Consider the following 124,553-nt stretch of genomic DNA (forward strand, 5'->3'; position numbering starts at 1 on the left):
AAAACACCGACTTTCCTTCAAACTGGCCGCCTCGGAGTTTGGCTGAAGTATTCGGGAGTTTGTTTTCAATCAATAACTGAAGCGTCGAGTCAAAAAACCCTGGAGGAGGATCACCTGGGGGGGCAGCGGCTCCCAACAGCCCTCGGAGCTCTTGGTTAGCTCCTGGTCGGGTTGGACCCTGACACCCATAGCGCTCCGTCCCCTGGACATCTTGCTGTGTGTCCTGCCACCCCGGTGCCACTTCTCAGTGGCGTTTGTGCCAGTGCAGCACCCCGGGGGGGGACACCCACCGCAGGCAGCCCGGCTCGGCTGGCACAAAGCCGCTTTGTGATGCCCTCAGTCTGGGGAATGTCCCCGACTGTGCCCACGTGCTGGACCGCTCAGTCCTCCCCAAACCCGGGGAGATGCCACCACGGTGCACAACGGGGTGTAGCAGCATCCGAGGAGCACAGTTACCGGCAGAGCCGTGTTTTGGAGGGGCAGCGATGGGGTGGGGGCACATCAGCAGGTGGAAATGGGTCCCCAGCTTCACCCTAAGGGTTAATATTAGCCCTGGCCTCTTGGCACCAAGGGGGTGGTGGCAGTTTGGTGGGTCACTGCTTCGCGTGCAGCCAGGACGCTGAGCGGGGAAGGATTTGCCCGTGATCCCGCAGCTGGAGCTGGGTGGCTCCGTGCCCTGGGTGACCATCTGTCGTCAGGGTGGTAAATCCCCTCCAGGGAAACCAAATATCCCCATTTCTCCCTGCATTTTGGCAGGATACATCCCGCCGCAGCCAGTACACTGCAGCTGCAGCACGGCTGCCCGGGGAGCCCGTCTCCGGCTGTCTCAGCAAAAGCCACCAAATTGCTGAAACCATCTCAAAGCAGTGTTTTCACCCCAAAACGGAGTGGAGTCTCTTGGGAGCCTGCTTGGTCATAGCTAGCAGTGCCACTGGGAAGCCCCCCATGATGGGGTAGGACCGCAGACCTAGGGATGCTGGAGGACGCCCGGAGCCGGACTGTGACCCTGGACCCCCCTGCCCCACAGCCCTCACGCACGTGGGGCCCAGGGAAGCCCGGGGGGCCCACGGCACGGTCGGATCAAGGCCGATGCACCTGTGGGGACCAAGCCAAGAGGTGGCGGCCAGCTGGAGCTGTGGCCCAGGACGCCCTGACTCATGGCAGAGCCAAGTGGCTCCGCATCCGTGCGTCCATGCGTCCGTGTGCCTTTGCCCTCTGGCTCCGGCCACATTCCTGCCGAGCCGCCTCCGCTGCGGCCGGGAATGCGGCCGGACAAAGAGCGCTGTGTGCCCGGCTCCCCGCCTGCCACATGTTTTCCCCTCCTCGCCCAACACCGTACAAAATGCCCCCTTTCAGCTCGGGGTGGCCAGCACCCTCTGGCCCCCACCGCCCCGGCTGCCCGGCGCCCATTGGCCCGAGGCCGGGGCACCGCCGGCACCGTTGGGCTCTGCTCGCTCTTAAACCTCGGCACCCATCCTCCCGGCACCCTTCGGCACGACCGCCGGGCCCCGCGCACCGCCAGCCCTCCCATGCGGCTCGGAGCCCGCCGGTAACAGGCAGCCACCATGTCGCAGGGCTCCGGGGACAGCGGGAGCCTCGTCTTCCTCGCGGCGCTGCTCGCGGCGCTGGGTAAGCGGCCGCTCCGGCGAGCGGCACCGTGGCGGGGACGGGGAGGGCGGGCGTGGGCACGGACGAGCTGCTGCGGGCACCGTGCCGGGGCCGAAATCCCGGCTCCGGACGCGGGAGCCTGGGTGCGGAGACGGGCGCTGGGGCGGGATGTTGGAGGGTGACGGAGGAAGCGGTCCAGGGAATCGGGACCTCCGGACGCCCAGGTCTGGGGTAGCCATGGGGCCACCCACACGTCCACCTTGGGGACAGGTGGCAGCCAAATTTTGGGGCCGTGGGGGTGTTCAGGATGGCATGGTGCCCCCCGCTCTCCGGCTGTGCACGGGCTGTATCCAGCCAAACCTCGCCAGGCGCCGATGTCCCCCGGTCCCCATCGCGGGGCTATGCGAGGTCCCCAGCGATAGCCACCTCCCCGGGGGGGGGACAGACCCCACTAGCGCCCCCGGCCGTCCGCCCAAATCGAGCCGCAGCCCTCAGGGTGACGTCCCGGCGCATAATGTCCCCTTTGAGCGCCCCAGGGCGTCCCCTCGGCTGAGCGGAGGCCCCCGCCGAAGCCACCGCGGTGGCACAAAGGGACCGCTGTCCCCCCCCCCGGCCCTTGTGCATTCTCCAGGGCCAACAAAGGCCCTTTGGTGCCGGCCCCGGGCTTGGCGCAGCGCCGGCGCATGGATGCGGAGCCCCGGGAGCGGCGTGCCGGCGATCCGGACCGGCTGCGGCCCCGTGCATCCCCCTGCGACGCTGATGCCTTCTTGCCCCCTCCGCAGGGCTCTCTCCGGTGCTGGCCATCCACGTCTACACGCAGCGGGAGGTCTACGGCACCGTGGGCTCCCACGTCACCCTCTCCTGCAGCTTCTGGTCCAGCGAGTGGATCTCCGAGGACATCTCCATCACTTGGCACTTCCAGGCTGAGGGCTCCCGGGACAGCATCTCCGTAAGCACCGTCCGTCCGTCCGTCCGTCCTGGTGTCAGGCTGGCCCCGCCGTGCCCAGAGCCATCCTGACCCCGCTGCTTCTCTTCTCCCCGCCCCAGATATTTCACTACGCCAAGGGGCAGCCCTACATCGATGACGTGGGCACTTTCAAGGAGCGCATGGAGTGGGTGGGCAACCCGCACCGCAAGGACGGCTCCATCGTCATCCACAACCTGGACTACACCGACAACGGCACCTTCACCTGCGACGTCAAGAACCCCCCTGACATCGTGGGCAAGTCCTCCCAGGTCACGCTCTACGTCCTCGAGAAAGGTACCTTCCCAGTCCCCGTCCCTGCCTCAGTTTCCCCCCCGGCTTCGTGCCCGCCGCGTCCCCGGCTCTCCGGGAGCTCAGGGCACCTCGTGTCCCCGCAGTGCCCACCCGCTACGGCGTCGTCCTCGGCTCCATCATCGGAGGAGCCTTGCTGCTGGTGATCGTGGTGGTGGCCCTGGTGTATCTCATCCGGTACTGCTGGCTCCGGAGGCAGGCGGCCCTGCAGAGACGGCTCAGGTGAGCGCAGAAGGGGGGACGCACCCGAAACGGGGGCTGGCGGGGAAACCGGAGCAGCCCGAGAGACAGGACCTGGCTTTTGCGGTGGGACCGGGTGGTTGGGAGCGGGTCGGGGGGACCGTGCGTGCCCTGGTCCCGCTGATCTTCCTGAGCTCTTTGCCTTTCCGTGCCGGGTTTAGCGCCATGGAGAAGGGGAAGCTGCAGAGATCAGCCAAGGACGCGTCCAAACGCGGCCGCCAGGTAAGCGCCGGCTCATGGGCTCCGTTCGGGGGGGACGTGCGTAGGCAAAGCATCCCCATCTCCTGCAGATCCCAGCCCTGTAGCCTGTCAGGGGGGAAAATCCCACGGGAGCAGCCAGAAGATGATGGAAAAAGGGAAAAAGTGGCCCAGGAAAACTTCCCCTTTTGCATTTAGGGGCAAAACGCAGCTGGCGGGAGCTGCATCTCCCCAGCACGGCCAAGACTGAGGGGAGAGGGGCCAAGCGCCCGGGGCACTGGCTGGAAAATTGAGGTTGGGGGGGGGCTGGGTGGCTGTCTCTGGCCCCGACGGTGCCCGTCGCACCCGCAGGCGCCCGTCCTCTACGCCATGCTGGACCACAGCCGGAGCACCAAGGCGGCGAGCGAGAAAAAGGCCAAGGGAGTCCTGGGCGATTCCCGCAAGGAGAAGAAATAGCGGTTAGCGGGCAGGGAAGGTAGCGCGGCGGCGGGCGCTGAATCCCCCCGCACCCCGAAGGTCGTCATGACCATCGAGATGGAGCTGAGGGGGGAGGCCGCCGAGGCCGCCGGCCTCCCGCCCGCCGCCAAGTCCCCGAGCAAGACCAGCCTCAAAAACGCCTTGATGAACATGATCAAGATGGACTCGGAGAAGTGACGCCCGGCCCCGGCGGCCCCTCCTGGCCCCCCCTTCCTCGAGGGAGAGGCCAGGACGCGGCCCGCGGGGCGTCCTCGGGGCTCCCCGGCCGCCGGGGAGGAGCGAGGACGCGGCCGGCTCTGAGCCGCGGGACCCGGCGGGGAGCGGGGTGTGGTCCTCGCCCAGGGTCCCTCGGCCTCGGGGACGCCCCGGGGTCCCCAGCCCGGACGAGGACGCCGGGAGGACGCCCCGAAGCCCCTCGACCGGCGCTTTCCCCCGCACGACCGCTGCCCCTGCCCGGCCCCAGGCACAGCTGTAATTTTTTCTATTCGAAGATGCAACCACTGAGTTTTGGGCCCCGTCCCTGGCCGGTTCGATCCCCTCCCTCCCCGGGGACCTGCAGGGTCCCCACGGGCTCGCACCGCCCCGATCGCCCCCCAAAATCTCCCGGAGGGTTTCTTTGCCCCAGCGTTGCCCCTTTTCTGGCCGTTTTCTCGTCTCTTCCCCACGACCGAGCCGCAATGACGTCGTGGGGTGGCCCCCGCCACGTCCCCTCCATCCCAAAGACCCCCTCCTCGTCCCCCTCCCCGATTAACCCCCTGTGACGACACGTCCGATAACCCCCCCGCCCAGCCCCAGCCCCTCTACGTCGGCCAAAGCCTTTTGGAGGAGGAGAGGCTTCGGCCGGGCCTGGAGGAGCCCCCGCCGCGGCGCCCATCACTCTGGAGTGTTTTTCTACGCCCTGTACGTCCCCCGAACCCGACCTTAATAAAGACTGACATCTTGAGGAGCCAAGGACCGGCCTCGGCTCGTACCTGTCCCCCCCGTTCAGAGCGCGTCACCAAGCTGGGGGGGTGGGAGGAAGGGGGCTGAGCACTTGCAAACTCATTGCATGAAGCTGCCCCCCCGGTGGCTCCTAAAGGAAATGGGTCCCACCCCCACCTTGCCTCAGTTTCCCCGGGTGCAGGGTGACATCTGGCCCAAGGGGATTTTCACCCTCCCGCTGGCTCACGGGGGACCGGGGATTGTCCCCAAGGCCACTCGTCACAGCTGCTGCCACCCCCAGTGCGGACGTCCTTCCCCCTCGGCCAGCCCCACAGGGGCCCCATCTCCGGCCATTGCATTTGCATGTAATCAAAGCTCGTCCCTAATTAAAGCTCACCCCAGAGAGGCCAGGTCGTTAGGGAGGGCGCACACAAACATCTGGGCCGTCCCGTCCCAAATCCTCGCGCTGATTATTTTTCTTTCCAGGGAGAGCTATTTCTGCTCAGGAGCTCTGCAGCGGTGTCCCGGGGGGCTGGCGAGGGCAGGGGCCGGGGAGGCTTCGCCCCGGGGGGGTCCGGGCCACCGGCGCCTAACGAATTCACCCGGATCGCTCTGGTTTCCCAGCTCTGGCACGCTGCCCGCCGTAGTAACACCTTAATTAAGTCTGCGGGCTCCGGGGTTTGTCGGAGGCTCCGGTGCAGGATGCACCAGGATGGAGCCATTGAGCGAATGACGGAAACCCCGACGGGTCCCTGCGGGAGGGAAAGACAGACCCGATTTTAACAACAGCACCTGCACGCCGAGGTCACTCCTGGCCAGAACCCAGGTGCCTTCAGCTGCTATTTTTGCCGGGATGCTATTTTTGCCAAACTCGTGCTGCGGCCGGCCGAGATAACCCAGGGCCGCCCAGGCTGCGGCGCTAACGATGTTGCGATGCAAGGCGATGCTAACGCAGCGCCTTCAAAGCGAGCCTCGACCGGCAAAAGAAAAACTTTGATGTGGGAAAAAGAGATGGATTTGGGCTCAGCGACAGCCCCGGGGAAAATAAAAGCTGTGAAAGGGAGGCTGCAAAAGGGGGAGGGCAGCCCAGGCTCGGCGCCAAGGTCCTCCCCGGTCCCATTTCCCCGCTAACCTGCCCCTGCCCGGCTCACACAGGGCGATTTCACGCCGCAACCAGCCCTCCCAGCCCATCGCGGGGGCCCAGCGGCGTTTTCCAGCTCGCAACGGCAGCAAAACATGATGCAGCCCCCCGGGATCCAGCCGGCACAGGCAGGTGATTATGAAGGTGATTAACGATCCCAGGAAACAAGGCAAACAAGAGCCGAAACACCCGGCGAAATCTTCATCCCCAGAGGAAGAAAAGCAGCTGCCGAGGAACGGGCTGATTTATGGCAATTCTTTTATCATCGCTGTAAAAATAGTGCGGTGGGAAACGAGGCCAGCTCCAGCTTTCGCAGGAACGAGGGGCTGGATGGGAGGTGCTTGCTGCGGGGCTGGAAACCAGCACAGATGCAAACGGGGACCGGGACGGAGATATTAAGCAAATTCCTAAGGAAGAGCCCTTCGTTTTGGCTGAGGAGGGAGCACGTAGTTATGGAGAGCTTGGGGGGATTTTGGAGGCTGGGGTCTCCTTCCCTAACGGGGACCCATCCCAAAGGGTGAAATTCAGACTGTCGCTGATCAGGACAGCGTGGGACAACCGAGCTGCAAAGCAAGTTCTGCGCACACCCCCGGGGCACAGGCAAAGAAATCAGCTTTTCCTACCTTCCTGGGGCAAATCCTGCCTCTCCCACCTGTACAACCCCGTCCCAGCAGCCACCACCCCCTCGTCTGGGCAACAGCCACCTGACAACGGTCCCCAACACCAGGACAAACCCCTGGCAGGGACGGGGACGCCACGCACCTCCCTCAGCCCCAGCTTCCAGCATTTTATTCCCCAGCCTCGTGCTATAAAGCAGCTCCTAACCACAACCGCGGGCTCCCGGGGCCGAGGCGGGCGTCCCAGGAACGCGGCTCCGGGGGCCGAAATAGCCCCGTGGGGGCCGGGCAGCGCCAGCCGGGGTCGGGCCAGCCCTGGGAAGCGAGCCACGCGCGGGAGCAGCACCGCCCCGGCACGCTATTTTTAAGCAAGGTCTCCACCCCGCTCGCCCCGGAGCCAAGGGTGCCACGGGGAGGGGGGGGGGGACAAGGGTGGCAGGGACAGTGACACTCTTCCCGTGCACGGTGCCCCGGGCGGCTCTTGGTCTCTCCGGTACCCTCTGCCCTCCCCCAGAGCACACGCCAGGCCTGCGGCTCTCCCCAGACGGTTTATTCTTTACACATGCTAAAAGAGCGCGTCCCCCCCACCCCACAGCTGGCACGGGGTGGAGGGGGACGGTGACAAAGAGCACAGGGGACAGAGCAGTGCAAGGAGGGGGCTGCACCACAGGATGGGGACCCTGAGCACCTGGGGACCCCCTGGTTTCCCACGCTGGGGGCTACAAGGACACCCGCAGCAAGACCTGTGCCCCCAACCTCATCCTGCTGTCCCTGCCACCACCCCACCCCTCTGGGACACCCCAGGGGACAGGACAGGGGGTTTTTTCCCCTCCCCCCTTGTTGAGGGGACACCCAGGCCCCTCCAAGCAGTGGCTGGGTCATCCCCCACCTGTGTCCTGCCCCCAGCACCAAGCCACCAGGACCCCCGAGGACATGGAGATGGGGCTGCCCCCCCCCCCCCCCAGGGAAGGGCTTTTCCCTGCCATTCCCTCCACATCTACCCCCAGGGACACAGGGGACCCCAGGGAACTCGGGGGGGGGGGGGGTCTGCCCTAGGGTCCATCTGGCTCTACAGGCTCCCCTCAGCCCCCCACCCACCTACCCCCCACCCCAGCAGGCAGGGCCCCAGCTCAGGGCTGGGCACGGGGGCAGGAAAGGCTGAGCTGCCCCGGGCCGGCGGGACCCCCCCAGCCCCCCATCTCCGCAGGGACAGCCCCACGCCATCGGCACGGCTCCGAGGACCGAGGCGACGCTGGGGGGGGGGGGCGAGGCCAGGACGGGGCCGTGCCCCCAGCCGGAGACGTGCGGAGAACAGGAGCCCCATCCAGGCGTGGGGGCCTGGGGCCACCGGCAGCGCGGGACCGGAGAGGCAGGTGCTGCTCAGGGCCCCGAGTCCTTTTTCCGTTTCTGGAAGCGGCGAAACTTGCCCTGGATGGCGAGCGCAGCCTTCTCCGTCTCGGGAGCGCTCAGGTCTATGTCGATCTCCTCTTCCTCCTCCACCTTCTTGGAGCTCCCGGCTTTGGCTACGGGGAAACCCGGCCACCTCGGTTACAGCCTGGCTGCGCGGGGGCACTGCCAGCCCCCCAAAATCTGCCCCAGCAGCCCGCAAAGCCCCCTCTCCGCCAGCACCAGCCTGGAAGTCTTATTCCCAAATCCGGCTGGGTGATGGTCCCCACAGCGGGGTCACAAATCCCCGCGGGGTTTGGGGAGGGGAGCACGGGGTCCCCCATCAGCAAGGGCACTAGGAAAGCAGCTCCGCAGAGCGTGGCCGGGGTGTCCTCGCCCCGCCGGTGCCACACGGCCACCGAGGCGTCCCGCTGCCGTGGGGCGCTCCCGGAGAGGCCCCGAGCCCTCACCTTTCTCCTGCCCGCCGGGGGCCTCCGCAGAGGTCGATGACTCATTGGAGCTGAGCTGCGGAGAGAAGGAGAGGGGCGTTTGGGACCTGCGCCCCCCAAATTGGGGGTCCCCAATGCTGCTAGGGCTCCAAAGCCCACGTGTGACCGCCGGCCACGAGGATGCTCCGGGGCAGCGGGGAGGGCTCCAGCCCGGCCGTGGGATGCTGCAGCACTGCCGGGTTTATCGCACCGCGGTGGGCACGGGGAGGGGGGAACGACGCTGTTTAACCCCCCCAGGGCACCGCAGAGGGGGGCAGGATCCTGCAAACAGCGGGATGTCCCACTGGCTTCGCCCTGCCTGGGGGGGCAGCCGGGCAGGGAGCCGGCTTGGCCGGACACCCGAGTCCCTTGCTGGGGGCTCCGTCGGGGCTCGGCGCAGCCCTGAGCCGCTCTGCTGCCCGGCTGGAGCGGTTGAGCCTGGCTGGTCCCTGGGCGTGTGGCCGTCCCAGGGGGGCAGTGGGGCCCCGAAACCCCGCGCAGAGGGGCAGGAGCCCCCCACCGCCAGTGCCCCCCGGGAGGGCGGCTCGTTTCCAGGCCCCATCCTCCCCCCATCCCAGCTTGGGGTGGAAAACGGCGGGATTTCTTTTTTTCCCCCCTTCTTTTTTGGCGTTTTTTTTTGTTTCCATCCCTCTGCGACTGCCCCCAGGGCACGAGCTGCTGCACCGGAGCAGCCGCTCCGGTGGGCGGGGGGGGCTGGCACCGGTGCCCCGGCGCCCCCCAAAACCGGGCCCGTCCCTCAAGCCCCCCCCCCCGCCACCAAGGGGTCCTGGAGAGGCCCCCAGCCCCCCCTCAGGCTGCCAGCCCCGAACCGGGCACCCTGGGTGCCCCCTCGGGACCCCCAGGGCCCTCCCGGGGCACGGGGGAGAGCCGGGCGCCCCCTCCCCCGGCGCCCCCCCCCCGGGCCCCTCACCTCGCTCATCGCCGCCCCGCGCCGCCGCCCGGTGTGTGGAGCCCAGCCCGCCGCGCCCGCTTTTGTAGGGGGGCGCCGCTGAGTGACGGCCGCGGGCAGCCAATGGGGGCGCGGGGCGCTCCCCAGGCCCCGCCTCCTCCCGCGCGCGCCTGCCGCGCACGTGCGCCGCAGCCCCTCCCCCTCCCCCCGCCCCCCCCCCCCCCCCCCCCCGGTGCCTCGACGTCGCGCGGCGCCGCGGGGCCCAGGCGTCCCCGGGGGGGGGGGGGGGGCGGTGCCCGGCGGGTTCCCTGCGCCGCCGGGGCCGGGGGGACCGGGAGGGCACCGGCAGCGGCCCAAGCGCGAGGGTCGCGGCCGCTTCGGGCCGACAGGGCCCGGCCGGGCAGCCGGGAGGCCCCTGGGCCCCGCCCGGCGCCGCCAGCGCCGCCCCCGCTGCCGCAGCCAAGTTCAAGGTTCAAACTCCACCCGGGCTCCCGGCGCAGTGGCAGCGGCGCGGAGGAGGCCGGGGGGCCCCGCAGCCCCCCGCGAGCCGCCGGCGGGTGAGCCCGGGCCCCGGCGGCACCGGCTGCCCGTCGCGGGCAGCACCGGGGCGTCTCGGGGGCGACCGGGCCGCGGCGAGGGGCGTCCGCGGGTCGCGCGGGGGAGAGGGCCGCGCGGGAGCGGGGCGGCCGCGGGGCGCAAACGGCACCGAGCGCTGCCGGACGCGGCGACGCCGCCCGGGACCCCGGCGTTGCGCGGGCGGGAGCTGCGGCGCGGCTCGTACGCGCGCACGCAAACACGGCGCAGCGGCTGCCGTAGCGATGGCACATGCCCCCGCGAGCTGCGTGTCGCGGCCGTGGCAGCTTTCGCGTACGTGGTGCGGCCCGCGGGGCACGACGCAGCGGCGGCAGCACGTTGCAAACACGCGCGCAGCTGCGTTAACAGCACATCTGCAGCGGCACATGCACACGCGTGCACGCACAGCTGGAAATGCACGGCACAGCTGGAAATGCACGTGGACATACGAGCGTGTCGGCAATAACACACACACGAGCGTGTGGCACAGCACATCTGCAAGCCCCCACGTGCAAACGGTGACCGCAGTCCCCGCAGTGGGGACCTGCCAGCGCTGGAAGGCAGAGCGCACACGCGTGTGTGCATGAACACGCGTGTGTGCACATGTATAAGCGTGCTCTTCTCCTGCAGGCTCTCTCCTCGCTGCCGGCCCCCCCGGGGGCACCGGCCGGCGCGTGGCCGTCCCCGCAGCCCCGGCCATGTCCGTGTCCAGCCCCTCGGACCCGGAGAGCAGCCTGGGCGGCAGTCCGTGCGCGCGGGGCCGCCGGGCCGCCGAGAGGGAGGACGCGGAGCCCGACGAGGAGAAGATCTGCGCCGTGTGCGGGGACCGCGCCACCGGCTACCACTTCCACGTCATGACCTGCGAGGGCTGCAAAGGCTTCTTCAGGTGGGCGCCGCAGCCGGGCCGCGGCACGGCACGGGGCGGGATGGAGTGCCAGGGGACGGGACAGGGAGGAACAAGATGGGACAGGACAAAATGGCGCGAGACGGGACAAGATGGGATGGGACAAGATGGGATGAGGCAACATGGAGCAGGACAAGATGGAATGGGACAGGATGAGAGGGTCGGGGTGGGATGGGATGGGACAGGAAAGGAGGGTCAGGTGGGATGAGGTGGGACAGGAGGGGACAGGACAGGAAGGTCAGGAGCGAGATGGCTCTGCCCCGCGCCCACCCTGCTCTGTGTCCCCGTGTCCCTCCAGGCGGTCCATCAACAAGGGCGTCCACTTCACCTGCCCCTTCGCCCGGAGCTGTCCCGTCACCAAGGCCAAGCGGAGGCAGTGCCAGGCCTGCCGCCTCCAGAAGTGCCTCGACGTGGGCATGAGGAAGGACAGTGAGTGCGACCAGCCCCGGTGGCCCTAGGGGACACGGGACAGCAGGGGGGGCCTGGGTGGGATGGCAGGGAGGGCATGGGGGAAGAGGGGATGGGGGGACAAAGGACAGGGTCACCTAGCTGGGACAGATGGGGTGACCCGAGTGGGACAGATGGGAGGACATGGGCAGAGGGGACAACAGGGGAACCTTGGTGGGAAAGGGGGGAGCAGGGAGGACCAATGTGGGGTGTTGGGGACATGGAGAAGAGGGGATGATGGGGTGACCGGGGTGGGACAAGGGGGGGCATGGGAGCGGAGAAGACAGTCCGGGTAGGATGGCAAGGGGAGACATGGTGGCAGAAGGGATGGAGGGACCTAGGGGAGAGGGGACAGCAAGGTGACAGGGGGATACAGATGACAACAGGGAGATGCAGGGAAGGAGGGGTGGGATCAGTCCCCTCTCCCCACTGGGTTCTTCCCCCTGCCACGTCCCCAAGCTGAGGCAAGGACCCAGGCATCCTGCTTCCCCCCCCCGCGGCGCCGCGGGTCTGACCCGGCCCCCGGCATCGCAGTGATCATGTCGGAGGAGGCTCTGCGGACGCGGCGAGCGCTGCGGCGGCAGCGGCGGCTGGCGCGGGAGGCGGTGGAGCAGCCCGGGGGGCTCACGGCGGAGCAGCAGGAGCTCATCAGCATCCTCATCACGGCCCACAAGAGAAACTTCGACTCCAGCTTCTCCCAGTTCGTGCACTACCGGGTGAGTGGGGCCGCAGGAGCCCGGCGGCGCCCACCCGGAGGGTCCCGGCCCGCCGCTAACGCCCTGCCGCCCTCGCCAGCCCGCCGTGCGGCTCTACATCCACAGCCCGCGGCCCCGCAGCCCGCCGGAACCCGCCGGCCTCTCCTTGTCGGCAGTGGCGTCCCCCGAGCCGGACTGCCTGCCCGAGGATGTGCTGCCCGACGTCTTCTCCATGCTGCCCCACTTCGCCGACCTCAGCACCTTCATGATCCAGCAGGTCATCAAATTCGCCAAGGAGATCCCAGCCTTCAGGTCAGCACGGGCCCGGCGCGGGCGTCCCCGGCGCCTCGCCCCGGCTCCGACGTTCCAGTCTCTCCCGGTAGGAGCTTGCCAATCGACGACCAGATCTCGCTGCTCAAAGGCGCCACTTTGGAGATCTGCCAGATCCAGTTCAACACGGTCTTCAACGAGGAGACCAACGCCTGGGAGTGCGGGCAGCACTGCTACACCATCCAGGACGGGGCCCTGGGTGAGCTGGCGTGGGCTTAGGGTGGCACCGGGGCTGGGATGAGGGGCGGCAGCTGCCTGGGGCTGCCCCATAAGGGCAGGGCAACCAAGGAGGGTGTTGACACCGGGTCCAGGGCCTCCCCCGGGAAGGGAAAAGCAAGAGACATCCCTGCCCGGCTCCCGTTCCTCCGCTGGCCGGCCAGCCCGGCTCCCCCATCACCGCCCCGCTCTCCCCAGCTGGGTTTCAGCAGATCTACCTGGAGCCGCTGCTCAAGTTCCACATCAGCCTGAAGAAGCTGCGGCTGCACGAGGCTGAGTACGTCCTGCTCCAGGCCATCCTCCTCTTCTCACCAGGTAGGGGCCACCGGGGCGGGCACCGCGGGGACGTCCCACCCCCCGTGGTCCCTGGCTCACGGCCACCTGCCCGGCGCTTGCAGACCACGCGGGCATCTCTCAGCGGGAGTTCATCGACCAGCTCCAGGAGAAGGTGGCCCTCACGCTCAAGAGCTACATCGACCACCAGCACCCCATGCCCGAGGGCAGGTACGCGCTGGGGATGGGGCAGGGTGGGCACCCACGCCTGGAGCCCCGGCGGCACCCGCGCACCCCTCGCTTTGCCCCTGGGGACCAGCATTACGGATCTGCCCATGAGGCCTCCAGACCCTGCCTAGGTGGGACAGGAACATGGCCCAGACTGGATTTGGGGGTGCCCCCGGGCACAGGCAGAGCCTGGCAGGGCTGGCACAGCCCACTGTGCCCAGTGCCGAGACCCCCGCGGCTCAGCGCAGCCTCTCTGCCGGGGGCAGCGGTGCCCTGTGCCCCCACCGCGGGCGCAGACGGGCTGAGCCGGGCGCCTTCGCCCTGTCAGGTTCCTCTACGCCAAGCTGCTGCTGCTGCTGACGGAGCTGCAGACGCTGAAGGTGGAGAACACGCGGCAGATCCTGCACATCCAGGACTTGTCCACCATGACGCCGCTGCTCTCCGAAATCATCAGCTAGAGCCCCCGCCGCCAGCCTCCGCGCCAAAGCCCTGCTGCACGTCGAGCCCCGGCCCCCGCAGTGGACCGGTGGCACCAGCCTTCTCCCCCCCTTCCAGCCGGGCACCGGCACCGCTTCCCGCTCAGCGCCAGCCAAACCTGGCCGTGCCCACGGGGCCGGTGCCCCCCCGGTACCAGCGCACTTTACAGGGTGGAGTAAAGCTCCTTTATTTTTCCAGGCTCTGGGGGTGCGTTTGTGTGTGAACACAGCCCTGGCTCCGGGCGCTGCCAGGCGCGTCCGGCTCCTGCCACGTCCTCTGCTGCCCGGAGCAGCTCGTCACGCGGCTGGAGGGAAACTGAGGCCGGGGAGAGGCGGGAATAGAAGGAAACCGGGATGCTCCAGGGACCACGCAGGGCGGCAGGGGCTCGGCCCTGCCTGCGGAAGACGGAGGCCCCCAGGGCTCGGGCAGTGAGTCCGCCTGTCCATCCCCCCCCCCCCCCCCCAAAAAGCAGCCGCTCATCAGCCCCAAGGCTTTAATAGCTCACAAGCTGTCACACGCTGTCACACAGTGTCCCCCAGTGGCGAGGGACCGGCACCCCCCGCCCCGGCAGCACAGTCAGTCCTGGGGCTGGGGTCAGTCGCCCCCGCGGGCGGCGGGACCACGGGGCGAGAGCGGGGCCCCGGCCCGGCCCCCCCCGCGGCGCCGAGGCTCCCTGAGCAGGAGGGTGGCAGGAGCTGCCAGCCCGCGCGCGGGCGCTCGCTCTGCGCAGGCGTCCCCAGCCGCCTCAGCCCACGATGACACTGAAGCCACAGTGGAAACGGTTCTTCCAGTGGTTGAGGAAGGCGCCCAGAGCCAGGGTGACGGGCAGGGGGGGCAATTTCTTCTCCAGCACCCCCCCTACGCACCAGTTACTGTCCAGGAGCCCTGTACGGGGGAGAGGCGGGGGTGACCGCCGGCACTCACGGGCGCTGGGTGCCCGGCCCAGCTCCTCGCTTACCCCTGAAGACCATGTTGGCCTGCGGCAGGTTGAGCTGGTAGCCGAAGGCGAAGGTGGTGTCCTGCAGCCGCGTGTTGGCCTCCAGCTCCACCCCGACCTGGACCTGGCGGGGGGCAGGGGGGGGGAAGCAGTGTGAGGCCCCGCGGCGGCAACGCGGGCCGGGGGCCGCGCGGACCCCGCTCACCTGCTCGTTGGCTTTGTGGTAGTAGCTGGCGTGGGCACCGCCGTAGCCGATGTTCAGCGTCGCCACCCACTTGAGGGCTGGGAGAAGAAGAAATCCAAAGGGCTGAGAGGAGCCGGGACGTCCCTGGGGACGGCAGGGCAGTCACCGCGCTCCGGGGATGGGACAGGGCTCAGGGTGGGGATGGTGGCCCCGTGCTGGACCTGTGGGTCACCCCAGCTCCCCCCACGCTCCCCCGCGTACCCGTGTATTTCCCCGCCAGCGTGACGATGGCTCCCTCCTCGCCGGGCCGCCGGTGATAAACCATCTCTCCGCCCAGCACCAGGCGGGAGGTCACGCTCTGCAGGAAGTGGGCCACCATGATCACTGCGGGGACAGCGAAGCCCTCAGCGCCCGGGCCCCACTCCGCGCCGCAGGGCTCGGCCCCGGCCGCCGCCCCGGCCCACGGCGCCCCACTGACCGGACTCGCTGAGGAGGTCGGGGTTGCCCAGCGTGAGGGTGGCCGTGCAGTCGTCCCCCCGGTACTCGCCGTCGAACTGCCACGTCACGAACTTGGACTGATGGGTCTGGAAGGCGACGGGGTCCTGCTGCAGCTCAGCCCGGAGCCGGGCAGCGCCACTGTCCCACACGGAGGGGACAGATCCGGATGCCAGCGCCGGAGCAGGCCGGGAGGTCCCTCTCGGCACCGGGCTCCCCGCAAGCAGCCGGTGCCACCTCCGGGCTCCGGCAGGCCGGACCGGTGAGACCCCCTGCCACCTGGCGAGGTCCCCCCGCCCCGGGGAGCCTCCCGCCCGGCCCCACCTGGAAGACAGCTTTGGTTCGGATCCGCTCCGCCACGAGGTGCAGCACCTGGGCGTTGAGGCTGCCGCAGTTATCCATGTCCCCGACCAGCGTGGGGAAGGCCTGCGGGACGGCGGGCGCTGAGCCGCGGCGGCGGAGGGGCTGCAGAGCCCCCCTGCCCCCCCGCCCCGTGGGCACCGGGGCCAGGCCGGGCCCCGCAGGAGCCGCGGTGGCCCCCGCCCGCGCCGCCCCCTCACCTCGGTGGGGCTGAGCTGCCGGTCGCCCACGTAGGTGGCATTGAAGTGGTAGTTGGAAGGGCCGAGGGTGCTCATGTGGACGGTGTGGGTGACCTGCGGGGGCGGCGGGTCAGCGGGGGCGAGCTGGGGGGCACGGCCCCCTCCCACGCCCCCCCACCGGTGGCCCTGTCCCTGCAGGGGACGCAGCCAGCAGCTGCCACCGACCTGGAAGTGGCTGCTCAGCGCTTTGTTGACGATCAGCTTCACCCCCTCCATCTGCTGGGGGAAAACCTCTGCGGGGAGAGCGGGGTCAGCGCCGGGGACGCCCCGGGGCGGGGTCACCGCCCCCCCAGCTGCCAGGACCCCCCCCCCCCAGGCCACCCGGTGCTGCACCAGGACCCCGCAGCCCAGCCCCGCCCCCCCCAGCTGTCACCCTCCCGCTGTCACCCCCGTGCTAGGACCCCCCCCCCCAAATGCCCCCGCCCCCAGGGCCACCAACCCCTGCCACTGCTCTCAGGACACCAGGACACCACGTCCCCTCCCGGTGTCACCCGCACGCCCGGGTCCCTGCCCCCCCCGGTGGCACCCGGGCCCCCCCGGCCGGGGCCAGGCCTGTCCCCCCCCCCATTGGCGACACGGGACCCCCCAGCAGCCACGAGCCCCAAGCCCGGTCCCGGTGCCCCTCCCCGAGTCCCGGTGCCCCCCCCGGTCCTGGCGCCCACCTTTGCACTGCCGGTGCAGCTCGTCGAAGCTGCCGGGGTTCCCGAGCGGCTCCCCCCGGCGCGGCGCCCGGCGAGCGGCGGGGCCCAGCGCGTTGCCCATGGCCCCGGCCCCGGCCCCGGCCCCGGCCCCGGCGCGGCGGCTCAGCGGGCGGCGCCCGGCGGCGGCACCCGGCCGGCCATGGCGGCCCCGGCGGCGCGGTCCTACCCCCGCTCGCTCCCCCTGATCTTGATGGGCGCCGCCATCTTGGGCGCGGGCGCCGCCACCGCACCCGGAAGCGACTTCACAGAACCCCTCGCGCTCCGAGGGCGCGGCCGCCATCTTTGGAGCGGGCAGTGCTCGCCGTCCATTGGCTGGAGCGCCGAGTGCTCAAAGCCCATTGGCTGAGACGGGGGCCTGGGGGCTCCGCGGGTCCAGGCCCCGCTCGGGGCCGTTCCGCCCGTGCCATGTTCCCCCCCGCCGGGGCCACCGACATGGGGCCCCCGACCGGCACCCACGTCCCCAGCAGCCGCCTCCCCGGGGCTGGGCCCGGCAGCCAGCCCTGCTCCCTCCCTCCCTGCCCCCTGGGTGGCCTGCGTGGGCCAAGCCCCTGCGTGACCTCGTGTCCCTCCCCATGTGTCCCCTGGCTGTGTCCCCATGTCCCCTCCCCATGTCTCCAGCCCCATGTTCCCTCCTGGTGTCCCCACGTCCCCGACCCCGTGCCCCTTCCATGTGTCCCTGGCCATCCCCTGCCTCCTCTCCCCTTGGGTGCCCCCCCCCCCCCATCTCCTGGCCGTGCTGCCGTCACCAGGCTTTCCTGGAAAGGGGTGACGCCGGCGGGGGGGTCGGCAAGGGACGCCGTGGGGCGCGGGAGGCCAGGGTGGCGCTGGCTGCCCCAGGGGGACACCAGGTCTTTGCCCCTGGTGCTGCAGGGGACGGCCGGCCGGCCGCCCGCTCCCCCTCGCTGAGTCACGCTGTCACGTTGGCGGCCGAGGGTCAGCGATAAGGCGGGCGCCGGCCTTGGCCTAGCTGGGGGGGCGGCTGGGGGCCCCAGCCCCTGCCGGGGACCCCGCTGTGGGGCAGGTGGTGGGGGCCACCAGGCGCCACATGCCCTGGGGCCACCACGGGCCGCGCGGCTGCTGTGGGCCAGGGGGAGACGATGGGCTGTGGGGCTACAACGTGCCCTGGGGCTACAATGTGCTGTGGGGCTACAACACGTGCTGTGGGGCTGCCGTGTGCTGTAGGGCTGAGGCAAACCATGGGGTTACAGCGTGCCGTGGGGCTACGATGTGCCCCTGGGCCACAACATGCCATGGGGCTACAACGTGCCGTGGGGCTACAACATGCCGTGGGGCCCCTGGGTGCCCGGGCCGCCCCATGGCGGGGCCCCGGCAGCGACCCTTAGCCCCACGGTGTTTACCCGGGACGGGGGGCCGGCGCGGGGGGCGGGAGCTGCCGGGGGATAAAAGCGCCCGTGGCCGCCAGGGCAGCACCCAAGGGGCCTCCGCAGCCCGCAGAGCCCTGCCCAGGTGAGGGGGCAGCCGTGGGGCAGCGGCGGGGGGGGCGGAGGGGGACATGTGAGCTGTGGGGCAGTGAGGGGACAGGGAAGGGGAAGGGTGGGGCTGGTGGTGCCATGCGGCAGCATGGGCAGGATGGGGATGGGGATGCCATGGGGTGGGATAGGAATACCAGTACCATAGGGCAGGATGAGGATGGTGGTGCTGTGGGGCAGGACGGGGATGGCCATGCCATGGGGCAAGGGGGGGCAGACCCTGGGCATGCTGTGGGGCAGGAGGGGGCAGGACAGGGATGGTGGTGCTGTGGGGCGGGGGCAGGATGTGGATGTCCATGCCGTGGGGCAGGATGGCCACAGGCCCTGGGGGTGCCATGGGGCAGGAGGGAGAGCCCCTGGGGGTGCTGCGGGGAGGGAGGGGACAACCCTGGGGGTGCTGTGGGGCAGGAAGGGGCAGGATGGGGATGGCAGCACCATGGGGTGTGTGTGGGGGGGGGGCAGATCCTGTGGGTGCCCCATCCCTGCCCCCAGCACAGCCCTGTGCAGGGCCTGAGCCCCCAGGCGAGGGGGGGAGACCCCATCGCCCCCCAGCACCACACTCGGGCTGCCCGGCGGGGCCAGGAGCACCCTCGGGTGCCCCCCCCAGCACCCCCCCACCCCACAGCTCCAGAGCCACGATGAAGGTGCTGGCGGCGGCGCTGCTGCTGCTGCTGGGCACCGGCTGCCTGGAAGGTGCCGTGGTGAGGCGGGAGGCCGAGCCCCCCGGGCCCCCCGGCCCCCCCGGCGCCGAGGCCGACCTGGAGAGGCGGGTGGAGGCGGCCTTCGAGGCGCTGGAGGGGCATCTGCAGACCTTCTCCGACTACATCACCAAGGAGCTGCCCAGCAAGCTGGAAGCCGAGAAGATGAAGCAGCAGGCCAAGTGCGTGGGGCAGGCGGCGGGCGGGTGGGTGGGGGGTCCGGGGGGGCCCCCGGCCGCGCTGCCCTGACACCCGCCGCTCTCCCCGCAGGGAGTACCTGGAGCGTGCCGGGCAGCACTTTGCGCCCCTGGCCACCGAGCTACGCACCAACGTCCTCGAGCTCTTCGCCCAGCTGCTGCACGTTGGGAAGCAGGCGGTGACACAGCCCTGAGCGGTGCCCGCCCGGCCCCGGTGCCCCAATAAAGCCCTCGAGCCGCCCGCCGTGTCGCTGCTGCTGCCGGGGAGGGGGGGGCCGGGGGGTCCCCGCTGCGTCGGGGCGGATATGGAGGCCGTGCGGGAGGTGCCGCCGTGGGTCCTGTTGTGCGGTGACCCTGGTCCCCACATGAAGGCGGCCCCACCACCCCTGGGGCCTGTGGTGGCCCCCGCAGCCACCCCGTGCCACCACTGTGCTGTCCCCAGAGCGTCCTTTGGCCACGTGGAGGACACGGGGCACAGGCCACTGCTAGAGCCATGTGGGGCAAACGGGGCTCACAAGCTGGGCAGCGGGAGGAAACCTGCCCCGGGCTGTGCTGGCCCCAGGGTGGGCGACAGGACGTTATGGGCACAGCTGAGACCCGATGGACTCAGCGCGGCCAGCGCTAAAGATGGCGGTACTGGGACCCCACCCCACCCCCCGGGTCGCGGTCTGGCAGAGGCCCTTGTGCCCGTGGTAAAGATGGCGGCGCCGAGCACGCCGCTCCCCAGCGTCACGGTCGGCCCGCGGCCCTCCCACGCCTGTAGTAAAGATGGTGGCGCTGGGACCAGCCACACCCCGCAACGTCACTGCTGGTCACGGTCCTCTGCCCCTAAGAAAGATGGCGGCCTCGGACCTAGGCTTTCCCAGAGCGTCACCTCCGGTCAGCGGCCTTTTGCCCTTAGCAAAGATGGCGGCGTGCCAATGCAAGCCGTGCCCCGCAAAGCCCTTTCCGGTCCGCCCCGCCCGCGGCAAAGATGGCGGACGAAGCGACGCGGAAGGTGGTGGCGGCGCTGCCGCTGCTGCGGACGGCGGCGGGCCCGCGGGACCGGGAGCTGTGGGTGCAGCGGCTGAAGGAGGAGTACCAGGCGCTCATCAAGGTAGGCCCCGCCGCTGCCGCTCCGCCGGGGAGGCGGCTTGGTGCCGCCCGGGCTGCCGGCGCCCCGCCGCGACGGTGGCCGAGGAGGGTCGTGCCGGGGCTTGCCCCGCCGCGACGGTGGCCGAGGAGGGTCGTACCGAAGCGCGTCCCCGCCGCTCCCTGGTGGTTGCCCCGCGCTCCCCCGTTCCCCTGGGGCTCCCCGTCATTCCCCCCAGCAGAGAGGCCCTGGGACCCCCAGCTGCCCCACGTCTCCCCCCTCCCCTAGGTCCCCACTCCCACCAGCTTCAGCTCCCCCCAGTTGATCTGGGTCCCCCCACTTGCCCTAGGCCCTCCCCAGCTTCCCCAGTTCCCCCCCCCAGTTGCCGTAGGCCCTCCCTAGCTCCCCCAGTTCCCCCCCAGTTGCTCTGGGTCCCCCCAGTTCCTCCCCCAATTGCCCTAGGCCCTCCCCAGCTCCCCCAATTGCCCTGGTGTCCCTCCAGTTGCCCCCCCCAGTTGCCCTAGGCCCTCCCTAGCTCCCCCAGTTCCCCCCCAGTTGCTCTGGGTCCCCCCAATTGCTCTAGGTCCTCCCCAGCTCCCCCAGTTCCCCCCCCCAGTTGCTCTAGGTCCCCCCCAGTTTCCCCCCACCAGTTGCCCCAGGCCCTTCCCAGTTGCCCCAGCGCCGGGCTGCCTTGCAGGCGGGGGGGCTCGGGCTGCACTGAGCTGTTGGGCTGAGCTAGGCCGGGCTCATGCCGTTCCCGCTCACCCCCCCGTCGCTTCCCCAGTACGTGGAGAACAACAAGAACGCCGACAACGACTGGTTCCGCCTGGAGTCCAACAAGGAAGGCACGCGGTGGGTGAGCGGTGGTGGCAGCGCACGCCCCCGGGGTCGCCGGGGCCCCGGGCCGGAGCCAGTGGCACGGCTGGGAGGCTCCCTGAGCCCAGCGGCCCCGCGGCGCTCGGGGCCGCTCTGCGCGTCCCTGGCAGAGGCAGGACGGGAACTGTGGCCGGGGGCGGCCCCCCCCGACCCCCCCACTCTCTTGCAGGTGGTTCGGGAAGTGCTGGTACATCCACGACCTGCTCAAGTACGAGTTCGCCATTGAGTTTGACGTGAGTGTCCCGGAGCGGGAGGGGGGACAAACCCGCTGGGGGGAGGGGGGGGGGACAGGGGAGGGGACAGTCAAAGCCGCACTGCGAGCCACCTTTGGGCACGGCTGTGGGGACGGGGACGCCTTCGGGGTGTCCCGTGGGTGCTGGACCCTGCAGCGACGCTCGCTGTCCCCGCCGGCAGATTCCTGTGACGTACCCGGGCACCGCTCCCGAAATCGCCATTCCGGAGCTGGACGGGAAGACAGCCAAGATGTACAGGTCGGCCATCGGGGCTGCGTGGGGCACTGCCCGGCTGTGGCTGTGCCGTGGGGCTGTGCCGGCCCCGGGCAGTGCTTTCCCGGCTGTGGGGTGCTTCTGCCCCCCCAGAATGGGTCCGGGCCCAGTGCCTGGCTCTTGCTGGTGCCCGGGGAGGGCTCCGGCTCCCTACAACGGGGAGCTCACGGCTCCGTCTTCCCTGCAGAGGGGGGAAGATCTGCCTCACCGACCATTTCCGGCCCCTGTGGGCCAGGAACGTGCCCAAATTCGGCTTGGCGCATCTCATGGCGCTGGGGGTGAGTGGGGGCGAGAGCTGGGGTGGCGCGGGCGGGGGGGATATCGCCGCAGGGCCGCTCACCGCGTCTGCTCCCGCCCCGCAGCTGGGCCCCTGGCTGGCCGTGGAGATCCCCGACCTCATCGCCAAGGGGCTGGTGCAGCACAAGGAGAAGTGACCGGAGCGGAGCCCGGCCGGCCGCCCACAGGAGCTGGGCCATCCCCGAGGGCGCTCCCGGCTCCGTCCCAGGGTGACTCCCTGCCCCATCCCAGGGCGGCTCCTGCGTCCCTTGGTCCTCGCTGCCTGCTCTGGTCCCTCCTCTTCTCTAATAAACGCTGCCGCCATGCACCCCGCTCTTGTCTGCTGTCTCTGGGGCCGGGGGATCCCTGGGGCCGCCCAGCCGCAGCCGCCCCGCGCGACCCTACACTAACACTGCCCTGAGGGGACGCTGCCTCTTTAAGAGCGCCGGGCGGGGGGGGGAGTCGTGCTGCCCCTTTAAGGGCGGTGTGGGGGCGGGGGGACGCCGCTCGGTCTCCATGGCGACGGGGTGGCGTCAGAAGTGGGGCGGGGCCGGGAGCGCATGCGCGATGCGGCGCGTGAGGCCGCCGGGGGCCGGGCAGCGGGAGGGAGGAACAAAGATGGCGGCGGGTGCTGCAGGAGTTGTTGCCATGGCGTCCTGCAGGAGGTAGGGCCGGGTGGGGGGGGCGGGGGGCAGCGACCCCCGCGGGGGGGGCGCGCCGGGGGGTGGCGATGTGGGAGGAGGGGCGTCGCGGGGGTCGGCGGGGGGGAGGGGGCGATGGGGGGAGGGGCGGCTGCGGAGCCCTGGGGGGCAGATCCCCCTCGGGCGGGGCTGCTGGGGCAGGGGGCAGCGCCCGGGGGGGACGCGGGGGGGGACAGGGACAGGCCGGGCTCGGGAGGGGTCCTGGGTGGGACATGGAGGGGACAGGGCCAGGCAGGACAGGGGACATGTCCCAGGTGGGTCGTGGGTTGAGGGCCAGGCCAGGCCTGGCAGGGGACGTGTCCCACAGGGGACACAGGGTGGGGGACATGGCTGGGCCAGGCAAGGGATGGTGCCCAGGTAGGACCTCAGAGACGGTAGGGGACATGTCCCAGGTGGGACACGGGGTGGGGGCCAGGGCCAGTCAGGGCAGGGGACATGTCCCAGGTGGGACATAGGATGGGGGATGGGGCCAGACAGGGCAGGGGACATGTCCCAGGTGGGACACGGCATGGGGGACAGGGCCAGGTATGGCCAGGGATGGGTCCTTGCTTGGGACACGGAGTGGGGGACATGTCTCAGGTGGGACATGGGGTGGGGGCCAGGGCCAGGCATGGCCAGGGATGGGTCCTTGCTTGGGACATGGAGTGGGGGACAGGGCCAGGCGGGGCAGGGGACATGTCCCAGGTGAGACATGGGGTGGGGGACAGGGCCAGGCATGGCCGAGGATGGTTCCTTGCTGGGACACAGGGTGGGGGACAGGGCCAGGCCAGGCAGTGGGTGGGTGCTGGAGGCCTTTGACCTGTCCCCATGGCACCTTGGCTGCTGGCTGGCCCCACTGCGGCCCGGCGGGGACCTGGGCCTGCTGTGGTGGGTGACAGGATCTCTCGGCGCCACCGCGGCTGGGATATGACCGGCATTCCTCTCTCGTGGCGGCGGGAACGCCATCCCTCCCCTCCGGAGCCGTGCGCTGAGCTGGAAGGAGCTCTCGGATGCGGGGCCATGGCCTGCAGTGACAGTGTCCTCTGCTCTCGGGGGGCCACCGCCTGCCCGCCATGGGGTGACAGGGTGACAGCTATGGCGTGGGGTGACTCCTGCCCCTCGCAGAGCAGCACTGGGGAGGTCACCAGGCCGCTTCGCCCGCTGCCTCCGAGCTCCGTTTCGGCAGAGGGGACGGGGGCTCGTCCCCAAGGCCATGCTGTCCCCCTGCCGTGTCCCGGCTGCCAGCGGTCCCAGAAGAACCCGCACCTCAACCGCTTCTCGTTGTGCTGCAGGGCCCTCGCCGACGGGACTCTCCGGCCCGTCAGTCGCCTTGGAGGGATGTGAGCCCAGAGCTGGCGGGGAGGAGACGCTCGCGGCGTGAGAGAGGTAGGTGTCCGCTGGTGTCTCCGGCGTTGGCTCTTCCCATCCGGAAGCTGCCAGCTGTAGCTCCAGTGCGTTTCTCGCCAGGGTTCCCCTCTCCGTTGCCTCCACGATGCCCCAAGCCTCCGAACACCGCGTCAGCCGGGCCAGAGAGCAAGCGGTGGTCACGTCGCAGCCCAAGGCCGCCTCCAAGCTGCCCAACGGACACCGGGCCTTGAGCCAGGAGCGCCATGCCTCCGCCCTGGCCTCCTCCGCCGTCGCCAACGGCCTCTCTCCGGCCCCCAAGCTTCGCCTGCTGCCGCCGCGGCCCGGCGCGCTCGACGACCGGGGCAAGAAGCTGGAGCTCGAGCGGGGCCGGGCCTCGAAACGCGGCGAGGCGCTCCGCGGCTCGGTGTCGCGCCGAGGGCCCGTGAAGGCGGACCACGCGGTGCGGGTGCCCAGCTCGCCGCAGGCGGGCGCCATGTCGGGCAGCGCCTCCTTCTCCTTGCCCGCCGGGGCGTCGCTGGCGGGGCGCGAGGCGGAGCGCCGCCGGAGCAACCTGGCCCGCTCCAAATCCATCAGCATCGGCGACCTGAGCCAGAGCGGCGGCCGGGCCGAGGACGTGACGGCGGTGCTGAGCCGCCTGGTGCTGAGGGACTGCGGCCACCAGCTCAGCGTGGGCTCGCTGGCTCTCAAGAGAAGCTCCTCGCTCCGAAGGGTCAACGTGGCTCCGGGGCTGGACGGGAAGCCCGTGGCCCCGCTGCTCTCCGTCCGGCCCGAGGGTTGCCCGAGGACTCATGGCCCCGATCCCCCGTACCCCCACGGCCAGGACGTCTCGGCGCACGGCAGCCCACCTCTGAGCAGAGCCTCAGCACCCAGCAGGCCTGAGGAGAAGGCGTCAGCTGTAAGAGCCTTCAGGATGCGTCCTGGACGTGGTGGGGCGTGCTCCGGCCGTGTTTTGCCTGTTTTCGGGGCGTGGGATGGCGGCTTCATTCCCGTCTCTTGCCACTGGGCACTGGGGTGGGGCAGGGACGTCTTGTTACCTCTCTCCAGCCCATTCTTCCTTGCGATGCCCCCCAGGTCGAAAGGGTTGAGGCTGCTCGGCTCCAGAGGTCCTGGAGGTGCCAGCCCGGCAGGGGACGTGAAGCCGGGCGCCCGCGGGAGCGTTCCCTCGACTGCCCTTTGCCCCCGGAGCAGCCAGGTCCCGTCCTCTCCTTGCCCTGGGCCACGTGGAGATTACGCACCCTGAAATCCGGGGCTGGGCCTGCGGTGGGGCGGGATGGGCCCCCGGTGCTGTCGCCGTGGGGCAGCTCTGCCGTCTGGAGCGGAGGCAGCTGCTCCGTGGGTCGCGCTGAGGGGTGGTGGCCCTGCGTGGGGTGGCCACGTGGGGCAGAGCGGTGGCCTGTCCCACCTTGGCCGCTCTCCCGGGCCCGCCCTCGCTTGTGAGCGTGCCACGGGGCGTGGGTGGTTGTATTTTCCTTTGCTCACCGTTCTCCAAGCACCCGCTGTCCCCAAGGTGGCTCTCCCTCTAATTAATCCCACTGAGATGAGCCTTGAGCAAGGCCCAGAATAGCCGGGGGAAAGCGGATCAGCTAATGAGCTGTGGCTTAGAGAGGCAGAGGGAGGGCCCCAGTGGTCCCGGCGCCGCAGTCCCATCCCGGCGCGTGGGCTGCCCCGCTCCTCCGTGCGCCGGAGCCGTGCCGGAGCCATGCCCGGGCTGCAGGGAGCCACGCTGGTGGAGCTGCCGCGCAAGCTGCACCGGACCCTGGCCACCAAGCGGGAGCTGCAGGGCAAAGGGGCCGATATCTCCGAGTCGGTGGTGCACACGGCGGTCATGGGGCTGCTCCTCGTGACCGGCGAGGTAAAGCCGCGCTCCTCCGCCTGCCGCGCGGTCGCGAGGGTGCTGGCTTGGAGGTGACGAGGGGCAGGGAGCGAGTCCGTCTGTCTGTCCGTCCGGCCGTGTGTAGGAAGCAGGAGGGTTGGCTGGAGCAGATTGCCCCGTGGAGGCGGTAGGTCTGGCCCTTGGGTGCGTGTCGGGTGGGCTGGCACGGTGCTGTGCCCGCTGGGAGCCCGTGGGGGGACCGATACACCGCGCTTTAGCCTCTCCGTGGTCCGTACTCACGTCTGTCCCTCCGTGTTCCCACAGACCCATCACACCCTTCTCCTGGGCTCCGGCCACATCGGACTCAGGAATCTGGGCAACACGGTAAGCGCCCACGGCCCCCCCACGCCGCATCCCCCATATCCCACCTCCCCGTGACTGGCATCCCCGTGCCCTGCCCGCAGCAAGCAATGGGCTTCCGTGCTGATGGCAGCAAACGGGAGCAGGATGCGTGCTCAGTCCTGTCCCGCGCAGCGCGGCTGCTCCCTTCCTCGGCCCTATACGAGTCTCCTGGGGTTCCCGGCTAAGGTGGGTGCTCCCGTGGCTCCCCCAAGCCTGGCAGCTCTCCCTGGGCTTGGGCTTGGCCTAACCAAGCGGTTCCCTCCCCGTTGCAGCACCCCGTGGGGCTGCTGCGTCCGCCGGGCTTAACCTTTCCCGTGGGCCGGGAAGCGTCCCTTGGGGGGACCGCGTGCGGCAGCTGTGGGCGCAAGGGGACGGGGCCGAGGGGGGACGTCGCTGAGAGCTGGTGCCAGCGTGCCCGGGGCGCTCTCTCCGCAGTGCTTCATGAACGCCGTGCTGCAGTGCCTGAGCAGCACCAAGCCGCTGCGGGACTACTGCCTGCGCAAGGAGTTTCACCAGGAGCAGCCCGGCGGCCCCCGGGCCCAGCAGGAGCTCACCGAAGGTGGGGAGCCCGGGGCTTGCAGCTAGCGGGCCTCTCTCCGGGCCTGGCGGGAGCTAATCCTCCCCGGTGACCTGTTACATAAACGCCCTGCCGTGCCCGGCCTCCTGGGCCCGCTCTTACATAAACCCGGAGCTCGCTAGCCTCAAGTGGCACCGCGTCGAGCTCGGCCAGGAGCTCTGCCCGCTCGCCCTGGGTGGCCGCGGCAGGAGGGCCCGGCTCCATCCCACGCGTCTCCCGCTTCCTTCTTGGGGTGGGAGGAGGATGGGATCAACCGCCAGCAAAGGAGTGAAACCGCTAAGGTCTGGCCTCGGCCCGTCTCCCCGCAGCCTTCGCGGACGTCATCACCGCCCTGTGGCACCCGGACTCCACGGAGGCCGTGAACCCCGGGCGCTTCAAGGCCATCTTCCAGAAATACGTCCCGTCCTTCACAGGCTACAGGTAGGGTCTGACCCCGCTGCTCTCCTGGCCGTTCTGGGCAGAGAGATGCATCACCCAGGACATCCAACCCTCCTCCCTGGGCGCAGCGGTGTGGTGGGTGCTGGGAGGGGACACCAGGACCTGGCAGAGCTGAAGGGAGATAGATAGACATCAAGCTCCGGGAGGGCTCACGCTGTCATGAGGAGGATGGTCGGCTGCGGGCGGCTGTGCTCGGGGCGTGGGATGAGCCCCGGCGGTGGCAGGGGATGGAGGCACCCATGGGTGCTGATGGGCACGTCCCGTCTGCAGCCAGCAGGACGCACAGGAGTTCCTCAAGTTCTTCATGGACCGGCTGCACGTGGAGATCAACCGGAAGGGCCGCAAGACGCCCAGCATCCTCTCGGACGCCAAGCGGCCCTCCGTGCTGGAGGACTCGGACCTGCTGAGGTGAGCAGAGGAGACGTGTCCCGGGCAGGTCCGCGCTCCAGGCTGTGGCAGGAAGCTTGCTTGGAGGCCTGGGACAGAGTGGGATGCTGCTGAGGGCGTGTGGGAGCTGTTGTGGGAAGGATCTGCAGCAGCCCATCCCCAGAGCCTGTTTTGGGGCTCGAGAGACGGACCCCAGCTGTCCCCTGCTGTGGGCTTGCACCCACCCAGCCGGGGCAGAGCTACCTGCTCCCCGAGCTCCTGCCCGGCCCTGTTTCCCGCGTCACCCAGACCAACCCTCTGCCGTTCCCCGCAGTGACGACGAGCGCGCCAACCAGATGTGGAAGCGATACCTGGAGAGGGAGGACAGCAAGATCGTGGGTGAGCACAGCTCCGTGCCAGCCCCGGATGGGGTGACGCAGCCCTGGCACCCAAAGGCAGCTGGTGGTGCTGGTCCCGGGTGGCACTGCTCTGCCTGGCCTCACGCCTTCCCCTCTTCTCCCAGATCTTTTCGTGGGACAGCTGAAGAGCTGCCTCAAGTGTCAGGCCTGTGGCTACCGCTCCACCACCTTCGAAGTGTTTTGCGATCTCTCCCTGCCCATCCCAAAGGTAGGGACAGGGGAGAGAGCGGGGCGGCTCTGTGCCTTCCCTAGCCATCTCGCTGTCCCCATGCCCCTCGCGCGTCCCTGGCTGAGCCCTGGCCCTGTCCCCTCTGCAGAAGGGCTTTGCTGGTGGGAAGGTCTCTCTCCATGACTGCTTTAGCCTTTTCACCAAGGAGGAGGAGCTGGACTCGGAAAACGCCCCGGTAAGAGGCCGCCGCGGGCAGGGCTGGGGCTGCTGGGGGCTGCCCCGTGCCTCGGCCGCTCTTGACAGCACCCCGTCCCGAGCAGGTCTGCGACAAGTGCCGGCAGAGGACGCGGAGCACCAAGAAGCTCACCATCCAGCGCTTCCCCCGCATCCTGGTGCTTCGTATCCTTGCCGGCAGGGCCGGGGGGGGGTGGGAGGCACCTGTTGGCACCAGGCTCTGCCCATGGGGACCCACGCGTGACCCCCCAGAGCATCGCTGCTCGGAGCTCTGTCCCCCCGGTGCCACTGAGGCGATGGGCAGGGGACAGGTTTGGGGAGTGGACGCGAGGAGAGCACGTGGCCTGGCATGGACTGGGGATGTGCCGGAGTCGGATGCCACCAGGAGCCGGGGTGACGCTGCCCTTGCCGGTCCCTCCATGGGGAGGTGGCACATGGCTCCCCAGTGCCACCAGCCTTTGTTCCGGCCCGTGCCCATCCAGCACCTCCCTTAACCCGGGGCCACCCAGACCTGAACAGGTTCTCCACCACCCGCTACTCCATCAAGAAATGCTCCGTTTTCGTGGACTTCCCCCTGCAGCAGCTCAACCTGAAGGAATTCGCCAGCGAGAAGGCAGGTGAGGCGGCGGCAGGGCCCAGGGGGACCAGGAATGGCGTGGGGGGGGGAGGCAGGGCCACCTCGCTGGTGGCGGGACACTGAGCTCTGCCCCCCTCCCGCACAGGCAGCCCCGTGTACAGCCTGTACGCGCTGTGCAACCACTCGGGCAGCGTGCACTACGGCCACTACACCGCCTTCTGCAGGGACCAGGCCGGCTGGCGGGTCTACAACGACTCCCGGTAGGTGCCGGCCCACGGGGGCTGGGGGGACGCCGGGGCCCCGGCGGCAGGCGGCTGACGCCCGCTGTCACCTGATGCCCGCCGTCCCCTGACGCCCGCCGTCCCCGCAGCGTGTCGCCCATCAGCGAGAACCAGGTGCCGTCCAGCGAGGGCTACGTCCTCTTCTACGAGCTCGACGAGCCCCGCTGGAAGAAGCAGTGAGATGGCGGAGCCGGCGGCTCACTGCCACCCTCTTACCTCAGCCAGGGCGGCGGGGGCCACGGGGGGGGGGGGGGTGCAGTCGGTGCGGGGCTGGGCCCCCCCAGGCCAGGCGCTGCCCCCCGCCGCGGCCGGCTCCCTGGCGCAGGGCTTTGTACATAGGACGTGTGTGTAAATACCCTGGAGCTGCCCCGGGCGGGGGCTTTTGTGAATAAATTTACTAAAAAAAAAAAAAAAAGAATTGGGGGGCACAAGGGGGGGGGGAGTGATGCTGGGGGGGGCAGGAGCCTGTTCTGGTGTGGGGCTCTGGGGGGCGGGGCTAATGCTGGGGGCGGGGCTTTATGCAGAAGGGGCGGGGTTAATGGAGGCTTGGTGCAGACAGCGTGGTAATCCATAAGGGGCGGGGCTAATGGAAGAGGGGGAGGAGCCTGGGAGACAGGTGTAGAACCCACGAGGTATGTGCTGGGGGCGGGGCTAATGGTGGAGGGGGCGGGGCTTGTGGGAGGGGCAAGTGGAACGCCCACGAGGTGGGTATATGCTGGGGGCGGGGCTAACGGCAGGGGGCGGGGCATATTGTGGGGCGGGTATAAAGCCCGTATGGGTGCGCACGGGGCTTATTCCGGGGAGGGCGGGGCCTAGCTGGTGGGGTGGGGCTTGTCGCGTGGGGCGGGGCCAAGCAGCAGGCCGGTCTGCTAATGACAGAGGGCGGGTGGGGCGCGGGGCCGTTCCTCGCTGCCCCTTGGCCCTACGCGGCCGCCGTCCGGGCGATCCCAGCGCTTGTCCATCAAGGAGGCAGCGTGTTCTGATTGGTGCGGAGCGCCTTGGTCCCGCCCTCTCCCACGATGGCGGAGCAGGGGCGGTGCCGGCGGAGCCCGGGCGGTGCGTGCGGCTCCGGGGGGCGGGGGGAGTTGTGTCGCGGCGCTCCCCCGCCGCCCGCCCAGCTCCCCCATGCCGCGGACGGTGGCCGTTGTCGGTGGGGGCATCAGCGGCCTGGCCGCCTGCTACCACCTGGCCCGCAGCCCCCAGGCGCCCAAGGTGAGAGCGGCCGGCGGGTCGGGTGGCCGCGGTGGCCCCCGGGGGGGCTCTCTGCCCCCTCCCGGCGCGGTGACGGCGCCTTGGGGGGGGACCGTGGTCCTCGGGGCGGCCCTGGTGAGATGCCTGGGGTGGTGGCGGTGTTCCTAGGGGGGCTGTGGTGTCCCCCCGGGTGCCGGTGGTCCCCAAGGCTGGTGTCCAGGGTGGCTGTGATCCCCTGTGCTTTCTTCCCCCTCTCCCTGGGGTGGCCCTTGTGTCCCCCAAGGTGGCTGTGGTGTTCCCGAGGTGGCCGCAGCGTCCCCAGGGCGGTCTAGGGTGTTCTTGGGGTAGCCATGGTGTCCCCAACGTGGCTGTGGTGTCCCCGGGGTGGCCCTGGCACCTGCTCCCGCCCAGGTAGTGCTGCTGGAAGGCAGTGCCCGCCTGGGCGGGTGGCTCCAGTCCACCCGCACCGAGGATGGGGCCGTGTTCGAGCATGGACCCCGGGGCATCCGCCCTGCGGGCGCCGTGGGCAGGGACACGCTGCACATGGTAGGGGCTGCTGGGTCCTGGGGGGTCTATGGGGCTGGGTGCAGAGTACCAGGGGTTGGGGGGGTCCCTGGGGCTGGGTGCAGGGTACCAGGGGTTGGGGGGTCCCTGGGGTTGGGTGTCAGATGCTGGGGAGTTTCTGGGGCAGGTTGGCAGGGAGCTGGGAGGGTGGGATCCCTGGTGCTGGGTGTAGGATGCCAGGGGAGGGTGTAGAGTGCTGGGGGGGGGCATCTCTGGGGCAGGGTACTGGGGGTCAGGGCAGTTTCTGGTGCTGGGTACAGGGTGCTGGGGGTCCCTGGATGTGGGATGCCACGATCAGAGGGGTGCATGGGTGCAGGGTGCCAGGGCGTCCCTGGGGGCGGGTGCAGCGTGCTGGGGCTCAGGAGGGTCCCTGGTGTAGGGTGCCGGGGAGGGGCTCTCTGGGGCTGGGTGCTGGGGGCTCTCTGGGGCAGGGCACTGGGGGTCAGGGCGGTCCCTGGGGCAGGGTGCAGGGTACCGGGGTCCCTGGGTGCAGAATACCATGGTCAGAGGGGTTGAGGTTACACCGGGGGTGGCTCCCACGCCCTCACCAGCAGCCGGGCCCCCTCTGGACTCCGGGGCCAGCATGGGTGCTGCGCCGGGCCCCGTCCTGCCCATGTACCTGCAGGTGTCTGAGCTCGGCCTCGAGGGTGATGTCCTGCCCGTCCCCGGGGACCACCCAGCCTCCAGGAACCGCTTCCTCTACGTGCGCGGGGCTCTGCACAAGCTGCCCTCCGGCCTCGGGTAGGTGCCTGCCGGCTGTGCTGCACTGCGCTGTGGGGACAGGCCAGCCCCGGGGCTCACCCTGGTGTCCCTGCCCTGGTGTCCTGGCAGGGGCCTTCTCCGGCCGGTGCCACCCTTCTCACGGGCCCTGTTCTGGAGCGGCCTGCGGGACCTGCTGGCACCCGCCGGCACCCAGCCCGATGAGACCGTGCACGCCTTCGTCCGCCGGCGCTTCGGCGAGGAGGTGGGAGCCTGCGCGGGGCGATAGCTCCGGGGGCTTATCAGGGCCCTGCAGCGAGGCAGAGGGGCCCGCGGGGCCGGGCGGGGACCGTCCTCAGCCTGCCACGTCCCCGCAGGTGGCCGACATCGCTGTGGACAGCTTGTGCCGGGGGGTGTTCGCTGGGGACTGCCGGGCGCTCAGCGTGCGCTCCTGCTTCCCTGCGCTCTTCGAGGCCGAGCGGTGCCGGCGCTCCGTCCTCCTGGGGCTGCTGCTGGGCGGAGGTGAGACCCAGAGCTGGGGGGGGACGGACAGCCTGGTGCTGCCTCCTGCAGTGTGTGGGGACCTGGGGGGACACCCCAGCACTGCCACCAGCATGCAGGAACCCAGGGGGACACCCTGGCATCACCAGGGTGCTGCGTAGGCACCCTGGCACTGTCACCAGCAGCATGCAGGGACCTAGGGGACACACTGGCAGCATGCTGGCACCACGGTAGTGCCCCCCACGACATGCTTAGGGCCTAGGGGACACCTCAGCGCTGTCACCTGTGGCACATGGGCACCCTGGCACTGCCACCACAGCATGCAGGGATTCAGGGGGACACCCCAGCATGGCCACCCACTCCATGCAGTGACCCAGGGAGGGGACACGGGTGCCAGACCAGCCTCTCCGTGCCACAGGGAAGAACCATGGGGCTGAATCACCGCTGAGCCGGCGGGCGCGGGCTGAGCGCTGGAGCCAGTGGTCGCTGCGGGGCGGCATGGAGAGCTTGGCCGAGGCGCTGGCCACCTTCCTGCGGCAGCGCGGTGTGGAGCTGCACTGCCACGCGCCCCTGCGGAGCCTGCGGCGGGGCCCCGGCGGCGGCTGGCAGGTCAGAGCCCCGACACCGGCGTTCCCTGGACTCCGGAGTTCCCAGGGCTGCTCCGAACCCCGCGGCACCTCGTTCCCACGGGTTCTTCCCCCCAGCTCGCCCTGGCAGACGGCACGGTGACGGCTGACCACGTGGTGAGCGCCATCCCGGCTCGAGGTAGGGGAAGAGGGGCACCCGGACGCCTGGGTACCTGGCGCAGCGGGGAACCTGCTTGACGCCTCTCTGCCTCCAGCCCTGGCTGCGGTGCTGCCTGCCGAGGCCGAGCCGCTGGCCCGGGAGCTGCGGCACATCCCCGCTGTGACGGTAGCCGTCGTGAACCTGCAGTACGAGGGCGCCGAGCTGCCCGTCACGGTGAGACCAGGGCCGGGGCCGCCCCAGCGTCCGCCGTGGGCTCCATCCTGCTCACTGCTCTCCTCCCTGCCCAGGGCTTCGGGCACCTGGTGCCCTCGTACGAAGACAGCGCCGTGCTGGGCATCGTCTATGACTCTGTGGCCTTCCCGGAGCACGATGGCTCAGGTGCCACCTCCGTGCGGTTGACGGTGAGCGAGGCCCGTGGGGGGTGCGGGGGGGGGGGGGGGGGCGGGCTGCCGGCAGGGGCCTCACGGGGCTCTGCCAGCGCCGCAGGTGATGCTGGGAGGCGCCTGGTTCACGCAGAGCTTCGGGGACCCCGCGGCCGCGGCGCCGGCCCTGCTGCTGCGCCAGGCCCAGGCCGCCGTGCGGGCGCACTTGGGCCTCGAGACGGCCCCGTCCCGCTCCATCGTCAAGGTGCACGAGGTGGGTGAGGGCACCGCGACCGCGCGGCAGCTCTGAGGGCGATGGCTCCGAGACGGGATCCGGGCTTACGGGCTGCTCCCTCCGCAGGCCTGCATCCCCCAGTACACGCTGGGCCACTGGTGCCGCACAGGTAAGGCCGGAGCCGCGGGCCGTGCCGTGGCTTTGCCGCTGCCACCGCGGGGGCTTCAACGTCCCCGTCTGCCCGCAGAGAGCATCAGCCGGTACCTGGCAGAGCAGCGGCTGCCCCTGAGCCTCGTCGGGGCCTCCTACGCCGGCGTCTCCGTCAACGACTGCATCGCCAGCGCCAAGGCGGCCGTAAGCCAGCTCCTGGGGCAGCCGTGCTGAGCCAGGACCAGCCTCCCCGCAGCACCGGGCTGGGATGCCCGTCCCTGCTGTGACACCCGGGTCCCCAGGGGGTGGCAGAGCCAGGCGGAGGCCCCCCAAGCCTGGCTCTCCCCTCTCCCACCACCGACCAACCCCGCAGCAGTAGGACAAAGTTTTTTTTTTAATTGAAAAACTGTTATAAAGGTCCAGGGAGCAGCTCATAAATAGAATAAATAACCACACACTGGCAGCAGAGCCTGCGACTGGCTTCAGGCACACGCACCCCGGCCGGAGGCCTCAGGCAGAGCGGGGCCGGTCCAGCCCGCGGGGCCCTGGCGCGCCTGCGTGTGCCCAGCCCTCCCTGGCACTGTGCTGTCCCACGGCGAGGCCCAGGGCACGGCCCCCACCAGCCCCAGGCAGCAGCCACGACTCTGCCCCCAGCTCTACCTCTCCCTGCCCCCCTTTTCCCAGGGGTTCCCCCCCCAACAGGCCCAGGCACCAGCCCCACAGCCAGCAGCGTTTGCCCTGGGCTAGTTGCTCCCCGCAGTCTCTACAGCAAGGCAACGGCACGAGCCTGCCCTGCAGGGGGTAGGGCTCGCCTGGCACCGGTTCCCCGCCCCGGGCGCCTCCCGGCAGCGCCGGCACGGGGGTCCCTTCCCAACGCCAGGAAGAGCCGCTTCATGGCAAGCGAGTCTTTGTCCGGGGGGGTGGTGACGGCCATCAGCTAGTGGGAGCCCTGCAGCGAGCTCTGGTTCTCCCCCCGCGCAGAAACAGCCCCCTCTCCCGCCGGGGCCAGGCTGGCGCTGACCCCTGCCACGGCCGATGCTGGGTCCGGGTCAGAGCTGCTCTTCCCGAAAGCTTCGGGGCTGCGCTGGCTGGCTCCCAGCGCTGGGGGGGCGCCAGCCTTCGCCCCATTGGCGTCACCCTGGGTGCCGTTAGCCGCTGCCCTGCTCGCAGGCTGGTGCGTGATGCCCGTGGGCCCTGGGGACACTCGTGGGGCCAAGGCCTGGCTGAGCGCGCTGGGCAGATACAGTCCCTGGGCCCCCCATCCCATCGTGGCCCGGGGCAGCTTGCGCAGCATCTCCTGCCTGAAGAGGCTGGAGCTGCTCTGGTACCTCTGTCCCTCGTGGCCGGGCACGAGCCCCTTGCGGCCCTGGCCGGCGCGCGGGTCCGTCCCGATGTCCACCGTGAGGTTGGTGTAGAGCGGGTGCAGCTGCTTGGCCAGCAGCGTGTAGGTGAGGGAGTTCATGCCGTCCTGCGTCCACATGCGCTGGGTGCGGATCAGCAGGTCGAACCTGGAGGGAAAGGGGGGTGTCACTGCCTGGCACCCACGGGTGCTCCGGCCACCCCGGCCGCCCCCGCGCCGCGGCGCTGACCTGTGCGGGTTCTCCTCGTTGCCCTTGTCGCTCTTGTGCTTCACCATCTTGTAGTGGCCGATGGAGATGGGCGGGCGGGCGATCTTCATGCCAGCCAGGCGTACCCTGGGGACAGGCCGCACGCGTCACGGTGGCGTCCCCACTGCGCGCCGGTGACCGCTGACCCACCCGGGAGCACCGCGCCAGGCAGCAGGGGCATCGCCCGTGTCCCACCTGCCTGGCTCCGCAGCCGCGGCACCCGTTCGCCCGCTCCGTGTGGGAACGCAGCGGGAGAACCGTCCCAGGGCGCTGGGGTGGCGACGGGTGCTGCCTTCCCCGGCGACGTCGCCCCGAGGACCTACCTGAGCGGCTGGTGCCTCCCGGCAGGACACGGACATGCAGCGTGTCCCGAGAGCACGGGGTGAGAGAAGAGAGACGGGGTGAGGGGCTGCGGGGACAGCCGGGAGGGACGGGGCGGTGCCAAGCCAGCAGGGGAAGCCCGAGGGACAAGAAGGGACGGGAAGGGACAGCCTGCCACCCCACAAGCTTGCCGCCACGGAGGCCCACGTGCACAGACAGCCAGCAGCACGCAGGGCCGCGCGGCACCTCACCTGGTGGCAATGTCATCGTCCTCGCCACCCCAGCCCCAGTACTCGTTGGGGAAACCATTGATCTTCATGTACTGGTCGGGGGTGAGAGCCGAGACCCCCCCGAAGTACTGCGGGTACGGCAGGCTGGGGAGAGAGTGGAGAGCCGCTGAGCAGGGAGCTCGGAGCCCCCCTGGAGCCCAGGGGACAAATCCAGCAAGGGTCCAGAGCCAGATGTGGCAAGCAGGAGCACGGAGGCGACAGGGCTGGCACCCTCGCCGCCCCATCTGCCCCCGTCCCGCCACACCGAGGCGGCGCAGGGGCCGTGCCCGCTCACCTGTAGCCGAATTTGTTCATGGCGACGGAGACGTGCTTGGGGTTCCAGGGGTCGCACGTGTAGAGGTTGTGGTCGTTCTCGGGGATGAGGTCCACGTCGTGGAGAAAGAGACAGTCCCACTCCTCGTCCTTGAGCGCCTCCTTCACCCCCACGTTCAGCAGCTTGGCCCGGTTGAAGGTGGAGTTTCCCGCCTGCGGAGGGAGGCGGATGGACGTGGGCCGGTGTTGGCTGAAACCCGGTGCCCGCTCACGCCCCGGGGGCCTGCCGGGGAGCCCCCCTCACCTGGTGCACCACGTAGATGCCGTACTGGAGCTGCTGGCGCTGCAGGAAGGGGTGCAGGTAGTAGAGCAGGTGGCCCAGGTGGGTCTCGCGGTTGCGGTGCGGGATGATGATGGCCGTGCGGGACCGGGGCTCGCAGGCGGAGGGCTGGTAGCGGCCTCCCTCGCTCACGGCCGGGTTCTTCGCCTGGATCTGCTCCAGCGTGGGCACCCGGCTGAAGCTCACCGTCAACGGACCGACTGCGCGAGAGGACACGCGGGGTTGGCGCACGCAAGGTTGCGCAGGGCGCCCCAAGCTTGTGGGAGCTCCCAGAGCCCCCCGGGGCGGCGTTTCATCAGGAAACGCAGAGGTGAGGGCAGAGCTTCGTGCCGAGGGGGACTTTCTCAGACCAGATCCGGGCACCCTGGGATCGCCCGGAGCTTCACACCTTGCTCCTAGGCAGCTGACCCAGCCCTTCCTGCCAAACCCGTTCTTCCAGGCCGGCAGCCGAGTCCTTTCCTGGACTCCTCCAGGAGTTTTGTCACCCCACCCCACCCCACCCCACCCCACCCCACCCCCCACAGGCGCTTTCTCTGCTCCACCTGCTCCGAACAAAGCAAGGCAGGTTCAGGGAGCCGCAGGCAAGGCGGCACCGCCTGGGCGGGTCTCGCAGGGCTATCGCTAACACGCCACGGGGCAGAGGTGAGGTCAAGCTAAAAATTCAGGCCAAAACCTCCCTCCGCTCAGGGCATCATGGTGACCTTCAGGCTCCGCTAGGTCCAGGCAGCGTTTGGCCACTCCAGCACCGTTTCCCCCACGAGAACAAAGCGAGTGCGTCTCCCTCGGTGACAGGCACCGCACGTCCCCCCCCCCCCCATTTTTGTGACAGGAGCCTGGTTGCTCCCCGTCGCCCGCCCCCGCGCCCCCACTCACTGAGGTAGGGCGAGCGCTCGGGGCAGTAGGGCAGGGGCTGCGCGGGGTCGCTGCGCGGAGGCTCCCGGGGCAACAGGCGGCTCAGGTTGGTGTAGATGTCGTGGGTGCGGGAGTAGTCGAAGACGGGGCTGGTTTCGCGCCCGAAGATGGAGGTGAGGTTGCGGAAGCCGCCCAGCGAGAAGTAGGCCATGAAGGCGAACTGGAAGCCGATGAGCAGGGCCAGCGTGCAGGGCCGGTCGAGCAGGCGCCGCAGCATGGTGGCCGGAGACAGCGGCGCGGCCAGGGGCGGCGAAGCGGCTCTACCTGCCAGGGTGGCAAAGATGAGCGGGTGAGCACCGGGCTGCGCTCCCGGCCCTGCCTGGGGGGGTCTCCCCCGGGCCTCCCCCTGCCCGGGAGCCCATGGGTGCCCCACGCCCCGAGCCTTGCCTCCTCGGTCCTCGCTGCGCGGCAGCACCGGTCACCGGGGCGCGAGGCGGTTGGCGGGCGCTGCGGCGGGGCGGCTGCATGGCGTGGTGCTGGCGGGAGCGCCGTGGCCGGCCGGGAACGCTGCGGGAGAGCCGGGAGAGAGCGTCAGGCCTAGGGGGAGGGATTCGGCCCAGCTCGGCCACCTCCAGCCCCGACACCGGGGGGCTCCGGCCCCGCTCCCGGGGGGATCTGGCCCCGACCCCAGCCCCGGTGGGGGGGTCCCAGCTCCGCTCCCTTCCCCAGCACAGCCCGGAGCCTGGGGGATTCCCTGCTCCGACCGCTTCCCTTCCCCGCCCTTGGTGGCTCCGGTCCCCGAAGCCGCCCCGCCCGCCTCACCGGGAGCCCGACACCTCCCCCCCCCGGGCCGGGCCACCCCCGAGCACCGGGCAGGGCGGTCGCCCCCCCAGGGGGGAGCCAGCCGGGTCAGGCCCGTCCCGCCGCGGGCCTGGTGGTGGCCGTGGCGCCGCCAGACCCAGCCGCCCGCCGCGGGAGCAGGGCGCGTCCATGCGCGGCCCCGCGGCGCCGGTACCTGCGGGCGGCGGGTGCCTCAGCCCCGCCCTGCCGCCGCCGCCGCCGCCATCTCGGAACGGAACGGGCATGGGCGGAGCGCCGCGACGTAGCGCGACGCGGTGACGTAAGGGGCGGGGTGACGTCACCCAGCGGGGGGCGGTCCTTCCTTTAAAGGGGCCGCTCGGCGGTCGGTGCCGCCCCCCCTTCGGCGGGGGCGCTGGTCCCGCGGGCGGGGGGCGGCCGGAGGCGGGACGCGGCGCCCCGGGGCCGGGGGACACTCACGAACTGGGCCGGTCCCCGGGAGAGGCCGCCCACGCCCCGGGATCCCGGGTGGCAGGCCGCAGGGCGGAGGGGGCGTGGCTACCAGGGGGCCGCCCTAGGGGGCGTGTCCCGCCCAAACCCCGCCCTCCGAGCGCTGTCGCCGCGGCAACGGCCCACGCGAACCGCCCCTTCCCCTTCCGCGTGTCGCCCCGCCTCTCCCGTGATGTCACCGCGGCCCTGCGCTGCGATTGGGCGCGGCGCGCGCGGGGCGGAAGCGCCGGGGCGGGGCTGCGCGCGGCGGCGGCGGCGGCGGCGGCGGCGGCGGCGGCGGCGGCGGCGGCGGCGTGGGGGCCATGGCGGCGGCGGTGATGCCGGGCCGGTGCCGGTGCGGGCGGGACCCGTGCGGGGCGCTGTGCCTGCTGCTCACCTACCTCAGCGTGGGCTACGCCGACTACGTCGTGCTCACCCACGTCCTGCCGCAGCCCGGCTTCCGGGGCAGGTAGCGGGGACACCGAGGGGGGGGGGGCGCCGGCGGGAGGGGCCCCGGGAGCCGCGGGGGCGGCAGGACGCGGCGGGGCCGGGGAGGCCGCGCCCCGGGGCGTGCGCTGCCCTGAGCCGCGCGCCCTGCTCGCCGCAGCCTGTGGTGCCCCTTCCACGCCGTGGCCTTCAACCTCGTGGTGCTGCTGCTGCTGGCCTCGCACGGGCGCGCCGTCCTCGCCGACCCCGGTGAGTGCCACCATCCCCCCCCCTCCCCGCACCGGGGGACGCCGCCCCTCCGGACCCCGCCGGCGCCGCGAAGGCCGCGGGCTGCGTTAGACGGGGCGGCGTGGCGGTGGATGGCCGCCCGGCTCCCCCGGGCAGGGCCTGTCGTGCCCCTCGCACCGCGGGGGTGACGGCTCTCACGGCCCCGCCACCCCCCCCAGGCGTGGTTCCCCTCCCCGCCACCGCCATCGACTTCTCGGACCTGCGCAGCGGCGCCCCGCGGGTGAGTCCCCGGCGGGAGGTGGCAGCCCGCGGGACGGCGAGCGCCGCGGCTTGGCGGGGCTCCCCGCTGAGCCCCCTCGTCCCTTCACCCGCAGAGCGACGAGGACTGGACGGTGTGCAACCGCTGCGAGACCTACCGCCCGCCCCGCGCCCACCACTGCCGCGTCTGCCACCGCTGCGTGCGCCGCATGGACCACCACTGCCCCTGGTAGGTGCCTGGCGCGGCTGGGCGGCACCAGCCCCCGTGGCAGGGCCCTCGTGCCGTGCAGGGACCCCCGGGAGCAGCCAGCTCCGCGGGGTCCTGTCCCTGCCCCGTGGGACCTGGAGGGGGCCCTGGGGAGGGGATTGGGGATGGTGAGACCTGTTCTGCTCCCCACTGCGGGCCGGTTGCCACTCGCACAGCCGTCATGCTGCCTGTTTGTCCGCCCGTAGGATTAACAACTGCGTCGGGGAGTTAAACCAGAAATACTTCATCCAGTTCCTCTTCTACACTGGTAAGTGTGTGTGGGGGGGACAACACGGTCCCTGTGTGGGGTAGCCAAAGTCCCCTGGCTGGGCTCTGTGGCTGTGGCCTAATCTCCATGGCCATGAGAAGCTGCTTCCTGGAGGGTTGAGCGTGGGGCTGGGTAGCGTCAACCCCTACGGACAATCCAGTGAGGAGGGGGGTTCCTGGGGGTCTGGACTGTCCCGGGAGCCACACTGTGGGTCGGGGAGGTGCTCGCCACCGTGCCCTCACCTCTTGCTGTGCCCAGGGCTGGCCAGTCTCTACGCCGTGGGGCTGGTGCTGGCCGCCTGGCTGCGGCCGGCAGACAGGAGCCCGGTGGGGACAGCGGCGGGAATGGGAGGAGACATCTCCGAGAGCCGCTTCCAGACGTGAGTGCGGGGCGCCGCAGGGAAGGGCTCGGGGTTGTGCGGGTCCTCACTATGGAGGAGCTGGTGTCAGGCGGGGGAGGAGAGCATCCAGGGCTGTGGTGCTGCGGCAGGACGCCTGGGTCCCAGCCCGTGTGTCCTGGGCACCAGCCACGCTGGAGCTGGGAGCTGCTCTGGGCTGCCGCAGCGCTGATCCGCTGCCGTCCTCCCAGAGCCCACTGCATCGTCCTGCTGGTGGAGTCCGTCCTCTTTGGGGCGTTTGTCACCGTCATATTTTACGACCAGGTGAGCTGGGGGGCAAGGCGGGCTCAGAGGCAATGGGGAGCACTGGCGTGAGCTGGGGGACAGCTGCGAGCCCGTGACGTCCCCCTGGCCCCCAGGTCATGTCGATCATCACGGACGAGACCCCCCTGGAGCAGATCCGTGACCGGGTGCTGAAGGAGGCGAGTCGCGAGGCGACGCGCAGCCGGAAACCCAAGCTGGCACTGCTGCGGGAGGTGTTTGGGAGAGGTGCGTGCCGGGGCGGGGGGCGCGGGGCTCTTCCTGGGACGAGCAGAGCCCAGAGCAGAGCCCTGGCGACGTCGAGGCACCCAGCGGGGCTCTGTTCGCGTTTCGCCCCTTCCAGGCTTTGTGATCTGCTGGTTTTTCCCGTGCAACTGCAGCGCCCCGGCGGGCACGGGCCCTGCTTACAGCTACCTGCCCAACTATGACGTGTGAACAACCGGCGCCCGACTGTCAGTACAGCCGGAGCCGGCAAGAAGGACGCTGATAACACGTCACCGGCAGCTTTGTGGGGCTGCTGCGGCCGCGTTGCGGAGCCGCGGTGGGTGTTGCTATGGGGCTCTGCCCCCTCCGTGCCTGCTCGCGTGAGCCGTGTGCCTCCCCCCGGGGAACGGTCCGCAGTGCCGAAGCTGCCCGGAGCCACTGCAGTGGGCACGTGGCACCCGGAGCTGCTCCCTCGGCACAGCGAGGTGCTGTGTCCCCCCCCGCCCCGCTGGTTTTGGCACGGCGAGCACCCGACCCCGTGGTCCCCAGGGTGCCAGGGTGCTGCTGGGGCCTGGGGAAGGGTTTGCTGCCTCGGGGCATCTCGGGGGGGTCTCAGGGGCAGGTTATAGCAGCGAGGCTTGGGCGCTGCGTGCCCCCAGCTCCTGCTGCCCAGCCCCTGTGTGACATCTGGAGACGGGCAGAGGCCCGTGGGTGCGGGGATGGGCTGTGCGCAGCCCGCAGAAGCACCCAATAAAGTCCCTCGCCGGGGAAGACTGATGGTGTCGTGTCGTTGGTGTAGGGGATCAGCTGGCACCCACTTCTTGGGGCGCCCCGACACCCTGGGTGGGCAGTGGGGTGCTTCAGAGCCGGGGCACCCCGTGGGATCGTTCGGTGGTCGGCACCAGGCACATCCCGGGGCCACGATGCCACCCTACGTGCTGAGCCGCAGTGACAAAGCGCCCTTCCCCGGACGCCTGGGTCTCGTGGGCTGCGCTCAGCAGCACCCTAAGGCTGGATCAGCAGAGGGTTAACGCAGCCTGCAGCTGCCGGGCCCCAGCTGCGCGCGAGGGGTGAGCAGCGCGTACCCGGTGTCAGGCTCTGCCCTGGCACGGCGGCGCCAATGACCACAAACCACACGCCCAGGCTCCATAAATAGCTTTAAATAATTGTGCGCGGTTCTGTCGCAACCCCCAGCCGCGTGGGAGAGGCTGCGTGCTGGGACGGAGCGGGGAAACGCGCCCCTGGACTCGCCCGGGCACTGCCCATGGCTTCGAGGCATCCCATAATAAATTATAGGTGAAATAGCTGCTCTGTGTTTGGAGGCTGGAGCCAGCAGCAACCTGGCGCCAGCCTGGGGCGATGCCAGCGGGGGGACGGTGACGCAGGGGGGACCCTGAGACCTGCCCAGGGAGACCCCCCCATCCAGGGAGACCCCCCCATCCAGGGAGAACCCCCCGGTTTCACCCCAGGCAGGAGTAAAACGGGAGTGAAACAGGCCTGGGGGGGACGCGGCTGGAGAGCGGAGGCTGAGGTAGACGACATGCGCTGCAGCTCGTCCCATGCACGGCATGAGCGCGGCAGGGCTCAGCCGGGGCTGAGGGAGCTGCCTGGTGCTGCACCGCGAGCGGTGCCTCCGCTCTCAGCGAGCAATAAATAACCAAATAAATAGGTGCTTCAGTGCTGCAGGGCTGACGGTCCTGCCCGAGCCCTCGCGAGGGGACACCGGGCACCGGAGACTTGGTCAGCCAGCTCCCGGCTCCCCTAGGGTTACTTGGAGCGTCGGCGACTCCTCAAAATCTCCAGGATCTCGGCTTTCTGCTTCTCCCACGCCGGCGCCGGGCGTTTCTTCGCCCGCGGCACGAAGAAGCTGTACTTGAGCCGCGGCGGCCGCTGCTCGTTCACCACCAGGGCTTGCAGCACCAGCGGCTCCTGCAGCGGCCCGCGGCCGGCCAGCATCTCCGTGGTCTTGGTGGCCCCGCTGTAGCGCAGCGTGGCACCGCCGGCCAGCTTGACGTCCGTCTCCGAGGGCACCAGCACGTAGTTGCCGTTGAGGAGGGAGGTGCCGTCCGGCCGCCGCAGCGCCAGGAAGACGTCGTCGCCGCCCGCCGCCGAGATCTGGCGGACGAGGATGTGCGTGGCCCCCGCCGGGATGGTGACCACGTCGTTGTAGCCGTAGCTGGAGGGAAGAGGGGGTCGGTGAGCCAAGGGCGCGTGGGGGACCGGCGGCCCCAGGGCGCTGCCACCCATGGGTGCCCTCTCCGCAGCCGCCCGCGCCCTTACCGGGCTTTGGCAAAGGAGCCGTAGATCTTGGTGCAGCCGGAGCCGTCGCCGCCGCACGTCATGCACTTATCGAACTTCTTCTTGGAGCCGATGACGCGGTCGCAGCCGGCGGCGATGCAGCGGCCCTGCACGCACACCGAGGTGCTCTCGGGGGAGCAGGGCGTCCCGTCGGCCACCTGCGAGCACGGCACAGCCTGAGCACCCGGCCCGGCCCCGCGCCGCCCCGGGGTGCCCGCGCGCGGGGGACATCACCCACCCTCGGCTCCAGCACGTGGTAGTAGCCCAGGGCCTCGGACTGGCAGGTCAGCTTGCACTGGTCCCTCTCAGCGACGCCGCTGTAGCGCGGCACCCAGTCCATGGGCGCCGGGAAGCCCTTGAAGAGGTCGGAGCGGTAGTTGTAGGCGGCGCATTGCTGTTCCCGAAAGGTGAGGGCTGCGGGAGAAAGCACCGGTCAGCGCTGGGAAAGACCCCAAATCCCGCCGTACCCCCCAATCTCCGTGGCTCAGGCTGGTTTTCCCACCCGAGCCGTGTCCGGAGCGCTGCGGGAGGAGGGGGTCTCCTCCCCGAGGCGATGGGGACCCCCCACCCGGCGCGGTGCGGGTGCCAGCCCCCCGCCCGCCTCGCCGCACTCACGGGTGGTGCCGGGACAGGCGTCGACGTTGCAGGAGCGGAACTGGGCCCGTTTGCCCTCGCAGTACTTGCCGCCGTTGCGGGGCACCGGCTTGGCGCAGGCGCGCCGGGAGAACTGCACGCCGCCGCCGCAGCTCCGCGAGCACTCGCCCCACGGCCCCCACGGCCCCCAGCCGCCGTCCACGGGCGTCTGCGGGCGAGAGCACGCCGCTGGCACCCAAACCCAGCCCGCGGGCAGGGCGCCAGCCCCGCGACCCCCCTCCCCGGCGCCGGGCCACTCACGTCGAAAGCCTTCATGTCGCCGTGGCTGATGCAGAGCCCGTTCATGCAGGTCTTGCCGGGCGCGCACGGGGTGCCGTCGGCCCAGGGGAAGTGCTTGGTCTGGCACAGCGAGCGCCCGTTGGCGTGGCCGGTGCACCAGAGCGAGGCGCAGGGCGGCTGCGGCCCGGGGCAGTGGCGCGACTCGGGCCCGAAGGTGAGCTGGCACTGCCGGTCGGCGTCGTACTCGCTGCCCGGCAGCGCCGAGGGCAGCGGCAGCCATTCGGGAGGCTTGTCCAGGAGGCAGTGGCCTGCGGAGGGGGCGGCGGGGTGTCACGGGCGCGGGGACGCGTGGCACTGTGCCCCCTCCTCCAAGCAGCCACCGGCGATGCTCGGAGGGCGCAGGACGTCCCCGACCGCGGCTCGGCCCCCCCCCGGGTCGTACCGTGCCCGTTGTCCAAGAAGTCGGTGATGAAGCGAGCGCTGCACGGGGACCACGTCTCCTCGGGGTCCACGGAGGACATCACCGGGGCCATCATGTGGCGCAAGGCGCGGGAGCGGCCGTTCAGCTCCTCGCAGGGCTTGGAGTCGTCGTGCAGCATGTTGAAGACGTGGCCTGCACCGGGGGGGGGAAACAGGAGAAGGGCTCGATGCCGGCCCTGCTGGCCCCCCCGCCGGGGCCGCCGCGGCCCCCCGCCACCCTCCCGCGCCTCACCGAGCTCGTGGGCGGCTGTGAAGGCTGCCTGCAGCCCGTCGTCCTCCACGATGGAGCAGCTCCGCGTGGGGTTGCAGACGGTGCCCACGTCGGCCATGCCCAGCGTGTTGCAGGTGGCCGCCCCGCACAGGTCCTGGGGGGGGGGGGACACGGCGGCTTGGTGGGGGGGCAGGACGGGAGCTGCCCTGTCGGAGCCTCCACCAGCGCCCAAAAACACGGGGGCACCCAGGGACCCAATGGGTTCCCAAAATCCCTGGGACAGCACTAGGGACCCAGCCAGCACCCAAAAAGCGATGGACATCCCAGGGACCCAGCCAGCACCCAAAAACCTGGGGGCACCCAGGGATCCAGCCGGGCCCCAAACACCCTAGGACACGTCCCGGGGACCCCAACCAGCACCCAAGCACCCTGCAAGGGGCCCTAAGGACCCAGACAGCACCCAAGCTCCTTGGGGCCACCCAGAGACCCCAACCAGCACCCAAGCACCCTGCAAGGGGCCCTAGGGACCCAGCCAGCACCCAACCCACCTAGGGGCCACCCAGAGACCCCAGGCAGCACTCCAACACCCTGGGACATCCCAGTAGACCCCAACCAGCACCCAAGCACCCTGCAAGGGGCCCTAGGGACCCAGCCAGCACCCAACCCACCTAGGGGCCACCCAGAGACCCCAACCAGCACCCAAGCACCCTGCCATGCCACCCAGGCACCCCCAAAACCTCCGATCCAGACCCACTGCGTCCTCATCGCCCCATGCCCCCCCCGGCACCCACCTGCCGAGTGAAGAGGATGGCGGTGTCAAAGTGCCGGGGACTGTCCTCATCGGGGTCGTTGAGGTCCTTCTGCCACTCGCAGAAGTTGCGCAGCATCTGGGCGGCGTTGGAGGTGACGGGGGGCCCGGGGGTGTCCTCGCCCAGCACCACCAGCCGTGTCACCAGCAGCTCCACGGGGTTGGCGAGGCTGGCGTGCCGGAAGGCCTTGGCGGCGGCCGCCATCACCGTGAGCAGGTAGCGCGTGAGCCCGGCGCCGTGGAAGCGGGCCATCGACTCGTCCGCCACCACCAGCGTCTCCACGTAGCGCGGCACCGAGGCGAAACGCTGCCGGGACACGGGGCGCGGGGTGAGCGGGCTACGGGCAGGGTGCCAGCCCGCCTCGGTGCCCCCCCCCGGCACCCTTGAGGCCCATGCCAGCCCCCAGCGGTGTCACTTGTCACCGTGCCAGCCCATGTCGGGTGTCCCCCCCCCGCCACCTTCGTGTCGCAGGGTGATGTGAGTCGGGGGGGGACCAGCCCCGCACATCGCTGTGGCCCCGGGGTCGGGCTGTGGGTGCCCCCCCCCCGGGGCCGGGCTGCGGGTGTCCCGCCGGCCTCGGCCGTCCCCTCGGGGCTCCCGGCTCGGGGCGGTGTCACCACGCCCGGGAGGCGGGGGCGCATCCCGGCCCGGCCCCGTGTCCCCTCCCCGGCCCGGCCCCCCGGGCTGGCCCGCCCCCCTCGGCCCCGCCCCGCCCCGCCTCGGACCCCCCCCCCGGCCCCCCCGGCCCGGTCACTCCTGTGCCGTCTCATCCCGGTCCGTCCTATCCCGTCCCAGTGTGTCTCATCCCGGTTCAGTCCCTCCCATTCCGGGCAGTCCTGTCTTATCCTCTCCTGTCCCAGTTCGGTCCATCCCCATTCATCCCATCTTGTCCCGCTTCATCCCGGTCCTTCTCATCCCATCCCATCCCGGTCTGTCCCAGCCTGGTTCATCCCGGTCCATCCCATCCCGGTTCATCCTAGTTCATCCTATCCTGGTTCATCCTATTTCGGTCCATCCCATCCCGGTCTGTCCCAGTTCGTCTTATCTCGGTTCGTCCTATCCCAGTTCATCCTATTCCAGTCTGTCCCAGTTCATCCTATCAGTCCGTCCCAGTTCATCCTATCCTGGTTCATCCTACCCCGGTCCGTCCCATCCCGGTCTGTCCCAGTTTATCTTATCCCGGTTCATCCTATCCCGGTCCGTCCCAGTTCATCCTATCCTGGTTCATCCTACCCCGGTCCGTCCCATCCCGGTCCGTCCCAGTTCATCTTATCCCGGTTCATCCTATCCCGGTTCATCTTATCCCGGTCCATCCCAGTTCATCTTATCCTGGTTCATCCTATCCCAGTCTGTCCCAGTTCATCCTATCAGTCCGTCCCAGTTCATCCTACCCCGGTCCGTCCCATCCCGGTCCGTCCCATCCCGGTCCATCCCATCCCGGTCCATCTCAGTTCATCTTATCCCGGTTCCTCCTATCCCAGTTCATCTTATCCCGGTTCACCCCACCCCGGTCGGTCCATGCCTGGTCTGTCCCATCCCGGTCTGTCCTAGTTCTTCTTATCCCAGTTCATCCCGTCCCATCCCGGTCTGTCCCGTCCCGTCCCGCCCCGCCCCGGTCTCTCCCGGCCCGCCCGTACCTTGGTTCTCCTCGGGGCCGGCTCGGTCCGCGCCGGCGGCGGCTGCGCTGCTCCCCGCGGCGCCGTCACGGGACACGCGGGCTCCAGCGCGGCGGGAGGCGGCGGCGCGGCGGCCCCGGGAGCAGCGGCGGCGGCGCGCGGCCACGCGAGACGGCAGCACGCGGCGGCCACGAGCGCCAGGAGCGCGCGGCGCATGGCCCGGGACGGCGGACACCGGGAGCCGCCTGCCCCGGCTCGGCCCGCTGCAGCGGTGCCGCCGCGCCGCCCCGCCGCCGCCTTTTAGCGGGGCCGGCGGCGGCGGGGCGGGGAGAGCCGCCCCCCCCGGGAGGAACCGGGGGGATCTCGCGCTGACGGCCGGCCCGGCGCTGACACGGCCCCCCGCACCCCCCCGGTACCGTTTCCGGGAACGAGCAGCGGGGCGGGGCGGGGCGGGCGGGGGTTCCCGGGAGCGGGGATGCCCCGGCGGAGACCCCCGCCCTCCTCCCGGCCCCGGATGCGGGAGCCGGCGCCGGCGGCAGCCCCGGGCACGACCGGGGCAGCGGGAGCGCGGCTGGGTGCCAGGACCGGGGTGCTCGGCTGTGGGTGCTGGGACCGGGGTGCTCGGCTGTGGGTGCCAGGACCGGGGTGCTCGGCTGGGTGCTGGGACCGGGGTGCTCGGCTGTGGGTGCCAGGACCGGGGTGCTCGGCTGGGTGCTGGGACCGGGGTGCTCGGCTGTGGGTGCCAGGACCGGGGTGCATGGCTGCGGGTGCCGGGACCGGGGTGCTCGGCTGTGGGTGCCAGGACCGGGGTGCTCGGCTGTGGGTGCCGGGACCGGGGTGCTCGGCTGTGGGTGCCAGGACCGGGGTGCTCGGCTGGGTGCTGGGACCGGGGTGCTCGGCTGTGGGTGCCAGGACCGGGGTGCTCGGCTGGGTGCTGGGACCGGGGTGCTCGGCTGTGGGTGCCGGGACCGGGGTGCATGGCTGGGTGCTGGGACCGGGGTGCTCGGCTGGGTGCTGGGACCAGGGTGCACAGCTGCGGGTGCTGGGACTGGGGTGCACGGCTGGGTGCTGGGACCAGGGTGCTCGGCTGTGGGTGCCGGGACTGGGCGCGCAGCTGGGTGCCAGGACCGGGGTACACAGCTGTGGGTGCTGGGACCGGGGTGCACGGCTGCGGGTGCCAGACTCAGGGTGCACACCCATGGGTGCCATCACCTGGGTGCACATCCGTGGGTGCCGGGCTCAGGGTGCATGTCTGTGTGTGCTGTGACGGGGGGTGCATCTGGGCGTGCCGCGCTCGGGGTGCACTCTGTGGGTGCCGGGATTCGGGTGCCCGGCCGGGTGCCGTGGCTGGGTGCACATCTGTGGGCGTGCTGCCATCGGGGCGCACGTCTCGTGTCACACCAGGGCTCACGCTGGCGGGTGCCGAATCGGGCTGCACCTGTGTCGGGGCGGCCTCAGGGTGCCCGGGGTGGGCATAGGGCTGGGGGCACCCCAGGGTGGCTCCCCTGACCCCCCGCACTCCCGGCACCCTGTGCCAGGGGCCATGGTGGGGGTGCAGGGAGCCCTTGGCACCCCCCCCCCAGGACCCCTGCCCCACAGCACCCACTGCTCCCCACGCCACAGCACCCGCTGTCCCCTGCCCTGACCCGCTGCCAAGACCCCACTGATTGCCCCCCACTGCCCTTCTCCCCTGCTCCCCCCCATTTACCCCACCCCCCCATTCTGTCCCCTCCATCGCTCCCCATCCCCTCTCCCCATCCCTCCATCCCTCCCCACTCCTATCCCTCCATCCCTCTCCATCCCTCCAGGTCCCCTCTACCGCTCGCCATCCCCATCTCTCCATCCTTCTGTATCTCTCCGTCATCTCCTTCTTTCCCCATCCCTTCTGCCCATCCTCATCCCTCCTCGTCCCCTCCATCCCTCTCCCTTCCCTCCATCCCTCCGGCTCCTCTCTGCCCACCCCCAGCCTCATCCCTTCCCATCCCTCCCCCCTCCCTTTTCCCATCCCTCCGTCGCTCGCCGGCCCCTCCAGCCTCCCCATCCCTCTGTCCCGGCGCCCCGGCCCCCTCCCCGCGTCCGCTCTTCCCGGCAGGCAGCCGCACCGTGGTGTGTCACCGGCTTAAGTCACCGTAAGTCACCGCCTGTCCCCCGCCCAGGCCCCTTCCGCCCCCCCTCCGGCCAGCTGGGAGCTTGGCGCTGACCGCGGAAGGCCCCGAGCGAGGCAGGACACGGGCCGTATCCTGCTTCCGCCCTGCTCGTAAAGGGGGGCCGGGGCCCTTCCTGGTCCCCGCGCGGGGCCGGCACCCATCCGGCACCGCTGGCACCCGCCATCCCGCCCGGCGCCCCGGCCCGGCTCGGGGGCCCTGCACCCCCGGCGGAGAGGGGGCTGGAGGAGACGTCGCCGGAGCCGGCCGGGCCGCGGGCCCCGACCGCGCCGTCCCCGGCAGAACAAAAGGGTGACGCGGCCCCGCACAAAGGGCGCAGTGACACCCGCCGCCGCGGCACAAAGGGCCTCTGTGGCCCCGGCACCGGTGCTGCCGCGGCCCCGAGGCGCCGTGCCCGCGCGGGGCGAAGCGGGGTGGGGGACCCACTGCCAGCACCCCGCTGCCACCCTGGATGCCAGCACCACGCTCCCCTCTCCATGCCAGGCCCTGCCGTGCTCCGAAGCGGCATGGAGCCAGTTTTGCAAGCCGGGATTTCCGCAGCCGGAGCCAGGATTTGGCTGTGGGACTGGCTGTGGGCTCCCGTGCTGGCCGGTATCCGTCAGCTCCGGCATCTGCCGCATCCAGCATCCGCCAGCTCTGGCATCCGCCACATCCAGCATCCGCCAGCGCCGGCGTTGGTCACATCCAGCATCCGCCAGCACCGGCGTTGGTCACATCCAGCATCCGCTGGCTCCGGCAGCTGCTGGCTCTGGCATCCAGCGTTGCCTGGGCTCTGGCATCCGCCTGCTCCGGCTCTGGCACCTCCCGTGCTCCAGCAGCTGCTCGCTCCAACATCTTCCGGCTCCGGCTCCGCCGCATGCGGCATCGCCCAGGCTCCAGCATGCGCTGGCTGCAGCTGCAAAGCCCCCCCGGTCCCGTCCCCCCTCCCCTAAATGGGGGGAGACCTGCAGCGCCGTGCACAGCTGCGGAAAACCCCGGCGGTGGGCAAGCCCCCGGCTCGGCCCGAGGCTCGCCGCATGCCGTGGGTGCTGGCGGGGACCCATAGGTGCTACCCGCACCCTGAGCTCGCCCTGTCCCCTGGGGCTGAGGGGGGGCTCAGCGCCGCGGTGACTCCGGAGCATCCCCGGCTCCCGCGCACCCAGGGGTGCCGGCCTGGGGCCTGGGTGACCCCGGGGCTGACGCACGCGGGCGCGACCCCGGCTCGGGCGTCCCGGGCTGGGCGACGTCAGGGAGCGAGGTCGGGCCGGGCGCTGGGAAAGCCGGAATCGCCGGGGGGGAAGGGGCCGCCGGAGAGCGAGCGGGGGGCGCAGGCGCGGCGCGGGGCCGGCAGCGTGCTTTCCCCTAAGTGCCGTGCCCGTTCCCACATCCTCCGCGCTGACGTCACGCCAGGAACAGGCAGTTCCCGGCGGTTTCGACACGGAGCCGGCCGGCCGGCGGGCCTCGCAGCCCTGGGCACGCACACGCGTGTGCACACACGCACACGCACACACGGTCACAACCGCTCGCGAACACGCGGATGCACCCAGCCCACACGCACAAGCGTCTCAGCGCTCGATGCACGTGCCAAAACGTCCCGCTGCAGCTTCCCGGGGCGTCCCGGGAAGCCTTAAGGCTCCTCGCAGCCTCCCAGCGCCGCTGCCGCCGGCTTCCAGCTCCCGCTTCTGCTGCGGGAAGTCCCCAAGCTGGGGTGGCCCCAGGGCAGGGGGGTGCGGGGGACGCCAGCACGTCCCCAGCCCGGCCGCGCGCAGCCGGGTGCCGGCAGCTCCCAGCTGGAAGTCATCACGCTGCCGGGGAGCGGGCACCCGGCCCGGGACTCGTGCCCCGGCGGGGGGGGGGGGGGGACGGCCGTGACGTGGGCCCCGGCGGCTGCTGGCGTCACCTGTTTGGGAGCCCGGGACGGTGACGCCAGCGGGGCCGGGATGACTCCGAGGGCCCTGGGGACGCCGGAGGGGACGGGGCATGTGGACGCCGGCCATGGGACCTTGCCACAAAGGGCGCTGGCACGGCCGGGCTGTCCCCAGGTCCCCAAGGGGGGGGGGGAATGGACGCTGGAGCCCTGTCAGCCCCCTCGGTGCCCACGTGGCGCCCACGTGGCACCCCAATCCCCAGCACCCCCCAGCACCCACGTGGCACCCCAAACATCAGCAACCCCGAACGTCGCTCCACCGCCGCGGCTTTTGCCCCTAGTCAATATGGCGGCGCGGGACCCGGCCGCTTCCCTTGCCCTCACCAAACATGGCGCCCGCGCCGGCGACGCCGGGGGCTGTGCGTGCGCGTGCGCACTGCGGCAAAGGGCAAGATGGCGGCGCTGCGGGCGCTGTGGCGGCTGCGGGCACCTTCAGCGCCGCGGCTGGGGGCGGCCCCGGCCAGGTGAGAGCGGGCCCGGGCGGCGCGGCGCGGCTCGGCGGCGGGCGGCGGCGGGGCCTCACCGGCGTGTGTGTGTGCGCAGGGCGCGGCAATGGCAGCCCGACGTGGAGTGGGCGCAGCAGTTCGCCGGCGCCGTCATGTACCCGAGCAAGGAGACGGAGAAGTGGGTGCCGCCGCCCTGGAACGGTGAGCGCGGGGCCGGGGGTGAGGCTCCCGGGGCAGGCCTGGGCCAGCGAGGGGCTCCCTGGGTGCTGGGGGGTGCCCCAGGCCTGGCGGCCCTTGGTGGGTGCCGTGGGGCTCCTTCGGTCCTCAGTGGGTGTCCCAGACCCAGTGGGTGCTCGGGGGGTGCCCCAGGCCCGGGGAGGGGGTTTGGTGGGTGCCGTGGGTCAGTGTGGGGCTCCTTCGGTCCTCAGTGGGTGTCCCAGACCCAGTGGGTGCTCGGGGGGTGCCCCAGGCCCGGGGAGGGGGTTTGGTGGGTGCCGTGGGTCAGTGTGGGGCTCCTTCGGTCCTCAGTGGGTGTCCCAGGCCCAGTGGGTGCTCGGGGGGTGCCCCAGGCCCGGGGAGGGGGGTTTGGTGGGTGCCGTGGGTCAGTGTGGGGCTCCTTCGGTCCTCAGTGGGTGTCCCAGGCCCAGTGGGTGCTCGGGGGGTGCCCTAGGCCCAGGGGGGTGGTTTGGTGGGTGCCGTGGGTCAGTGTGGGGCTCCTTCGGTCCTCAGTGGGTGTCCCAGACCCAATGGGTGCTCAGGGGGGTGCCCCAGGCCTGGGGGGGGGGGTTGGTGGGTGCTCTGGGTTTCACCAGGTGCTTGGTGGGTAGCCTGGACCCAGGAGATGACTTGTGGCTTGAGCAGAGGCCTGGTGGGGCTGCAGGGGCCTGTTGGGTGCCTTGGGGTCCTGGGGCCCCAGCGGGTGCCTGGTAGGTGCCCTGGGCTGGGGGGTGCACGGCCGGTGTCCCAGCCCCGGGGAGTTCTTGGCGGCTGCCCTGGGCCGATCTGGGGCTTCCTGAGTGCTTGATGGGTGATGGACCCAGGGAGTGCCTGTAGCTCGAGTGGGGTCCTGGTGGGGCTGTGGAGATCTGGTGGGTGCCCTGGGGTCCTGGGTACCCAGGAGGAGCTTGGTAGGTGCTCTGGACCCAGTTGGTGCTTGGTGGGTACCTAGCACCAGGCTGGGGCTCATTGGATGTTGACCGGGTGGCTTGGGCTCCGGGGGTGCCCTTGGCTCAAGTGAAGGTCCAGTGGGTGCTCTGGGGGCCTTGGGCACTTGGATGCCCAGTAGATGCCAGGTGGGTGTGCTGGGCTCAGTAGGTGCTCAAGTGCCAGGCTAGGCCCAGTAGGTACCTTGGGTTTGGACAAGTATCCGTGGATCAAGTGAGGACCTGGGGGATGCCATGGAGCATGATGGTTTGGGGCTCTTGCCTGACCATTGGGAGCCCAGTGGGTGCTTGGTGGAGGCCCGGAGCCAGGTTGGGACTTGTTGGATTGACTGGTAGGAGCCTATGGCTCAGCGGGTGACTGGTTGGTGCCTGGGGGTGCAGGTCTGGGGTGACTGGGGTTTGTGCCAGGCAGGGACAGTTAGTGCCCGTCGGGGCCCCAAGCACCGGGACAGGCTGATCCTCTGGGTGAGGGGCCACCCACCTGCCAGAGGGATGAGTCCCACCGCTCTCAGTCCTCCCAGGATGCTCCCGCAGCTTGTGGGGGACTGGCATTGGGCAGGGCCCCACGGAGAAGCTCTGGCTGTGCCCTACAGCAGGGCTGTTAGAGGGGTTCCCGGCCGACCCCGTGGTAGCACAACCGCCCAGGAGCCACGTGTGTCTTGAGCATCGCTGTGGGGCTGGCGAGGCCTTTTCTTGGAGTTTCTGGGTCTGTCACTGCCACCGTTGGTGCTGCTGGTACTTAAGAGAAAGGTGTTTTGTGCAAAATGGATGGATTTTTGCTGCAGCCAGCATGGTCTCGTCTGAAAGACTTGATGTGGTAGCAATGAAAGGAAATGCAGAAGGCTCCTCAGTCTGATTTTTGGAGATCAGCAGAACCAGCAACACCAGACTACTCTGGTTTTATCGTAGGGCAGCCTGTGCCCATGTAGGCATAGTTTGGCAAGGCGGGCGTGGCGTCACGGGGGCGCGCGCAGTGCGGGGGTGCTATGGGTGTACGGACGTGAGTTCCCAGCGAGCTTTAGCCTCGTGTAGGGTGCTTTGGTGGGATGGCAGTGTGGCCATGCAGCGTGGCCAGGGTGGAAACAGCGGCAAAATCTCTTCAGCTATCTGTGTGGAGATCCCTTGCACCTTGTAGTGATTTAAGCTCCAAAAGGAATAGCTCACAGCTGCCAAACAGCTGGGACACAGCTGGTCCTGAGCTGCGTCCCGCGTTGCGTGAAGCGCGGTGGTGCTCTTGGGCCCAGCTCCGCTGGTGCAACGTCCTCTAGCTGCGCACGTTGGACAGCTTTCCCTTGCAGCAGCTCCAGGAGCAGTGGGTGGAGGGACGATCTGGCTGTTTGCGCTACCAGAGCTGCTGCGAGTAGTTTCTGCACTGGGCACGGGTCGGGTTTTGAATATTTTACCCTTCAGGAACCTCATATCGCCGTTTTGGCTTTGCAAGGCCCCCAGGCCCTCGGAGGAGGTGGTTTTGGGAGATGCATTGCTCTTCCTCAGGCTGCCCCGCTGATCTCTGCTGGGTCTGAGTCCCCTCTGCGAGCTCAGCTCATGGAGCTGTTCGGTGCGCTCTGTGCGCCAGGAACAGCGGCGAGCGAGGACTCGGCGTCCAGAAGGCAGAGGCGAGCCCTTGGACCTGCCCCACGAGTCTTGCGTTCGGCCAAGATGGGAACCGTCTGTCGGGATGTTGTGTTCCCCGTATCTAGCCAAGCGCTGAGCTTGGCTGAGACATCTGTGCGCTGCGGGCCGAGCGCATTTGCGCTGCCAGGGCCCCAGTGCTTCTGAAGGGAGGTGGACAGTTCTCCCTGCCTGGAGATGCGTGCTCTAACCTGGCTCTCCTCCTTGCTCCCCCGAGCAGACAAGGACCCTCCGGCTCACAAGAAGGTCTCTAGCTTGACCATAAACTTTGGGCCGCAGCACCCGGCTGCCCATGGGGTCCTGCGGCTGGTCATGGAGCTGAGCGGGGAGACCGTGAAGAGGTGCGACCCGCACGTTGGCCTGCTGCACCGAGGCACCGAGAAGCTCATTGAGTACAAGACTTATCTCCAGGTAATCTGCAGCGGGGCTTGGGAGGTCTTCTGAGCCTCCGAGGTTGCCTCTTGCGGAGGAGATGGCCTGAGAAGCGTGCTGGGGGTGTCCAAAGGGAGCTGTGGAGGAGCCCGATGCCGAGCCTTTCCCGCTTGTATTGTGGTTCGATCAACAGATCGTTCTCCCTCTGCGTCCAGAGAGGAGCTGTCAGCTCAGGGGTCGTTTTTTGTCTGTAAGGTGCTGCGAGGTTTTCAGTGAAGTGTTAGGCAAGTGGTGAGGAGAGCCAAGGTATGTCCTTTCGCTCTAAGAGTAAGAGAAAACCAGGCCGTTCGTGTCTGTGGCCGTCTAATCTGATACGTCAGCAGCCTTCTGGAGCGCTGGAAGTGGATTTCATTGCCTGTCAGAGTTTGCAGTGGTGTTTGTAAACAGAGCTCTGCAGATTTATTATCCCAGATTTATTATCCCAGTCAGATTTAACCTTTCTGCCAGCAGGAGGAACAGCTCCTGAAATAACGCAGTCCCAGTAAGGGGAGGAGCAGCACGGAGTGGGCAGGGAGCTGGGAGCGCAAGGCGCAGGGCCAAGGCAGTGTTGGCCGCTGCAGCTTTGGGAGAGCCGTGACGGCTGTGCTCAGCTGTCCCCTGGTGCCTGCCGGACACCGGCACCGAAAGAGTCGGTTCTCAGCAGGGGTGGCTGGCGTGTGCTGTGGATGCTGGGTGGAAATGCAGCCTGCGTCCCCCTGTGAGCTGGGTGGAGCAGAGCAGAGAGCCTGGAGCTCTCACGGGACACACCAAACTCATGGCATCAATGTGAGCCACAAAACTCTGGCAGAAGGACTTTCTCCTTGTGTTCCTTCAAGCCTCATCCCAAGGAGAGGGTAGGCTGTCTGCAGGGAGGGAGACTCTGCTTGCCTGCCTGGGGCTGGAGCTTTTGGGCTTTGTGGCTCATGTTCTCTGGGAAGATGGAAAAATCTGTCATCGTGCTCCAACGTGCAGCCTCGCAAAGCTCCAGGGGCTGCCTGGGCCCTGTGCGCGGGGTAGCGTCTGGCAGAGGACTTCAGCGCGTTTCTCTCTGTCAGGAAGGCCTAGAAGGACCTGTAGCTCGTGGTTGGCATTTGACCAGGAAGATGCTATGGAAACTGGGGCAAATCCCTGCTGGGGACTGTCACCAGCTGTGTGCTGGAGGGACACCTCTTCTCTGGGGAGAGCTGAGGGGTGGTGGGAACACCCAGAACGCTGGGCAGGGCATGTCCGAGGTCTTTCTGCTCTGCTGTTGCAGCTGTGCTGCTCCTGCCCTCTGCGTGGTCGTGCCACCTGTGTCCCCTCCGTGGAGGGTGAGGCAATGGGCGAGCTGAGGTTGGTGTCCGTATCTGAGCACTGCCCGAGTTGGATGAAGTCTCCGAGTGCTTGTGGCAGTCCCGAGCCTTCGCTGGTTGCGAGTGCAGGACGTGGCTTCTCAGGGACGTTTCTCTTGGCAGGCGTTGCCCTATTTTGACCGTCTCGACTACGTGTCCATGATGTGCAATGAACAAGCCTACTCCCTGGCTGTGGAGAAGCTGCTCAACATCCAACCGCCTCTGAGGGCTCAGTGGATCCGAGGTGAGAGCAATCCCACGCACCTCTGGAGCCTTACCCTGGATGTTCCAGCTCCCGTCCCCCAGACAAGCGTCCCCCGAGCCCTTGCCTTGCTTCCCTGCCCACCCCGTGGCACTGTCAGGGTCTCATTTGTCAAGGTTTTGGCCGTGATGTGGGCAGAGGAATCCCACTGGTCTGTCCCTGCTTGGCAGCCGCAGATGCTTGCGAGGAGGAGGCATGATTCCTGCCCCACTGCGTTCAGTTTGGGGCAGCTGGGTGATGCCCTGCCTGTAGAAACGACGAGGGGAGGAGGCCTCCTTCTGAGCCGGGTGGTTTCTCCCCACTTCTCCCACCTCAGTGGGGTCAGGGCTGTGCCCCCGCCTTTCCAAGGCCAGCTCTCTGCTTTCCACTGCTTCGCTGCCTCTAGGCAGGGGCAGGCCCTGTGTCCTGGCCGGCTCAGCCCCAAGTGTCCCTTCCCTGGGGGGCAGTACGGGGACTCTGTGCAGGAGATGGGGGTGCTCCTCCCTCTAACGTGCCGTCTCTGCCCCCAGTCCTCTTTGCAGAGATAACCCGGCTCCTGAATCACATCATGGCTGTCACCACGCATGCGCTGGACATCGGGGCCATGACCCCCTTCTTCTGGATGTTTGAGGAGAGAGAGAAGGTAAAAACCAGGAGAGCTGTACCGAGGGCCTGCTGGGGCCCGGCAGAGCTGCCAGCCCTTCTCTGGGAAGGCCACTCTCCTCACAGAGGTGGTCAGGAAGAGGACAGGAGATCTCCCCGTAGACCTGGGGAGGACAGGAGATCTCCCCGTAGACCTGGGGAGGACAGCCTTCCCGCAGGAGAAGGTGTTTCAAGCCTTAGCTCCTAAAAGGGGTTGTGCTGAGGAGGAATTGCTATGGGCAACCAGCCACCAGACTGTGGTTTGGCCTGCCTGGAGGTTGCAGACCTGGAGTTTTTGATCCCCTTGGGGTTTCTTTAAGGACCGAGCACTGCGGGAGGTCAAGTGCTGGAGGATGCTGTAGGTCTGACCTCAGATGTGGTTGGAACAGGAGTAATTTCAAGGGAGGCTGGGAGGCCACAGCCACGCTTGTGGGTAGGGTGACTGACTCATGACCATCAGCTGGAGCCAACCAGCCCTCCTGGAAAACCTTTGCACACTTTCTCATTCACTGGCTGCTCCGAGAGGGGCTTTAGTGAGGGTTTTGCAGCAAGAGCCATTCTTGCATGAGGCCCCAGAGCTTTCCATGAGGAAAAGCTGCATCCACGATGTCACAGGGGTGGATTTGGGGCTGAGCGCTACCCGCAGACACGGGGTGAGTGCCCTGTATCCTCCTGCGCCCTCAGAGTCTGGGTGCCATGCCGTGCCTGGGTGCAGCGGGCTCATTTCTCTCCCTGCAGATGTTTGAGTTCTACGAGCGGGTCTCCGGGGCTCGGATGCACGCGGCCTACATCCGACCCGGGGGGGTGCACCAGGTAAGGGCTGCCGCGCGGCTTCCCTCGGCCTCTGCGGGAGCCTGGTTGCTCGGCATCGTCCGTGAGCTGGGTTGGACTGGCACGTTGTCACCGCTGGTGCTGGGTCTCACTGGGATGCTAGAGAACGGCTCCCTCTCCAATCTGGTGGAGGTGTGCGGGGCATCCCTGTGTCCCCGTGCGGGTGACTGTCCCTCCAGCACCTCCCAGCCTGCGGCCTTGGTGCTGCTGGCTGTGCGTGGAGACATCTCGCCCACTTCACATGCAGGACCTGCCCCTGGGGCTGATGGACGACATCTACGAGTTTGTGAAGAACTTCTCCACGCGGATAGATGAGGTGGAAGAGGTGAGACTCTGGGATGAGCAGCTCCGTGACATGGGAATGGGAGCCATGTCCCTCTTGCAAGCTGGGAGAGAAGGACGGTCCCCATTTCCCAGCACCTTGAGAGCTGTCTTAGAGGGGTGGGATCTGAATGGCCTGTCCCCGCTCTCCTCTGGGCACGGCCAGCATGGGGTTATTCCCCCAGCAATTTGGTGGCACAAGTGCCAGTGGGTCGAGCTGGCTGCCACCACACGATAGCTAAAAGGCACATCCAGCACCAGCAGGGCTAAAAATCTCTGCCAAGAGGCAGGGGACTGCACGGGGGGGAGATGGCGGGGTAGCCCTGCCTCACCTTGGTGCTGCGGATGGGCTGCTAACACCCTGCTGCCTGCAGATGCTCACTAACAACCGCATCTGGAAGAACCGCACGGTCGACATCGGGGTCATAACGGCGGAGGAGGCTCTCAACTACGGGTTCAGGTGGGTCTTGCGGTCTGGGGACGCTTGCCGAGGTGGCTCAGCCTCCTGCCAGCGTCGAGCTGTGTCTTCTTCCCTGGCCTGGTGCCAAGCACGGGGCTGAAGGGAGCGGGGAGGCCGGGAAGGAGACGTGGGGATGTTGTGGGCTCCCTCCTTGGCTCTGGAGGGTAGGGGCCAGCCCCTGGCAGCCCTCCAGGCAGCCCCACAAGGATCAGAGCTGAACGCAGAGAGCTCAGCCCTGCCTGCGCAGGTCCCAAGAGCTGATCAGAGGTGTCTAAGGGACTGATAATTGTCACAGTGGTGCCACCCAGTGGCTGCAGAGTGGCTGGAGCTGTGACTCCGTGTCCCGCTGTCCCTATGCACCTGCAGTCCCTAAGCCATCCTTCTGGGAGGTCCTGGCTGCTGTGGACCCCAATTTGTGCCTGTCACTTACCTGGTTCTCTTTGCCCAGCGGGGTGATGCTACGGGGCTCAGGAATCCACTGGGATCTGCGCAAAACCCAGCCCTACGACGTGTACGACCAGGTGGAATTCGACGTCCCCATAGGCTCTCGGGGCGACTGCTACGACAGGTACGTGGTGCCCCGCTCTGTGCAGGATGTGTTCCCCGCTGGGCAGGGTGCTGGGGGACCCTCTGCAGCGTCCTGGGGCCTTGGCAGGGTTGGACCTGCTCCGTGGATCACGTGGGGCCGTGGTTTCCCCACGGGGCGCTGGTCCTGAGCGGCGTGGAGTCTCCGCCGTGGCTCTGGCAGCCCGGCAGTTACCCGCTTTGCGGCTGAGCCCCTGTCTCTGCCCTCCCAGGTACCTGTGCCGCGTGGAGGAGATGCGCCAGTCCCTCCGCATCATCCTTCAATGCCTCAACAAGATGCCGGAGGGGGAGATCAAAGTGGACGACGCCAAAATCTCCCCTCCGAAAAGGGCAGAGATGAAGGTAAAAGCCACGTTCCTCTCCTACCGCCCCATCCCAACGGGCCTCGCTGCGGGCGCGCGGTGACGACACAAGCGCTCAGCAGCGTGAGCGGGCTGAGGTCTTGCTGGCTGCGTGTCAGCGCTCGTGCTGGCGAGCAGGAAGTGTGGTTTGGTGTCACACTCTCGTGCTGAAGTTTTGGCCTGTGACATCTGCCTCTGCATCTTGCTCTGCCCTGCCGGGTGGGCGGGGGGTGTTGTGCGGATGTTCGGCTGGGGAATTGCCTGGCCTCTTTCGCGCCGCGTACCCTCCAGCCAGCTCTGGCCACACGTGGGTGGGGAGGAAGGCTTTGTGCTGAGCGCTTCTGAGCGCCGGTGAGTTTGCTACAAGCTGCCTTTTGGCTAAGATGGTTGCAGCAAAGGCCAGGGCCTGCTGTGAGCTGGTCAAGCCCAGCGAGATGATCTGATGGGCCCTGCCCTGCCTTATCGCTTCGGCTTCCCACGCTGTTGCTGCTGTTGGCCCTGGTTCCCGTGGCTGCGGCTTTGCTCTTTGTCAGCAGCCGTTGCGGAGCGGGCAGGGACACGTGCAGCGTTTTCTGCTTGCGTGTGTCCCCGGCACGCGCGGGGTCACGTGCCTGCCCTGCCGCAGGCGAGCTGCGTGGGCCCTCTGCCACGGTGACCTCCTCTCTTTGCAGACCTCCATGGAGTCCCTGATTCATCACTTCAAGCTCTACACAGAGGGCTACCAGGTGCCCCCTGGAGCCACCTACACGGCCATCGAAGCCCCCAAGGTGCCCGTTCCCGTTGCATTCATGGAGCAGTGGGCTCTGTGGTGTGGCTAATCCCACCCTGGCCAGCACCCGGCACTGCCAGCGGGGTGGGAGAAGGGTGCTGGCTGCATGGGGTGGTGGGTGCCTGTCCTGGTTGGCAATGTGCAAACAGCCGCTGGCCCTGGCTGCCCCTTGACGCTCCTGGGGAGGTGACAACGCTCCTGTGACCAGGTAGCTGAAGGCCTAAAGCCTCTTGTAGCCTTCTTGCTACCCAAATCACACGTGTGGGCCGTGCCATCCCCTGGGTCTCTTCTCTCACATGAGAGTGGTGTTTGTTGGGCTGGACACAGCCTGTGTTGCTGGGTCCTTGCAGCCCCTTGACAACGTTGCCGCTTCTCACCAACTCTCCCCGTGTCCTTGCAGGGTGAATTCGGCGTCTACCTTGTCTCGGATGGCAGCAGCCGCCCCTACCGCTGCAAGATCAAGGCGCCTGGATTTGCTCACCTGGTAGGCGATCCAGCGCTGGTGTGGCTGGGCGCGGTGCAGCCGTGCTGTGGGGCTGGAGGAGCGGGGGAAGCTGAGGATGTGCCGCTACAAGGGTGTGATGTGGGCTGGAGCCACCGCGGGGCTTCTCCTTCGGAAGGAGAAAGAGGGGGATAGTTCCAGCCCGCTGGCCGGGCAGGTTGGGTGCCCCATGTGTTTGGCCTTGGGTGCGTCTGGTGGTGCCAACCAAGGACTCCTCGTGGCCCTGCTCCCGGGGACAAGGCCTGGCCCGTCTGGCTCAAAGCAGAAGGATGTCTCCAGGGAGCTGGCTGTGATCCGTGTGTCCCTGGTCCTTGCTGGTCAAAGGGATGTGGCTCAGCAGACGCTGGCTCTTTCTGGGATGAACTTTCTTCCCCACTGTCCACGCTGAGCTCACTCCAAGTGCAGCCCTAACCCTGGAGGCTTGGGCAGAGGCCGAAGGGCTGTCGGTCGCGTGTCCCCGACATCGGCAGCCCCTGGTGCAGCTCTTCCCAGTCTCATGGGACCCTCCAGGCCACACGGTGCTTGGGGGGCTCTTGGCTCAGGCTGGAGGGAGCTGCTGGACCGCAGGACGCTGCGAGTGTTGCCGGGATTTAGTGGGGGCACAGCCGCGTGTGGCAGAGCCAGCCAAGGCCCTTCCCTGCTCCTTCGGGGCATGGTTGCTCCTGACTGTCCCTTTGCTGCTGCTTGCTCCGAGGCCTCTCGTGCTTCTGCTGTTAGAGCTGGTTTCCTTTCTCTGCTGATAGCTGACCACTTCCTTCCCCAAAGAAGGGCCCGCGCTGCCGGGCTGCGCACCCTCCGCTGCCGGACCCCTGCCCCGGGACGCGGGAGCTGGGCTGCGCTGGGCGTGGGGACCAGCACCGGGGTCTGAGGCTTGCTGCCAGCACCGCGCCCCTCTTCGGAAGTGGGGAGCGAGGACGGGCAGCGCCAGGCCCCGCTTGGCTCCTGCGCTAGAGTTCGTGCTGTTGCGCAAAGCCCGGCTTGGGCCAAGATCCAGGAGATCTGCGGCTCAAATGTGGAAACGTCAGCCTGGGTGAGAGGCAGGGACGTTTCTCCTTGGATTGGGCAATCCGGCAGCTGCTAACAGCTAGTTGTAGGATCAACCAAAGCTGTGCTGGCTCTACTCCTTACTGCTTCTCTTTGTGTCACCTGTGTGGTGGATGTGACAGTGGCTAGCAGCGAAGGGCACAGCGCCGGGTCGAGGGTGCTGTGCATCCTCAGGAAAGTCCTCAAGAGCCCCATGGAGCTCTGTCCTTGTCATACCTCACCACGTCCCAAGACAGAGGCCAGGGTGACGGCTTGTCAAGGGCCTCCCTGAGCTTTGGGCAAGGCTCAGGTGCCCCCGACCATTGTCTTGGCAGAGGAGGAAGGCTCCGGGCTGACGTGGGTGCTCTGTACTCTCTCCCCTAGGCCGGACTGGATAGGATGTCGCAGGGCCACATGCTGGCAGATGTCGTGGCCATCATCGGTACGTTTGGCTCCTTGGCCTGAGGCTTGAGCGCTTGCAGCTGCAGGGCTGCACAAGCCCTCAGGCTGCTGGTTCTTACTGGGGGGCTCCTTCCCCGCTCTTGGGGGCTGGATTAGGGGCCCGGGGTTTGACTCTGCCCTAATCCCTCTCCTCCTCTCGCCAGGCACGCAGGACATCGTCTTCGGAGAAGTGGACCGGTGAGGTGGTGGCCCTGCTGCACCTGTCCTGTGGTGTGTGCTGCCCTGCGTGCGGGGGGGCCCCGGGCTCTCCCTCCTCTGCCTCGTGCTCTGTGTTCTTCATCTGAAGTCAAATAAAGACGAAACTGCCTGCTGCCTCTTGCTCAGCTCGCAGCTGCCACCTGTGTCCCCACTGTCACCCTGCCTCAGCCCTGCACCTCCGTCTGAAACTGGGTGAAACCCTGCTTTTTCTCCCTTTTCTTGTGTGAGGCTTGTGGTCAAGAGCTTCCCTTCCCTCCGTCTGTGGCTCCTGGTCACGTCCTCCATCCCCGGGAGGATCCTCCCTCGAGGGCAGTTTCCCCAGCCTGCGGGAGACCAGAGGGAGATTTTGTGGGATTTTACTGGAGTTGTTCTGCCTCGACTTCCCCCCAGCTGCCTCGGCGCCGTGGGGCTGCAGGTCGGGGCTTTCCCTGCCGCGAGGCCTGTGGAGGAGCAGGCTTCGAGCTGACACCGAGGGCACTGTCCCCGGCGAGCCCCGCGAGAGGCACCGCGGTCGCTCGGCACGGCCTGACTCATAGCCGCCAGCTTCCTCTTGGGGGGACGACAGTGATTCCTCAGCCCATCGGAGCCCCAGGGGCTGGGAAGTGGGGTTTGCCTGGGTACCGGCTCCCGCTCTCCCAGCCCCATTCCCAACCGGGGTGCTGTGAGCGGAGAGCTGGGCCCCAGCGTGTCTGGGGCTGGCTACGGGCTTGGCACGCGATGCTTGGGGCCAGCTCACGTAGCCCTTGAGCAATTGCCCTGATAAGCACTCGCTGCCTTTTCCTGGAAGAGAAACCAGCCTCCGTGGCCTGGCTAGTTCCCTAACGCAGCCTGGGTCTGAGAAAAGGAAACGGTGCTGGGCTTGGAGGGCGGGGGGGGCAAGGGAGACGTAAGCCCTGAGCGGAGGAAGGCGTTTGCTCTCCGGTTGCGGAGCCTTCGGCTGACTCAAACGCAACGCCCCGGCCGGCCGGACGCTGCCGCGGAGGTGCGGGGGGCCCGGCTCGGCCGCGGCGCGAGGATGACCGCCCACCTTGTGCTCGTTTTGGTGCTGCTCCTCCAGGCCCAAGCAGCAGGTAGGGGTCTTGGGGGGGTCCCAGAGCCCCGTGAGCACCGTTGGCTTCGGGCTGGGGAGGGCCGTGCCTCGTGCTGGGAAGGGAGAATGCCTGGAGGAGGCCGCTGAGGCTATGGAAAGGCTCAGGGCCTGGGCTACGGACCCGGACTGGGCCTGCGTTCCTCGCTTTGGCTTGTTCAGTGCTGTCCTTGTGCTCTGGCCGGCACCTTTGGGGCGAGATGGGCTCCTCCAGGATCCCTCCTATTGCCGAGGGGGCTGCGGATCTGCTGGCGCCCTCCAGCATGGAGACGTGGCCCCGTCTTTGCCCTTCCCATCTGATCCTTGGTCCCAGTGGCAGCAGTGGGGCGGTGGAAATGGGCACCCGGGGTGGACAGGGATGGCTGTGTGCGCTGAGCACCACGGCAGGGAGCCCGGGTGTCCTAGTGCGGCTCTGCCACGTCTCACGGGCTTGTGCTGCTCCCACCAGCCTGGGATGTGGGATCCCCTCTGCAGCTGGGGATCCCAGCACCCCTGGGTGGCTCAGCACCCTCCAGGTACCTGATTTCACCCCCAATTTGGGGTCGGAGCGGGTTGGTGGCACCCCCTGGGTTTTGTGTCTTGCATCAGCTCTGTGGGTTCAGGCACCTCCTGCCCAGGGTAGACCTGTTGGCTCTTGGAAAGGACGGTGCCACCCGTGATCCTGCCAAGCTGAATCTGTGCCAGCTCCGTGTCCTGCTCAACACGGCAGCGGCGGTGGTCTCCGTGCCCCCCTGATGCCCCCGTCCCAGGCCTCGCTCAGGGTTTTGCGCGCTTGCACCCGCCTCTCCTCCGCCGGCCCCGCTGCTATTTCTGTGCTGGCCAGTGCGGGAGGCGAGGAGCTATATTCAGCCCAGCCTCGCAGCTTCGGCTTTTGATGCTCTCGCTGAGACGTCGCAGAGCTCGCAGGGGGGGCTGGATCCGGCCCTTTCGCAGCCACCTTCCGTGGGGCTGGAGGAGAGGCAGCAAGGAGCCGGGGCCGGCATCGCCCGGGGGCTGCTCGAGCGAAGGTCCAAGGCGGGTGACGGCTGGACGTGGCGGAGCTGAGCTCCGGCCTGGGGCGCAGGTGACGGCAGCCCAGGGTCCCAGCGCACGCGGGGTGCAGCGCTGCCTTCGGGGCACCCACGCTCTCTCTGTCCTCCCCCAGAGGCCCTGATGGAGCCGGAGCTGTGCTACGTCCTGGACGCCATCCTCTTCCTCTACGGCGTTGTCCTCACTGTCCTTTATTGCCGCCTAAAGGTGAGTGGCCGGTGGCCGGCCCGTGCTCGAGGCCACATCCGCGCCGCTGCCGACGGGGACCGGCCTCCATCCCTGCCCTGCCCCGGGCACCCGGAGGCTGCAGCACCCACGGCCGGGTGCGTCCCGGGGTCCCCAGCGGTGGCCGTGGCAGGGAATAACCCTCCCGCAGACCCCGGTTTTTGGGGGACGGTGTCCGTGGAGGCTTCGGCGAGTGCTGACTCGGCGAAGAGCCCATCCAGGGTTTTTTCCTTCCTGCAGCTCCAGCTTCAGAGAGCATCCAAAGACAGTGCCAGAGCAGCCAGGGAGGTGAGGCGCTTTTCTCTCTGCCCTTCTTCGTTTCCAAACTGCCCAAACCCTCCGTGGCCCCAGCCCGGAGCTGAGGGCAAGCAGGAGAGAAATGAAGGGGCTTTGGGGGGGGGGGGGCACCCCTGGGTCAGTGTTAGGCTGGGCTTGTCCCCAGGGCAGCGGGCTTTTGGCAGTGTCCGGACACACCAGCAAACGGTCCTGAAACCGTAGTGGAAAATTCCCAGGTGGAACAGGAAAGGGAAATGATGGGGAATGGGAGCAAAATTGTGCCAGGGGAAGCTGTGCCTGCCCTGAAGGATCCCAGGGACTGGCGGGGGCTGGGCTAGGGGTGAAGCGAGCCCGAGGCATCTCCCCATCGGCGCAGGAGAAAAATCTGCCCGTGCTGATTCTCGGTTTCCTCTTCTGCCTGCGGTCGCGGCGTGGACAGGGAGTGCGGGGAGGCCGGAGGGCTGCTGGGGAGGGGGTGGCTCGGCCGTGCCAGGGCGGAAGCGGCTTTTCCTTCCCAACCCGCTGGGAACAGCTCTCTTTCTCTTTCTCTTCTGCAGCAAAAAGGAGAACCCATCTACACCGTAAGTCATCCCGGTTTGCTGCCCCTTCGGCCCCACATAAGGCAGCTGATGGGTGCTGTATCCCATGGGTGCTGTATCCCATGGGTGCCATATCCCACAAGGTGCCATATCTCAGGGGGTGCCATATCCCATGGGATCCATGTCTTGCAAGTTGTCTATCCCATGGGGTGCCCAATCGCACGGGGTGTCATATCCCATGGGGTGCTGTATCTTTTGGGGTGCCCTATACCATTTGGTCCATAGCGGTTGGGTGCTCTATCCCATCAGGTGCCCAATCCCATGGGGTTCATATCATGTGGGGTACCTTATCCCATGGGTGCTGTATCCCATCGGGTGCCCTATCCCATGGGGTCCCTATCTCGTGAGATGCTGTATCTCATGGGGTCCATGTCCCGCAATTGCCCTATCCTGTGGGGTGCTGTATCCCATGGGGTGCTGTATCCCTTGGGTGCTGTATCCTTTGGGTGCTGTATCCTTTGGGTGCTGTATCCCACGAGGTGCTATATCTCATGGGGTCCATAACCCATAGGTGCCCTATATCCTATAGATGCCATATCCTATGAATGCCATATCCCACAGGGTGATGTATCCCATGGGTGCCATACCCCATGGGGCCCATATCCACAGGGTGCTGTATCCCATGGGTGCCGTATCCCGCGGGTGCCATGTCCCAGGGGTGCTGTATCCGTGCAGGCACCCAGCAGTGGCCGTGGCAGGCGGCCTCGCTCGCTCCGACGCTCCCGGGCTCGCGTGGCCCACGACGCTCCCGTAACCCCCCGCCGCCGTCTCCCCTCTCCTGCGCAGGGGCTCAGCATGGAAAGCCAGGAGATGTACGAAACCCTGGAGCCCAAAAGCTCCTAGGGGCTGCGGAGCAGCGCGGACCCCCGGCGTCACCGCGAGGGCTTCCCCGCGCCCCGGCCCTCCCCACCGCCCGCTGCGCCAGGCTCGGCTCGGCCTCGCCGGTTCCAGCGCAGAAGAGCTGCAGATGTTCCTCCTCGACCCTCGCGCTTGGCCCTGACCCCTGAAGTCGCTGTCCCCGAAGGCCAAAGCCGACTCTGCTGCCCTCTCCGTCCTCTGCGCTCTCCTGGCTGGATTCATCTGGGGGAGGTCACAGCAGCGTGACCGCTCGTTCCCTTTGGGTTTTTCCTCCCCAAATGGGCTGCTGAGCCCCCCAAATCCACTTTTACAAATTCTGCCGTAGAACACCTGGAAGCCCCCCGCAATGGGGAAGAGGGAAACGGTCTCCAGGGAAAAGCGTCGAGTTCCTCAGCCAGGACTGAGCTGGGAAGAGCCAGAGGAAGCTCTGGGCCTGGGGACTGGCCAGGGGAGATGTCCCCGCGTGTCCCATCGCGGGTTGGAGGTGGCACGAGGGACACCTTGCCCCGAGCCTGTGGGGCTGCCTGTGCCTCCCTGGCTAGCGGCTTTTGCCTCTGCGGGTTGTGAATGGGGAGCTGGAGTCTTTTCTGGGTGGGAAAAGGCCAATTTTGAGCCCTGGCTCTTCTGCATGACCAGGGCGCTCCAAGCTGGGCAGCAGAGCCCTGCAGAGCCCCCAGGTCCCTTCTTGCCATGAAATGGCCCTTCCTGAAGACCCAGCGTGTCTGGTGGCAGCATCTCTACCTAAAGATGCCCCAACAGCTCCCGTCGTAACGGGATACTTCGAGTTTTCAAGGAAATAAAGCTCTTCTGGAAGCTCTCTATGTGCTTGTGTGCCCAACACCGCCGCGAAAACCCGGCGCGCGAATTGGGGAAGTCGCCGGGAGGTTCGAGGGGAAAAGGGAGGGAGCTGCCTTCCCCCCCACTGCACCCCGAAAGCCGCTTTCCAGGGCCAGGCCGGTGGGAGCCCCTGGGTGCCCCACGCCGCGCCGTGCCGGGCGCCCACGGCACCTGCCGGGTGCTCTTCGCCGCGAGCTATTTGGGGCCCGACCGCGTGATTTCCGCGCTGCCCCGAGGTCGACGCAAAAACAGGATGCGCTGTGTCGGCGGGCGGGTGTCACCGATAGGGACGCTCTCCGGGCGGAAGAGCGGGTGCCAACCGCATCCCTGCCCCACGGCGTCAGCGCCCCGAGCGGTGCCGGGCTTCGTCCCGGGGCAGAGCAGCACCTTGCGCCGGAGCCGGGGTGAGCGCGGAGCCACCACGGCGATTCGGGGTGCGGGAGCGGCTGGGGGTGCGGGGCTGGTGCCAGCTCCCGCAGCGAGGTCCCAGCATCCACATCGGGGTCCCAGCACCCACAGGAGCATCCCAGCACCCTTGACAAGGTCCAGCACCCACACGGGGGTCCCAGCACCCTTGACAAGGTCCCAGCACCCACACGGGGGTCCCAGCACCCACAGGAGCATCCCAGCACCCTTGACAAGGTCCCAGCACCCACACGGGGGTCCCAGCACCCACAGGAGCATCCCAGCACCCTTGACGAGGTCCCAGCACCCACACGGGGGTCCCAGCACCCACAGGAGCATCCCAGCACCCTTGACAAGGTCCCAGCACCCACACGGGGGTCCCAGCACCCTTGACAAGGTCCCAGCACCCACACGGGGGTCCCAGCACCCACAGGAGCATCCCAGCACCCTTGACAAGGTCCCAGCACCCACACGGGGGTCCCAGCACCCACAGGAGCATCCCAGCACCCTTGACGAGGTCCCAGCACCCACACGGGGGTCCCAGCACCCACAGGAGCATCCCAGCACCCTTGACAAGGTCCCAGCACCCACACGGGGGTCCCATCACCCACAGGAGCATCCCAGCACCCTTGACAAGGTCCCAGCACCCACAGGAGCATCCTAACACCTTTGTCGAGGTGACAACATCCTGGCTGAGGTCCCAGCACCCGCAGTCGGGGGGGTCTCAGCACCCACAAGAGCATCACAGCACCTTTGTTGATGTCTCAGCACCTGCAGGAGAGTCTCAGCACCTCGGTCGAGGTGCCAACAACCAAAGCGAGGTGCTAGCACCCACAGCAGGGCCTCACCACCCACAGGAGCATCAGGCACCCTCGTTGCTGGGAGCTCTACCTCTGAGCTTAACAAAGCAAAACCTCCAGCAAACCCAGGCCGAGGTGGGCTGCAAGGACAGCACAGCACCGCGGCTCTCCCCATCCTTGGGCAGCCCGGAAAACGGATCCCTCTTTCCCGTTAAATCCCTCTGCATCATGCTGAACGTGCCCCATTGCAACTGGGGTAAGTAGAGTGCTTCGGCAAGGGATAAATCCTGATTTGCCCGTTATCGAGTTGGCACAAAGCCGCATTAATTCCATCTGCCGGCGGCAAATCCCACTGCAGCGGCGGGACCGGTATCTCGGCTCTGTGCAAACACGGCTCCCCGCCAGCTGCCCCAGCTCCAACATCCGGGTGGTTCGGCATCGGCAAAGACCAGGGGCCAGGACAGCTGGGTGTTCCAGACGTTAAACCAGACGTTAAACCAGACATTAAACGGTGCCGCTGGTTAAGGGCTCCCTCTCCATCCTGGTGGGTGCGGGCAGCTCCGGGTTGCTGTTTGCTCACCTCGAACCGCCGGAGCTATTTAAAGCCGTGGCAGGACCCGCCGGGCTGCTGCTCTGCCCCGCGTCACCGGCCCTGGGTGCTGGGTCCGGCCCCGAGAGCCTCCGCGCCGGTGAGTCAGGCCCAGGGCAAAGAGCGGCCGCGGCCCCACGGCCACGGCGGGTCGGGGCAGGTCCCGGGGCTGGAGACCTCAGCGCCCTGGGGGCAGGTCCCAGGGTGCCCCCAGCTCAAGATGATCCTCAGCGTCCCCACTGCCACTGTCACCAGGGTACCGCATCCTCCTGGCAGGGGACCCAGCTCTCTGCAGGGTGCCCGGTGCTGCCCCTGTCCCCTGTGCCCCCCTGCCCTCCCCAGCTCTCCCCATCACTCCCCAGTGCCTTTCCCATCTCTTCCTATCCCTCCCCACTGCTCCCCTCGCCCCCATCGCTCCCCATTGCTCCCATCGCCCTCATTCCTCCCCATTGCCTCCATTGATCCCATCACTGCCCATTGCCCTCATCATTCCCCATCCGTCCCCATCCCTCCCCATTGTCCCCATCCCTCCCCATCGTCCCCATCACTCCCCATCGTCCCCATCACTCCCCATTGCTCTCCATCACTCCCTATCACTCCCATCCCTCCCCACCGTCCCCATCACTCCCCATCGTCCCCATCGCCCCCGTCCCTGCCCGGTGGGTCCCACCCCAGCGCCCCACCCCAGTGCTACCCCAGGGCTCCCACCGCTGCTGATGCCCCCGAGGCTCCGGGTTTGGCCCCGGGGCTCCGGCACCCAGGGGCTCTGCAAGGGGCCGGCGAGGCGCCCGCCGCAGCCCCCGCCGACCGCGGCCCCCCTCCCCGTGCCAGCGCCCCATGGAGCCGCTCGCCCCACTGCTGCTGCTGCTGCTGCTGCCGCCGGCTGCGCTGCCCAGCTGCGGTGAGGGGCTCCGGGGGCTGTGGGGTGCACGGGGATGGGGGTGCACAGGGGGTTGGGGTGTGCGGGTTGGGGTGTGAGGGTTGGGGTGTGCGGGTTGGGGTGTGCGGGGTTGGGGTGTGCAGGGATGGGGGTTGGCAGAGGATGGAGCTGCACGGGGGACTGCGGTGCATGGGGTGTCGGGGGAGCAGGGGGTGCAGGGGTCCTGGGTGCTGGGGGAGCAGGGTGTGCAGGGCGCTGAGCTAGGCAGGGGATTGGGGTGCAGGGGATCGGGGTGCAGGGGAATCGGGGTGCTAGGGGGATCAGGGTGCTGGGGGGATCAGGGCCCAGGAGGAACTGGCACGTGCGGCGTGTCGGGGTGCGTGGGGAAGGGGTGCACAGGGCACCGGGGTGCTATGGGGGTGCATGGGCTATGGGGGGTGCATGGGGGATTGGAGAGGGGGGTGCATGGCGAATCGGGGTGCACGGGCAGTCGGGTGCATGGGTGCTCCGGGCACACAGGCTCAGGCCGTGCAGGGAATGAGGGATGTGGGGAAAGGGAGAAGGAGGGGATGGGGGCAGTGCGGCACTGCGGGGGCACAGCGGGTGCTGGGCGCTGATTTTGGGGCCCTGCCTGGATGCACGTGGCATGCGGGAGGTGCCGGTGCCGGTGCCGGTGCCGGAGCAGGCCACGACGGTGCCTCCGTGCACAGCGGGCCCCAGCAGCACGGCCGAGCTCAAGCGAGCCCTCCGCGCCGTGCTGGACGAGTGGGAGGACACGAGCTGCCCCTGCCAGGACGGCCCCGAGCACGCGGGCAGCCCCAACGCCATCCTGCCCCGCAGCTGCAAGGACATCAAAGCCAACCACAGGACAGCCAAAGGTGAGCGGCACCGGGGGTCCCATCCTGGGGGTCTCCAAGGGGTCCTGGCCCGGTGTCAGCGCCAGCGGTGCTCCGGTACGCCGGTGCGGGTGGCTGGTGCTGGCGGGGGGTGGCACCGGCTGCCCCCCGCCCCGCAGACGGGCTCTACACCCTGCGCACCGGCGACGGCGAGCTCTACCAGACCTTCTGCGACATGAGCACGGCCGGGGGCGGCTGGACGCTGGTGGCCAGCGTGCACGAGAACAACGCCTACGGCAAATGCACCGCCGGCGACCGCTGGTCCAGCCAGCAGGGCAGCAGCCCGTACTGGCCCGAGGGTGACGGCAACTGGGCCAACAACAGCACCTTCGGCTCCGCCGTGGGTGCCACCAGCGACGACTACAAGGTGGGGACCCGCGGTGGCCGTGGCGTTGGGCACCGTCGGCGCCGCGGCGGCTCCGTCCCAGCCGCGCTGCTCTCCGGCAGAACCCGGGTTACTACGACCTCAGCGCCAAGGACGTGGCCGTGTGGCACGTGCCCAACCGGGCGCCCCTGGCCGAGTGGCCCCGGCGAGCCCTGCTGCGCTACCGCACCGAGAGCGGCTTCCTCGCCGACGAGGGCGGCAACCTGCTCCGGCTGTACCAGGTACCGCGGCGGGCGCATCCCCGGAGCGCATCCCCGGAGCGCATCCCCGGAGCGCATCCCCGGAGTGCGTCCCCGGAGCGCATCCCTGGAGCGCATCCCTGGAGCGCATCCCCGGAGCGCATCCCCGCGCCCCTTCCCGCGCCCACCGCCGCCTCCCGCCCTGCCAGAAATACCCCGTGAAGTACGGCGCCGGGCAGTGCCTGTCCGACAACGGCCCCGCCGTGCCCGTGGTCTACGACGTCGGCTCGCCCGAGGTCGCCTCCAGATACTACTCGCCCTACGGGCAAAGTGAGTGCGTGGGTGGCTGGGGGGGGGACCGGTGCCCGCGGCCCCGCGCCCCTCACCGCCTCCTCTCCCGCCAGAGGAATTCATCCCCGGTTTCCTGCAATTCCGCGTCTTCAACAACGAGAAGGCGGCCATGGCGCTGTGCCCGGGCATGAAAGTCACCGGGTGCAACACGGAGCACGTAAGTCCCCGGCGGGCTGCGGGGCGGCGCGGGGGCACGGCGGTGCCGGCCACAGGTGACACCGCCGCGTGTCCCCAGCACTGCATCGGGGGCGGCGGGTTCTTCCCCGAAGCGAGCCCGCAGCAGTGCGGAGACTTCCCCGCCTACGAGTGGGGCGGCTACGGGACCCACGCGGGCTGGAGCACCACGCGGGAGATCCTCGAGGCCGCCGTGCTGCTCTTCTACCGCTGAGGCTGCCGGTGCCGGGCTCCGCCGCGGCCGCCGGGCGAATAAAAACTCCTCCAGAGCAAGGTCTGGCTGTGGCCGCGTCCTTTTGGGAGACGGGCAGCGGAGAGGGGTTTCGCTTCGGGGCACCGTCCCGGGGCGGCTCAGGGAGCTGGGACCCGACGGGACCTGCTGCGGGTGCAGGACGCGCTACGGGAGCGGGGAAATCCCGGCGCGCGAGGATGCTCTGCCCGGCGGCGCGGTCCGGGGCGGCGTGCGGAGCTGCCGGGTCTTCGCCGTCCCCGTGCCGAGGGGACCCGCGGGGCCCCCATCCCGCCTGCCCCAGGGTGATTCGGGCACACCGAGGCTTCGCAGAAGGGTTTATTGGCAGCGCCCGCGGCGGAGCCCGGCACCCGCGGCCTCCGCTGGCACCAGCCACCCCCCGCCAGCGCCGTGTCCTCCCGCTCGTCCCCGCTGTGCACGGACGGCACCATCGCGGCCCGCACCGGCACCGGCACCGGCACCGGCAGCGGCAGTGGGGAGCGATGGGGGAAATGGGGAGCGAGGGGGGCAGCGGGGAGCGATGGGGAGCAACGAGGACAATGGGGAGCGATGGGGTGGGATGGGGAGGGATGGGGACGATGGGGGAAATGGGGAGTGATGGGGACGAAGGGGAATGGTGGGGATGATGGGGACGATGGGAAATGATGGGGACGGTGGGGAGCGATGGAGAGCGATGGGGAATGATGAGGGCAATGGGGAGCGATGGGGAGGGATGGGGGCAATGGGAAGGGATGGGGAGGGATGGGGGCAATGGGGAGTGATGGGGAGGGATGGGGGCAATGGGGAGGGATGGGGAGGGATGGGGACAACGGGAAGTGATGGGGGCAATGCGGAGAGATGGAGAGCGATGGGGGCAATGGGGACTGATGGGGGCGATGGGGAATGATGAGGGCAATGGGCGGTGATGGGGTCAATGGAGGCAATGGGGAGGGATGAGGGTGATGGGAGCAATGGGGAGCGATGGGGGCGAGGGGAGCAGTGGGGAGGGATAGGAAGAGATGGGAAAGGCACTGGGGAGTGATGGGGAGAGCTGGGGAGGTCAGGGGGGCACAGGGGACAGGGGCAGCACCGGGCACCCTGCAGAGAGCTGGGTCCCCTGCCAGGAGGATGTCGTACCCTGGTGACGGTGGCAGTGGGGACGCTGAGGATGGGTGCAGGGAGCACCTTGGGCCGGGGACCGGGGGCACCCTGGGACCTGCCCCCGGGGTGCTGAGGTCTCCAGCCCCGGGACCTGCCCCGACCCGCCGTGGCCGTGGGGCCGCGGCCGCTCTTTGCCCTGGGCCTGACTCACCGGCGCGGAGGCTCTCGGGGCTGGACCCAGCACCCAGGGCCGGTGACGCGGGGCAGAGCAGCAGCCCTTAAACAGTGGCACCATTTAATGTCCCGGCCCCCGGTCTTTGCCGATCTGGAATCGCCTGGGATCGCTCCATGCTCCGCCGAGGCAGCAGGGCCGCTCCGGTGCAGGCAGGTCGCTCCGGCGTCCCTGCGCTCGGCTCTCACCTGCATCCCGCTGAGCAGCCTGGACGGGTTTCCGTTCCCCGGAGCAGGACGTGGGGAAAGGGGCTGCTTAAATCCCACTTGGGGCAGTTTTGCCCCGTTCTGCCCCTTTCGGAAGGGCAGGATGCCGAGCAGCGGTTCCCTAGCACGTCGCGCACACGGCGTCGGTGCATCCAGCTTCCCGCTGTCCTGGACCACGGTGGCTCCCAGCGCCCGGCCCAGTTTCCCAGCAGCTCGGGAGGGCGTTACGGCATCACCGGCGCTCGCGCCGGGCTGCAGCCGCGGGCAGCAGCCGCTTGCCGCATTGCAAAGATTTCTGCATTGCCACAGAGGGGAAAATCCCACCCCGTGACGCGGCCACGTGCTCTGCCTTGCCCCACGGTTTTGCCCACGATGAACCCGGCGGCTTTAGCGCACAGCAGCATCCCGGAGCCGGCAGCGCTGCTCTTCCCAGCGTCCCGGTCGCCCACGGTGATCCGCATCCAGCTGCGCCGGCAGGGTGTCGGAGGGTCCCCGCGGCTCACGTCCGCGGCACGTTCTCGTAGCTGTCGCTGGGCAGCCGGCCGGGCTTGGGGGCCGCCGCGCCGCGCCACGGCCCGGGCAGCACCGCGTAGGTGACGGGTGGCTCCTGCGGGAGACACGGGCTGAAGCCGGGGCCGCGGTGGCCCGGGGTGGGGGCCGGGGGGGTGCCGGGGGCGGCAGGGCTACCTGCTCCAGCGCCGAGGGTCGCGCGGGGCCGTCTGCAAGGGAAGCGGCGAGGGGTCAGGCCGGGCGGCAAAGCGCCGGCACCGAGGTCGCCGTGACTCGAGGGATGCGGAGGGACGCGGATCGGAGGGAGCCCTGGTGGGGCCACACTCACCCTTGTCCCTCGCCTGGATGGTGACGGTGGAGTAGAGCACGTCCCCAGCGTCCGGCGCCCCGGGACACACTGGGGAGAGAAGCCAGGTCCCGGCGCCGAGTCGGACCCACCGCCCCAACCCCGAGCAGCCTCCGGCGGCAGCCGAAACGGGGTCGCGCCGGCCTCGGCGCTCGCGCCGGCCGCATCCTGCCCGCCGCCGGGACCCACCGTTGCTGTACTCGGGCTCCGGCGCGGCCGCGTCCTCGCCGGCGGGGTCCAGCGGAGCCGAGGGGCCGGGATGCGCCGCGGGGATCCTGGGGAGGGAAGGGCTCAGGGATGCCGGGAGAGCGGGGGATGCTCGGGGGCCGGAGCAGCAGGGACGGTCGCGTGGAGGAAAAGGGGCTTGGTGGCCCCGGAGGACCAGGACCCCAAACCTGTCCCCAGCCCGGGGTGGGTGGGGGCTGCGCCCGGTCCCCAGCGCCTTCTCCAGGCTGGACTCACCTTCCCCGGCCCTTCGCGCCGGCGGCTGCTGCAAAGCAAGTGGGAGAAGGGGCCGTGAGCGTCCTGGGGGGGTTGTGACTGCGACCCCGGGGCAGGGCATGGCCCCCCCCCCAGGGCACGAGCCGGGGGCCCCCATGGGCCACCCAGGACCCCAAGCCGAGGGCTCGGCCCCCCCTCCAGCACCCCGGGGCGCCAGGTACCTGCGCTGCGCCGGCGCCGGAGGTGCCACCCGAGACCGGCGGTGACAGCGAGCAGCACCAGGAGGGACACGCTCGTCCCCGCGGCCACGGCGACGTGGGGCTGGGCTGGGGACAGAGGCGGCACGAGCCCGGATCAGCGCAGCCCCCCCGGGAACGACGCCGGTGGCACAAGCAGCCACCAGCCCCCGTGGCGGCCGGGAGCCGAATCCTGCACCCGGCCAGGCCCGGGGGACCCTCACCAGCCTTGGCGCTGGCCCGGGTCAGGGTGACGGGGCTACCTGTCACCGCGAGGGTCAGGATCCGGCTGTACGTCCGGAAAACCCGCTGGGGGTTGAGCTGGTTGCTGGCCACGCACTGGTAGGCGCCGGCGTGGGCCGTCTCCACCGCCGCCAGGGCCAGCAGCCGCCCCGAGGCCGCGGGCAGCTGGCGCCCGTCGTGCAGCCAGGCGAAGGCCACCGGCGCCGTGCCCGCCTGCACCGAGCAGCTCAGGTTGAGGCTGTCCCCGGCCGTCACCGCCGAGCCCGTCCCCTGCAGGGTGATGGTGGCCCCGGCCACCGGCACTGCGGGAGCCAGGGAGGCGGCTCAGAGGACGCTGCGGACGTGGGGTCGGGCCAGCGGCTGCGACCGCCGCGGGGGGCACCCGGCGATGGGGACCCCTTTGCCCTGGGACCCCGTCCCCCCCCGGCGTGGCACCCCGCTCACCCACGACGGTGACCTGCACCTCCGGGCTGCGCACCGGGACCGGCCCGTTGGAGGCCTCGCAGTGGTACCAGCCGCCGTGGCCCGGCTGGGCGGCGGCGATCTCGTGGCGGGGGCTCGACGCCAGGGCCAGCGGCCAGCCCCGCCGGTGCCAGGAGAAGGAGAGGGGCCCGGTGCCCGCCGCCGCCGAGCAGCTCAGCACCAGGCGCTCGCCGCGCACCAGCCGCCCGCCGCGGGGCTGCACCTCCAAGGCCACCCCGGAGACGGGCACGCCTGCGGGGAGGGCAGGGCTGCGGCGAGGCTGCTGTCACCTGGGGGGGTGGCGGCGGCCGGGGAGGGAGGCAGGGACCCCGCCGAGGGATGCAGGGATGCGAGGAAGGATGCAGAGACCCCGCCGAGGGATGCAGGGATGCGAGGAAGGATGCAGGGACCCTGCTGAGGGACGCAGGGATGCGAGGAAGGATGCACGGAACCGTTGAAGGATGCAGCAATCCAGGGAAGGATGCAGCGACCCCGCCGAGGGATGCAGGGATGCAGGGAAGGTTGCAGGGACCTCACTGAGGGATGCAGGGATGCAGGGAAGGACACAGGGACCCCGCCGAGGGATGCAGGGATGCAGGGAAGGATGCACGGAACCGTTGAAGGATGCAGGGACCTCACCGAGGGATGCAGGGATGCGAGGAAGGATGCACGGAACCGTTGAAGGATGCAGGGACCTCACTGAGGGATGCAGGGATGCAGGGAAGGACGCAGGGACCCCGCCGAGGGATTCAGGGATGCAGGGAAGGATGCACGGAACCGTTGAAGGATGCAGGGACCCAGGGAAGGACGCAGAGACCCAGGCGAGGACGCAGCAAACTCCACCCAGGGACTCAGCGACCCGGGGAGGGATGCACCAAACTGCAGATGGGTGCAGTGACCCGGGGAGGGATGCAGTGACCCAGGGAGGGATGCAGTGACACAGGGAAGGATGCAGCAGCTCCACCAAGGGATGCAGGGACCCAGGGAGGGATGCAGGGAGCTGGGGAGGGATGCAGGAACCTAGGGAGGGATGCAGGGACCTGGAGAGGGATGCAGGGAGCTGGGGAGGGATGCAGGGACCTGGAGAGGGATGCAGGGAGCTGGGGAGGGATGCAGGGAGCCGGGGCGGGATGCATGGAGCTGGGGAGGGATGCACCCCTGCACCTCACGCTCACTCACGGCGCACGATGACGGCGACGGGGGCACTGCGTTTCCACACGCTCGCCGTCTCCGTCTCCACCTCGCAGGAGTATTCCCCGGAGTCGCCCAGCCCAACCGCCTGCAGCTGGTGCCCGGGGCAGCCCTTGGAGCCGGCCAGCACAGCACCGTCTCGGTAGAAGTAGTGCCGGAGGGTGACGTGGGGCCGGAGGGGGTTGAGGTGGGTGACACAGCTCAGGGTGAGGTTGCTTCCTTCGAGGGGCTCGGCAGAGCCGCCCACGCTCAGCACCGGCGCCGAGAAGAGCTCTGGGAAGGAGGCAGCGCCGTCACCGCGGCCCGGCGTGGCCCTGCAAGCCGGGGGCTTTCCGGGGCTCGCTGCCACCGCCGGCAGTTTCTCACCTTGCACAACCACCGACACCTCCTCAGAGCTCTCCTCCGGGCTGAAGAAGCGGCGGAAGACGGCGGTGCAGCGGTAGCGGCCGCTGTCGTTGCTCCGCGCCGGCTGCAGCAGCAGCTCTGCCCGCCCCGGCTGGCGGGTGACGTCGGCTTGGCCGCGCCAGAAGCGGACCCGGCTGGTGCCGAGGTTGTCCCAGGCCCGGCAGCGCAGCGACAGCGCGTCGCCCTCCAGCACCGCCGGCGTCGGCACCTGCAGCACCAGCCAGGCTGCGAGGGACGGCGGGTGCCGCCGCGCCGGGGACCCCCCCGCCGCCGCCACCGCCGCCACCGCCGCCGGCGCTCACCGTTGCTGAAGGCCAGGTCGACCTGGGCGCTGAGCTCCGAGCCGGCGGTCCGGCACCGGTAGCTCCTGGCCCCCCTGTCGGACACCGGCAGCCGGTTGGACTCGGTGTGCCGCCACAAGCGGCCGTCGGCGTACCAGTCGGTGGGGCCGGGGGGTGTCTGGGGGGGTCCCCGGCACGTCAGCGTCACCGTCTCGCCCACGAACACCGGTGTCCAGGAGGGGTCCGTGGTGAGCTGCGCCGGCTGGGCGGCTGCGGGCGCAGAGCGGGCGTCAGCACGGCGGGGTGTCCCCTGCCCGGACGCCGGGGCCCCGGGGGTGATGGGGGTCCACAGCTCTGCGGAGCACCCCGGGGGCGGCCCCCCCCCCCCCCGGGGCGGGTGCTGACACTCACCGGCGAGGCTGAAGGCTTGAGCTGCGAGGGAGGAGGGAGAGGTGCTGGGGCGGCCGCCACGGTGCAGCCGGGCTGCTGCCAGCACCCAGGGGTGTGGGGCTGGGTGCCCCCCAGCCCCACGGTGCCCACCCCCATGGCCCCATCCCATGGCCACCCCAGTCCCATGGGGCTTGTCGCCATGGCCCCAGCCCCACGGCCCCCCCAGCCCCATGGTGCCCGTCCCCATGGCCCCCCCAGCCCCACGGCAGCTGTCCCCATGGCCCCATCCCACGGCCACCCCAGCCCCATGGGGCTTGTCCCCATGGCCCCATCCCACGGCCACCCCAGCCCCATGGTGCCCGTCCCCATGGCCCCAGCCTCATGGCTCCCCCAGCCCCATGGTGCCCGTCCCCATGGCCCCCCCAGCCCCACGGCAGCTGTCCCCATGGCCCCATCCCACGGCCACCCCAGCCCCATGGCCCCAGCCTCATGGCTACCCCAGCCCCATGGTGCCCGTCCCCATGGCCCCCCCAGCCCCACGGCAGCTGTCCCCATGGCCCCATCCCACGGCCACCCCAGCCCCATGGCCCCAGCCTCATGGCTACCCCAGTCCCATGGTGCCTGTCCCCATGGCGCCAGACCCACAGTGCCCCCAGCCCCACGGCCCCCTAGCCCCACAGTGCCCGACCCCATGGCCCCAGCCCCACAGCATCCCCAGCCCACGGTGCCCATCCACACGGCCCCAGCCCCATGTCCACCCTAGCCCCACGGTGCCCATCCCCGTGGCCCCAGCCCCACGTCCCCCCCAGCCCCACAGTGCCCATCCGCATGGCCTCAGCCCCACAGCCACCCCAGCCCCACGGTGCTTGTCCCCATGGCGCCAGCCCCACAGCACCCTCACCCCCATGGCGGCCCCAGCCCCACGGCCCCCCCAGCCCCACGGTGCCCATCCCCATGGCCCCAGCCCCACTGCGCCTCCAGCACCGCATGGCCCCAGCCCTGTGGCCCCCCCAGCCCCACAGGGCCCATCCGCATGGCCCCAGCCCCACTGCACCTCCAGCGCCGCATGGCCCCAGCCCCATGGCCCCCCCAGCCCCACGGTGCCCATCCGCATGGCCCCAGCCCCACAGGCCCCCCCAGCCCAATAGTACCCATCCGCATGGCCCCAGCCCCACAGGCCCCACAGCCTCAGAGTGCCCATCCGCATGGCCCCCCCAGCCCCACGGTGCCCATCTCCATGGCCTCGGCCCCCCGGCGCCGGTCCCAAGTGCCCCCCAGCACCATGTCCCCGTGCGAGCCCCGCCAGCCCCATCTCCCGGCCCTGCTCTGCCTCCATTTGGGAGGAAATTTCTCCAAATCAGAACAATTTGGGCCGGACGGACCAAATCCAGCCCGGACTCGGAGCCTTCCTGCTCCTCCCGGGGCAGGCGCGGAGCCCGCCGCCGCCTTTCCCTGCCGCGGCGCGGCCCGTTCGGGGCCGGCTGCCCCACAGCGTGGCCCCTCCGCCCCCCGGCACCGCGCTCGCCCCGGCCATCGGCACATCGCTGCCGTCCCCGACCGCCACCGGCTCCGCTCGGCCTCGGGGGCCGCCCCACGGGGAGAGGAGGCTCCGGACGGGAGCGCCGAGCATCCCCAGAGCCGCCCGAAAAAGCCCGGCTGAGCCATGGGGCCGGTGCCGTGGGGCAGCCGGGCTCCCGCTCACATCCTCGTCGCTGCCTTTGCACCCGGCGGGCGCCGCATCCCGGTCCCACGGCACGGGGCGGACCGGCAAGGCCGGCAAACCTTTCCCGGGAGGCGAGGATGCCGGCGGCGCTGGGGATCCCAACCGGAGCGGCGGCGAGGGCTGGGAGCGGGGTTTCCCTCCGGGCTCCCCGCTGCGGCACCCGCCGCCCTCCCGGAGCGGCTCCCGGCCTCGGCTCGTGCCGGGAAGGCCGGGACTTACCGCAGAGGAGCAGCACCGCGCTCCTCGCCATCCCGGCCGGCTCTGACGCAGGCAGCGGCAGCTGACACAGAGCAACCTCCCCTTTGCATAACCGCTATTTGGAGAAAAGGGGAAGGAAACGGCTCGCTCTCCCCCCAGGGCATTTCCACCCATCCTCGATGGCCGGGACGAGGCACCCAGGGGCTCAGGATGGGCGATGCGGGGCGCCGGGTGCCCAACACCACCCGGACAGAGATGAGACGGGTGCCGACGGCGGGACCAAGCCTGACGCCGGGCTGGGAGCCCCGAACCCCATCCCCGAGCCGGGCAGCGGGGCGAAACGGTCCCCGAGCGACGCAGCACCTCTCCGAAAAGCTCCCAGCGGCAGCTCGGCCGGGCCGGCGAGCGCGGCACGTCCTCCGTCGCACACGTGTGTGCTGCCTGCCTCTGCAGGTGCTTTGATTAGCAAATGATGTGGGGTGAGCTGCATCGCGCAGCCTCCCCTTCCCCGATTCCCAGAAAACGGGAAACACGAGGGAGAAATCCCCTGGGCTGCAAATCCCCGGGGCTGCGAATCGCCAGGGCTGCGAATCGCCGGGGCTGCAAATCCCCAGGGCTGCAAATCCCCGGGTTCCTCCTCAGCCGCTCGCCCCGGGGCGACGCGGCTGCACCCACCGCGCTGCCGGAGGGGTCCTTGCACCCGCTTTCTCTCCGCCGGGCTCGTTCCCGCGCCGAGGACGGTGGCAGGACTCGCCGAATCCTTGTGCAGAGCAAGTTTATTGCAAGCGGCCCCCTCGCCCCGGCCCCCCCTCCCCGTCCTTGCAGGCTCCGGCACCGCTTTTTCAGGCTGATGCTTTGCGAGGGGTTAGTGTAGACACCGCACACCTATGCGACGGTTATCATGTATCAGATCTACCTATGTGAGGGTTATTGTATAGATAATACATCTGTGCAACGGGTTATTGCAGTAACACGGGGGAGAAAGCTGAGGGTCCGCTCGGAGCCGGGCGTTTCCGGAGCACCTCCGAACGCCGCTGCCGGTCGGCGTTTCACGGGGCTGGGCAGCGATGGCGGGCGCCGAGCGCGGGAATCTGGCGGGATGGGGGGAAAAAAAAGCGGGTGAGATTTTAAACTGAGTTTTTCCCCGCCGGAGAAGAGCACCGGGGTGAGCCGGGAGGGGAAGGGGCCGCGGCCTCTGCTCACCTCGCCGCTAGCGGCAGCCGCGGGGCAGCAGGAAGGCGAGGGCGGCGGCGGCGAAGGCCGGGCTCGGGTGCCGGCGGCAGGAGGCCGAGCGGCCGGGGACGAGACGGCGGTGGCCGGCGGTGCCGTTGTCCCACGGCGCCGGCGCGGTCGGGACCCCCGGGTGCATCTGGGCGGGGGGCAAAGCGGGGCTTAATGCAACCGAAGCACCGACGTCGGGGGCTTAGGTACCCCCGGCTTTCGCAGGGATGAACCCCATCGCTCCGGGGGGGGGGGGAAAGGGGGATGCTCAAACCCACGGTGGGCAGGTGGCCCCACGGCGGCAAGAAGGGGGTCAGGGGGCTCTCGAGGGACGGTCCCCCCCCGCGGTGGCCGGGCTCCATGTAGGCGCAGGAGTAGAGGCCGGGCAGCGCCGTGTCCTCGATGTTGGGCACCGAGGAGTTCCTGAAGTTCGTGCGGGGGCTCCGGGGCTCTGCCCGCCGGTAGAAGAGGTACAAGGCCACCCGCGCGGTGATGGGCGCCAGGCAGCGCAGGGTGACGGCCTCGTCCCCGCCGGGGCCGCGGAGGTCCAAGCGTCCCGGCAGCATCACCAGGGTGGGGGCCGGCAGCAGCTCTGCAAGAGAAAAATGGGGGCAGCGGGGCCGGGACGCGGGTGCCCCCCACCCCGGGGTCGGCGCCCCGCTCACCTGCGGGGTGCCCGGGCGCCGGCAGGGTCTGCAGGAAGGCTGCGGAGAGAGGGGGGGAGCGGTGAGGGGCGGGTGGCGTCGCGGCGGGTGGCCCGGCGGGGGGGTGGCACGTACCCAGCAGAGGCAGGAGCAGGGCCATGGCGGCGGTGGCGGCGGTGGCGGCGGTGGCGGCGGGCAGAACCGGAGCATCGCGGCGCTGCCGGCTCGGCTCCCACCGTGGGGCCGAGGGGAAGGAAGGGGCCTTCCCCTGCGGCCCCCCGCGGCAGGCAGACAAAGGCAGGAAGCCGGCAGCCCACCCCGCCGGGCTTCCTCTCCCCCAGGAAGCCGGAGCAGGGCCGGCCTGGCGGCGGGGGGGGGTCCCGGTGCAGCCCCGAGCGGCTGTGCACAGCTGGGCACAGCTGGAAAAGCCCCACCAGGCCGCGGGGCTGCGATCCCCCCCCCCCCCGTCCTCCCGCTGGCCACCCCGTCCCTGCAGCCCCCCGGCACCCAGCACAGGGGAGGCCTCCATGGGGGGCCGTTGGGGAGACACGGCCCCCCCGGTTCCCCGGCTCCCCGGTTCGCAGGGGGATGGGGCTCCTCCGGGGGGGGGGGGCACAGCTCGGTGGCTCCCGGGACATCTGGCTCGTGGAGCGGGGGGGGGGAAGCGGCTCCCCCCGGCACAGGCTGCCCGGTTCATGGGGGACACCGCTCGCCCGTTCCGAGGGACGCAGCTCCCCGGTTCTCGGGCTGCCCCGGTCGTGGGAGGACGCGGCTGCCCGGTTCCCGGGGCGGGGGGGGGGACGCGGCTCCCCGGTGACCGGCGGGAGCCCCGGGCGGGGCGCCCCGCGCTGCAGCTCCACCGGGCGCCGCCAGGGCGCAGCATGGCGCCTCCCCCCCGCCGGGAGCGCGCTGCGGCGTCGCCTGGCGGGCGCGCGGCGGAATCGCGAGGCGACGGGTTCAGGGGGCGGGGCTGGGGGCGGGGCCTGGCCGTGAGGGGCGGGGCTTGCCGAGCCGGGCCACGCCCCCCCGCGGAGGCGGAGCGGAGCGAAGATGGCGGCGGAGCCGGGCGCGGGCCCGGACCAGGAGCTGGACGAGCTGCTCGACAGTGAGCGGGGCCGGGGCAGCGCCGGGGGGCAGAGCTTGGGGCAGGGGGTGTTGGGGGGGTGCAGAGGGGCTGGGGGGGTGTTGGGGGGGTGCAGAGGGGCTGGGGGACGTTGGGGGTGCAGAGGGGCTGGGGGGTGTTGGGGGGAGCAGTGGGGCTTGGGGAGTGTTGGGGGGGTGCAGAGGGGCTGGGGGTGGTGGGGGGAGCAGTGGGGCTGGGGGGCGTGGGGGGGTGCAGAGGGGCTGGGGGGGTTGTGGGGCGTGTGGAGGGGCTGGGGGGTGGTGGGGGGAGCAGTGGGGCTGGGGGGCGTTGGGGGGGTGCAGAGGGTCTGGGGGGGTTGTGGGGCGTGTGGAGGGGCTGGGGAGGTTTTGGGGGCGCAGAGGGGCTGGGGGGTGTTGGGGGGAGCAGTGGGGCTGGGGGGCGTGGGGGGGTGCAGAGGGTCTGGGGGGGTTGTGGGGCGTGCGGAGGGGCTGGGGAGGTTTTGGGGGCGCAGAGGGGCTGGGCGGTGTTGGGGGGAGCAGTGGGGCTGGGGGGTGAAGAGGGGCTGGGGGGCGCAGAGGGGCTGGGGGGCGTTGTGGGGGGTGCAGAGGGGTGTTGGGGGGAGCAGTGGGGCTGGGAGGTGATGGGGGTGCAGAGGGGCTGGGGGGTGTTGTAGGGGGTGCAGAGGGTCTGGGGAGGTTTTGGGGGTGCAGAGGGGCTGGGGGGTGGTGGGGGGAGCAGTGGGGCTGGGGGGTGTTGGGGGGAGCAGTGGGGCTGGCGGCTGTTGGGGGTCAGAGGCCCGCGCCCCACAGTGACCTCCAGCTGTCCCCATGCACAGTGCCATGCCGAGGGGCTGGGAGACCCCCCCTCGCCCGCCCCGCAGGCGTCCCACCCCTCTGCTGCCTGGGGTCCACCCCTACCCAGGAGCGTTACAAGCTGGGCCCCCCATCCCACAGCCCCAAATTGCCCCCCCAGCATCCTCCTCCCGCCACCCCCGGCCCGGTCCCTGCTCACCCCCCCGCTCCGTCCCCAGGTGCCCTCGATGACTTCGAGAAGGCCAGGCCCGCTGCCCCCCCGCCACCGCCTGCCGCCGGGGACGCCGGCAGCTCCGAAAAGTCTCCCAGCGACGCAGCCAAGGTGCGACGCTGCCAGGCCGCGGCCTCCCTCCTCCGCCATGGGGCTGCCAGGGCCGGAGGAGCCGGGGAAGCGGGAACTAGCCCCGCCGCGGGGCCGTTCTCGCCGGGGGCCGGCGTTTGCCCTCCGCGGTGCTTGAAAGCAGCGTCTCCTGGGGTTGCTCCATCGCTGCCGGCTGCAGCCCTTCCCGGCGTCGGGAGCGGGGCACGGCTCTGACTGCGCCTGTTTCCCCCAGGAATCACTCTTCGCCTCCCAGGAGAAGTTTTTCCAGGACTTGTTTGACAGCGAACTGGCCTCGCAGGCCACAGCAGAGTTCGAAAAAGCCATGAAGGAGCTGGCCGAGGAGGAGCCGCACTTGGTGGAGCAGTTCCAGAAACTGTCGGAGGCGGCGGGCAGAGTCGGTGAGTGGCGCTGGGCCCCTGTGCGCGTGCAGCGAGTCGGTGCTGGGCCCCGGGCAGCCCACAGCTGCCGTCGAGCACCTGGTTCTCCTACACCGGGGAGAGGCTTTCTGCGGATAACTCTTATCCCGCCTGAGTCCTGGGAGCCCCTCGGCTTCCAGCGATCCCGTCGGAAGCTGACTTTGCCAAGGGAGCTTCCCTGAGGATTTGGCCTCACTGCCTTTCTCCTCCGACTGTCCTCTTGGTGCCTATGGAAGAGGAGATCCCACCTTCACCCAGCTGTGGAGCATCCCCTTGGAAGCTGCTCGTCCTAAATCCCTGCCATGGAGAGAAGGTCTGTGCGACTTGGATTCCTCAGGAGAAGATTGGGCTGGATCAAAGTGTCTTCTCACGACTGGCACCAGGGGTATACGGAGAAATGGATTTGAAAGCAAGATCCTTCCCCCGCCTTTCCCTAGCAGCACTCCCAGCCAAACTGGAAGGCCGGTAACGAGTTGTGTGTCACTGGGATGTCTGACTGCAATTAGAAGCACCGTGGAGCCGCTCGGGGTTTAATTATGCTCCCTTAATTAGGTTGGGTTTACTCCGGGAGAGTGTTGAAAAACACTTGCAGGCCTGTGCTTGCAGGGCAGACGCGCTTGGACCTGTGCGGCTGCCGGAGTTGCTCGTGGGCTCCCTGGGAAGGAGATGGATGTCCGTGTCCCCTGAAGGCATGTCAGCATGTCTGTGTCCCTTGCCGAGAGCATCTCCCCGTTCCTGGGACGTGGCAGGCTGGATGCAGTCAGCCGCTTAGGTGGATTGAAAACCAGCAGCAAACCCACTCGGTGCAGCTGCCCTCCCTGTTTACCGGCTTGGGGATCGGTTGGTTACGCCAGCACGAGGCTTGTTTCAACCTGGTGAACTCTTCAGGTAGCACAGGACCGGTTTAAAAATAAATCCTGCCTTGCCAGGCTTGCGCTGACACCCAGCTCGGCCCTGGCAGCTGCTCCCAGGGCCGAGGTCTCCGCTTACAGCCAGCTCTGGTGCCGGCGGGGCCAGGGGTCTGGGACCAAGGGCGAGGGCAGCGCAGCGCGTGCCGCCCGAGGCTGAGATTTCCTTGCTCTGCGTGCCAGGGTTCAGCGTGCCGGGCTCTGGGACGTCGGCCCTGTGCCACGGGAGCAGCTGGGTTGCCCTGCCCTGCCGTCCTGCGCTGCGCTCTGTGCTAAAGGGCAGAGGATCCTTCCGGGCCCCCTGGGACCGTTGAGCAATTGCTGTTGTCACCGGTTGTGCAGGGCAGAGGTTGGTTTGGTAACAGACGGGACAAAGTGGGTCTTCGCAGGAGGGGCTGCACGGATGTGACTTTCGGAGGGCGTCAGCAGCCGGCGTTTCTGCAGCGTGGACTGCACGGAGCTTGCAGAGGGCTTTCCGCAGACCTGGGCAGGGAAGAAGGTCTTAATTTAGCTCTGGGCAAGTCAGTCCCTCAGTTTTCCAGGAGTCCTGCCGTGACCAAACCCACGGCTCAGTTTTCCTTCTCCGGCCATCGGACAGCGCAGGATGAAGTCACCGCGGGTGCTGCTGAGCTGTTGTGTTCAGAAGTGGGGTCCCAGGGCCCTGGGGCTGGTGCCGGCCCCAAGGATGGAATTGTGCCCAAAACTGCACCCCGCTGCCCCGCAAGATGAGGACAAGGGAGTAGTGGGCAAGGAGGTGGCTTTGCCGTGCCCTCTGCATCTCAGGTGACAGGTTGCAGGAAGGTCCCAGGGACACATGTCACCCTAGTGCAACATGGAGCTACGTCGGGGCAGGATGAGGCCCTGAGTCCAGGACACTGCTGAGCTCTTACCACCACGCTGGGCATTCGCAGCCCCTCTCTCTGGAGTGCCCCCGTTGTCCTGGGCTCGAGGACTGGAGTCAAAGCATGCCAGGGACACGCGGCGTGCCAGCCGCTGCTGGCAGTCACGAGAGGCACTGGGACACTTTGCTGGGCCTGGAGCTCTCGGCCATCCAAGCTGGAGGCTCAGGCTGGGTCAGCGTGGCCCTCGGGGCTCTGCCAGTCACCCGCTGTCCCCCCAGAGAGCGTCTCAGCCCAAGGCACGGCTCGCTCGTGACCTGGCCCCAGCTGGAGGACACCTTCATCAAAGAGTGACTTCAGAGTCTCAGACTGCTCTGACAAACCCCGTCAAGTCCCAGGATGGAGGGAGTGAAACCCAACGCTCCCGTGGTCCCCCTGCACCAAGCCAGGCCCAGGGGAAGCCTGGCACGGGGTGCTGACACGGGTGTGTTCCCACAGCAGGGGACCGGCTGGTCCCATTGCGTACGCTGGTACAAACTGTGCTGTCGCTGGAGCTGAATCCTCTGTTCTGTAACGTGAGAGCAAGTCTAGGCCCCCCACCATACCCAGGCTGCCCGTCTGCCGGGGGGCTTTTTGGCAGTCACCCCTGCGTGAGCTGGTCCCAGCAGCGGCAGAGCCAGAGATTCGGGGCAGGGATCAGCTGTGTTTTGTACCGATCAGCATTTTCCAAGCTGGTGCTTCCCTCCCCTGTGTCAGGAGCTCCCGGGGGCCTTTGCTGATGTTGGAGGTCTTTGTGGCAGGGCAGGAAGGAGAGGTGGCCTGGGGGCCTTTCAGATAGTATCCCAGTCCTGTGGGCCTCCGAGACTGGGCAAGCTGGGCTTTCCTTCTAGATCAGGGCCTGCAAGATGAGACCCCGATTGTCCCCTTGGGGGGGTAAAAGCCGAGTCTGGCTAGGGAGGACCCCGTGTCCCCCACAAAGCCCCATGCAACCCCCTGACCAGGCGTCTCTCCGGCCTCGCAGGGAGTGACACGGCGTCCCAACAGGAGTTCACGTCCTGCCTCAAAGAGACGCTCAGCGGCTTGGCCAAGAATGCCAACGACCTGCAGGTAAACCTGGAGACGGGAATGGGGTCCCCCGGCTGCCCTGCCCGCGAGCCTGGAGGCTGCAGCCCCTCGCGTCTGTTTGCACGCGAGCCGGGGTCTGCACGGCGCTCTGCGGGGTGCTGGCTGTCCCCAGGGTCCCCGCAGCCTCTGCGACCGATGGTCTCTTTGCAGAACTCCACTGTGTCGGAGGAAGAGCTGGCCAAAGCCATAGAGGGGCTGGGCCTGGAGGAGGGCGATGGCGAGGGCAACATCCTGCCCATCATGCAGAACATCATGCAAAACCTGCTCTCCAAAGAAGTGCTCTACCCCTCTCTCAAGGAGATCACGGAGAAGGTGAGGGGCTGGGATTGGGGCTAGCACGGGCCCCCCTGCCCCACGCCTTACCCTCTCCTCTGCCCGCAGTACCCCGAGTGGCTGCGGCTCCACCGAGACTCTCTGCCCGAGGAGCAGTACGAGAAGTACCAGGAGCAGCACAACATCATGGGCAAAATCTGCCAGCAGTTCGAGGCCGAGCGGCCGACAGACGGTGATGCCGAGCAGAAAGCGCGCTTTGAGATGGTCTTGGACCTCATGCAGCAGGTGAGCCAGCCTGTTCCTTGGCGGCCCGGGGTCCTGGCTGCTCCTCGCAGGGTCTCGCTCCCCCCCTAACCTCTTGTCTCCTCCAGCTGCAGGACCTGGGGCATCCTCCCAAGGAGCTGGCTGGAGAGTCGGTGAGTGTCTAACCAAGGTCGCTTCTGCGGACCTGGCCGAGCCCAGCGGTCCCTTGATCCAAGAGGTCCTTGCCAGCTGTCTGCAGGACCCGTGGGAAAGGCTGATCCAAGTTGTCCCTCGCGGGGATGGAGGGGGACAGCCCGTCCCTGGGAGGGTTTGGCCAAGCTCTGAGCTCCAGCCTGTGCTCCCCAGGGTGGTGGCAGCGGCCCAGGGCAGTGGGTGCTGCCCATGCAGACGGGGTGGCACCCGGGTGGCAGCTTCGAGGCTCTGCCCATCGGTCACATGGCTGAACGGCTCCAAAAGGGATAGATGAAGCGTGAGTCATCCTGGAAGGGCCTCAACACCCCGTCCCCCCGCCCGCTGTTCCTTTCCGGTGGTCAGCGGCTCTCCACGTTGGAAAGGGCCCGGGGTCTCCTCCGAGAGCCGGGGCTGGGGGCCAGGCGCCAGTGGCACCCCGCGAGGAAGGCAGCCCGACTCGGTGGCCCCGTGCCGCGGGAGCCGAGGCGGCATGTTAGCGCGAGCTGAGGCACGGTGACATTTAGGGACGCCTGGCTCTTGCCCAGGGTCTGCTGTGCCAGCCCCGCGAGGCCCTTAACCGTTTGTGCGACCGCTTGGGATGCTGTGGGGACGACCGGGCCGTCGCGGTGGCTCCTGGGTCACCGGGTACCAGGGACAACCCGCGTCCTCTCCGGCCACGGCGTTTGCCCGGCGCTGACCCTCGCCTCTTTCCCCCCGCAGCCCCCCGGCCTCAACCTCGACCTGGAGGGCCTGAGCCTGCCGGACGCGGCCAGCGCGGGGGGCGAGCAGTGCCGCCTCATGTGACGCCGCCCCCCCCGCGATGCCTCGACAGCCTGGAGTTCGTTAACGCGTAATTAACCCCCCAGCTAGGGCGATGAACGCGGAAGAGCAGCGGCCGGCGGTGCCGGTGGAAGCAGGGGCTCCCCGCCGCCCTCGGGGGCCCGTAACTCTCGTCTCAGGAGCCGCCGGCGGAGGTGGCCGTGGGGCCGGCGGCACCCGTGGGTGCTGCCTACGTCTGGCTCCCGGCGGGCAGGATTGCGGGGTGCCACCGGGGGGGCTCCCCGGCCACCTGCCCCCCCCGCCCCCCTTTGCCTCCATTTGCCCCAATAAAGGTGTTGGCCACGAGCGTGGCTCCGGCTGGGGGTCGGGGCCCCCCTGCGTGTGGGGGGAGGAAACTGAGGCACGGGGTGCCCCAGCCTGGGTCTGGGGTAATGCTGGGGGGGGGGGTGACCCTGCCATAACACAACCCTGCCATAACATGGGGGGGGCACCCTAGGGTGACATGGTGACATGGGTGACCCTGCAGGGATATGGTGGGGGGGGGCAGGGGGTGGGCCCCCAGTAACATTGCAGAGGGGAGACTCTACCATAACATGATGGGGGAGATGCACAGTGTGACCCCCCCCCCCCCCGGTAATGCTGGTGGGGGGGGGAACAGGACCGTGCAATAGCAGGGGGGGCAGGGGGGGACCCTACAACAACATGGCAGGGAGAGAAATGGGGCAGCCCTACAATAACACGGGGGGGAGATGTGGGGCCACCCTGCAGTAATATGGTGGGGGAGGACATGGGGCGACCCTACAATAACACGGCGGGGGGGGGGGCGCCGCTGCCATGGCAACCCTGGGGGGCGGGGAGGGGCTGCGGCGTCGCGCGGTGTCGCGCAGCGGCCGTTGCCGTAAAGCGCGCCGCGGCGCCGTAAAGCGTCCCGCGGAGGCGGCGCAGTAAGATGGCGGCGGCTGGGCCTGGAGCCGGTGGCGGAGGAGCAGCCGGGGCCCCCAGGGCCCGCGCCTGAGGGACGGCCTGGAGCTCCCGGGAGTCGGGTCGGTGCGGGGCCTCCCCTCTCCCTCACCCTCTCCCCTCCCTGCGCGGCCTCGGCGGTGCTGGCGGCGCCCCTCCCCTCCCCCCCCCGGCCCGGCGGCGGGACCCGGCTCCGCCCGGTGGGGGCAGGGCCGGGGCGGGGCCTCAGCGGCGGGGCGTGGCGCACCCCCGGCCCGGGGGAGGGGGCGGCCCTTGGGGGGGGCCCTTGCTGCCCCCGCGGGGTCGCTGTCCGGTGAGGAGGGGGCTGGGGGGGCCCTGCTGCCCTCCTGGAGACTTTCCCCGGGCCGGGGGGGAGACTTTGGGGAGGTCCTTCCTGCCCCGGGGCTGCTCCGTGTTGCCGTCAGCCTGTGGGGGGACTTTGGGGGGCCCTTTCTGCCCCCAGGGCTGCTCTCTGCTCCCCCCCACCCCCCTGGTGAGTTGCCCCATGTGGGGGGACTTTGGGTGGTCCTTTCTGCCCCAGGGCTGCTCTCTGCTACCCCCCACCCCCCCGGTGAGTTGCCCCTTGTGGGGGACTTTGGGGGGCCCTTACTGCCCCCAGGGCTGCTCTCTGTTTTCCCCTTGGTGATCTGCCCTTTAGAGGAATATTGCAGAGGTCCGCTTTGCCTCCAGAGCTGGTCCCCGATGTCCCCATGGTGGTGGTGGCCCTTGTAGGGGGGTGCTGGGGGGTTCCTACTACCCCCAGGGCTAGTTCTGTTGCCCCCACGCTGTTGTTGTCCCTTGGTAGGAGTCTTGGGGGGTCCTTTTCACTCCTGGAGCTGGTCCCTGTTGTCCCCATGGTGGTGTTGTCCCTTGAGGGGGGCATTGCAGGGGTCCTTTCTTCCCCAGGGCTGGTCTCTGTTGCCCCCATGGTATTGTCATCGCATGCAGGGGGGCACTGGGAGGTCCCTTTTACTTCCGGGACTGGTTTGTGTTCCTGCCGTGGTGTCACAGTCCCTTAGGAGGGTATTTGGGGTGTGTGGGGGGGTTACTTCTGCCCCCAACACTAATCCTTATTGCCTCCTGTGTCCCCCAGCCCCTTGGGGGAGCTCAGAGGCTCCTTCCTGACCCTCCTCAGGTCCAAACCTTGCCACCTCTGTTATGTTGCGTCCCCTGAGGTGGGTTCCTGGGGTGCTGGGAGCTCTTTTTTGTCCCTGGGGCCGGTCCCTTTTGTCCCTGGGGCACTGCAATCCTGGGAGGGGTCCTGGGGATCCAGTGCCACCCCAAGGCTGGCAGGGGGCAAGAGCAGCTGGGCCTGGCGTTTCTGGGCTTTAACCTGTCGTTTCTGTCAGTTGTCAGCGAACCTCCAGCCCTGGCCTCGGCGCTCGCCTGCGACACCGCCGCGCTCCGGACGGGTGAGTCCCCCACGCCGCCGCGCCGGATCCCCCAGCGCGGGAGCGAACGGCTCCAGGCGTTCGTCGTGATGACGAGCAACCCGCGATAGCGCTGGGGATGGCTCCCTCACTGGTGGGAGTTTGTCCTCTCTCCCAGTTAAGGCTGCGTACTGGAAGATAGGCGCGTACTGGAGATGTACTCCCCAATGGTGTTTGAAGGCAGTTTCCAACAGGGAACTTCTGCTGTTTGGGTTTATGTGCTATGGCGGTAGCGCTTGCATAGCTTCCTTCCTTCCTGCCTTCCCCTGTGCTGCGAAGGTGGATGTTTGGGCTGTATCTGTATTGATCTCTTTGTGCAATGCCGAATTATTTGCGTTGGCAGTGATATCTCGCGGCAGTGAGTTCCCCAGGCTCCTTGTGCTGTTCGCTCATCCCTGTTTAAAGTGGTTTCTCGTGATGCTGATGCTCCTTCTGCCTGGGGCTCCCTTATCCTTGGGAGCGCCATGCCGTGCTGCATCCGGGTCCCGTTCCCGCTTCCTCCTCCCCGAGCCCGGTTGTGTCCTCTCTCCTGGGAGCTGGGAGCGCGGTGCAGGCACCGAACTGACGGAGGAGCTGGGTGTACTGGGAGCCTCCATCCCCGTCGTTACCAGACGGGGAAAGGGGAAGTGCGGCATGCGGAGGTATCCAGGACAGCACTCGTTAACCACAGTTAATTCGGCCCTGTCTGCACTTCGCACGGGTTCGTGCTGTCTCTTATTTCTGTGTAGGGCTTTTTACGCCGAGACGAATCGCTCGGACTGGGCTGCGAGGTGTCCGAGTCTCTCGGGTTTCTCCCTGCGACGCACACGTTAAATCGGGTGGCGTCTCCCCACCTGTGTCCCGCCAACTGGCGAGGAGTTGGCAGAGGAGGCAGAACCACGTGTTGCCTGTGTCACCGGCTGTTGTGTCTGAGCCAGGGCTTTGCTGTAGTGTGTTTATGAAAAGTAATAGCTGGGGGGTGGATGCTGTGTCCCCCAGAGATAACGTGGACAGTGGTGTGTCAGTGGTCTACTAAGGATGCTCTGAACTGGGGGAAAGATGGGAATTCTGGATATTCATTTAATTGCAGCTGGGAAGTTTCTTAATTAGTGTAATCATTAGGACCTGTCAGGCTCCTTGGCAGCTTTCTAATTAAGCAAAGCTCTCCAGAACTCTTTCCATCAGCAGACTTCAAGGCGCAGGGAGGTGAGGTGAATTTTCCAAGTCTTGGCAAACCAGAGGCGGAGAAGCCAAGTTCCCTGGATCAGTCCAGCATCTCCCACTGTAAGGGGCATTTGGGGAGAAAGCTGTTAGTTGTTGAAGACTTAAGCGAGGGTTTAAACTACCCGACAGCTTCTCAGGGCTGAAGAAAGGCTCCTTCTGGAGCTGCAGCCTGCAAATGAGGTTGCCATAGTCCAGGTCTGATGAGAAAACTTTCCTTAAATAGAAGAGGCTCAACTGAGCCCAGTGTGACACATGTGCAGGAGGGATGCAGCGTAAATAGAGACACAAGGCCACAACCTAGTGCCATGCGGGTCTCCCGGCGTGACAAAGGAGCTGGAAATAAAGGTGAGGGGCTCTCAGTAGTTTGAAAAAGTACCTGACACTGTGCAATGCTGCTGTTGTCTCATTTTGGTCCCTATTGCTCCTGCTTTACGTAACCCAAATGTGGCCTGGATGCTGAACACCAGCAGGGCCTGGCTATTAGAGTGTTTATATAGCTATGTAAATATTTTAATGACAGATTATTCAGGGACTAAACAGCTGTAAACATCGGGTTTCCAGCCGTAAAGTGGCTTGCTTGGCAAAGCTGCGGTGGGTGTTGAGTTTTGCGCACCGCGGAGAGGTGCGAAGTGTCGGAGCAGGAGCGGGTAGCACGTCTTGGAAGATGATGAGTGTCCGATGAAGAGCTGGAGTTTGTTGGCTTCGCGGCGGAGCAGGGAATGTGTCCTGTGTCCAGTCAGCTCTTAAATGTTAGAGGTAGAAGTAGCAGCGTTCCTGCCCGCGCAGGTCTTGAACCGGATGATTCCTCCTTGCGGCTTGTGTTTGTGGATTGATCCCCTCGGCTGCCTAGGAGGCACCGCGTGGCCCCAGCTGCGAGCAGAGGAGGTGTGCGAGGGGCCCGGGAGAATTTGCAGCGGAGCTGGGAATCCTTCCAGTCCCCAGTTCTTTGCCACAAGACCTCCTTCTCTCCAGGGATGGTTTGTAGCCCTGTTTGCTGTGAAAGCATCTTGGTTTGGGCCTCCAAGAGGCGCAAACATTGCAGCATGGCCTAAGTACAGGCCTGGAGAAGCTGTGCTAAGCACTGCATTTGGGATAAATCCACTAAATGCCCGATTATAATCTCTGAAAAGCCACCTAGAAGTTATTCATCGCTCAGAGCAGAGCTGCTGTTGCAAGCAGCTAGCTGGAAGTGAAGTCCTGCCGACTGCCGCTGACGCCTGATGGAGGAAGGCAGGCCGCGGCGCTGGCAGTCGTGGCACAAGCTGGGGAATGAGATTTTCCTTGTCGTAGACCAGGAAAATGGTCATGCTCTGTTTGTCATCTGTCTGCGTCCTGCTTCTTTTGGAGGTGGCCGATGGTTGTGTCGCCTGGTGCTTGTGAAGGGTCTGGGTGAGGAGGGATCGGGAGGACCAGCACGTTGCTCCGTTGCTGGTGTCTGCGGTGTTTGGTCTCCGCGCCCGGAGTCGGCGGGGTCTGTAGGAACACAGCCCGGGGCGGAAAGGACCTTCTTCGTTCGACTCCCTAACTGATACCGCACCGTTTCGGAGGCAGTAGGGCTTGGAGAGGCGAGAAGGGCGACCCGCCCCGCTGGCACAGCGGCGGTCCGCGAGCCGCGGGAAGGCAGAAGCAGGCTGCGAGCCGCCTGCCCACGGTGCCGCCGTGCTGGGGGGAGATGCGCGAGGGATGCTGAGCCCCAGGTGCTCGTTCTGCTGGTTGAGGCTGTTTCAGTCCTGGGAGCTGCGTGGGGGGAGGAGGCTGCAGTGTCTAGGCAGTGCCTCGCTGCTCGATGCTGCCAGCTGAGGAGGCACCCAGAAGGCTCTGGCATGCAGAGGGATATTTTTAGGGCTCTCGCAAGGGTGCTGGAGACTTTGAGCATGTGAAACTTAACAGTGATGATCCTGTCCAGATGTTGACTACGGGGAATTGCACAAGCTAAATGTCAGCTCCCTCAACTCTTGGGATTGCGTCTAAACTGTTCCTTCAAACTGGGCAGAATTCACTGGCGCTGGTCGTGAGCTGGTTGAGGACCCTGAAGCATTGCGGTCTTTGCAGAAAGACCTGGCATGGAGCTGGTGGCTCGGTGACAGACTGAAATCTCTCGGTCCTGGGCCAGAGTCAGAGATAATGATCCATTTCATGGCTCGGGGCTTTCTGCAGGCCTGACTGTATTCCAGCTCCCTCCGGAGCAGACCGAGCGGTATCTTATTGCTTCCCTCAAACAATGCACCATGGTTTGGGGAGGTGGAAGCGATACCTTCGGCTCTGTATTCCCAGTTTATAGCCACCGTGGCTGTCCCAGCAGCCCTGTGCCTCTCTCAAGCTGGTAAAACTGTGGCTCTGCTGCAGCGCCCTGCTCCTCGCTGCGTCTGCCAGCCCGGCCCAGCTGCCCAGGGTGTGAAGAGCCTTCGCTGATGTGAGATCTGGTTATGTCTGCTCCGATAGAGCTCTCCCTGTGCTGATCTGACCTCTGGGTAATTTCCCTTTCTTCCTGTGGGTCTGTTTTCACAAGCTTCTTATCACCAGTTACTTGATTGCCAATTAGTTGAGGGTTGCCAAGACATCTGTAAAGCCTGGCCTGGACACTTTCCGTCCCCGGGTCTAGCGTCTGTTTGTTTGCCCTAAGTTGATCTTTAGAATAAACCAGACTCCCATAGTCTGGAACAAACACCCAGTGTGTCCTGGCCAGCCATTAGTTTTAGCCATTCCTAATTAATTAGCAAATGATTCAGAACAACGCGCTACTGTACCCTGAATAGATGGGCTTTTAACCTGGGCATCCAGCAGGAGTGAACTGTGTTAAAACCCCCTCGTAGTGCATTGACTTAGCTACTTTTAGTCTTGCAAATGTGCTGAGCTTTGGCTTGTAGATGTGGATGTGAACGTTTCCTTGGCAGGTCTTTGGGAGGCTGCAGCTCTCTGCCGCTCTGCCTCCCTTGACCGGGGACCTGTGCTGCCTTCTCTACGCCTCCTTGATCATCTTCTTGTGGCCCTGGCCGTGCTCCACGGGCTCCTTTCCTACCTTGGTGGCATGTTTGCAAAGAGCTCTGATCGCTTCCAGCCCTGGCTCTCGTGGCTTTTCCTTTCAGCAGAGGGGCATCGTGCTTTTGAGCTCTGTGTGCAGTGGGGGAACCATCATCCCCTTTCCCTAGGGAAGGGAGCTGCCCTGGAAGCTCTGCTCCATCCTCTCTGTGGGGCCTGGCAGCTGAAAGCTTCCACAGCCATTGGGGTGGGGGACAGGATAAATACTGCGGGGTCTCGGGCAGTTGATTGCTGTGATTTAAAGTCATTCTGCAGGCCTTAATTAGAAGAGGTGAAGAAAAGGCATTGAAAGCATCTGTTCCTTGGGGGATGACAAGGATCAGGACAGCAGTGTGGACTGTCTGCATTTTGGCTTCCCAGGACAACTGCAAAGTGTCCCGAGTGCTCCCTGTCCCCAAGCGCGTGCAACCAGCTGGACTGAGACATTCATGTGGTCTGCGCCGGGCTGGAGCCTGCCGCTGGCTGGCTATCGCACGAAGACGTGGTCAGGCCATGGCTGCGATCCCCTCACCCGCTCCCGGAGAAGCGGGAATCCCGCAGTCGGGTGTGTTTTATCCCTGCAGCCCTGAAAACCAGGCTGGCTTTGTCTCCCCCTCGAAGCCGTGAGGTCAGGCTGGCGTTTCTGGGGCATCGCCTCTGGCTTTTGAGGCAGGAAGGACTGTGGCAGATAACGCCTCAAATCGATGAACCCCGAGGCTTCGTTGTAACGTGGTGGATGAGGGTGGATGGTGGGGCACATGCCCTTTGCTCCTGCTGCGGGCTATTTCTGTATCTCCTGGGCTCTGTCTTTGAACATGGCACTAGCCCGCGTTCCCCTGCAGGAGCCCGCAGCTTTGGGGCAGTTCTGCGCCGTGGAGAATTGGCTGCTTTGTGCTGACGGGCACTTGCAGAGGGCTTGGTGCCCTCTTTGAAAGTTCGGGCCAGTTCCTTCTTTCCCGTGTGCTGCTGTTTCATCTCTGTTTGCGCTGCCAAGCGCCGACGGCGTGCTCCGCTCTGCACCGAACGCCGCGGAGCTGCCGGTCGAAGCACGCTTTAATCTCCCTGCCAGCTTAATGGCTTCACCGGGCTGCGAGTGGAGCTGATGGATGATTCGGGGCGGCCGACACAGAGCTGTAGGAGAGAGTCCAACCCACTCCGATATCGATGATAAGTACAAATCCGCTGATACAGACTTGTGCAGTGCTCCCAGGGGTAAAAGATGGCTGAAGACTACGATGTTTTCCTCTCCGCAATGTCTTCGAGCACTGCCAGAGGGAGCAGTCTTTCCCTCGCATCAATTCCTTGTAGGCAGCTGAGGGCTTTTTTTTCAATTTGCTTTCTTATTTTCTAGCAAGGTTATAGTCCTCTGGTGTGGGTGGATGAGACATGAAGGCAGACTAATTATTTGGTAATGGATTCCTTTCCTCTGAAAGTGAGTTTCTTGTTCCTTACCTTCGTGAAAAGACTGCCATGAAATGGTGTTAATGACAGAGCTGAATAGGTAATTTGGCAGAGGGAAATGACTGCCGAGGAGCAAAGTCCAAACCTAGGTCTCTTTTGTATGTGCTAAGACTCTCCCAACTCTTTGGATTAATGCCTCTGAAGGCAGAGTAAGTGCAACTGCCAGGTTTCAAAGGTGCAATCATCTGGTGGAGTGAAAATCAAGCTAGTGACAGACTTTCTGATCTCCTAATTACTCAAGCAACGGGGAGTTAAGCGTTAACTGTAGTCCCACTCAAAAGTCAGAGCTGAGCATTGCAGTGTTTTAAGTCTGTTCCTTAGTCATCCTGCGTGACAGGCATCTTACGAGAGACAGAGTCGCCTGGAAAGCAGGGAAGTTTAAAAAAGTAAATTAAATGTAGCCTTGTCCCTTCTGGCCCTGCCGGTCGTATCCCAGTTCCTAACTGGGCCTGCTTGTGCGCGAAGAGCTCCTGTGGACCGGGAGACCCTTGCGTGGTCGCGGCGTCAGCCGAGGCCTGTCCGGCCCTGTCTGCATGGAAAGGGCCCCGTTTGGCCGGGGGAGAGGAGGGCTGAGGATCAGGGCTACGCGTGGACTTAGATCTTGTCTCCTAGGATGAGCCTTTGCTTTTTAGCTCTTTCCTCACCCCATCTCCACGGTATTAGAGGTTTGGAAGATCTTTGCACGATAACTTTGTAGGGACTGTTGAATTGCGCTGTCAGCGTTAGCTGGGGAATATGTAAAACTGAAGCTACAGAAAACATTGATTTTCTTTTTTCTTTGCTACTGCTCTTATTAATTTAACGACTGGAGTTCTGTAAAGCTCGTTGGTGTTTTTGCTTGCGTGAGCTTAGCTTGAGCTGTAAAAGAACCGCTCACATCTTAAGAACAAAAGCCTTTATCCCACTTCAGCTGGCTGCCGCCAGCTGCCCGAGCCTTCCTCGGCCGTTCCCGAAACGCGGCCGCAGCAGCGGCGTTGCGGGGCAGAGCGAGGGCCCGGAAAGGCAGCCAGGGATGCTGTGTGTGCCAGCAGCGCGACCCTTCCTCGATCACCCCAGGCTGATACCCGCAGGTTGCCTGCTTTAGGATCGGCCCGTAAATCACCAACACTTCGTCTTTAGCGGGCCGCTTACGGAGGCGGTTTGGCCTCCCTTCTGCGTGGAGCCCTGTTTGTTTCAGGGACGCTAGCAACGGCCTTCAAATAGCAGGTGGGATCAGCATGAAACACTCATGGCCAAAATATTTTATAAATCTTCCCAGGGACGCAAAATGTCGGTTCCTAGCACAGCTGCTGGGCTGCGAAGAGGAAGAGCTGCTCGAGTTCTTGATATGCTACGTTGCATAAAGCTGAGGACAAGCCAAGCCTACCTCCTAAATGACTTATTTCTTAGACGGGAGTCGCGCTTTGTCTCGGACTGTAAGTGATAAACATGGTTTGGTCAAAGCCTTTTGCCTTCTTTGGCCTGAGGCTGTTTAGGGCTGAAGCTGGTGTTAATTCCTGATCTAGCAAGGATTAATCTCCGGGTTGTTTGTCGTAATCGGAGTTAATGATGTTCTGGCTGCAGCTTTTCCCCTTGTGTAAATGGGGAACTTTTAACAGACTCCCTGACACTGGTTAAGAGCAAGCAGCTAAAACCCGGGTATGAAAAAGTCTGACTAAAAATAGAAGGAAAGTAAAGAACCAGCAAAGCATAAATAAAATGTTATTTTTTTCCTCCACCTTGGCAAAACCTCTGCTGCTCGTGACTCTGACATGTTTGCCTTGCGCGTCGCAGCTCGGCAAAGTAACTTTGCTGGCAAACCGGTGCCGGTGCTCTGCGAACCTGCGCGCGGCTGTTCGCACGCGGGAAGTGGCGATGGGTCGCTGGGATCCCCGCGGGTCCTGCGGCTCGGGGTGAGGAGGCCGCCCCGCTTCCCAGGCAGCAGCTCCGCGGGAGCTGTGCGAAGCTGCGAGCGCGGAGCGGAGCCGAAACAGCAACATCCTCCGCAGCATGGGAGGGATCGCTGTGAGCGAGGAGGGGGAGCTGGGGCTGCTCTGGAGCAGCCCGGGAACGGAGGAGTCTTGCGGTGTCACCCCGTGGCGTTGAGATGAAACATGCCCGTCGGCTTTGAAATGTTGCTTTTAGTTGTGATTCCTGGGTGGGAAGATCAATACCGAACTGCTGCCTGCAGCCACTTCACATGGAGACTTGTCCTCGCTGGGAACAGCTCAAGCTGGTTTTAACTCCTGTTTCCCCAGCATGGACTGACCAGCAGCAGAAACGGCTGGTGACCAGTGTGCAGCGAGCAGGGCTGTCCTTGGAAGCTGTCCCCACGTCTGTCACAGATACAGCGAGGTCATCACCTGTATAGTGGTCATCACTGATGCTCCAGCCTGCGCCTCCCACCCTGAGACAGCCAAATCTCTAAAATGAGGGCTGTGAAATGGCTGGGAGCTGAAAACACTGGAGCATGATTACTCCCATCTCTGCTTTTCCATGTGTTCCTGAGGAATTACTAAAACACTCCTGTAATAATTGCAAACGCCAGGCAGCTCCCAACCTTGTGACTTAGCACTGCTGGGGGAGCTCGCCCTGCGCCCTGGGAGGAGGCAGAGGGAAGAGGTGGCTCCCAGAGGTCCAAACTCGGTCTCCTGGGGAGCGAGCGAGGCGGAGTGGAGTGGCTGGGCATGCGGCGAGGATGTCCTGTCTGTGGCACGCAGGAAAACAGTCCCTTGATAGTGCCAGGAGGCTGGGAGGATTTTGTGCGTGGGAAGGTGTTTAAAAATCTGTCACTGGGGTTAAAAAAACCTCTTGAACAGCTTTTAACTAGCTGCCTACAGTCCCTACAGTCTGCAGGTGCCAAGAAGTTTCTCGATATTGCTACTTGCTGCATTCCCAAGCTACCTTTCCTCATCTGCATTTTAGATCTGCGCTCTGTTTCCACTTCTGCCTCCCCCTGCCCTCCCCAGGGTGAAGTACGTACTCCTCGGTTACGGACATATTTTATGCAGCTGTCTTGGTATAGCAATTACTGCCAAGCTAAAGTCAATAACTCATCATTCCTTTGAGCATAGCTGAGGATCAAGAGTTAGGAAACGAGCACTTGCTTTCTTACGGGAGAGGTGAAGTGGAGACAGAGGCAGGTGGGAATCAGGCAGGTATTGGGAACTGAAGCGATCCCGCGGACAGGAACGCTCTGCACCATGTGAAACGTGTCGAGTCACAAATCTGCTTCCCCGCTAAGTCGACAACATCTTAGTAAATTAGACAAATGAGAGCAATTGGAGTAACAAACGTAGCCTGGTGAGGCAGAGGCAAGGATTTCTTCCCTGGGACTTAGGGTGACGGCGCGATAGCAGGGATCAGCGGTACCTCCGAGGTGTTTCGCAGCCTGGGGCCGGCTACACTGGGATGCTGCTCGCTGCGTGTCGTCCCCGAGGTGGCCAGCAGAGCGAACCTCCTTCCCAGCTCGCGGAGCGCTTGGGATCCTCCGGAATAAGAGACAGTCTGAACCGTGGCACGTTTGTTCCTTGGTGAAGGCCGTGGCACGTTCCCATTCACTCTGCCCTTGGTAATAGCCAGCGAGCTTCTGATGGCGTGCACGTGGCTGTGCGTTGCGTGCGGATCGAGCGCTGTTCCTCAGCGTGCTGGGCCGTGGCGTGGCAGCCCGTATCCACGTGCGTGTCGCTTCCTCCGTCGATTCTTGCTAGAAAACGGTGCTCCCTCTAGGTCAGCCTGCGAAGCCGCGGGTGCATGTGCCGCTCCGCCGACGCGAGGGCAGGCAGTCGTGTCCGAGTCTCTGCTGACTCTGCCAGACCGGCTCCAACTTCTGTTGTCTTCATCTCTCGCACGCAGGGTGAACGCACAAGAAAACAAGATGTCAGACAAAGGGAGCAGCATGGACGGGAAGACGGACATAGTGAATGGTAAGCGTGCCGGCTGCGACCTCCTGCGCTTGGTCCTGTCTCGGGGCTGTGTTTGTCACAGCTCGGATACAGGCAAAGCAACTGCACGCACATATTTATCCGAGTGAGACCACTGCAGTGTGGCTTGGTGTAGCAGATGTACCAAACCTTTTCATGGACAACCAAAAAAGGCTGCATCTACCCAGTGAAGCACTTTACACAGAGCTGTTCACTAGCACTAATCAAACCACTCGGTGTTTGAGGGAGCTGGTGGAGGGGCATAAAGGTGCCTGGATCCTCGTCTTATCCCCTTGCCAGTGTCTGTTCTCGCTTTGTTGTTGCACTTGATCCAAGAAGGGAACCAAATGCCGATCCCAGTACAGCAGTGGTGGGTCCCAGTGGCTGGACCTTGGCCCGTGTCCCCTCTGGTCCGCTCCAGAATGGCTTTTTAAGCCATCAGCAATGCCTGGATCATACTGGGAGGAGAGGGCATGCAGACAGACTCGAGGTCCGAGCTGACACTTGGTCCTGAGCAGAGGCCAGATGATCAGGGGAATCGGTTGCTGCTACCCAGAGCACAAGGGAGCCCCGTCCCCACTGCGAAGGGATGAGACTGGGTCTTGGAGCCCTCATGGGTTGTGGGTGTTCTTGTTCCTGTTTGAGAGCAGAGATCTGCTAACACCTCCATGGAGGGAGGCAGAAGCAGGAGTAGATGGGAGGCTGGGGAGACCTCTAGATCTCCGAGTGTGGGGGATTTCTTAGTGAGGAACTCCCTGTGTTGTCCGTGCCATGCAGGCAGCTTGTCCAGCAGCCCAGAGGAGATGTCAGCTGAGGAAGGCCGAGAAACATCCTCCGGTATCGAAGTGGAGGCCTCCGACCTCAGCTTGAGCCTTACGGGAGATGATGTGGGGCCCAACCGCACCAGCACAGAGAGCCGGGACACAGACACGGAGAGCTCGGGGGAAGAGAAGGACTCTGACAGCATGGATGACACGGGCCACTACTCCATAAACGAGGAGAACCGGGCCCACGACCGGTCGCACTCGGAGGAGGAAGAAGAGGAGGACGAAGAGGAGGAGCAGCGGTCCCACCGCCGCGCCCAGCGCAAACGTGCCAACCACGATCAAGACTCCTCGGACGACGAGCAGGCCCTGGAGGACTGGGTGTCCTCGGAGACCACAGCGCTGCCCCAGCCCCGCTGGCAGGCGGTCCATGCCCTCCGGGAACGGGAGCTGGGCTCCAGCTCCCGCTTTGTCTACGAGGCCTGCGGGGCCAGGGTTTTCGTGCAACGCTTCCGCCTCCAGCACGGCCTCGAGGGCCACACGGGCTGCGTCAACACCCTGCACTTTAACCAGCGCGGCACGTGGTTGGCTAGCGGCAGCGACGACCTCAAAGTGGTGGTTTGGGACTGGGTCAGGAGGCAGCCGGTGCTGGAGTTTGAGAGCGGCCATAAGAGCAACGTCTTCCAGGTGAGGAGGGGGCGGGCGCGTGGGGACAGTCCTCAGAGGGTCAGGGATGCGGGAGGCCCCAATCTTCTGGGGATCGGGGTAAGACCCCACGCAGCAGGCCCTCACCTGCTCTAAGAGCCCATAATTGCTACTGGATGGTGCTATGCAGGGCAGGAAAGATATACTTTTAAAGCTAAGGCCAGGCTGGAAGAGTTCAACAGCCAGGTGGTGGTAAATAACCATCAAAACTCCCTTGAGTGCCCTAAAAGCTGCTGTCTCAAGGTCTCCTGGCCAAGGATGGCAGATGGACGTAATGTTGCCTTCCCATTGCTGCCAGCTCTTTGCTGAGAGCTTCCCTGACTCTGAGCTCTGGTCGCTGCTGGTCTTCAGACTCTGGTGGGGCGGAAGGTTTGGGAGCAGCCGTGGGACGGGAGCTGTGTTCGGAGGAGGTTGCGGTGTTGTAAAGGGTGCACAGTCCCGTGTGTGGGCAGTACAGCCCTTCCGCAACCGCCAGAGGGGGCCCGGCAGGCCCGGCTCCGTCCCGCGTGGCCTCTGCTGCCGGCGAGCACGTCCCAGCCTGTGCTTGGAGGCACTCTGGTGCTGCCAGCGTCTCCGTGAGGGTCCTGGCTCTCTTCATGCTAATCGGAAGGAGCTGGAATAATGGCTCAGTTGACTCATCCTGTGGACCAGGGGCTTTGCAATCGCTCTCTGCAGATCTGAGCCCTCCCTGTGTCCAGGACTTGTCTCTGAGCTATTGGGATTTCACAGGGGTGGACAACGCATCCGTCCAGGGCACTATCCTCGGTCTGTGTCCTGTTTTACCGCCTTGTTTCCTTACATACACAAGCACACGCCCTGGCTTTGAAAGCAGCCCCTCCGTTTACTCTCTTCCAGGCTAAGTTCCTTCCCAACAGCGGCGACTCCACTCTAGCCATGTGCGCTCGGGACGGCCAGGTCCGGGTAGCTGAGCTCTCCGCCACCCAGTGCTGCAAAAACACCAAGCGCGTGGCACAGCACAAGGGAGCTTCACACAAGGTGAGCCCAAACCAGCTTCTGGAGGGGAGCAGACAGGAGCCGGGGAGCCCCGTAATGCCCAGGGGCTGTCCTAGACGTTACTGCCAGAAGCACTGAAGGCAGAGGTGCCGTCTCCATCGTCCCTTGGGCTCCTCTCTGTTGGGCAAAGCAGGGGCATCCATGGAGGGACCAGTTCTTAAATGCTTTTGTAATTATTTTATCACTGTGGTGGTGTAACCCATCCTCTGAGAGAAGACGACATGTTCTTCTTCTTGAGCAGTAACCCTTGGGGGCAGGAAGGAAGATGTTTGCCCTTGGACAAGGCGAACACATAACGAGCAGGGTCTCTATATCCTGCAGAATAGCGTTATAAACACACTGCTTTTACTGGGTGCTGGGTATAGAGGGTTCGGTGCTATTTTGGCTCCTGTTAATTGCTAAAGGTCTGCTGGGAGAAGGGGGTCTTATCCACCTTGTTAGGTAAAAAGGGAACCAATGCCCGAGTATTTATCTTCCAGCTGGCCCTAGAACCGGATTCTCCATGCACTTTCCTATCGGCAGGTGAAGATGCTGTAGTCTTCACCATTGATTTGCGACAAGACCGGCCTGCCTCGTGAGTATTTCTCTACCTGCTTCTGCTGCGAGACCTGGGAAACCTGTGGAGGGGAGACCTGGGGTCCCTGGTGGTCTCCTGTGAGGGGCAACGCTCGAGAGCACTCGAGAGCCCCATGCACGCTTCTGTGCGGTCACCTTGGCCCATGCTCATCTGACAGCTGTAAAGCAGGAAAACATGTTTTTTTGGCTGTTAAATCGCAGTCTTCCATGCGGTGCATGGGGCAAGGTCGGATCACAGAGCTTTCAGGCGGCTAGTCCAATCCTTCTAGCAGGAGGAGATGGCTATGAGCCTTTCTAATTAGATAGTGCATTTGAACCCTCCACTGGGATTGGACCCTTTAGGCCCTATTCAAATAGGACATAAAAATAAAACCTGTGTTGCAGGTCCATGTCCCTGTACGTGTGCACGTGTACCTGCTGTGGCAGTTGCCAAAGGCTGCCAGTCTGGCACCAGATTACCCATCCCAAAGGCCGTGCACACCTCCACCGCCTCATCCGGAGGCCTCGGCTTTTCCGGGTGTAAAACGCTCGGAGACCTGCTCACGTTCTGCGGAGCAAAGCGGCTGATTAATTACAGCACTTAAATCTCTCCACGCTGGCAGGAATTTGGAGCTTGTAGTTTGCCTGGCTCTCTTGTTGCTCGAACACTATTGTAGTTAATTGAAAAACAATAATTAGTGAGCAGCCGGGTGTTGTGTGCTGGATCTTAACCCGTATCTCGGAGAGATCTGTTGTTTCTGACAAGCTTCCAAAATAAATCCGTGGCGGGTATTAAAACAGATGTCTGGTTTTGGTATCATAGTACTTTTCCAATACAGCGGAATATTGTTTTGAAGATGATCCTACTTAAAACTGAGGGCTTCAGAGCTTGTCTCCTGGTGGTTTGGTTTTATTTGTATGTGCAAGTGCTTTGGTCTGCAACCTTAAAACCATCTGTTTCATAACCAGGACAAAAACTGCTGGGGCGTTTCAAAACAATCGTGTTTAATCTCCATCCTCTCCCTGCTCCTTTATTTGCTGGGTCCATTTGGAAAGGAGGTTGTCGGTCAGTAAGTTGGAGTGGGTCTGTTGCTCGTCTCCCGTCATTTTTCTTCCTGGAGATCCGTGCTGCTGTTTGGGTTTGGTGCTTGCAGGGAATTGTCACCATACGAATGTGAAACCGCTCTGGAGGCAGGGTTTGCAGGCAGACTGTAGGCAGCTCCCATCTTTCATTAAGCCAAATGGTATAATTAGAATAAAGACAAGCTTTTGAGCTTGCCGTTCCTTCTTGAGGATGCTGCCTCAGTTTGTATTCATGTCTGCAAAGTCTAAATATTGAGCCCAGACTCTTGGGGGAAGGGAGATAGTGTGTGTCAGATTTTGTTAAATCTGGGCCTTATTATGGGGAGATGGGTGGGGGAAGAATACGAGCAGAGTGTTTCTGCTTTGGAGTTAGTCTGGTCCTGCCCTTGCTGCTAACTGTCCAGCTCCATCCGACTTGGGCTTGGGCAGTGAAACCCTTCAGACATTTTGGATGAAAACACCAGAGAATGATTTCACTCTGCGTTATTTGATTTGTAGACAGAGCATGTGCTCGCTTCAATTTGGAAGCAGATTTTTTTTTTTTTTTTTCCCTGGGAGTGAGTAAGAGACTCGCAGAGCTGCTGCATTTCCCATCTGGACCCTGTTTTGAATTCGAGGTGGATTTTTTTTGTTGTTGTTATTCCTCATCTCTTAAAGGAAACTGGTTGTGACAAAGGAAAAGGAGAAGAAAGTGGGTCTGTATACCATCTACGTGAACCCAGCCAATACCTACCAGTTTGCTGTGGGAGGCAGAGATCAGTTTGTGAGGTGAGTCTGTGTTGGGGGCCTAGACTGAGCCCTCAAAATGAACTTGAATATCCCCACAGGGGTTTGGTCAGTGCCCCAGAGAGCTCGGAAACCTCCCATGTCCCCCCAGAAGCACCTGTGGCTTGAATCGATAATGCCTCAAAAGACTGTTCTCCCATAAGTAGTATTAAGAGAAGCGGGATTAATAGAGAAGGATTTGGATCCTTTGTGCTTTAGCCCTGTGATCCACTATCCAGCCTGCCCTGAGGCTGGGAGATCCTTCCCTCAGGAACTAGCTATTCTCTTAATGAGCTTCTGAGAAATCTTCTCTTGGTCCCCAACCAGCAAGTAGTGCCTGCTGCGCCTCACAGAGGAGATTAAGCTCAGGGAGGGTCTTAGTTTCAGCAGGATTGAGCTCCTTACATGGCAAATGCAAGTCCACCTCCCTTCCCTCTCCGTATGAATTAAAATCTTTCTGAACTTGCTTAATCAAAAGCTCCTCCAAAGCCGTGTCACCAAGCCCTTGTAGCACTGATTCCTCCCATGCCTGTGGAGCTGTGGGTCTGCACGTGTGACCTGTTGTCCCTCACGCAGACCTACCCTGCCAGTGTGTCCTCTTCTGCCTCCAGCGCTAGCCTCCCCTCCGACCCCCGCAGCTAGAGATTATTCCCTCTGCAGAGCTCGAGGCACAATAAACAAACCTCCTTCATCCCATGCGGCATCTACCTCTCATCATGTTAGCTTAAAACTGCATTTCCCTTTCCTTCCTGCCTTTAGCTTCGAAAGTCTCCCCGCTCTGTGGCCTTCAAAATGTTCAGGGCACTAAGCTCCTGTGCTGGGCCTGGCTGTTTCCATGGGACTGGCCCCCAGCTCCTTACGTTAGTGCAGGTCTCCCCTAGAGCTGATGGGTTTGAAGGTTCAACTCATCTGGCATCTATTTAAGGAGAGGTGAATCGTGCAGTAGGTTCACGTGTCTGCGGTGAGCAGCTCTGACACGGGTCCTGCAGGTAACTGCTTTGCCCACCCTTGGATGCTGCTTGGCGTAACTAGCTCTGCGTGTGATCCTGAGCTTCCGTTCACCCGTGCTCTCAAGCAGAGGCCGGCTCGCCCTTGGTCAGGAGACTTTGGGGAAAGGATGCCGAGATCTCTGCCTAGATATGCTGGCAGCCAGAATCGAGGGGTTTTTACTAGAGGCAGTGGACTCGGATGCTTTTCAGCTTCCTGAGACTGAGCAGAGCCACGGCTGTTGTTTGGCTCCCTGAGGATGCGTGGGGGCTGCTCTTCGGAGAGTTCGGGGACTCTGCAGCCCCACTGCTGATATTCCTCGAGCAGCGTCAGCTCCCTGGAGCGTTAGCCACGCGGGTGTCTGGCATGCAGGCAGCATCTCCTGGGGTGCTGGGTATGGAAACATTTAACACGTGGGCTCTGCAGAGACCGCTCGCAAATAGCAGTGTTGGCACCTTACTAGGTCAGTAGCTTTCGGAGAAATCCGTGATCGTTTCTCTCAACAGTCTCCCCTCGTTCCTGTTCTCTGCTGCTGCCACTGTCTCTCTATCTGCCTGTCGCCTTTCTCTGACTGTGTCCTGATCTGTTTTCTTGCACTCCTTGGCTGGCTTCCTGCTCCCTGTGCTGCGATTTGGGCAGAGCCCGGCCTGCCCCTGGCATCAGGCAGCCCCCGATGGCCTCGCTGCATCAGCAAGGCTCAGAGGGGTTAAGTGGGGCCCAGCCGAGGGATGAGCAAGGCGGCAGTCGCGTCCCCCTTTCAGAGCAGTCTGGTCTGACACAGCCCCGAACGCAGGTCATGGCCCGTGCACAGGCCGACTTCGACATTGTCACAAGCCACCAAACAATAGTTGCAGCGTAATAGGAGGTGACAGTAAGCTGCTTGGCTGAGGTTTCTCTTAGGCCAGGCCACTTGCAGCTCTGCAGATCCCTTGGCAAGGGCTGGAGCCTCCAGCCAGTGTCACGGGCAGGTCCTGATTCCTGAGCTGGGTTTAATGTGGAGTCTCCGCGGTCTGAGGCAGCGGCCGTTGCCCTCTCCCTGCCTCTCTTGCCTCAGTGCATCTGAGCTGTGTAAAAGCATCGCTTGTGTCTTGAGTGAATGTCAAACTCCTGCCATCCTTCCCCCCCTTCCCCCCCCCCAGGATTTACGACCAGCGGAAAATAGATGAGAACGAAAACAACGGCGTGCTCAAGAAGTTCTGCCCTCACCACTTGGTAAGCGGCTCCCTCCCGCCGCGCGTCGGAGCGGACGGGCCGGGTTGGCGGGGGGCTGCCCTCCCCGTAGGCAGCCCCGAGGGGCTGCGTAGCCGCGGCGTGGGACAGCTCGGGGGCGGTGGCCCAGCGGAGGACATCCAGCGGTGGCCGTCAGCCCCTCGCTCGCCCGCCTGGGTGGGCGGGCAGCAGCCCTGCCTCAACCGCGCGGCTTGTGTGATGGTTTGCTACGTGTTGGCAGTGAGCAAGAGCCGAGCCTGGCTGGGGGTGGGCAGACCCTGGGGGGGGGGGAGGCGCAGCTGCTGGGGGGGGGGACCGCTTCTGCTGCAGGGTGACTGACACACAAAAGGGGTCTCCCGCCGGCAGAGACGCTGCCCATGCCAGGCCTTGCCGGCGGAGCTGGCCTTCGCCCAGTTCCCGTAGTTTGGCTTGCGCAGGCAGCGCTTCTCGTTCCTAGCAAAGCGCGAGAGCCTAAAATGGGGCCTCGGCAAACCTTCCTGCACGGATCTGCAGAGATCTCCCCCGGGAGCCTTGTTTAGGAGAGGCCGAGGAATGCTGGCTGGCCAAAGCTCTCGCAGGCTTCCTGCCTGGAAAACATGCAGAGAGGCTGAACAAACTGCCTAGCTTTTTTATTTTTTTCTTCTTTTCTCTTGACCCTGATCTTCCAGCATCTATAAAGTGCCATCTTGGCTTAGGAAAGTGCATTACTTTTATGGCCTGGCTTTAAAGTCATCGCAAAGCAGTAACTCACACCCTGAGCTCTCCGAAGTAGCGCGTGGTCAGCGTAGGTGTGTTGGTACGCTGTGGGTCAAGGCCTTGGAGGGAGGAGGAGATGGGATCAGAGCTGTCTGTGGTTTCCCTAGGTAAACAGCGAGTCCAAAGCTAACATCACCTGTCTCGTGTACAGCCACGACGGGTCAGGTGAGTAACCCCCTCGCCCCGCTGCTGTCAGGCCGGGGGACGTACCCTGGCCTTACAGCGTCTCGAGCCTGCCGGAAATCTGCAGAGGAAATTCCAGCCCGGGGGGGCGGAGAGGCCACCACACGCGGCAGGAATGTGCGGCAACCGCTGTGCGACTGAGCACGGCTGCAGCTCCGAGCCGGGCGGCTGGCGGATGAGTTGCAGATCCTGTGTAGCCTGGGCTGAGTCACTGCGAAGCGGAGCCATCCTGGCCTGGGAAAGCGCTAGGGATCTAACCGTGCTCGAGGTGCTTTCTGCCGGCCCTGGGCATCCAAGTGCCTTGTGTCTCTGGCTGGCTGCGTGGTAGCACACCAAGCCTGGCCCTAATGGAAAGATCATCTCCACATACTTGGTATTAATGCCCCTCTGCCCCTCTCTTTTGTCTTACGCCAGAGCTCTTGGCCAGCTACAACGATGAAGACATTTATCTCTTCAACTCCTCTCACAGCGACGGAGCGGAGTATATCAAGAGATACAAGGGACATCGCAATAATGCCACTGGTAAGGACCAGCTGGGGACGAGCATCACGTGCCATCCCGTTGGCAGGCTGTGTTCTCCCTCTTTGGGGAGCAGAGCAGAAACTGGGCCGGAGGCTGTCCCCAGGTTAAACCATCCCACCTCCGTGTCACCGTCCCCAGTGGCAGGAAAGCTGAACTCGCTGCCTCGGCGGGGCTGCAGAGGGCAGCTTCTCCCTCTTTTTGCCCGTGATGAGGCTTTGGGGCAGGCTGGATTTGGGGGGCCGTCCCCAGAGCAACCCGGAAGAATAATTGCCTGCCTTTAGCTTATTTCTGCAGTGCCGACTGTTTCATCTTCCTCTCAAAGACTCTTAACACAAACTCTTGGGCTTGCAAAGAACAAGCTATTATGTGTCTGGGGACGGAAGAGATCCACTCCGGTAACCTTGGAAACTCGCTCGCTGCCAGGCAGGAAGCGAATTCATGGCAGGGAGCACTGCCCGGCTCCTCATGGCCTCAGGTTGGTTGTTTCTCTCTTTTCAGTGAAAGGCGTCAATTTTTATGGCCCGAAAAGTGAGTTTGTGGTGAGCGGCAGCGACTGTGGCCACATCTTCCTGTGGGAGAAGTCGTCCTGCCAGATCGTGCAATTCATGGAGGGCGACAAGGGAGGAGTGGTGAGTTTCTGCTGCCAGGGCTGTGCCAGATCCCGCTGCTGAGCAGCTCGTGGTGCGACACGCTCCGAGTAACGGTCACGTTAACTTGCTCTGCTTTATCTGGACTGCGTTTGGCGCCAAGCTGGGGGTTTATTTTCCAACATTAGCTTAAGCCTTGTGTCTCCACCAATTTGCCACTGCTTTTTCTGTGTCCCTTTGAATTTCTAACGAAAGGCAAGCATGGTTCCCTCGAGCTTCTGCTCCTCTGTGTTGGGTGCTCGGCACAAAACCTGGTTCCTGCTCCCTCTCCCATGAGAAAGATGAGCAAGGCCTGGGGATTTGCAGCCGATGAGGGCTGAGGCAGGCTGGCAAGGGTGATGGAGCCCAAACAGCTTTTGAAATAAGTCACTGTGTGGAAATCTCTGGGCAGGGTAAGGTGAAGGCTGTGGGCCAAAGTCCTCCTCCTCCTTTATCTAGAAACGAGATATGAAAGATCGCCTCTGTTCAAGGCGAGCCCCCACCCTGCTCCGGCTCTGTGTCTCCGTGGATGGGTGGCTGCTAGGCCTCCTTCCAGGCCAGCCGTGCCTCCCACCCCGTCGCGTCCCCTCTGGGGTTGTGTAAGGAGAACCTGTGCCTGGCTGGGCCGTTCCCTGTTCTTCCGACGCTGCTTTGTAGCCTGACAGTAGATTTAGTGTCTCTGTCTCCTCGCTTTGTCTGGGGAGACAGGCTGCGACTTGCCTTGCGTCAGCAGGGAGCAGGACTCGAACCAAGGCACTCGGGGTCCGGTGCCGCATCCTCCCGCCTGGATGGGCGAAGTCAGATGTCGGCTCTGGCCTCCTGCCCGAGCTGCCTTGGAGGAGAAGTCCCTGGTTATGACTTCGCTTTTGGCAAGGCAAAGGCAGCAATGCGGTGCTTGGAGGAAATTGGTTCGGCTCAGCTGGCCGGCTGATCCCAAATCACACTGGTGAGGAAAAGCTAGGGTTAAAAGCCTGCTGGGTGCTTGTCACTGAAGGACGTGTATGGAGGTGTGGGACCATCTGCGCTGTTGTGTGTCCAGGATGCAGCAGCCCCAGCCAAACCCTTCCCTTGCTCTTTCGTTCGTGTGTCTTAGCAGGGAAGCGTGCGTGTCCACTAGTGTCCAGGAGGGCTGGTCTGTGGAGATGGGCTCATCTCAGGGGTTAAATAAAGCTGCATCTAGGAAGAGCTGAGAGGCGGAGGAAACACGTGAGCAGAAATGGACTTTGCAGAGTTGTCCCAGCCCTGCTGTTCCCCCGGAAAGGCCCTGGAGCTCCCGCTTGGACTCCGGGAGCTGCGTGCTCCCGGGCTGGGTTGGGCGCTGCTCCCCCGTGGGCTTGCAGCTGCAGCGTCGCCGAGCGCGAGCCAGGAAACGGCCCCAGCTGCTCCGGGGTCAGCCCCGCGCTGGCTTTCCCAGGCTCTGGGCTGATAGCGGTCGGATCCCGAGTGGCTGCTACCTCTGCTCTGGCTTGTGCTGCCCGGGGGTGCTCCAGGCCGCGTTTCGGCTCCCCGTTACGGGCCTCGGGGCTGCCCAGGGCTCAGAGATGGGGCGGGCGTGAAGACACGTGGGTGCACGTGCTGGCCTGGGATCCCTCCTGCCAGGAGCACCGGCGTTTGGAGATCTGTCCTTGCTGCCGTGCTCTATCCCGTGTTGGCGGATGACATTTCTCCTCTGGGGCTCGCAACACTTGTTTTCTTGGCAGCCGGGCTGCAGCAGGCTTGTCAGGGCGTGCGCAAGAGAGGGATGGCGAACCTGCCAACCTCCACCTCGGCGCTGCGGCTGAGCCCGCGGGCAGTCTGCTGTGCCGGCTGCCCCGGGCTTTGCTCCTGCCCGGTGTCCTCGGCGTCGTGGGCCCTTGGATGGAGCTTTGCCACGGCATAAGACCTGCACGGAAACTGTGCAGACCTGTAACGTTTTACGGAGCCGGTGCTGTGGCTCGGTTACCCGTCCCCGCTGGATGCGGGCGAGGAAAGGGGAAGGGACGCGCTGCTGGTGCTGCTGCCGTGCAGGGCTGGTCCTGAGCTGGAGGATTGCTGGTCGCATCCAAGTGCAGCGGAGAGGGTGGTCACAGGGCTCTGTGATGTCCCTGGTTGTCTTTACGGGTCTCCTCACCTCCCGGCAGCCTTCCCGGTGGCAGCGAGGCTGCAGCAGCCGTCGCTTACCTCATTTCTGCCCGATGCTTTTCAAACACGCCGGAAACGCTGCCGCTGCCTTGCCGGAGGCCCAGCCAAGCCGATCCCGTGGTCTCCCTTTCCTGTGAGCTGCACCGCCGCTTCTCTGCCCGTCCGCGGGCCCCACAGTCGCCTTTTGTCCGCGTAGCGGTGGCCCTGTGCCAGCGCCTGGCACTGCCACCCCCAGCCAACGGCCTCGGCCCCGGCTGGAGCCGAGATCCTGCACCCTGAGGAGCCAACCTGGGGCTGTGGTTTGGGGTGCCAGGGCAGGATGAGGCCTGGGACATCCCCAAAAGCCCAAAGCGGGGCTTCAGCACTCGCCGCGTGGGGCGCAGATCCCTCCCCATTAATGCTGGGTGAATCCACTTTCCTGTTAAATATTTGCTGCTGGGGTTTCGGTTTTCCTCTCCTTTGTTGCTGCTTTAGACTCTCCGGACGTGCCGGGCTTTCAGCAAACGCCTGCCAGTCCGGACTCGGGCGCCCCATGAATTATTCAGCGCTCACCAAACTGTTTGCATTTCATTTTGCTCGCGGGGGGTAGCGTTTCCCAGCGCGGCCTCCACTACTGCCCTAATTCCTGAGATCTGGAGCATGGAGACGGCATCGCTGTCGCGGGGGAGAAGGCAAACGCTCTCCCCGCCTGGGGCCGTTGACGCGGGGTGGGCATCCGTGAGGAAGCTCCTGGTTATTCCCAGCACGGAGCCAACCCCCCCCGTGCTGCTGCCTGTATCGCAGAGCCGTGTCTACCCCTCTTGCCAGGTCTGCGGCTCGCGTCCCTTGTGTCACCGCACAAGCGAGTGGCGGTCCACCAAAGCACCCCGGTGTTGCTCCATCTCCATCTCTCTTTGCACCGATGTGTTAACACCCTTGCGGTGGCATCTAAAAGATTTGCTTCTGCTCCCCTGACCTGAGCTCAGGGCTGTGCCGTCTCCCTCTTCCGCAAGCCGGGGGTCCCTGTGGCTGCGTTGCACGTGCCAGATGTTGGTACCCGAGTCCCGTGTTGGGAGATGCCGGTGTCCGGGGTGTGGGATGGGCGCGGAGCCGGCCTCTGGTGCCCAGGCCCTTCTCCGGCCCTGGTGGAGCTGGTTCCTGCTTGACGGTGCCCTCCTGCCGCAGGTGAACTGCCTCGAGCCGCATCCTCACCTCCCCGTGCTGGCCACCAGCGGCCTCGACCACGACGTCAAGATCTGGGCGCCCACGGCGGAGAACCCCACCGAGCTGGCCGGCCTGAAGGAGGTGAGACCCGAGCGCCCGAGTCTCCCGTCCCCCCATGCTCCCGTGGCGGAGCGCCACGGGGATCCCGTGCAGCCCCTCCGCTTGGGGACCTGTCTTCTCCCAAAGCCACCGACTCTCCGTGCTCCCAAGAGCTGCTGAATCCTGGTGCCACCATCAAGGCATCCCCGTTGGAGCTGGAGATGCTCCCGGCCCGGTTCCTTCAACCAGCGTTTCGCAGCGGAGCGCTGGCGCATCCCTTGTGCCCGTGCCGTGCCCCGCGCAGGCACCGGGCGCTCTGACGTCTGTCCCTTTGCGTCGCAGGTGATCAAGAAGAACAAGCTGGAGCGGGACGAGGACAGCCTGCACCACACGGACATGTTCGACAGCCACATGCTCTGGTTCCTCATGCACCACCTCCGACAGAGGCGCCATCACCGGGTAGGTGCGGGGCCGCGGGCGCTGCCCCTTTCCTCCCCGAGCCGCTCCGCGGGGACCCCTCGGCCCCGCTCGCCGGTCCCCCCTCGTCACCCCCGGTCCCCCCGTCGCCGGCACGGAGAGCGCCGGCTCGGCCTCCCTCCTGGCTCAGCTGTCACCGTGGTGCTGTCACCCTGTGACCCCCCTGCCCCATCCCTGTCCCCCCTGTCCGGGGGTGCCGGGTGCTCCCTGTCCCCTGCCCGCTCCGTCTCTCCCGTCCCCTTCATCCCCCTTCCTCTCCCCTGGGCAGCGTCGAAGAGAGCCCGGGGCGCCGGACGGCGACTCGGACGAGTCTCCCAGCTCCTCCGACACCTCCGACGACGAGGAGGAGGGGCCGGACCGGGTGCAGTGCATGCCTTCGTGAGACCACCGCCGCCGGGCCCCCGGGCTGGGGCGACGGGAGGCCCCCCCCCCCCCCCCCCCCAAAAAATCTCTACTAACACTTTTGAGCTTTTTATTGACATGTTAAGGCCCCCTCCCCATCCTCGTAGCCCCGCTGCCCCCGGGGAGCCCGGACCATCCTTGGGGAAAGGGCTGGAGCCCTTTGGGGGACGGGGAGGGGGCTGGAGGCATCGCGCCCCTGGGAGCGGAGCGGTGGCCCCGGGGCCTCCCTTCCCTCCCCAGGACCCGCGCGGGGACGGGGGGGCTTCGGGGGCCGGCACCGCGGGATTTTTGTACTCATTTTCCCAGCGCGGGAGTGTGGCTCCCCTCTCGCCCCATCCCGCGAGGCCGGGCGTCCCCTCCTCCCTTTGCTTTTCGGTCCCTTTGGGGGACGATTTGGGCCCGGGCCCTTCCCCGGCGCCAGCCCTGGCGCTCTGCAGGGCTTCCCCTCACCCCCCCCCGGGCTCCGGCGGACCCCCCCGGGCTCCGGCCGCTCCTCCCTCCCTGCCACGGGGGCGTTTGCAGAGAGATGCTTGTCTAGTTTGTACATATCAGTGATTTGCACTTGGTTTGCCCCTTCTCCCCCGTCCCTTTACGCCCCGCTGTCCCCCGCTGTCCCCTCCCTCCGCCGGGGGACGGGGCATCGGCCCCACCTGCGAGGAGACAGGAAAGTCCTTTAATTTTCTGTTACTTTTAAGGAGATCTCTTATTTTGGGAGCTGCGGCGAGGACTCCCCCCCCCCCCCCCATCACTGGTTAGAGGCCTAATTTTATATGTATTAAAAACCAAATCGAACTTGGATGTTATCAAGTTAAAATTATTGTAAAAGTTTGAATATATATTATATATAAATGCAATAAAAACCAATGGAGAGACCCGGAGGGCTGCGGCTGTGTTTCGGGGGGAGCCGAGGGGCTGGGGGGGCTCGGCTTTACCCCGCGTGTCCCCCCTGGTGCTTTTGGGCCCCTCAGGGCTGTGTTGGGCGCTGGGGACCCCCCCAAATGCCCCCAGCTGGGGCAGAAAGTGCCCTCGGGCCTTGGGCAGGGTTTGTACCTCCTGTGTGTCCCCCCCCCCCCGGAGGCAGTGTGTCCCCACGCTGCTGTCCCCAAGCCCACGGTCCTTGCCTCCCCTTACTGCCTGGCTCTATTTTACCCTTTTTTGCTGTGTTTTCACCCAAGATGCCCCCCCACCCCCCTTTACAGAGCCACGAGACCCTCCAGAGCGGCTTTAATATACATCTATTTATAAGATATATGTACACACAGTTAGCGCGGTCGGAGCGGGGGGGGACGGGGGGACCGTGGCGGGGGGGAGCTGGCAGGGAGCATCGCAGGGTGCTGACCTGGAGGGGGGGCACCTGCTTCCTCTGCCCACGAGTGCCCCCCCGCCCATGGGTGCCCCCTGCCAGCCCTCTCGCCCCCCACCCAGGCTCTCCCCTTGCGGGGAGGGGGGGGTGGTCCCGAACAGTCGTTTTGCAACAAGAAACACGCACAGGGTGTGGGGGGGGGACATGGTCCCTGTCCTGGACACAATAAATAGGGAGGGGGGGGACACAGACGAGCCGGCGGCCGCACACAGGCGCTCTGCAGGTTTTAGCTTTTATTAAATAAAATATATTAACATAAACTCTCTCCAGTGCCCCCCCCTCGCTAGCCCTTCTCCCCCCCCCACCACCAGGTTAGTAGCTAGAGCTGTTGAACCCCAAATAACCCTCTGTAACCCCATCGATGGGGACTGTGCCCCCCCCCAGTGCCCCCAGTCCAGTGCCCTCCCCTCCCAGTATAGCACTGGGGGGCCTGGGAGCCCCCCCCCCCAGTAACTCAGTGTGGCTGGTTGGGGAGGGCTCTGCCATTGCACTGGGTAGGGGGAATGAGGGCACCAAGGTGCCGGGGGGGGGGGGTCTGGGATGCCCCCCCCCCCCCCCCAAAATTGAACATCGCCACCCCGCACAGGGGGGGTCACCTCTCACTGCCCCCCGCCAATGTCACTGCCTCAACCCAAGCCACCGCTACCTGCAGCCCCATTTGCGACTGGTGGGGGGGCACAGTGCACCCCCCCCCCCCCGCAATGGGACTGAGGCCTGACAAACTCACTCCATCCTCCATCCTGTCTTGGGGGGGGGGTCAGCAAAGAAAGACACCCCCCCCCCAAGCCCCTTCACTTCTGCTCTCCTCCATCGCCACGTGCCCTGTCCTTCGTTTCCCCCCCCCCCCCCCGCCCCGCGATGTCCTGTTGGTCCCTGTCCCCCCCACCCCGGCATTGGCTTTGGGGGGGGGGGTCCCAATGCCTGTCCCCCCCCCCTCCTCCAGCCATGGCTTTGGGGGGGGCTGTCCCCCCCCCAGCAATGGTTTTTTTTGGGGGGTGGTCCCCGGGAATAGCAAAGCCCCCCCCGCCCCAAACACACGCACACGCACGCACACGCAGAGCCGCCCGGCCCCCAGCCCGGCCGTGGGGGGGGGGGCGCTAAGACTTTGTTAGTGCCCGTGCCTGCCCCCCGCCTGCCCGCGCCCCAGGGCCGGAGAGGCGGCGGGGGGACACGGGGGCCGCAGCCTTCCTCCTCCTCCTCCTCCTCGTCCCCCCCACTCAGGCTTTCTTGGGTGGGGGGGCCAGTTTGATGATCTCCTCTTCCGAGGGCTGCCGGATGATGTCTGCCGAGACATTGGGGGGGGGGGGGGGTCAGTGGGGGCCTGTCTCCCCCCTCCCTTGCCAGAGGGACCCCGAGGTGTCGGGGGGGGGGGGCCCTGGGCCAGCCTTGGGGTCCTGGCAGTGCCCTGGGGGCCAGGGGGGTCCTGGCATTGACCTGGGTGATGGGGGGGGGGTCCCTGGCACTGCCCTGGGGGTCCTGGCACCACCCTTGGGGACAGGAGGGTCCCTAGCACTGCCCTGGGGGGTCCCTGGCACTGCCCTGGGGGTCCTGGCACCACCCTTGGGGACAGGAGGGTCCCTAACACTGCCCTGGGGGGTCCCTGGCACTGTCCTGGGGCTCAGGGGGGTCCTGGCATTGCCCTGGGTGATGGGGGGGGGTCCCTGGCACTGCCATGGGGGTCCTGGCATTGCCCTGGGTGATGGGGGGGTCCTGGCACCACCCTTGGGGACAGGAGGGTCCTGGCATTGCCCTGGGTGATGGGGGGGTCCTGGCACCACCCTTGGGGACAGGAGGGTCCTGGCACTGCCCTTGGGGACAGAAGGGTCCCTCGTGCTGCCCTGGGAGTCCCTGGCCGTGGCCGTGGAGACGCGGGGGGGGTCCCTGGCACTGCCCTTGGGGACAGGGGGGTCCCTGGCGCTGCCCTTGGGGATGGGGGGGGGGGGGGGCTCCCACCTTTGTACTTCTTGGCGCTGGGGATGCGGGTGAGCTTGGTGTCCACCTCGTCCTCCTCGGAGATCTTGAGCACCTGGGTGCGGTACTGCACCACCATGGTGAGCAGGTCGGGGCGGCGGGAGATCTCGAAGATGTGCTCGATGTAGGACAGGTTGTCTGCGGGGTGACGAGCGGCGCCGCGTGACGCACACGCACACGCGCGCACACACACACACACACACGCGTGTGTGCCTGGCACACGCACCGTCGCCCACGTGCACGGACCTGCACGCCCGCACGCATCCCCCGTCAGTCACCCTGGGGTCAGTCGTGTGACAGGGACTTGGATGGGGCAGGGGACAGGGCAGGGGACGAGGGATGGGGACAAGAATAAGGGCAGGGGACAAGGACTGCGACGGGAACAGGGCCTGGGGCAGGGGACAGGGACCAGGACTAGGGACACAGAAGGAGGCTGGGACAAGGTCTGGGACAGGGAGCAGGGCAGGGAGGGGGACAGGGATTGGGGACCAGGACAGGGGACAGGGATTGGGGACCAGGACAGGGGATGGGGTGGAGACAGGGAGAGGAACTGGGACAAGCAGGGGACAGGGACTGAGACAGGGACTGGGAGCAGGGCAGCGACAGGGGCCAGGACAGGGATGGGGACCAGGACAGATGCAGGGAGTGGGGCAGGGGACAGGGGACAAGGATCGGGGCGGGGGACAGAGATGGGGACCGGGACAGGGGATAGGGATGAGGGCAGGGGCCAGGGATCGGGGCAGGGGACAAGGGATCAGGGAAGGAGACGAGGACAGGGAACAGGAATTGGGGCAGGGGACAGGGACACTGATGGGGACTAGGACAGGGGACAGGGATCGGGGCAGGGGACAGGGATCGGGACCAGGACGGGGACAGGGATGGGGACGAGAAGAGGGGTCAGGGATTGGGGCAGGGGACAAGGGATCAGGGAAGGAGACCAGGACAGGGAACAGGAATTGGGGCAGGGACACTGATGGGGACCAGGACAGGGACAGGGATGGGGACCAGGACAGGGGCCAGGGATTGGGGCAGGGGATAGGGATCAGGGGTGGGGCCAGGGATCAGGGGCCAGGGATTGGGGCAGGGGACAGGGATGGGGACCATGACAGGGACAGGGATGGGGACCAGGATGGGCACAGAGATGGGGACCAGGACAGGGGCCAGGGATTGGGGCAGGGGACAGGGATGGGGACCATGACAGGGACAGGGATGGGGACCAGGACAGGGGACAGGGATTGGGGCCGAAGACAGAGATGGGGACCATGACAGGGACAGGGATGGGGACCAGGACATGAGACAGGGATTGGGGCAGGAGACAGGGACGGGGACGGGGACGGGGACAGGGCCAGGGCCAGGCTCACCCTTGTCCAGCTTGCTGTGCTTCTCGAGGAAGGCGAACCAGTCGTGGCTGGTGGCGATGGCCTCGCTCTGCTCGCTGGGGATGTCCTCCTTGCAGGCCGACTTCAGCTGCTCCAGGTCCTCGGCCGTGATGTTCTGCGCCAGCTCCTCCAGCAGCCTGCGGTACTCGGCCATCGCTGGGCCCGGGCACCCGCGTGACGAGCTGCCCCGGCCTCAGCCCCCGCCGCCGGGCCCACGTGCCGCCCCGCGTGCCCGCCCCGGCGCCGCTGGCCCGTGACTCGTGTGACGCTCATGGGATGTGACAGGGCCGGGGCCGCGGCGAGCCCGGCTCGGCGCCATCAGCGCCCGCTTGGCTGCACGCTCGCCCGGGGGCTGGCGCCGCCCCCCCCCCCCGCCCCCCCCGCCCCGCGCGGGGGCTCCTTGCACACACACCCTGGCATCGCACAGACCCCCCCTTGCACAGTGATCCTTGCACACACACCCTGGCATCGCACAGACCCCCCCCTTGCACAGTGATCCTTGCACGCACACCCTGGCATCGCACAGACCCCCCCCTTGCACGCTGCTCCTTGCACGCTCACCCTGGCCTTGCACAGACCCCCCCTTGCACGCTCACCCTTGCCTTGCACAGACCCCCCCCTTGCACAGTGATCCTTGCACGCACACCCTGGCATCGCACAGACCCCCCCCTCGCACGCTGCTCCTTGCACACACACCCTGGCATCGCACAGACCCCCCCCGCTTGCACGCTGCTCCTTGCACGCTCGCCCTGGCCTTGCACAGACCCCCCCCGCTTGCACGCTCACCCTTGCCTTGCACAGACCCCCCCTTGCACAGTGCTCCTTGCACACTCACCCTGGCCTTGCACGGACCCCCCCCCTTGCACATGCTCCTTGCACACTCGCCCTGGCCTTGCACGGACCCCCCCCCATGCACGGTGCTCCTTGCACGCTTGCCCTGGCCTTGCACAGAACCCCCCCTTGCACATGCTCCTTGCACGCTCGCCCTCACCATGCACAGACCGCCCCCCCCCCTTTCACAGTGCTCCTCGCACACTTGCCCTGGCCTTGCACAGACCCCCCCCCCCCTTGCGCGGTGCTTGCACACACACCCTAGCCTTGCACAGCCCCCCCCGCATGCTGCTCCTTGCACACTTGCCCTGGCCTTGCACAGACACCTGCCTGCACTGTGCTCCTTGCACACTTGCCCTGGCCTTGCACAGACCCCCCCCCTTGCACAGAGCTCTTTGCATGCACATGGCCTTGCACACACACACACACACACACACACACACACACACACACACGCACACACGCACACATGCACACACCCCTTGCGTGCTGCCCTTGCATGCACACCGGGGGGGGGGGGGGACAGGCTTGAGCCCCCCCCCCGGCCGTCCCTGGGTCCCCGTCACTGTCTCCTGTTGCACCGCGGTCGCTGTGGCAACCACTGCCCAGGGATGCAGTTGCCATGGTAATGATGCACCCTCCCTGCGGGTGTCGGCCCCCCCCCCCCGACACCCACCCCAGCACCTGCGGGTGCCCCCAGGGCCGAGACACACACACACGCACACACACACACGCACATGCACACACGCACACGCACACACAGCCCTTGCGGGGTGTGCGGGAACACACATGGGTACGGACACACATAGGGACACACACACACATCACTTGGCAGAGACAGTCACAACACACATGCTGTCAGGTGGGGGTACACACACACACACACACACACGCACGCACACCCGGCACCAACACACCTGCCGGGCAGCCGCGCAAACACACCCAACCCGACACAACCACGCACCGCCGGGCACAGCCACACGCACACCTACCTCCCGCCGCGCACAGCCGGCACGTGCACGCATGCGCGCACACCCCGCACAGCCGCCCACGCACCCCGGCACCCGTACACACACACACGACTACACCCGCACACCCCCCAACACCCACTGCCACCTGCCCCCCCCCGCCAGGCTGCTGGAGTCACCGCCAGGCACCCGGACGCCTGGGCCCCACACTGTCCCCTGCTTGCTGTCCCCCTCCCCGGGGGGGGCTGTCCCCACGATGCCAGCCCGGGGGGGGGGGCATGCCAGGCCCCCCCCCACCCCCCCCGTGCTGCGGAGGGGCCCAGCCCCCTCCCCGCCTCCATTCACAGGCTCGATGCAAAGCGCCTCATGAATATGCATGAGGGGCGGGGCCCCCGGGGGCCCATTCACAACGCTGAGGCCTTGCGGGGGGGGGCTCACAGCTGGGGTCAGGGACCCCCCCCCATAACCATGGGCCCCACATGCCAGCTTGGGGGGGGGGCATGCACCCATGGGTGCCCCCTCCCCTGGGGTCCCAGTGCTTGGGGGCGAAGCGATGGGGCCCCACGCTGGGGGGGGGGGGGGCGACCACAGCCTGGCCCCCCCCTCCGCAGGCCAAGCAGCTTAGCCTGGGCTGGGCGGGGGGGGGGGGAACGGGGGCTTGTGCCCCCCTTTGGGCCCCGTAATCCCCCGCCAGCACTGCCCTAAATCCCCGCGGCGGGCGGGGGGCTGGCGGTGCTGGGGGGGGCTGGCGGGGCGGGGGGGGCAGTGGCGCGGGGGGGCCGGCAGGATGCGGGGGGCAGGATGGCGGCTCCCGGCCCGGCGCTTTCCTTCCTCCCTTTGTCCGCCGCGCTCCCTCCATCCCCGGCGGCTCGCACAGGTGCGTGGGGGGGGGGGCGATTTTGGGGGGGGGACAGAGCCGGACACCTGGGCCCCCTTTGCGGGGGGGCGGGGGGGGGAACATCCCCATGACAGGAGCCAGGACGCCTGGGCCCCATCAGGGGACTTGGCAGCAGGGGAAGGGGACCCTGCATGTCCCCCCCGCCATGATTTTGGGGGGGCCCCTGGCCACGGTCACGCTGGGGTGGGGGGGGTGACGAGAAGCTGATGCCGCGGCCAGATGGAAATAATCGGGCCTGGAGGAGGCACCCATTGGCCCCCCCATCCCTCCTTCCTCACTCCCTCCATCCCTCCTTCCTCACTCCTTCCATCCTTCCTTCTTCACTCCCTCCATCCCTCCTTCCTCGCTCCCTCCATCCCTCCTCATTCCCTCCATCCTTCCCTCCTTGCTCTCTCCATCCCTCCTTGCTCCCTTCCCTCCCTCCTTCCTCGCTCCTTCCTCACTCCTTCCATCCCTCCTTCCCTGCTCCCTCCATCCCTCCATCCTCGCTCCCTCCATCCCTTTCTCCCTCCCTCCCAGCCCCCCCCATCCCCGTCCTGCCTCCGGTCCCCTTCGTCCCCCCCATCACCCCCGGACAGAACAAAAGCCGCGGGGACAATGGGCCCGGGGACAATGGGCCTTTGTGCAGCCAGGGGACAATGGCAGTGCTGACACGGCGGGACACGGCCACCCTGCCCCCCCCGCCCCCCCCCAGGCGCGATGGGGAAACTGAGTCACGCCTGGAGCCTGCACCGAGCTGTTGGGGGCTCAGCCCGGCCGGGGGCCACGGGGTAGACGGGGGGGGGGGGACAGATGGCTGTGCCCGCTGTCCCCAAATGTCCCCCCCAGGAAAGGGGGGCACTAAGGGGGGGCCCAGAGGGGTGATGAGGGCGACTGGGGGGGGGGCAGCTCACGCCTCCCCCCGTGCCTCAGTTTCCCCCGTCCTGGCAGGATGCGGCTGGAGGCCATGGGGGGGGTGGGGACGCGAGGGGGGGGGCAGTGGCACCCAGCACCCACCCGCACCGCCCGGGGGGGGGGGCAGCGGCGCCGGGATTGTGCTGGCCTCAGCGCCGGCGCCCTGCCAGCACCGCGGGCCGGCGAGGACGTCGCCGGGGGGGGGGGGGGGGGGGCCCTGGGGACACAGCCTGCCCGGGGGGGGGGACACGCTGGCTCCTCCTGCCACCTCGGCCCTGGCACAGCCGGGAGCCGCCGGCCCCCCCCGCCTCGCCACAGCTGGGGCACATCTGGCTCCCGCGCCCGGGCCAGATGCAGGCACCGGGGTGCTCCGCGCCCCCCCGGGAGGGGTCCGCACGGGGGGGGGGACACACGTGGCACTGTTTTGGGGAGGGGGACACACCGGGGGGGCAGCCAGGCCCCCCCCCAGCCCCCTGCCTCAGTTTCCCCCCGCTCCAGCCGGCCGCTGGTCACTGCGGTGCCCGGAAACGCCGGGTGCCGGGGCGGGGGGGGGGGGGGGGGAAATGACTCGTGTCCCCCCCCCCAGCCCTCCCCTTCCTGGGGCCGCGGGGCGGAAGAGGCGGCTCCGGGCCCAGCTCGGCCCGGCCGGCCCGGCCCAGCGGCACGTGGCTTCCTCGGCTTCCCCTTCCCCTCGCCTTCCTCCGGCCTCCTCTTCCTCACCCCCCCCCCCGACCCGGGGCTGCCGCTCGGCCCCGGCCCCCCCACGCCGAGGGGGCGCCCAGCCCGGCACCCCAAGGGGGACCTGCGGGGACGGGGTGGCATCGAGGGGACCCGGGGCAGATGGGGGACCAGGTGGCATCAGGGGGACCGGGTGGCATCGAGGGGACCGGGTGGAGATGGGGCATCGTGCTGGCATCAGGGGGACCGGGTGGCATCGAGGGGACCGGGTGGCATCGAGGGGACCGGGTGGAGATGGGGGATCATGCTGGCATTGAGGGGACCAGCTGGACATGAGATGGGGGATCACGCTGGCATCAAGGGGACCGGGTGGCATCAAGGGGACCCAGTGGACAGGGGGACCCCGGGCTGGCCTCAGGGGGACCAGGTGGCATCGAGGGGACCGGGTGGAGGTGGCGACTGGGCTGGCATCGTCCCCAGTGGCACCACGGGGACCTGGGGGGACGTGGGGGACATCCGCAGGGTACCGGGGGCACCAGGAGGACGGGGTGAGGGTGGGGGACCGGGCTGGCACCAAGGGACAGGGTGGCATCAAGGGGACAGGGTGGGGCTGGGGGACCTTGTGCCCGGCTGGCACTGGGTGACATGGAGGTGGAGACGGGGGACACTGTGCCCCCCCCTCACCGGGTGGCATCGAGGGGACTGGGTGGGGACGGGGGACCAGGCTGGCATCGATGGCACCAGCTGGACGTGGGGGACAGGCGGAGATGGGGGGCAGAGGTGGCACCGAGCGGCCGGGGGGGACAGGGGGACCCCATGGTACCAGGTGGCACCGAGGAGCCGGGGGGGGGCCTGGGGGGCCCCCGAGGGTGGCACCGAGGGGACCGGGTGGGGACGGGGAATCTGGTGCCCCCCTGGCACCGGGTGGCACCGAGGGGACCAGGTGGGGACTGGGACCCCCCTGCTGCCACCCAGGGGACCCCCCCCATGAAACCGGAGGGTGACACGAGCCCGGGGGGGCTCAGCCCCTGCCCCCCCCAGCCGCTGGCGGGTCACGGGTTTGGGCCCCCCCGCGGGCACCGGGGCGAAAGGGGAAGTGGAAGGGGCAGAGGGGACCCGGGGGCGGGGGGGGGGGCGCGGCGGGGGGGGGGGGGGGCTGGCACCCCCTGGCAACAGCGGGGGGGCGGGGGGGCACCGTTAACCCCTTCCCGGCCGCAGCCGGACAGGGATGCGCTGGGGGGGGGGGGGGGGGGAAGCAGGGCTGGGCGCTGCCCGGCACCGGGGGCATTACCGGGGGGGGGGATCTCCACCGGGGGGGGCACCATCTCAACCGGGGGGGGATTTCCACCGGGGGGGGGACCACTATCCTTACGGGGAAG

The 124,553-nt window shown here is 67.0% G+C and overlaps 18 protein-coding genes across 24 annotated transcripts in view; 12 read left to right on the forward strand and 6 right to left on the reverse strand.

Annotated features, from left to right (window-relative positions):
• The first annotated feature begins 1,376 nt into the window (after nt 1-1,376).
• On the forward strand, nt 1,377-4,750 carry MPZ (myelin protein zero). 2 transcript variants are annotated; one of them, XM_026111532.2, is made up of 6 exons: nt 1,377-1,629; nt 2,391-2,557; nt 2,656-2,869; nt 2,971-3,106; nt 3,286-3,346; nt 3,839-4,750. In XM_026111532.2, exons 1-6 carry the CDS (start codon nt 1,566-1,568, stop codon nt 3,974-3,976), a joined length of 780 nt encoding a protein of 259 aa, XP_025967317.1. In that variant the 5' UTR covers nt 1,377-1,565; the 3' UTR covers nt 3,977-4,750. The 2 variants fall into 2 exon arrangements, with proteins under 2 accessions (XP_025967317.1, XP_025967318.1); XM_026111533.2 differs by having other exon boundaries at nt 1,380-1,629; nt 3,674-4,004.
• Nucleotides 4,751-9,710: 4,960 nt separating this feature from the next.
• NR1I3 (nuclear receptor subfamily 1 group I member 3) lies at nt 9,711-13,605 on the forward strand. 2 transcript variants are annotated; one of them, XM_064498879.1, is made up of 9 exons: nt 9,711-9,815; nt 10,466-10,721; nt 11,038-11,168; nt 11,721-11,902; nt 11,982-12,193; nt 12,265-12,410; nt 12,626-12,742; nt 12,826-12,931; nt 13,257-13,605. In XM_064498879.1, the coding sequence occupies exons 2-9, from the start codon at nt 10,534-10,536 to the stop codon at nt 13,384-13,386; spliced, it is 1,212 nt and encodes a 403-aa protein (XP_064354949.1). In that variant the 5' UTR covers nt 9,711-9,815; nt 10,466-10,533; the 3' UTR covers nt 13,387-13,605. The 2 variants fall into 2 exon arrangements, with proteins under 2 accessions (XP_064354949.1, XP_064354948.1); XM_064498878.1 differs by having other exon boundaries at nt 9,741-9,819.
• A 279-nt stretch (nt 13,606-13,884) lies between these two features.
• Nucleotides 13,885-16,580, reverse strand: TOMM40L (translocase of outer mitochondrial membrane 40 like). Of its 2 annotated transcripts, none has more exons than XM_064498881.1 (9): nt 16,283-16,580; nt 15,786-15,853; nt 15,582-15,674; nt 15,346-15,447; nt 15,005-15,110; nt 14,788-14,884; nt 14,548-14,624; nt 14,364-14,466; nt 13,885-14,290 (listed from the first exon to the last, which is right to left on the reverse strand). In XM_064498881.1, exons 1-9 carry the CDS (start codon nt 16,380-16,382, stop codon nt 14,275-14,277), a joined length of 762 nt encoding a protein of 253 aa, XP_064354951.1. In that variant the 5' UTR covers nt 16,383-16,580; the 3' UTR covers nt 13,885-14,274. The 2 variants fall into 2 exon arrangements, with proteins under 2 accessions (XP_064354951.1, XP_064354950.1); XM_064498880.1 differs by having other exon boundaries at nt 14,788-14,910; nt 16,283-16,578.
• A 1,105-nt stretch (nt 16,581-17,685) lies between these two features.
• LOC112990076 (apolipoprotein A-II-like) lies at nt 17,686-18,947 on the forward strand. 2 transcript variants are annotated; one of them, XM_064498928.1, is made up of 3 exons: nt 17,686-17,788; nt 18,437-18,691; nt 18,780-18,947. In XM_064498928.1, exons 2-3 carry the CDS (start codon nt 18,450-18,452, stop codon nt 18,898-18,900), a joined length of 363 nt encoding a protein of 120 aa, XP_064354998.1. In that variant the 5' UTR covers nt 17,686-17,788; nt 18,437-18,449; the 3' UTR covers nt 18,901-18,947. The 2 variants fall into 2 exon arrangements, with proteins under 2 accessions (XP_064354998.1, XP_064354999.1); XM_064498929.1 differs by having other exon boundaries at nt 17,754-17,788; nt 18,443-18,691.
• A 681-nt stretch (nt 18,948-19,628) lies between these two features.
• Nucleotides 19,629-21,764, forward strand: UFC1 (ubiquitin-fold modifier conjugating enzyme 1). The gene is made up of 6 exons (XM_026111531.2): nt 19,629-19,802; nt 20,563-20,630; nt 20,824-20,887; nt 21,069-21,145; nt 21,348-21,438; nt 21,523-21,764. The coding sequence occupies exons 1-6, from the start codon at nt 19,680-19,682 to the stop codon at nt 21,592-21,594; spliced, it is 495 nt and encodes a 164-aa protein (XP_025967316.1). The 5' UTR covers nt 19,629-19,679; the 3' UTR covers nt 21,595-21,764.
• Nucleotides 21,765-21,983: 219 nt separating this feature from the next.
• Nucleotides 21,984-29,178, forward strand: USP21 (ubiquitin specific peptidase 21). Its single transcript, XM_064499018.1, has 14 exons — nt 21,984-22,101; nt 23,409-23,502; nt 23,584-24,379; nt 25,622-25,681; nt 26,135-26,258; nt 26,585-26,696; nt 26,985-27,122; nt 27,415-27,479; nt 27,604-27,707; nt 27,817-27,903; nt 27,989-28,067; nt 28,412-28,519; nt 28,625-28,739; nt 28,850-29,178. The coding sequence occupies exons 3-14, from the start codon at nt 23,609-23,611 to the stop codon at nt 28,938-28,940; spliced, it is 1,854 nt and encodes a 617-aa protein (XP_064355088.1). The 5' UTR covers nt 21,984-22,101; nt 23,409-23,502; nt 23,584-23,608; the 3' UTR covers nt 28,941-29,178.
• Nucleotides 29,179-29,744: 566 nt separating this feature from the next.
• Nucleotides 29,745-33,672, forward strand: PPOX (protoporphyrinogen oxidase). 2 transcript variants are annotated; one of them, XM_026111536.2, is made up of 12 exons: nt 29,745-29,972; nt 30,363-30,497; nt 31,141-31,256; nt 31,347-31,479; nt 31,592-31,736; nt 32,134-32,324; nt 32,420-32,480; nt 32,557-32,675; nt 32,750-32,863; nt 32,949-33,098; nt 33,186-33,228; nt 33,307-33,672. In XM_026111536.2, the coding sequence occupies exons 1-12, from the start codon at nt 29,886-29,888 to the stop codon at nt 33,441-33,443; spliced, it is 1,431 nt and encodes a 476-aa protein (XP_025967321.2). In that variant the 5' UTR covers nt 29,745-29,885; the 3' UTR covers nt 33,444-33,672. The 2 variants fall into 2 exon arrangements, with proteins under 2 accessions (XP_025967321.2, XP_025967322.2); XM_026111537.2 differs by lacking the exon at nt 30,363-30,497.
• Nucleotides 33,589-38,214, reverse strand: B4GALT3 (beta-1,4-galactosyltransferase 3). Its single transcript, XM_064499020.1, has 8 exons — nt 37,887-38,214; nt 37,319-37,438; nt 36,893-37,195; nt 35,984-36,219; nt 35,702-35,892; nt 35,389-35,511; nt 34,799-34,903; nt 33,589-34,717 (listed from the first exon to the last, which is right to left on the reverse strand). Exons 3-8 carry the CDS (start codon nt 37,146-37,148, stop codon nt 34,147-34,149), a joined length of 1,482 nt encoding a protein of 493 aa, XP_064355090.1. The 5' UTR covers nt 37,149-37,195; nt 37,319-37,438; nt 37,887-38,214; the 3' UTR covers nt 33,589-34,146.
• A 177-nt stretch (nt 38,215-38,391) lies between these two features.
• On the forward strand, nt 38,392-41,239 carry LOC112990046 (palmitoyltransferase ZDHHC3-like). The gene is made up of 9 exons (XM_064499022.1): nt 38,392-38,627; nt 38,766-38,854; nt 39,052-39,113; nt 39,208-39,320; nt 39,545-39,606; nt 39,865-39,985; nt 40,195-40,267; nt 40,363-40,492; nt 40,608-41,239. Exons 1-9 carry the CDS (start codon nt 38,482-38,484, stop codon nt 40,697-40,699), a joined length of 888 nt encoding a protein of 295 aa, XP_064355092.1. The 5' UTR covers nt 38,392-38,481; the 3' UTR covers nt 40,700-41,239.
• Nucleotides 41,240-41,615: 376 nt separating this feature from the next.
• ADAMTS4 (ADAM metallopeptidase with thrombospondin type 1 motif 4) lies at nt 41,616-47,027 on the reverse strand. Its single transcript, XM_064499017.1, has 9 exons — nt 46,777-47,027; nt 45,122-45,445; nt 44,352-44,484; nt 44,082-44,252; nt 43,661-43,947; nt 43,382-43,568; nt 43,005-43,180; nt 42,749-42,924; nt 41,616-42,644 (listed from the first exon to the last, which is right to left on the reverse strand). Exons 1-9 carry the CDS (start codon nt 46,969-46,971, stop codon nt 42,236-42,238), a joined length of 2,058 nt encoding a protein of 685 aa, XP_064355087.1. The 5' UTR covers nt 46,972-47,027; the 3' UTR covers nt 41,616-42,235.
• Nucleotides 47,028-50,946: 3,919 nt separating this feature from the next.
• On the forward strand, nt 50,947-62,305 carry NDUFS2 (NADH:ubiquinone oxidoreductase core subunit S2). Its single transcript, XM_064499019.1, has 14 exons — nt 50,947-51,290; nt 51,370-51,473; nt 54,288-54,478; nt 55,933-56,053; nt 56,581-56,693; nt 57,431-57,505; nt 57,771-57,848; nt 58,219-58,304; nt 58,753-58,872; nt 59,102-59,231; nt 59,902-59,997; nt 60,400-60,483; nt 61,909-61,966; nt 62,130-62,305. The coding sequence occupies exons 1-14, from the start codon at nt 50,962-50,964 to the stop codon at nt 62,165-62,167; spliced, it is 1,623 nt and encodes a 540-aa protein (XP_064355089.1). The 5' UTR covers nt 50,947-50,961; the 3' UTR covers nt 62,168-62,305.
• Nucleotides 62,306-62,441: 136 nt separating this feature from the next.
• Nucleotides 62,442-66,640, forward strand: FCER1G (Fc epsilon receptor Ig). The gene is made up of 5 exons (XM_064499023.1): nt 62,442-63,254; nt 64,416-64,507; nt 64,766-64,813; nt 65,359-65,382; nt 66,187-66,640. The coding sequence occupies exons 1-5, from the start codon at nt 63,200-63,202 to the stop codon at nt 66,241-66,243; spliced, it is 276 nt and encodes a 91-aa protein (XP_064355093.1). The 5' UTR covers nt 62,442-63,199; the 3' UTR covers nt 66,244-66,640.
• A 2,283-nt stretch (nt 66,641-68,923) lies between these two features.
• LOC112990073 (intelectin-like protein) lies at nt 68,924-71,983 on the forward strand. The gene is made up of 8 exons (XM_064499021.1): nt 68,924-68,989; nt 69,721-69,790; nt 70,480-70,647; nt 70,785-71,032; nt 71,113-71,271; nt 71,439-71,559; nt 71,634-71,737; nt 71,816-71,983. Exons 2-8 carry the CDS (start codon nt 69,727-69,729, stop codon nt 71,966-71,968), a joined length of 1,017 nt encoding a protein of 338 aa, XP_064355091.1. The 5' UTR covers nt 68,924-68,989; nt 69,721-69,726; the 3' UTR covers nt 71,969-71,983.
• A 901-nt stretch (nt 71,984-72,884) lies between these two features.
• LOC112990072 (intercellular adhesion molecule 5-like) lies at nt 72,885-78,274 on the reverse strand. Its single transcript, XM_064498815.1, is given in 10 exon segments — nt 72,885-74,129; nt 74,210-74,241; nt 74,361-74,429; nt 74,568-74,653; nt 74,841-75,145; nt 75,319-75,600; nt 75,743-76,012; nt 76,940-77,224; nt 77,318-77,659; nt 77,662-78,274. Coding segments are annotated over 10 exon segments (2,667 nt in total). The 3' UTR covers nt 72,885-73,746.
• Nucleotides 78,275-80,469: 2,195 nt separating this feature from the next.
• LOC135323918 (transcription initiation factor TFIID subunit 4-like) lies at nt 80,470-82,747 on the reverse strand. The gene is made up of 5 exons (XM_064499044.1): nt 81,949-82,747; nt 81,835-81,873; nt 81,448-81,761; nt 81,152-81,317; nt 80,470-81,039 (listed from the first exon to the last, which is right to left on the reverse strand). The coding sequence occupies exons 1-4, from the start codon at nt 82,694-82,696 to the stop codon at nt 81,159-81,161; spliced, it is 1,260 nt and encodes a 419-aa protein (XP_064355114.1). The 5' UTR covers nt 82,697-82,747; the 3' UTR covers nt 80,470-81,039; nt 81,152-81,158.
• A 39-nt stretch (nt 82,748-82,786) lies between these two features.
• Nucleotides 82,787-89,152, forward strand: PEX19 (peroxisomal biogenesis factor 19). Its single transcript, XM_064499045.1, has 8 exons — nt 82,787-82,918; nt 83,928-84,031; nt 84,264-84,429; nt 87,216-87,301; nt 87,470-87,631; nt 87,701-87,877; nt 87,964-88,008; nt 88,748-89,152. The coding sequence occupies exons 1-8, from the start codon at nt 82,864-82,866 to the stop codon at nt 88,829-88,831; spliced, it is 879 nt and encodes a 292-aa protein (XP_064355115.1). The 5' UTR covers nt 82,787-82,863; the 3' UTR covers nt 88,832-89,152.
• Nucleotides 89,153-89,688: 536 nt separating this feature from the next.
• Nucleotides 89,689-115,065, forward strand: DCAF8 (DDB1 and CUL4 associated factor 8). 2 transcript variants are annotated; one of them, XM_064499043.1, is made up of 14 exons: nt 89,689-89,854; nt 91,117-91,179; nt 100,714-100,784; nt 101,559-102,232; nt 103,106-103,246; nt 103,744-103,838; nt 105,560-105,670; nt 107,794-107,866; nt 108,727-108,784; nt 109,217-109,324; nt 109,823-109,953; nt 113,236-113,355; nt 113,656-113,772; nt 114,059-115,065. In XM_064499043.1, the coding sequence occupies exons 3-14, from the start codon at nt 100,736-100,738 to the stop codon at nt 114,170-114,172; spliced, it is 1,791 nt and encodes a 596-aa protein (XP_064355113.1). In that variant the 5' UTR covers nt 89,689-89,854; nt 91,117-91,179; nt 100,714-100,735; the 3' UTR covers nt 114,173-115,065. The 2 variants fall into 2 exon arrangements, with proteins under 2 accessions (XP_064355113.1, XP_025967326.1); XM_026111541.2 differs by having other exon boundaries at nt 89,689-89,850.
• Nucleotides 115,066-116,629: 1,564 nt separating this feature from the next.
• Nucleotides 116,630-124,553, reverse strand: part of PEA15 (proliferation and apoptosis adaptor protein 15) — an 8,221-nt gene continuing 297 nt past the window's right edge. The window contains exons 2-4 of the mRNA XM_064498886.1: nt 118,888-119,061; nt 117,509-117,664; nt 116,630-116,837 (exon numbers count right to left, since the gene is read on the reverse strand). Of these exons, the coding sequence (XP_064354956.1) occupies nt 116,773-116,837; nt 117,509-117,664; nt 118,888-119,059 (393 nt within the window). The 5' untranslated portion in view covers nt 119,060-119,061 and the 3' untranslated portion in view covers nt 116,630-116,772. The remainder of the gene's footprint in view (nt 116,838-117,508; nt 117,665-118,887; nt 119,062-124,553) is intronic.

This window comes from Dromaius novaehollandiae, chromosome 29 (genome assembly GCF_036370855.1).
Source record: "Dromaius novaehollandiae isolate bDroNov1 chromosome 29, bDroNov1.hap1, whole genome shotgun sequence".
Lineage (NCBI taxonomy): Eukaryota > Metazoa > Chordata > Aves > Casuariiformes > Dromaiidae > Dromaius > Dromaius novaehollandiae.

Coding starts and splice junctions, on each gene's coding strand:
- NR1I3 (XM_064498879.1), top strand. CDS start 10,534: ATGTCCGTGTCCAGCCCCTCGGACCCGGAGAGCAGCCTGGGCGGCAGT. Junction 12,743..12,825: donor CATCCTCCTCTTCTCACCAG/GTAGGGGCCACC, acceptor CGGCGCTTGCAG/ACCACGCGGGCATCTCTCAG. Junction 12,932..13,256: donor CACCCCATGCCCGAGGGCAG/GTACGCGCTGGG, acceptor TCGCCCTGTCAG/GTTCCTCTACGCCAAGCTGC.
- LOC112990046 (XM_064499022.1), top strand. CDS start 38,482: ATGGCGGCGGCGGTGATGCCGGGCCGGTGCCGGTGCGGGCGGGACCCG. Junction 39,321..39,544: donor ATGGACCACCACTGCCCCTG/GTAGGTGCCTGG, acceptor GTCCGCCCGTAG/GATTAACAACTGCGTCGGGG. Junction 40,493..40,607: donor GCGGGAGGTGTTTGGGAGAG/GTGCGTGCCGGG, acceptor CGCCCCTTCCAG/GCTTTGTGATCTGCTGGTTT.
- PEX19 (XM_064499045.1), top strand. CDS start 82,864: ATGGCGGCGGAGCCGGGCGCGGGCCCGGACCAGGAGCTGGACGAGCTG. Junction 84,430..87,215: donor GGAGGCGGCGGGCAGAGTCG/GTGAGTGGCGCT, acceptor CCGGCCTCGCAG/GGAGTGACACGGCGTCCCAA. Junction 87,878..87,963: donor TCTTGGACCTCATGCAGCAG/GTGAGCCAGCCT, acceptor TGTCTCCTCCAG/CTGCAGGACCTGGGGCATCC.
- TOMM40L (XM_064498880.1), bottom strand. CDS start 16,382: ATGGGCAACGCGCTGGGCCCCGCCGCTCGCCGGGCGCCGCGCCGGGGG. Junction 15,448..15,581: donor GGCAGCTCAGCCCCACCGAG/GTGAGGGGGCGG, acceptor GCCGTCCCGCAG/GCCTTCCCCACGCTGGTCGG. Junction 14,291..14,363: donor GGCCAACATGGTCTTCAGGG/GTAAGCGAGGAG, acceptor TCCCCCGTACAG/GGCTCCTGGACAGTAACTGG.
- UFC1 (XM_026111531.2), top strand. CDS start 19,680: ATGGCGGACGAAGCGACGCGGAAGGTGGTGGCGGCGCTGCCGCTGCTG. Junction 20,888..21,068: donor AGTTCGCCATTGAGTTTGAC/GTGAGTGTCCCG, acceptor CCCCGCCGGCAG/ATTCCTGTGACGTACCCGGG. Junction 21,439..21,522: donor CGCATCTCATGGCGCTGGGG/GTGAGTGGGGGC, acceptor CCCGCCCCGCAG/CTGGGCCCCTGGCTGGCCGT.
- DCAF8 (XM_064499043.1), top strand. CDS start 100,736: ATGTCAGACAAAGGGAGCAGCATGGACGGGAAGACGGACATAGTGAAT. Junction 102,233..103,105: donor ATAAGAGCAACGTCTTCCAG/GTGAGGAGGGGG, acceptor ACTCTCTTCCAG/GCTAAGTTCCTTCCCAACAG. Junction 103,839..105,559: donor CGACAAGACCGGCCTGCCTC/GTGAGTATTTCT, acceptor CATCTCTTAAAG/GAAACTGGTTGTGACAAAGG.
- USP21 (XM_064499018.1), top strand. CDS start 23,609: ATGCCCCAAGCCTCCGAACACCGCGTCAGCCGGGCCAGAGAGCAAGCG. Junction 27,123..27,414: donor GAGGACTCGGACCTGCTGAG/GTGAGCAGAGGA, acceptor CGTTCCCCGCAG/TGACGACGAGCGCGCCAACC. Junction 27,708..27,816: donor TCTCCCTGCCCATCCCAAAG/GTAGGGACAGGG, acceptor TCCCCTCTGCAG/AAGGGCTTTGCTGGTGGGAA.
- PPOX (XM_026111536.2), top strand. CDS start 29,886: ATGCCGCGGACGGTGGCCGTTGTCGGTGGGGGCATCAGCGGCCTGGCC. Junction 31,480..31,591: donor GCCGGCGCTTCGGCGAGGAG/GTGGGAGCCTGC, acceptor ACGTCCCCGCAG/GTGGCCGACATCGCTGTGGA. Junction 32,864..32,948: donor CCACCTCCGTGCGGTTGACG/GTGAGCGAGGCC, acceptor CCAGCGCCGCAG/GTGATGCTGGGAGGCGCCTG.
- ADAMTS4 (XM_064499017.1), bottom strand. CDS start 46,971: ATGCGCCGCGCGCTCCTGGCGCTCGTGGCCGCCGCGTGCTGCCGTCTC. Junction 44,485..45,121: donor CCATCCTCTTCACTCGGCAG/GTGGGTGCCGGG, acceptor CCCCCCCCCCAG/GACCTGTGCGGGGCGGCCAC. Junction 42,645..42,748: donor GGCTCCTTTGCCAAAGCCCG/GTAAGGGCGCGG, acceptor TCTTCCCTCCAG/CTACGGCTACAACGACGTGG.
- NDUFS2 (XM_064499019.1), top strand. CDS start 50,962: ATGGACGCTGGAGCCCTGTCAGCCCCCTCGGTGCCCACGTGGCGCCCA. Junction 59,998..60,399: donor CGGCCATCGAAGCCCCCAAG/GTGCCCGTTCCC, acceptor GTGTCCTTGCAG/GGTGAATTCGGCGTCTACCT. Junction 60,484..61,908: donor CGCCTGGATTTGCTCACCTG/GTAGGCGATCCA, acceptor TCTCTCCCCTAG/GCCGGACTGGATAGGATGTC.
- MPZ (XM_026111532.2), top strand. CDS start 1,566: ATGTCGCAGGGCTCCGGGGACAGCGGGAGCCTCGTCTTCCTCGCGGCG. Junction 2,558..2,655: donor GCTCCCGGGACAGCATCTCC/GTAAGCACCGTC, acceptor TCCCCGCCCCAG/ATATTTCACTACGCCAAGGG. Junction 2,870..2,970: donor GCTCTACGTCCTCGAGAAAG/GTACCTTCCCAG, acceptor GTGTCCCCGCAG/TGCCCACCCGCTACGGCGTC.
- B4GALT3 (XM_064499020.1), bottom strand. CDS start 37,148: ATGCTGCGGCGCCTGCTCGACCGGCCCTGCACGCTGGCCCTGCTCATC. Junction 36,220..36,892: donor CGAGCGCTCGCCCTACCTCA/GTGAGTGGGGGC, acceptor CCTCTCGCGCAG/TCGGTCCGTTGACGGTGAGC. Junction 35,893..35,983: donor GCATCTACGTGGTGCACCAG/GTGAGGGGGGCT, acceptor CTCCCTCCGCAG/GCGGGAAACTCCACCTTCAA.
- LOC135323918 (XM_064499044.1), bottom strand. CDS start 82,696: ATGCTGCGCCCTGGCGGCGCCCGGTGGAGCTGCAGCGCGGGGCGCCCC. Junction 81,874..81,948: donor CCTGCTCCTGCCTCTGCTGG/GTACGTGCCACC, acceptor CTCTCTCCGCAG/CCTTCCTGCAGACCCTGCCG. Junction 81,318..81,447: donor CGTGGGGCCACCTGCCCACC/GTGGGTTTGAGC, acceptor CCCCCCGCCCAG/ATGCACCCGGGGGTCCCGAC.
- LOC112990076 (XM_064498928.1), top strand. CDS start 18,450: ATGAAGGTGCTGGCGGCGGCGCTGCTGCTGCTGCTGGGCACCGGCTGC. Junction 18,692..18,779: donor AAGATGAAGCAGCAGGCCAA/GTGCGTGGGGCA, acceptor CTCTCCCCGCAG/GGAGTACCTGGAGCGTGCCG.
- FCER1G (XM_064499023.1), top strand. CDS start 63,200: ATGACCGCCCACCTTGTGCTCGTTTTGGTGCTGCTCCTCCAGGCCCAA. Junction 64,508..64,765: donor TCCTTTATTGCCGCCTAAAG/GTGAGTGGCCGG, acceptor TCCTTCCTGCAG/CTCCAGCTTCAGAGAGCATC. Junction 65,383..66,186: donor AAGGAGAACCCATCTACACC/GTAAGTCATCCC, acceptor TCTCCTGCGCAG/GGGCTCAGCATGGAAAGCCA.
- LOC112990073 (XM_064499021.1), top strand. CDS start 69,727: ATGGAGCCGCTCGCCCCACTGCTGCTGCTGCTGCTGCTGCCGCCGGCT. Junction 70,648..70,784: donor CAACCACAGGACAGCCAAAG/GTGAGCGGCACC, acceptor CCCGCCCCGCAG/ACGGGCTCTACACCCTGCGC. Junction 71,033..71,112: donor CCACCAGCGACGACTACAAG/GTGGGGACCCGC, acceptor GCTCTCCGGCAG/AACCCGGGTTACTACGACCT.